This window comes from Ambystoma mexicanum, chromosome 6p (assembly GCF_040938575.1).
Source record: "Ambystoma mexicanum isolate Mex_15411 chromosome 6p, UKY_AmexF1_1, whole genome shotgun sequence".
Lineage (NCBI taxonomy): Eukaryota > Metazoa > Chordata > Amphibia > Caudata > Ambystomatidae > Ambystoma > Ambystoma mexicanum.
In genome coordinates this window covers 65,785,035-65,929,213 of record NC_090935.1, presented here as the reverse complement: position 1 = coordinate 65,929,213, position 144,179 = coordinate 65,785,035, and the positions used below count along the sequence as shown (strand labels likewise).

Below are 144,179 nucleotides of genomic sequence, written 5' to 3'. Positions count from 1 at the left end.
CTCACATTTTAACATTGCTGATGCCTCTCAAATATAGCCAGTCCGGGCACATTATTTGTACACTATGTTTTAACAACTACAACATTTTGTTATATGCATATACATTTGCAGTAAGTGAGGTAGTAGTGAGGTTGGTGGAGCGCATAGAAACGACTCGCCATTGTACGTGACGGTAGTGGCACATAAGGGGCTTGGACATACACACATGAAGGGTGCATTTTCGTGCACCCTTTACATAAACCCTCAATATGGTTGCATTTGTCTTTCTCTGCACTCTAGCAGCATTAGTTCGGTTATGGCGCGGGAACGTGGGGTGTAAACTTTTCAATGATACGCATAACAAATAACCCCACGGGACGCTTTTACTATTTGTACATAACTGCAGTGGTGTGGGTGCTTCATTGCTAATGCCATATGAACATGCATTCTGCCATATCTATACATTTGACAGGATTTTTAGTCAAAGAGGTTTGTGGAGAAAATGCGTCCATCGCAGGTAGTTTTGTCATTAGTATTTGGGAACTTTTGCTTTTATCCGAGAGCCATTTTACAGTTCTCTTTCCACCCAGGCTCTGCTGGCCAGGTCATGCTGGGAGCAGCGATACACTGCGGAAGGTGAAATGTTACAGTGTTGGTATCTTACACTTGCTCATGTCCGTCTTGTTCGTGGGAACGGGCTCACAGCGGATCTGCCAGGGAGCTGCGGCCACAGGGATAATTGAAACTCTCCAAAGGTGGGGGCCGCGCTGCAGTGCGCCGAGCTCACACCATCTTTATTAGACAAAATGGTTTCTGAGGCCTAGCTAAATTCAATAGGTTTGGGCAATGTCTTCAGCAGGTGAGCCATCCACCACCTGGGCCCTGGTGGTAAGGAGGGGATGCCTGACGAGCCATGGCCCTCACCGGGGGAGGGGATGTAGGCGAGGGGGGTCTTTTGGACCAATCCTCCCCTACAATATGCAAAAAGCGTTTGATTCGGTCTCCTGGAGGTATTTGTGGCGGGTTCTTGAGTGCTGTAAATTTGGTCCCTCCTTTCTCTCCTGGGTTAGATTGCTTTATTCGGATCCTGTAGCTAGGGTCCGTACTGAAGACCGATGCTCCCCCCTCTTTGAGATCGCCAGGGGGACAAGACAGGGATGCCCCTTCTATCCCCTGATCTTCGCTATAGCAATAGAGCCCTTCGCCGATATGCTCTGCCAATCCCATGCACATAGAGGGCTCCGGAATGCGGGCCAGGCTGACATAGTATCCCTATATGCTGACATACTATTCATACGCTCCCCCTCTATCAACTTATCCCCAATACTGGAAGACGTCATCCATTTTGGCCGTATTTCGGGCCTCAAGGTGAACTGCTTGAAATCCACACTCTTCCCACTCAAGGAGGGCACACCCCCCTCCTGATACCCAGGGGTTCACATGGGCTCAGTCTAAAACTACCTATCTAGGGATAGAGGTAACGCGTCACCATGCGTTGACCTACGAGGAGAACTATCAGAAGTATCTTACACTCCTGTCGTCTAAAGTACCATCCTGGGACAAACTCCCAATATCCCTCGCAGGCAGAATAGGCCTACTGAAAATGGTAGTGTTACCTCAACTACTTTACAGGTTCACCAACATCACTTTATGGCCAGGTGAGGGTTTCTTCCGTGGACTGACCCACACTATCAATTCCTTTCTATGGCACTCGGGTGTGGTCCGTCTTAAACTTGATACCTTGTCTACCCCTATGACTTACGGGGGCTTTGGCGCCACTGACTTTCTTAAATACTGGCTGGTATCCCAAATCCAATATGCATCCTACTGGTTTAACACAACGGACCCCCCCCACATGTTAGACTTGAGAAACTAGCAGTTAATGACCGTGATATTCGCTCCCTGGTGATACAACCCGCCCCCCTGGCGCTGGACTCACATCCTTGGCATTGGCAAAAACATGGAGGCTGACCGGTACTGCTTACGCTTTTCATGGCAACCTCCCTCTCTGGAACTTTCTTCCGGGGGTCCCACATGTGCCAACATCCATGGTCCGACGCTGGGCCGAAGCAGGATACGAGCTACTACGTGACGTCTTTGATCAGGGTATATTTGTTGAATGGCCTGACCTCCCGATGTCCTTAAGGAGAGGTCAGTGCGCATGGCTTCAATATTCGTCTCTTCGTAAGACCCTTAAACGTAACTACCAGATGTTCCCGGCATTACCACCAGACGACCCTGCCATCGATGAACTGACCTCCCCCTCGCCCACCAGAGGTAAAATATCTAGACTATACACTATGCTGCAGTCCAGATCTATTTCGAAATTCGCTAAACTGAGGCGGGCATGGGAGGCTGACCTTGGGGCTGAGGTATCAGATGAATGCTGGGCACATATGTGTGAGCGCATACACCGGGTGTCCTTCAGCTCCCGTTTCAAACTGATTCAGTTTAAAGTACTGCATAGGTTCCACTACACCCCGAACAGATATGCACTACATGTCCAGTGACCACCCTTCTAGCTGCCCTAGATGCGGTCAGGATACTGCCGATTACATACACATGATTTGGTCCTGTCCCCGTCTCTCACAGTTCTGGGATGCAGTGTGCTCGACAGTATCGGCTATGCTCGACCACCCCATCAATCCCTCCCCAGAGGGATGCCTCTTCCATGACTTCTCAGGCCTTTCCCGGAATTCCAAGAAACTAGCCGGCCTCTGCATGCTTCTCGCAGTGCGATCCATCCTACTTTGCTGGCTTCGCCCCACACCTCCCACCCACGCCCAATGGCTAAGTGCGGTCACATGGGCCTCGGACTCTGAGGAAACTTGGTCTTATCTGCAGCCCGCTCACTCTAGGCCCAGAAATATCTGGCTCAAATTCCGATCTTATATATCTGACCTGAATACGACACCGGATGCAGCTTCCCCAGCTGCTCCCCCCTGCCAGCTCGGGTCCCCACTCTTACCATAGCTCTCTTATACCTAGCCCATGTCATAGTAATACTCAATGGTCATAATTGTATGTGAAGCAACCTTTGTATGCCTAAATTGTGTACATCTGTATTCGTATTATACTTGCCTGATGTTGTTCGCCTGTGTTATGCTGCCACGCTGAATAAATAAAAGTTTTTAAAAAAAAACAAAAGACCACAACATCAAAGCTCCGCAAAGCTTCAGGTACTGATCTCCTACTAGGTACCTCTGGACTCCACAGAGCCACTAATGAAACACACAACACAGCTCCACAAAGCTTCCATACTAGACTAAACACTAGTAGATCAATACCCTCATCATAGCACAAACACTCCTCACACACTTCTCCAAAGATATTACACAACACATATCACAATCAACCCCTACATAGAATGTAAAGCTGCTAGACAGCGCTGCAGTCGCCGTAGCAGAAATCCAAAGGTCGAACACCAATAGCACCACACCCAACATAACAACCTACCACACCTGCAATGCCTCAAAATGGTTATACTAAGCGTTGCATTGACAAATACATTCACATTGTAAGTCACAGGTCATATTGCAGATCACATTTCCTAAAAGTCCATGTTGCAATCACCCACCAACACTAAAAGTTGAAATTCCTCAAAGATGTTAAGTTAAACACAATATAACACACCACTTTGATTGTGCACCAACCCACAAACTCACAAAAGCCAATCGAACAACACATTTCGAAAAAACGGTGTGGTATCCCAAAAGTCCACGTTGCCAACGAATGGCAACTCTAAAGCTGAAAATGCCTCAAAATGTTATGCTTACTCTGATTGTACATAAAAGTCATATCTCTCTCACCACACTCAAACGCCATGGTAGCAAATCCCAAAAACTTTTAGTTAAACTTAAAAGTCCAGCTGTTGTCACAAACGACACAACTTCAAACCTTCAAAGTACCTGGAATGCCTCAAAGATTGTTATTTCTAAAGGTCAACCGCATCATTTGCTCAGGCATCAGACTATTTCCCTACCACAGCATAACCCACACAATACAATTTCACTGGAAGATACGGCAGCAACTACATTGAAAAACATAACAAAAAAATCAAAATACGAACAAACTTGTTCAGATCCTCAGCTGATCACACCACTTGTGAGCGGCCGCCGTATTACATACGCCATGGTGAACGGGCAAAACAAGTTGTTTTGCTCAACATTGCTCTCTGTTCAGCGGCATTGCACTTTAGTCACAACAGTGCACCGCTGCAAGCTAGGCCTCTCGTCGCATGTAGAATACTCCACTAGATGAGGTCAGAACACTCTTCCTCCGACAGCATATCTTATCTCCGTGGCACGCAGTCACGTTGCAGCAGATGCCTTACTCTAAACTCACTCCACATCCTCCGAAACAAACGTCACTATTCTCACAGAGACCACCATAGTCGACAGGTCTCCCCACCTCCAACGGCCGTACAAGCACAGCGGACCACGGAGCTTCTTAGGCTCCCTTGCCCAAACAAACCAGTCTCCAGCATACACTCCGTTATCACACGGGTCTTACTGGTACTAGAGCTGCTTCCCACTGCAGCCTTAGAGATGCCTTGCTGTCTTCTCCCCACGAACATGCAATACTGGCATAGCATTACTGGGCAGCCTTTAAAGTAACCCCTGGACACCATGCGAACACCAACCGCTCTGCTTGCATGTCGGTAGCTCACTTCCAGGCAGCCTGCTCAGACCCTGCCAAGACACTAGCAGGTCACAGATGTCCCAAATACACTGGAGCGCTCCCACCAATAACACTGAAACCGCCTTTGGTACTTCAATTCTGCTGACTCTTGCGCAGCCTGTAATGACTCAACCTGGGCTCCATTCACTTTCCCTTCACCTCAGGAGTCTCCTGGGACAGGTTGACCCTTCCAGCCCTGGGTGGTGGGCTCTAACCAGTCCATGGGGGGGCAGTGGGCTCTCCCTCTCTTCCACCAGTCACTTTTGTCCTCTTGGCTGCACCCCTCGCAGCAGAGTCTCTTTTCCTCTTTCACATTACATCACACAGGTACCTGCTTCTCTTTGCTTCCAGCTGTCCACTCCAAGGTCCTCCTTCACCATACCTTTATCCCATCCTCATCACCAATTGTTATGACCGCTCCCAGGTCATAGGGTTCACTCATCAAGGACCCTCAAGATACTCAGGCCACGTACTCTTAGTGGTTACTTTATTAGGCTTCTTTGTTACATGGATCAGATGTCATCAGATCATTGAGATATCAAGAGGATCAGGGAAAAGAGCCCACTGGCTCCCACACCGACTCACATCTTGTAACTGCCTGGGTAAGAACCAATACAAGGCCAAACATCCTAACCTCACACTCAACACTCATAACCGACATTCTGCAGATGACATCAGTCCTGGCTCAGCACCCATACAGGAAGGAGAGCCAACCCTAACAGCACTGCAGACCTTAACCTGGTCTATATCTCAAGACTGAGGCCCCTGCATCATGCGTGCAGCCATGTGCCCTCAAGTACTGTGCTGCTGCTGGTATTGTGCGACTCCCGGGGCTGCCATGAGCCAAGACTCCTCTCCCTTCTTGCTGCCCACCGCCTGTGTCGTGCAAATGGAACTGTGCAGTTGGCCTCCTCTTCTCCGTAGTGCAGTTGCCCCTCTCCCCAGTGACCGAGGCAGGAGCTGGGTCCCCCATGTTGCCTGCAGATCTCTCAGTACTGGCAGGGCAGTACAGTTACAGGCCTCTCAATGCTTCAGTGCATGGGCCTACCACCCCTCTCATTTACAGTCTGCAGTCCAGGCGTAACAACCACTGTCAGGCCACAGGGTCCCCTAACATGCGGTATGGCTTGGCATCCAGATCTAATCTCCAGGCTCCGTCCGGATCCACTCCCTCACACTACTGGGGTCTCCTTGCTGCCGCTCACATCAAGTCAGTACACTGCCTACTGGCCCCTCAAGGTTGCTCATGGAGCTGGCAGCACCTCACTCCATATCCTGGGCCGCCGTCTGCTCCTTCAAGTTCTTGGCCCCTCGGGCATGCCAAGGAAGCACCCCCTTGTGTGAAGGAGGCGCTCCCATGCCTAACGTGCCATCTTTACTCCAAATGTCCTTTCTCCGGGGGGTCGAACCAGTGTGTTGTTCCTCCTCTGACCAGGTCATCCGAGGCCCAGCTGGCCTTCCCGCTCTTTCTTCAGGTTGCAGTCGTGGGCATGCCTCGCTCAAACCACCAAGAACCGGCTGCTTGTTCTGCCAGTCAGCGGCAGGTGGGCTGCTCTCACCCTCTTGCTCACCACTGCGGCCAGCACTGGGGTTGACAGATCTCCACCGTTTCCCTGACCAGCCTCTTTGTTATGTGGCTTTCTGCTCTAGACAGCTACTGCCCGCCTTTTCATTTGGCGGTGGCCTCCACACACCGGGAAGCCTCCCACAGCTCTCAGTGCTCTCCAGACCCCCAAATTCACAGGGGGTCTTCTCTGGGTGTTACCCTTCGCTGTTGCTGCACCAAGGTCCACTCACAATGTGGTCCGGGAAGGAAACGCAGTCTTTGAAGTCGGCAGGGTGCAGAGCTTTGCTATTTCATGGTCATCTCTCTCTCTGTATTTTTAAGAAGATGGCTGCCCAATTACACTCTTGTTTCTGTGTTAGTGAGCTATATTAGAACATCAGTCATTTTGTAAATCTTATAGTTTAATTTTAAACTTTTCATTGGTCTCAATTTTGCAAACGTTTTCCTTTCAGTATTCAATTAATACATTGATCATGTTAGTGTTATTCATGTCTGCCGATGCAATGTTAATAATCTTCATGTATAAATGCATATATTATCTAGTGTGCATGTTCTTCATGTGGAGTAAATTTGTGCTTTGTGTCTAATGCATGTGTTTGTTACTGTTGCAACAGTAGTTTTCATGCTTTTGCCATCTTCAGCTTAGATTCTCTGCACATTCTGCTGTACCTGCATGGAATAAGGGTGGTACCATTGTCTCGGTGAGTAACGTTTCTCACCTATGCAGTATTGTGCCAGGGGTAGAGCAGAAACTATGGATGACATATTCATTTGCTTTCCAACATTCCCCCCTCTCGCCAAGTCCTTGACCACCTTCATTCCTCGGCTCTCCCCCAGATAGGGCTCTTTGGGTACCCATATTTTGCTCAAGCTACCTCCATGTGTCTGTCAATACTCCATTGCATGTAGTTGCATACCCTGGGGATGTCACAGCTCACTGAGTTCTCTATGTAATTATGGGATCTGGAGGATATTTCAACTTGTACCCTGGAGGGGCGATGGGGCTTTCTACTGCTTCGTTATGGAGGAAGTCATCAACTTTTGTACACTCATGCATGTGAGTATCTAGGTTTATCACTATTTTCATTCCTACTGCCTTTTTGGCAGTCTTTTTGCTTGGGCGTATTGCTATTCTCAATGTACATAAATATTGTAGTAACAGTACTAGTATGGCCACTAGTACTTTGAATGTGGTTGGCAACCAGGTGGGTAGCAATGGGAACATGTAGGTAAACTAGTCATCCTCTGCAATATATTCCACCTCTTCCACCATTTTTGTGTGCAGCACTGTCAAGGTGGCTATGGCCTCTGTGAGGGTCCCATTTGCGTCATCGTGGGTGGGCATGTATGTGCAGCAAGCATGCCAATTTTTGCACACACTACCTCCTCCATGGCCGTGATCAGATTGAGGACATACCTGTTTTGGAGAGTCATGAGCCTTATTGCTCTAAGCTCCTCCCTTATGTCATTAAAGCCTTTCACAATTGTATTTATAGGCTGCAACAGCTCCCATTGGGTTATTCACAGCCTTTTGGCATTCATATTGGCCTACAACCAGGGAGCAAAGAAGGATGTAAAAACATTTTGGTTCTACTGAACAATATATGCTCATCTGTTATGTCATTAAACACTGTTGCCATTTTTCCTGAAATTACTCGTTTGTGTGCGTTTAAGTGATATAGACCTCTTATTTTTTATGTTTGCATTTATTCGGGGAACATCATTAATCTTCACTTCACTCCGGGGTACTACTAATGCCGGTGCACTTATTATCCCCAGGGAGCACAGACCTCCCTAATTTGGGGGAAGCTGCATCTAGGCCTTTGAACCACAGGCCCAATAGTGGTCCATTATTACTGCTGTACCTACTTTCATGCCTGGTACGTCAAAAACTCATCCACACCCTGTGTTCTTTCCCACTTTCACTGTCCCATTATTTTGGAAGCATAGGGTTGTGTTTTTCAGTGGTCTTATCGGCACTGGTCAATCCTCATCTTCGACCCAGGTAAGCAGTTGTGTATATTCTGGCCATTTCCTAAGACACTGGTTGTTTGCATTCTCTACCACCTCTATGCGCTCGCCTAGGAGTGCTAATGCTTTGCACCCTATTAGGTCTTCAACCCATCCTTCATCAGTGCACACACTTCCTTTTATTTGTAACTGGCCTCTATTCCAATTCCCAGGTATTTCTTTCCCTTGCGCATCGTTCCACTGCAGCATTTTGTGATCTTCTATCCAAATCCCTCACCCACTCATATCTCCTGGTAGGTAGTTCATCACCTTGTGTTGTGTTTTAGCACTTGTCATCATGTTCTTTTGAAAAATAAAATTATCCTCCATGGAGGGTTCTGTGTTCATTAATTGACAGTGTTTTTTCGATGGATGTTTTTCCGAAAGAGTTTTTGGAAAAAACAAATTGAAAAGGTTTCTTTCTTTATTTTTGGTGTGTTCCTCCTGCACCCTCCCCTACCCTATTAATTGTACGTTATTCCCTACCCCGCACCCCTTATATACCCTAACCCACAACACCCTATATTTTGTCAATGGATAAAAAAAGGTTTTTCCAAATAAAATGTTAAAAAAAACACTGTTGATAAATTAATGTCATACCCTGCAGAGAATCTGCTTTTGTCACCCACTTTAAGGATGCTGTCTGCCCCTGGAACTGACCTCAGGTCATACATAGTGCAAGGTTTGTCAGGCAATGTGATGTGTTCATGATTATGTATGTTGCTATGAACATACTGGAGACACTCATACCGTAGGGAATGAGAGAACACTCAAAACAGCTAACTACAGACCTCTCTCTCCCCACTCATATGCTTGTTCCACAGGTTGTTGGTGACATGCACAGAATCATCAATATACTTGCTCAATTGTCTTGAGTCATCATGCACACTTCTTTCCAATCTTTTAATCTGGGTGCTCACTTCAGGGAATTTTTCGGTGTCAGTTCATTTGTCATCATGACAGTATTTATGCTCATGTTTACTGGCATGGCTATGTTATAAATCACTAATTCTCTTAATGCCATAAAAATAATAAAATAAAGACCACAAAATGTGAAATGTTTTGATATAATTATGATTGCTGCCGTGTCCACCTTTTGCAGATAAGTAGTGGTAGCATTCCTCTTCCGTGCTAAGATAGAATATCTAATCTCATTCAGTAAATGCATTGTTCTACTGGACAAAAATGTTCTCCCTTCTCTTTAACATGACAAGCGCCCGCAGGAAAAAACTTAAATTAAACATGTAAGAAAAATTCAAACTCATATGTGCTTTCATTTTCATACAATAGCCCAATGTTCCAAGCTACTAAAAAGGAATACGTTCTCAAGAGAAATGCAAGGACCAGAAGAAACAAATGTGTGTCCTTTTGCCAAATCTTAGATGAGAAATGTGCTTGTATTAGAAGTTCATTTATATGCCTCTTTATCCTTGCTGTGACTCCCGCAGCTTATTGTCTCTGGTCTTCGCTGGCATCTCTGGTCGTCGAACGTCTTCACCTTTAGGTTCAATATTTGCAGACAGGTGGTCTCCCCTCTGAATAATTTGGTACTCTCCCCTATAATTCAACATTGTGTGCTGTGGAAGTGTATTAAAGCCGGTCTTTAGCACCATTTTGAATGCACGTGTATATTTGTTGGCGCGCAGTTGCAATGTCACATACTTCTGGGAAATATGCTGCTCTTTTTGCTTCTAAATCAGTGGCCTTGTTGCTGGGAGAAAACAACTCTGCATCTCTTGTGTGCACTGCGCACTTCACCACGGCGATAGCCGATTAGAGTTCAAGTGTGTCTATGAGCCTGTCCAGTAATGCTGCATGCTCTAGTGATGTTGCGACTGCGCGCACCAAGTCCATCCTTTTCTAATGTGATAGTCCTGCATGTACGGTTGACGTCACGTAGTTGGAATTGGAATACACCTTTACTGCCTCATCTCCATGTGCTTCAAGTGCCAAGATCAATGTTATCAACTCTGCCGCTTGTATTGAAAAATGCGATGGCAATCTCGCGCTTGTCAAAGCTGTCATTCTCTATTGCTTTCACCACTGCTGTTCCACTATGCCTCTCACCCAGGCTCTGATTAATTGATGATGACCCATCAATAAAGAGAATTCTCCCCCGTCCCAGCACATTTTCCTTAATGAGGGGTATCTCATCATGGTATTCAGTGTAGCTTGTGCAATAATGTAGATCATCTCCCTCATTCACTGGTTCTGCTATAAATTCTAGCTGAGAATTACCATTCAGGACCTGACCATTTTGATCAATGGATTCAATATAATCACCTCATAGCCTGATGCTCTCTGTGTGGTCAATATACTCTTGGGTTTCTCAAACATGGCGAAAATAGCATGTACAACATACAATGCTACTAGATAACCCATGGCAATGCTAGCGTGCTTCTCGATTTTAAAAGCTGCTTGTGGTATCCTGGTATGGTTGTAGCTAGTGCTTGTGTATGAAAGGGCCTCATAGAATGTTAAAGTGGAGCTGAGAGTGTTGGAGGCATGGGGGTTCAAGAGAGTGTCAGTTGGCACTTGGAGATAGACTGGGAACCAGGGCAGAGGCTTATTACTTACTCTCCTACCTTTCATTGACTATGCTATGTAACCAAGAAGAATAAAGCCTGTTTCCTTTTACACTTACCTGAGTCAGCCTGGTTCCTGCTCCATGTCATTCCTGACTCGGATACATCATTTGGCGACGAGGATGGGATGAATGAAATGTGGGGAGAGCCCAAATGACGGGCATCAAATTAGAAATCACTTTGATGTTTTTAGTGATTTTTACCTGCACCCCCAGCATGGTGACTGATCACCACCATGGCTGGTGGCGCAACACATCCAAATTTAGGAAATGTAAATTTCTGATGCATTTGCATGTAGTGTATATGTTGTGTGGACTGTAAGTTTGGAGTTTGCATTTGTGAGCGCAAGTTTGTAGTAGTTGTGGGCATGTGATGTAGGGGTGTGCACATGATGAAGTACATTTGTGTATTGTTGTGTATGTGTGTGACGTATGTGTCTACACATGTGGAAGCATGTGTGTTGTAGTAGGTGTGAACGTGTGAATGGAACACGTGGTAGTGGAGTTTTACTCGTGTATTGGAGTTGTATCAATGTTTTGTGGAGTGGCTTTCACATGCCGGCCGAGTGTGTTTGCCTTTATGTTGAAAAACCTTTTGTAGGAACCTCAGAATTTTTTTTTTTGGGAGTTTGGACACTTTAGATAGTAGTGCTCCAGTTGAGGTTAACCCTTCAGTAGGGTAGATATGTAGACACCAGGGCATGGGGCCCATTTTTTGTAGTTTGGGGGTCATGTATATGCATTCTGAATGGGAGTTTTGGGCAGGAGGCCCTTTTTGTAGGTATGTGCGTTAAAGGTGACCGCAATTGGTGGTGTCTGTTAGGGGTGGTTAGACTCCTGGAATGTTGTCTATAGTTCCAGGTGGTGCAGCGTAAGTTCTGTTGTTTAGCACGCCAGTTGATTTCCATGTCTAATAGGTTTTTGGAGTGGCACACAGTTTGTAGGTCAGTGTTATATTTTTTGACTGTGGTTAAATTCTTTTGGATTGTAGTTGTTGTCGGTGGAGGACCAGGTTAACCACACACTGGCAAATTTGAATTGTTTAAAAATGTTAACATCAAAAGTTTATTACATTTTACTGGGAGCTGTGGAATTTAGCATGACATATTTTTTTGTTGTGCTTTAATAAGAATTCCAGCATGTTTCATCCTATGCATACCGTTTATTCCATCCGTGTAACGGTTGTGTTACTGTTATTTTGCATGGTTTTTACCGTGATTGGGTTTACGCATCATTTTTCTTCCTTTCTATGGTTGCGTTTTTGTGGTTCATGTGGTCTTTGTCTAGTTAGTCCCTTTGCTTTAATTTTCATCCTTTTCTATGTGTTCTTTAGGGGAGACGGGATAAGGTGTTGAGGCGTGTTTGTTTTGGATACTGTTGGTTTTGTTGTTGTTGGCATGTTAGGATTTTTGTTAGGCCAATTGTGTACGCTTGTTGGGCTACACTATATTTTGGAAGGTATGTTGTTCTAATTGAGACCTGGTTTTTGCTCAGGTGTGGCAGACTTGAGGCCAGGAGTGGCAGTTCTGGCAAAAGGTGGTAGGTTAGGAGGGTTTATGATGGTAGTTTAGTTTTTATTGTCCATGTGGCAAGGTATGCGCTCGGTGGTGGCAGCACTGAGACCTCGGTGTGGCAGGCCGGGGTAGAGGTGTTTTTGTTTGTTTTGATTGTGATCCTAACATGATGGTGAGGGTATTCTGTTTCTTGTAGTTTGTTTATTAAGGAGGGGGATGTGTGGTATCCTGGTATGATTTTAGCTAGTGCTTGTGTATGAAAGGGCCTCATAGAATGTTAAAGTGGAGCTGAGAGTGTTGGAGGCATGGGGGTTCCAGAGAGTGTCGGTTGGCACTTGGAGATAGACTGGGAACCAGGGCAGAGGCTTATTACTTACTCTCCTACCTTTCATTCACTATGCTATGTAACCAAGAAGAATAAAGCCTGTATCCTTTTACACTTACCTGAGTCAGCCTGGTTCCTGCTCCATGTCATTCCTGACTCGGATACATCACTGCTGCATCCCGTGCTTGCTTGAATAGGTAATGGCCTCTGTGAGATACCTGAGGGTATTCTCACTCCTACTCTCCTTGGATCCTCTACGCAGGTGGCCAGGGAAAGTCCACCACTATTGAATCCTGACCTTGGGGGTGGACAAGTGTGGGGGGATCACCTGGATGGAGGACCCTTGGGGATTTGGAGCGAGGTACCTTTAGGCGAGACATGGTATCCCGCTTATCCTCAGGATAGCCAATCTGATCTTCCCCTGACCTTTATGGGTCATTATAAAAGTGTTCTACTTGTCTCCCCATTTAAGATGCATGACAATGCTGAGACAAAGAAGAAGCAACTGAGTGTAGGAAAGATTACCTCTTCTCTCCACTTTGGTACTGAGACGAAGAAGAGGCATGAAGGTTAGGCATGTCCTACTAATGGGTCAGGCAATAGTAATTGATGGAACACATCTGCAGTCTATTACGGGACCACAGGTGTATAGAAGGTGGAAGCTGAGAGCGTGGAAGCGATGAGCATTAGAGGAGAGCAGTGAAAGAAAGAGCTCTGCGGGAGCAAGAGAAGCCAAAATGCCAGAATGCCTGAAGAGTCCCTGGGGAGCCTGCAGGAGGAAGAGTGCAGGCCAGAGAAGCCCCTGGAGAAAAGGCGAACAGCAGGCGCTGTCAGGCCGTATCGGCAAGGCTCAGCACCATAGCCATAGAGTGCTGCGAGGAGTACCTGGCAAACAGGCTTTCCCGCAGAAGGGGAGAAGCCGTGTGGAGGTCCTGCAATACCCAGGTAAGTGTGAACTTACATATATTGAATACTGAACTGAATAAAGTAAGCAAAAGTAACTTAGAGCATCAACATTACTTATATTGAATGCCAAACTGAATGAAGAAAGTAAACCTAACTTAGCTCAACATCGATACTTATAATGAATACTGAACTGAATGAAAGAATTGAAAGTAACTTAGCACATTGAATGAAACAAACTGCATTGCTGCTCTCAAATATTGAACTGAATGAATTAAGTGAAACGAACTGATGGTGAATACCAGATTGAATGAACTGAACAAAAGTCACTGTCATTGAATATTGTGAAGCTAAATTGAAGGAAAGAAACATTGTAAAGTTGTGAAACTGCACTTTGAGAACCTGTCTGATGAATCAAAGAGCCATGAAAGTTGCTGGTTGCGTGACCTGTAGTGGGTGGACTGAGTGGTATAAAACAACGCCAAGACCAGAGAGCTACTACTTGTGAAACAACAGATAATGGAAAAAGTGAAGGTTAAGATCCTGGTTGCGTGATATGTGATGGGTGGACCATGTGGTCTGAAACTGCGCCTTGACCAGGGAACTTCTCTCTGTCAACAAGGACGTTTGCTGAATCAAAAGCAGGAAACCTAATCTTGATCAACACCAAACTTGGAGAAGGGAACACTGAGTTATGAAAGACCAATTGAAATACTAAAGCTTCAAGATATTTTCTTTTGATATTGACACTAAGCTTGGGGAAGGGAACCCTAAGTTTTGCTTTTTCAAAACGGTGTTGCACTTGGGGAAGGGTAACCTAAGTTTTGGTACTCTGGAACTGTTATCCCGGAACTGTGTTATTCCGGAACTGTGTTATCTTGGAACTGTTATCCTAGAACTATGTTATCTTGGAACTGATATCCCAGAACTGTGTTGGCCTTGGAGAAGGGCATCTTGACCTTTACAAAACTGTATTTCATCTAATGCTAAAAGGAAAAGACATGGAACTTTGTGGTGAAGTTATTGATACCCCAAAGAAAAGACTGATGAGTAATCCAGAGCAGGAAGTAGGTCAAAACCTTGTTTGAAACACTATTTCAGTTATGGTTGATGTCCCTACACATTGGTTTTAGTTAGTTATGAGGGAAAGCGTAGGATTTGGACACAGACAGCCTTTTGTGTTGAAGTTACTGACACTATGTTCCTTAGTTTCTTTAGGTAGGGAAATCCCACCTTAGTATAGGGCAAGTAAGACCTTACTCCATTCTGACATTTTCTTATTCAACTTTGAATCTGTTGTCTGTGTCTCCTTCCATGATGCCAATCTCAAACCTCTTATTACTGAATCTAAGATCCCACTGTAGAATGATAATGGTTTGTACTCCATGGTAGTTTTCTGTACAAGGACAGCCATCATCACTACTCCATTTGAATGGGAAAATAGAAAGAATCTGGGAACCCTAATACTGGAGCTGTGCTAATTGCAATTTTCAGCGCCTCAAAGGCATCTATCATCTCACCTGTCCAGGCTATGTCATTTCTATCTTTCTGCGTTTCTTTGTCCTTATAAAAGGGGCCTGGCATGCGTGCTACAGTCAAAGTAGTTATAACATAATTGCAGCAAAGGCCTAGACATTTCTGTAACTCTCTTACTGTCTCTTGCCTGCATGTTTTCATGATTGCTTTTGATCTTTTAGGTGTCACTTTCCTCCGTTCTTTGGATATTAGCTTACCTTTGTATAGGACTTCTTCCTGGCAGTATTGCAATTCTTCTTTGTCCACCTTGTACCCTTTCTCTGCCAATATTATCATTATCTTCACTGAGTCTCTCCTGCACCCTTCCTCTTTGGTGCTACACACCAATATGTCATCCACATATTGGATGACTGCACTGTCAAGTTGTACATTTCCTGAGTACATCTGCATCACTAGGTATTAGGCCGAGGGTGATTCACAATACCCCTGGGGAAAACGGGTATGTTGCAAGGAAATCCTGCGGTAAGTGAACGCTGTCAAGTATTGAGAATACAAACGTAAGGGAATTGAAAAGAAGGGAATTCTTTAAATCGATCACTGGAAAATATTTAGCTTTGGATGGGATTGCATAATATCGTGGCTGGATTTGGCACTTATGGGAATTCTGCCTCATCAATATTATTTTGGGCATTAGATCCTGTATAAATCTCCACAACCCTCCTGTTATTTTTTTAATGGGGTATACAGCTGTTTTGCATGTGTTTCTGAAGGTACTAATATCCCCTACGGCAATAAGGCAGAAATAGTTTCATAGATACCCTCCTCAGCTACCTTTGACATGTGATACTGTCTTACTAAAATAGCCCCTTTCCTTATCTTAATTTTGCTGCCCCTAACTCCTTTTAATAGTACCACATCATATGGACTGCTGGTCCCTAAATAGCTAGGCACATGTGCCAAATATTCTTGGAGGAAGGGTGGTACCTTCCTTACTAATGACATTCTCTGGGGGATCTCCCTGTTCTCAAACTCTAATTGGTATGTGAGGCTAATGCTAAATATCATGTCATAATCTGAGCCCTCATCTGTAAACAATTCTTCATCTGTAATGTCAGTTAATCTATGTGCCTCCTCAAACGCTATTACTGTGCGTCAGTTGACTCCTTTGTGGTCTATTACATGTAAGATTACTCTGTCTTCTCTCACTATTGGTGCTTCTAGCTCGATTGTAATTATCTGCCCTTCTACCACATCCGTGGGTACTTCTGAATGAAACAAAACTGCAGGGAGTCTCACTGTTTTGCCCTGTATTCATGGAAGCCATGCTAGCAATGTGTGTACTCCATAAAGGAACACGTTTGGGTTTAGTGGCACCCCGCTCAGTGCTTTCTGTCCATAAAATGCTGTTATGAACTCTTAGGCATTCACAAAATGGATCCATGGGATAGATCAAATGATCCCTTTATTTGTAATTGATATTGTGATATTTAGTTTACTCATCAAGTCTCTCCCCAATATGTTAACTGGTGTGTTGTGGGAATATAACAGTGGCATAACCACGTTGTGTTATCCTATGTTATGGGTAAGATGTCTGTAAAAGGAACCTTTGTCGTCACCCCAGAAAATGCTTGCGCGTCCATGGATATACCTGACATTGGGATCTTTTCTCTCTCTAACATAAGTAGCTCCTGTATCTACTAAAACGTAAAATGTTTTGCTGCCTATGGTTACTCCGACACTTGGTTCCTCTTGTGGGTCTAGTGTAATTGATAGGATGGCGCACATCAAGTCTTTCTTTGGGCTATCCTATTGTGGGTATATGTTCAGTCCCGTACCTGTGAAAGGATCCAATCCCATGACCGTCACACACCCCTATTCTAGGTGTAGGTGCCTGCGGCAATATGTTTGCGTTCTATGATGTCACTTCGCTCTGTTGTGCTGGGGCCTGAGTCTGCATCAGTACTTGCTGGGTCTGCATTTGTGCTTGCTGTGTTTGCAATGGTGTTTGCTGTGTTAGGGGCAGCTTCCTCTTTTCCGTCTGCTGTATTTGTGGCACATGTACTTGATACTGAATGCGATCTTGGTCATAATATGCTGGTGGTTCCGCACTGTATGGTGGGGGTATGCTGCCCCCCCTGTAGTGTCTGCTGGTTTTCCAATTCTGTTTCTTCCCTACCCTACTTCTGCATACATGTGAAATGTGCCCCATTTTGCCACATGTCCGATACTTCAAATTGTGGTTGCCCCTCATTAAACCCTCCTTGCGGGGCTTGAAAACGGAACCCTCTGCCTCTGGATGCAAAGCCTCATCTCTGAGGGTCATAGTTATATTTCCTCCTTCCTGCAAAGTTTCCATTCTGCCCTGACTGCGCCTGCTGTTCTTCCTGCATGGCATTGCATTGTCTTGCACTTGTCAACATGGCCCCTTCAAGTGTCAATTTCGATAATTCCTTTTGCACTAAATTCACTTCTGTTAAGAGGTAAGGTCAATAAACACTCTGACGCCAGGAGCTTATTTATTTCTCCTTTATTTGACTGGTTTACAGCTAGAAGCGACCTCCCAACTCACCATTGTGATAAACCAGAAGGTGTCTCACCCGCTAGTCTCTGCGGATCTATCTCTCAGGTGGTCAGGGCACAGCCATCACCTTTGGATAAAGACCCTGGGGGTGAACCAGTGCGGGAGGATCACCTGCGTGAGGGGTCTTCAGGGAGTGGGACACTGGATGTCGAGACGCGGTATCCCTCCCCTGTAACTCCTTTACCCCATCCTACCAGGTAGGAAATGTGGAAACTTTACCCCCACCCACGGTTCTCTTCACAAACACTTCCACACAGACAGCCCGCTCTGGAGGAAAACAGACCCACACCGAGCAGTGTATCTGACAAGTCCCGCTACTATGGTCAGGCGAAGTCAGGCAATTACGGACAATCACTCACACCTGACTTCAATTAAACTTCCCCATACAGAAAAAAGGCAGAGCACACTTGGAGTGAGGGAAAGCACACAAAGGAACAGCAGTTTCGAATTGGCAGCTGAATGAGGGGAGAAAGACAGCAAACCAAGAAGGGATCGCAAGGAGGAAAATACCCATGACATTTTCGGCAAGAAACCATTTATAAAAACCTTTGACAGTGAAAGCGTAAGGCCAGGAAACCAGACTGAAGTATCCTGCATTGTGTGTCAGAGATACCGAAGGCCCTCCCACATGGCCGACGAAGGCGGGGAGGAGCAGCAGCTGCCATGCTATCGTCCTTGTCCACAAGAACAAAGAAGCGCCAGGGAGATCAACACAGCCGGTGAGTTGGGGAGACCGATGCAAGACTGGGCTGTGTTGCAGTCAAGGTTGCAAGCGGCAACATTGTACAGCGAGCGTTGGAACGAACATTGTTAAACACGTGTGATGAAAGACGCAAGCAAAGCTAAACTGCTGATGAATGTTTGAACTTGAGAAGGAAAGATATGATACTGTGACAGAGTGGTCCGGTACCGTGAATGTGATCAATTGAAGGTCTCTGTAAGGTATCCCGCCAAGAAGTGACAGAACTTCATCAGAACATTGTGTGAAGTGAAGCGTAGTGGTCCTGCAACGATTTAAGTAAATTCCATTGCAAATTCGAAAGTCTTTGATTTTGATGTCAAGAGCAAACAGTAGAAAATGAGAGTGCATGGTCCGAGCCCGAACGAGGAAGACCAAATGTAAATATTGTGCTAAAGGATCCACGCATGAATGAGGGAGATACATGATGCGGCCCAAACTGGGGAGATTCATGATCTGAGCCCGAACGAGGAAGACCAAGAGTAAAGGCTGTGGTGAAAAGGGGGTCCAAGCCTGAAGGCAGTAGACCCATGATGAACATTGGAAGCGAGAACTTGTGCATGTGAAGATTCTGCTAATAGTGGAACTTTGATATTTATTTGTTGCGACAGGCCCTCTGCAGTAAGAGACTGTTATTAGAAAAGAGGCTTTGGCAGAGGCCCTGATACCTAAGCTTTGAACTGCATCTTTGTACCAGAGAAGCAAGAGTGTGTGCAAAACTCGAACATGCCGCCTTGCCCAGTGCTGAAAACGTGGGAAAGGGAAGCCAACTGCCCAACCGGCCTGACATATTATTTCTTGAACACTATCTTTTTTTAGGTCTGCGTTATTATTATTTGATGGTCGTAGCTTGCTCCGATCCTTAGATGTAGGTTTAGATAGGCGTTCAACCAACCCATTGAAGTTTACTAAGCACCCTTGAACTGTGATCACTTGTGTGTGTCTTCACTGTTTTGACACCATCCCTTCCTTACGCAGACATGCCAACTCTCCCGATTTAGGCGGGAGACTCCCGATTTTGAACTGAAAAACATTGCTATTTTTCACGTTCTCCTGCCTAAAATAATTCTAGCCCCAATGTATGCCTATGGGGAAATTAATGTCTCCCGAATTCTTTCGTGAAATCTCCCTCCTAGGTGCCTCAGAATGTTGGCATGTATGCTACATGATCACCGTCCAACTTTCGGGAGGATAGCTCAGGGGTTAACATGCTCCCCTTGGAAGCATGACGATACGGAGCAACACATGTTTGATCCCCGGGTCCGCACATAGAAACCGCTGGTTATTAAGCACATTTTAAATAAACAATTACCATTACAATTACAAAACTGCCTCAAGTGAAACCTGGACCCTCACCATACTCCACAACCACTCAGATAGGTTCCACACCTAACACCTTCCGTCCTTCGACCAAACACACCCAACATTCCCTCTCCTGACAACCGCCATCCTTGCTCCAAATGCCTCCACCTTTGACCATAACTGGGACACCCAAATCCTTGACAACTTCCAGCTCCTCTGAACATCTTGACTCTCCCTTATTGGGCAATTTAAACGTTATCACATCTCCTGGTTACATACACACACGCACACACACACGCACATGCACACGCACACCCTTTTTCTACTTCTCCTCACTCTCAAGAACCCTCTCCCTAACTTTACTCATTTTGGCACATTCATACCTCAACTTCCCATCCAGCCCATGCACAAATGAGTTTTAGGCTTTCTGCCTCTCAGCAATTCAAGCAGAGCCACACCCATCATCGGTCGAAACACGTGTTGGCTCCCTTCTCACATGCACTTAGCATATCATGCTAGGCCAACTGGTCTCATTACCTTTACTACATTAAACCTTAACAAATTAAAACGAATCAAGAGTTGCAAAATTATTTCAACAACAAAGAAGCAAGAAATCAATGGTCACAACCAATCTCCAGTGCCTCTACTCTACAAGGTGTGCCTACCCAACCTTCCTAATACCCTTTGGGAACCTTGGGGTTTGGTTCCCAGACAAACCATGTTATAGGCTGCAGGACATATCGGACCAACAAATCAACCCATAGATAGCGCAGGGGTCCATTTTCCTCCTAACCCCAACCAACCGTATCTATGTTCCCAATTGCCTCAGCAGTGTTGTGCTGCAGCTTGACCCCTTGTATTGTAATCTCATGACCCTGTGCGCTCTAAATATACTTTTCTCTGTGGCAATCGTCAAACCATCTTCTTTCAAGATCCCTAGCAGTCTCCCCAGTCGTACATCATGTTCAGACACAGACACACCACACACTAAAACATCATCCTGGTAAAACATCACACCAACTTCATCCCCCAACAGTTTATGCATAACATTTTGAAAGACACTGGCCACCAACGTGAGTCCTAGCGGCATTCTCCTGCCTCGGAATAAACCAATTGGAGTGATGAAAGCTGCCAAATCTATTGAATCTTCATGGAGTTCAATGTGGTGATATGCTTCTCGTAAATCTAGAATGGAAAATACTTGTGCACAAGCCTTTCTTTCAAACAAGTCATCAATCCTTGGAAGCAGAAGTTTCTCAGCCACCACACTGCTGTTCAAACTGCTAAGGTCAATACACAGTCCCACGGCACCACTGCATTTCCGTAAAACAACAATTGGGCTGACCCTTTCAGAGGCCTTTGCCTTTTCAATGATCCCTTATTCGGTGGAGAAAACCATTGAGGCACCCTACCTTCTTTTCAAACACTTCAGAAAACCAAGATGACATATCTACTTCTTTCTTATCACCCGGTTTTTCCCCACTGACTTGAACTGACAGTCATCACATGAGAGCAACTGTTTCCCTTTACTTGTAACATATACCACACTATTTGCTCTTCTCCCTTTGTGCTGCAAAACAACCTCACACTGTCCTAAAATATCATTTGGGAAATCCCCATAAACTTTAGCCTTGATCTTTGCTTCCTCTAGGATGCAACGGCTGAACTTTTCTCTCCAAACTTGTATACTTATCAAGGTATAGTCTGCCCAACTTTCAATCTACATAAGTATCTGAACTTCGTTCACTGAAATCACAGCATGCGATTTCTTCTTCTTCAGCTTTCCTGACACCGCTTGAACAGAGGAAACCACTTCTCTTCCCAAATCTTCAAACTCTTCTAGGTCCTCCTACTTATACACATACTTATGGCCACATTCACGGCACACTATATGTATCATGAGCTGGTCACGTATGTGTTTATCCTGGCAATAGCAAAAACAATACTTAATTGCAAGACCCCTCAGCAATATAACACATTCTTCAATGAACTCGCCACATTTGTATTCCTGGGTGTCAAAATGATAGCAAATTTAATATTTTATTTTACTGGACTTCATAATGTTTATCCAACTTTGCTATGCTCCTCTCAAATTGTTCCACATACCCCAAAGCCCAATGACTCATGTAATCTTTTCAATACTTCCTAGATGCAGACCCGAAGCAATGAAACATGAGCGCCTCCTTTCTGTCATTAGAATGATTTGCACCAAACACGACATGGACATATTTCATAAATCCCTCTTTCCAATCTGCCCTTCTTACCTTTGACTTCCCAGGTGATGGCAAAAATAGCACAGGACCAGGCGAGTTCACCATGACCCTCTGTTTCATGGTGCAACCACTGATCAGTTACAAGTACACCAGCGAGGCAATCAGCACAGTGAAATTGATGCAGACCCAGTTAAGTACTGGGATGAGGAAGAGCGCAGGCGAGTGGTCCATAAATCCCAGGATTGCAACAAGATGGCTGCACACTCGGGTACGTTGCAAGATCCTTTCCTCTAGTGCAGCGTTGGTGTCAGATGTTTCACCACTGCAGTCCACTGACGCTGCCGCTCCAGGGCACCGGCCGAAACCAGGTTGCCTGCTGATCACGGCCCCCATGCTCACCATCTCGCAAAATGCTGCTCCAGGGTGCCAGATGCTGTATTCTAAGTGCTAAGCCCATTTCCAAATGTCCTCTGATTGTTCACCCATAATGGCAGCGAACAGGCTTTTTATGTCACCCACAGCCAAAATCATATTGGCTGTCATTCTCTCCAAATCCTAGATTCACTTCCCTGCCCCTGCTGTGAGTGATGGTAATGTATTAATGAGGTTATTTTTTATCAGTCTGTGGCCATGGTATTTATTGTGGCACCCCTCCCACCTTCTCTAAAAAAGGAAATTGTGTCAGCCCGGTGCCCCATCCAATGGCGGCCACATCTTTTGTCTTTGTCACTGTGTCTGTCATGCTAACCCTCTTTCACCCTGGTCTATTCACATATGGTGTCCTTTCTTCTACACTGTTTGCACGTACATTCAGATGTCTTGTATTTTCAATAGTGTCTGGCCTGTTGCTTGTTTTTCTAGGTCTGACCAACCTACGCCCCTCCGCACACACTTAACCGTAGACGGTGCTCGTGTAGCTTCCTCTTCCCCACTCTCCCTGACCTCTTCCTCTTCTGTCAACATGAGGTCATCTTCCTCATCTTCTCTGTCCTCAAAATCGAGTCTCCTAAGAGGATTTCTTGTATGCGTTCCATTCATCACTTCTTCCATTATGTCCCTGCCTCTTGCTCATCTGTTCTCCAACTTCCTATTGCCCCAGTTCCTCCTTTCTGTTCTTGTTCGGATTGTAATTTCTCCTACACACAGCACTTTCTGACCCTTTGCTTGACATTGCACCTCTGTTCATAATGTCATCAACTTCCTTGCACCGCAACAAGCGGAAGCAACAAGGAGGAATGAGGATTACACATAGGACTACCGGGACCATTGACTCCTATGTACAACAACCATTTTGTTCTGCTAACGAGGACAGATGAAGTCAGGTATTCCCTTACAACCCGGCACACCTCAACCAAATCACCACTCCCAAGAAGAGTCAAGCCAAAACACTTTGGGCGAGTTGGGGATGCTGTAAGGTGCATGAAGCCAGAGGAAGACCAGAGGTGCTGCAGAGACCCTGGGAGACCTGGAGGAGGAAAAGTCCTCCCTGACACTAGCCCTGTGAGTCCAGGAGAGGCTGTATTGTGCAAAGTGACCTGTACCTCCAGAAGGCAAGTCCAGGGGCAGCTGGGGTTACCTGGCAGTACCCACAGCAAGACACCTCCCCTGAGCCAGTCAGGTGAGCCCAGGTTTCTGAGGGTCTGCAGATGAGACCCTGACCTCAGAACAGTATCCCCTTTTAGCTCCTGCATCTCCCAATGCCAAATGCTGTTTCGGGGAGTTGAGAAGTGGGAGCTAAATCCTGACAGTGCATTCTGGTACTGGAAGACCCTTGTGAACTTTGTGAGAAGGGTCTGAGCCTGGCAGAGGGAGACCCTGTGAACTTTGTGAGAGAAAGTGGCACCAGAGATAGAGTGGTCCGGCACCATGTGGGCACTCAATCGTAGGTCTCTGGCTGGTGCCCTCCTCTCCCCAACCAGGAGAATCAAGTACCAAGAGGCCATAGGGAAGGCTGGCGTGAGGTGTCATGGTGGTCATATAAGGGTCAAGCCAAAACCCTTTCACAAGTCGTTGACACGTTGAGGAAGTTTTGACACATTGTGGAGACAGAAATGATACCAACTGAGGGAACGCCTACGCATACATTTGGATGAATGAACTGTGCGAAGCCTGACTGGGGTCTTTTGAGAAAGCCTGACTGGGGGTTGAGACCCCGGACTTAGAAAAAAGCAAGAACCTAAGGGTTCTAGAATTATTTTTTGTTCAAATGTGAACTGTGGCAAATGAGAACCCGATGGAGAGATGCCAAGACAAATCTCTGGGAAGGGAACCCCTGCTTTCTGATGAGATTTAAGAATCGTGAACTGTGAGATTGTGAACCCGACTGAGGGAATTATGAAACAGGTGTTTGCGCCTGGCTGAGGGGGACACCATGTAAACTGTGATTTTGTGAAGCCTGCACTTGCCATAGGCTAACGGAGTGACCCAGCGAGGCGAGATCTCCCTTCAGAAATCTCTGTTTAAATTGGCAAGTGCTTTAGGAGGCTGATGCTGAAAGAAGGATCGGAGCCCGGCTGAAGGCGATCCTAGGGTGAAGAGTAATCGCCCATGTGACAATTTACAGAAGGAACTTTTGTTTTGTTGTTTTCTTTTCACTTATCAGGCCCTCTGAAGCAAAAGACTTTGCACAAGAAGAGACCTGGGCACAGAAGGCCCTGATATGAGAAAAAGAACAGTAAACTCGCGCTGGAGAAGCCCAGGAGTGTGCTGTGCTCAAGTGTCCCATCTTGTCCCGTGCTAAAAACTTGGGGAAGGGAGACCACAGCCATAACATCCTGACTTTTCATTTTGTGAACATATCTTTCTTTTCTTTTGAACATTACCTCCCATACTTTTGTAGCATAGCGGTAAGGATTGGCAATAGGTTTTCTAGTATAGGCCCTTTTATTTGACTAGACTCCACTAGGACTGTATTATTATCATTTGATGTTTGTAGCCTGCTCCCATCTTAGATTTAGGTTTAGATTAGGCATTTATCACACCCATTTTACATTTTTGAACCCCGGGACCTGGGGCCCTTTAAGATGAGGTAGCACTACTTAGAGATGGATGGGGATGCAGCACTTACTCATACATCAATAACCAAACTGACTCAGGAAGTTGGCAAACATTAGTAATGTTTTACTAACAATTGTCTAAAACAGGGAGTTACAACGGACATCAACAGACTGCGCAGCACGATCTTGATGCATTTAATAAAAAACATTTTGATACTAAACATTTGTCATCATTGTCATACTACGTGGCAAAGTAAGAAAACCTACTTGGGGATGTGATAGGCTTAACGGGAACATCTAGGTATACGGTTGTGATTGGGCCTCCAACATCATGTGGACAAGTAAGCCCATCCCAAGTGAAAATCATCTTTCGTGTCATACTAATACTCAACACCCTATTGGTTACACACACTACAGGGCTCTTTGATACGTGGCTCTCTATAATTGGTTGGCACGCTTGTACTCTTCTGGAATATTCCACTTGCTAGCAGCACGCAAGCTTGTTACCCCAGGTGCTAGGAGGGTTGGCCTGGTCATGCCCCCCCACCCAATTAGCCCAACATCTATCATCACTCCTGCGGTCTGTCATTTAATTAGGCCTTGAGCTTGGCCTTGTTGAAGCTCACTGTGCCTGAGAATAAAAGGGAGTATGGCATGGTCTTATCTTCTGGTTTTGGTGTAGCTCGAACCAAAGTCTATTTCAACATGACCATATGACTGGAGACCATGTTTTCGAGCTCTATTGAACTATTGACACCTTCAGTGTTTTTTCATTCCACCTCTAACAGAAGTTTGTTTGTTTCTCATGTTTATGTAGCTTCTTGACAGGAAACCAGGCTCACAGTGGCCTCCACCCTTGGTGCTGGGCCAGACAGCCTTTCTTGAATTCTCCTCGCCATCAGTTATTTTCCAACTACGCCACACTCAAGCCCTTTCCATTCACGGGTTTCAAGTTTGCAAAAGTGCATTGTGCAACATCCAGATTCAATATAATCCCATGTATATACATTGGGGCATCGGTGCAATCTATTCACTACGTAGCCAGCCTACGGATTACTATGTCTACTTGCGTTACAGCATTTGTACAAGTGTAAAATGACTTTGCATTTTCTTCAGTGTTTCTTCGCATGAGCATCTTCATTTCAATCCTGAAATGTTGTTTAACTTCGACACCTCCTCTTCAGATCTTATAGAATGTTTATGTTCATTCTTCATTTGAGTCTTTTCTAGGTGCGTCAGTTCTTCTTCACGTAACGTCACCAGTCCTCCTTCTCGTTCATTTTCATACTTCTTCCGGCACTCTCTCCAGGAGACTATTATTTCTGTGTGAATGCATATAGGGTTTCTCAGTGGATACCTTGTCTCAAGAACTCTTTGCGTTATAGGCATTCTCGCTGGTACTACACGTGTCACAATTCCCGGTTCCGAACATATAGTCAACATGGGGGTGGAGCTTCTGTTAGGGGTATTTGGCTCTTTCTCTACACTTTAATAAACACCATTGAACTGTGATCACTTGTGCCTGTCTTGCTTTGATACCATGCCTTTCTTGTACATGGTATCCCCTTTTCCCACAGTTCATCTAACCTCTATCCCTACCTATGTTATGGGAAACTACAGCTCCCATAAATTCCTCCTCATTTCACACTGACTACACTACTGAGCTGAGGAAGATGGGGAATGAGGCCAGGAAGATTGCCTTTCATGTCTTGCAATGGTTCTGTCCCTTCAATGAGATCAGTCAAAGACAGGCATGTAATGCCAACTACACAAACCTGCCACTTGTTAGCACTCCCTGTTGGGACAAAAGGTGGCACGCACAGGCACGCTCCGAGCGAGGCTGGGTACAAGAAGGAGCAGCTCTTCCAGAGCTGAGGCAGACCAGGCTGTCCAAGTTGGATGGCCAAGGGGCTGACCAGCATTTGCAGAGAACAAGAGAGAGCCAGTCAAGAATTCCATACTTTCGGAAAGACTTAAGCGTTCCAAGACCGATGGAAGGATTTACCTTCAAAGTGCATCAAGGCGGCCCGCTGCTCTCTAGGGTGAACGACAAAGTTGGAGAGGAGCAGAGGAGGTACTGGTAACGGCCTTGACTACTACATGAAAGGCAGTGAAGAAAGAAACCCAATTAACACGACCGGTGAGTTATTGAAGACAACAAAGGCCCAGTTTTACTAAAGGCAAGTGAAACTGTAGCAGTAGTTGAAAGCTGCACGTGTGTCGATAAACGTATAATGGAAAAGACAATCGCTGAACTGTAATGAGAGTATGCAAAGTAACAGAGTGGTCCTGCGTGGCAGAATTGCACATTCAAAAGTCTCTGTAAAGTGTTTGAAGTTGTGATAAAGCGGGAAGCAAAAGCAAGAACGTAACCACGATCATGAATGAAAGTTGATTGAATGGAAAACCGAAATATATGAAATTTAATAATCCTAGAGGGCAAAGTATGAAATTTAAGCATGCCACGAGGGCGAAGGAAGAAAAGGATAATTCCAAGGAACTACAAGTACCAAGAAGCATTGGTGTTGATAATTGATGAACATTGTTAATTTGGTTAAAGAGAGGTCAAAGTGGTCATGCAGAGGTCTATGTAAAATCCTTGCATTTTCGAAAGTGAATGTAAAGTAAGGTGAAAGTTGTATGACTCTTGGGGAAGGGAACCCCAACAAAGAGAAAAGACAGGCTTGAGCCCGGCACAAGGAAGCTTGTGTTGAACTAGTTGTATGGAACTGATTTGGGGAAGAAGGTTAGGGAGAATTCTCAGAAATTTGCTAATTCCTTCCACCTTAGAGACCCCCAGCAACTTTGCTGGATTTTGAGGACTTGATTTTTTTTACCTGGAGAGAGTGAGGCCCTTTTTTCCCATTCTATCGTGTATTTTAATGTGATTTTGAACTAGGTGTTTCTTTTGGTTGTGGAATCTGACAAACTCCATAGGCATAATCATTTACATTGTGTCACACAGCACACTCAGTGCAGTGACAAAGGGAAGTCTTTCAGATTCCCCAAAGGTTTAAATACCTTCTCTCGTATAAACTACTGTTTCCCAGAGATGTGAAGTGAAATTGACTACATACATTTCTAACTTTGTAGACCCAGCACAATAGGGTGCTGGACGGGTTACCTAGTATCCCCTTTGTCTAGCTTCTCATGTAACATTTTTATGTTACCCTTTCCTCGATGAATGGCTGGTGGCAGTGGTTTTGTTTTAACTACTGTGGTGTGCATTTACAGCGTGCTGCGTTCACAGCTGCAGTAAAGCACTCAAGGGTGCCATTTTTGTCAAAATGGCCTTAGTCTTCTTTTTTTACCTTTCTTTATGGAAAGGTCCTCCTTGAGATTTACTCTGCATGCCAAACCAGGTTTGGTCCCATTGTCAGCTTTGCCTTTGGCAGGATTCAAGAGTGAAGCCAGCCCCTGGCTCCAGGATGCCTGGGGAGGGCAGGTAGTGAGGGAGGTGCCCCAAACTCCCCGTGCTTAGTCTCCTAGGAGACCCAAATGCACTCTGTGATGATTGGCTGGCTGACTGTCTGGCAAGAACAGCCACCCTGCTGGGTGATTGACAGCTAGGCTGGAATGAATGGGAGAGAACTGAATAAAAGGTGAGGCTTTTTGCTTGGAAGGCAGAGTCGACCACTGGACGTAGGAACCAAAGAAGAACTTGAAGAGGACACCTGCTGCAACTCCTGGACCATTGGTTTGCCCGGTGAATCCCTGCTGCTGTGCTGAAACTCCAAATTCGTAACGACAAAGAAGTCCCTGCAAGGACGACTTCTCCACTTAAGTTGGTGGGACCAATCAACTCCAAAGTAAGCCACCTGGACATCCTTCTCAGAGCTGGTTGAATTTTCACAGTTGCTGCTGGGAAGTAAATAGCCAGAGAGAGGGACACCTGATTGTGTGCGTTGCTTTTAAGTTGGTCAAGAGCTCCAGGAAGATCCTACGGACTCCCAGGAAGCAGGATTGACAGAGCTTGAGCCCCCTGAACAGAGTGCGGGACCCCAGAAGCAAGGCAAGTCCATCTCGACAGCCAGAAACCGCGGTGTTGCTATTTGCATTGTTCGCGAAGAGCTGAAACACTGGAGTGCCACTTGTTGGACAGATTGCCGGTTGTGAGCAGTGACTGTCCCATTGCAGTGCAGGAGTCCCCAAAAGTCCTCCCTTTTGTCCCCACGACTGAAACTCAGGAACAGTGAGAAATGCAGAGCTGCTTAGGAACAGAAGTCATCTGCTGCACTTTTTCTTCAATACAAAGGTACTGTAAAGGTCAGAGAACTTACCTCTTGCTGTAGAGTTGCTTGCATCTTCTACTTTTCACAAGTCTACCAGCTTGTGGCCCATTTGATTCTTCTTTTCTTCAAAGACTTCTTAAACATTATGCAAAGACGTTTTCTACTGACCTGCAAGGAAGTGCTTCAGCTCATATAGACAGACCTTTGCCCATTGACTTTGGCTTAGCCTGTTCCACTGAATGACTCTTATTGGGGGATCGGAAGGTATTTGCCTGCTTAAGGATATTTGTGGTCTCTTTTTTGTTCTAACTTTTTCCTTTGACTTACTCCTACATGGTTCTAAATGCAACAGTGATATATTAATGTCCACAGCACCCTAACTATTGAAGTCACCTGAGGGTGCAGGTTGTGTCTGTGGGCCATCCCAAAAAGGGTACTTACTGATTTAGAGATATTAAGAGTGTATAGTTTATTAAGTGTATTTGTGTTTTATATTGCTCCTTTCTGAAGAAGGCTTATTCTAACTGACTGATAAATAAATTAATAACTGTTTATTCAAGAAACCTTGTATGTAAGTGTTTATTTGAATACCTGTCATTGTAAACTTGTGTGTCACTCCCCTACAGCTCATATTGACCCCTGCTTGAGATAAGCCTGGCTGCTCAACACACTACCAAAACTGTGTACTACAAGCTTATACCAAAGGTTGGGTTTCCTATACCTGTAGTCAGAGTTGTCTGTAGTGCACCCAAAGGGTACAGCATACAAACTTTCCCTAACACTGGTGGCAGTGTTGGGATATATTGTAGAGTTGTTACACTAAGAATTTGCTTTGCTTTTGTTCAACTAAAACCCTTCACATGGCTAAGATCCACTAGAAAAGCAAATGTAACATGCCAGATATGGATAACTTCAGGCAAGCCCTGATAATTTTAACAGTTGAGCAACTGAAAGAAATGTGTAAAGTCAGGAATCTCCCTGTTAAAGGAAAGAAAAATGAACTAATTGCAAGATTGTTGAATATTCAAACGGGGTAATTCATAGATTTCAGCACAGAGGCAGCGCAGAGAGGGAGCGTGCGCCAGCGTGCGCCAGCCGTGTGCGCTTAACAGCATTCTGGCGCACCACGTATTCATGGAATTTCCAAGCCATTTTGAGCACTGGTGCAGAGAACATCCTGCAGCGCCAGTTACGTCCCCAAGAATGCCCCTTGCGCAAGGAAAAGGCATTGAAATCCCCAATGCAGCGCAAAGGGCTGTGCTAACCCTGCACCAGTTTACAGGGCCGGTACACTGTAATCGTGTGAAAATACTACACGTACCACGCTCACGGCAGCCAAAAGCGTAAAAATGTACTGACGCACCCTTGGAATACGCGTACCCCACTCGTGTCAGGTAAATTACGTACAAAAAGCACCCCCCTGTGGCGTGGGCTGCCTGTGGGGCATGCCTAGGGTGGATGGCCTGCCTGTGGGGCATGGGGAGGGTGAGTGGGCTGCCTGTGGGGCATGCCCAGGGTGGATGGGGTGCCTGCGTGTAATTCGGGGGTTCGCGTGAAGTTTCAGACGCGATAGCCCTTGTGCGAGCGGGGTACGTGTATTTGGGTGGTGCGCGCGAAGTTTCACACGCTATAGGCCTTGTGGAAGCGGGGTTCATGTATTTGGAGGGTGTGCAGGAAGTTTCACACGCGATATGTCTTGTGCGAGCAGCTTACGTGTATTTGGGGGTGCGCGGGAAGTTTCACACGCGATAGGCCTTGTGTGAGTGTGGTATGTGTATTTGGGGGTGCGCGGGAAGTTTCACACGCGATACTCCAGGCAAGAGCGGGGTACGTGTATTTTGGGGGTGCACGTAGAGTTCAACATGCGATAGGCATGCCGCGAGCGGGGTACATGTATTTTGGGGGTGCGCATGGAGTTCAACACGCGATAGGCCTGGTGTGAGCGGGTACGTGTATTTGGGGGGTGCGCATGTAGTTTCAATGCGTTTTCGCTAGCGCGAGAGGCGTATGTGTATTCTGAGGGGTCCGTGGGGAGTTTTACACGCGGTCTGGCAGTGCGGGCCCTCCCTGGTGTGCCCCATCCTCCCCATGCCCTGCCGGCAGCCCACACCACAGGGAAGCACCCTACACCCCTAGACATGCCCCGCAGGCAGCCCATCACCCCTGGGCATGCCCCGCAGGCAGCCCGCATGGCACCATGCACCTGGGAGCCCTGACACATGTGAATTTTTCTTATTTGCAACAGAAAGGGTCATTTAGAACATTTGGCAGTATTATTCAGGATAAAATATACAGTCATAGATGTCAAACCAATAGAACAATCAGCACGAAAACTCTAGAGCTGATTTATGGATTTTAATCTTCTGAGTCCAACAAGTCGTACATTAGTAAGCAAACAGTAGTACAATCAGTGTTCCCTATTTGCACATAGAAAGGACACTTGTAGGTATTCAATATAACAAAGGTGAGAGCAACAAGCGTTTACAAAAAAACGCTTGTAAGGAGCAACACAATTGTAAATCTGTATAATAGTTACAGTGCAAACAAACTCTAGATGTATGGATTTGATCATTCAACAGTTCGTAAATGAAGTCCCGTATTCAGGTGTGACCCGAATAAGACCGACGCGTTTCGGTTAATGGAACCATCTTCAGGGGATAGACTTCATTTTTATTTTCATAAACATTAGATTCTAGCACAGTCTCTGTGGGGTAGGAAAGAAAGAAGATATTTCAATAGAACTCTCTGATTTAAATGAAGTCAATTAACATAGTGAGACGAGTCGGAGTCACTAACCTTGCTGATATAAGGGCCAGGAAACAGACAGGTAATCCAGACAAGAAACAACAGATAGCCAAAAAATCACAGTATGCTTGGGTATCTATGGAGGTAAGGACAAAAGCTAAGCTATTAAGCCCACCAAAAACGGGCAATCAGTCCATAGTGAAGAGTTAGAGAGATTTAGAATATAAGTGCAGACGGTAAACAATGACAGACTACGACAAATCGTTAGGCATTAGCCCGTGAGAACAAATGCAAGTAAACCGCATGAAAAAGAGGAATTGGAGGCTTTAGAACACTGCACGAGTACAGCAACACATACAGGTAAGGTTTAGCTGTACAATAAAGTCCAAGGTATATAATAAAAGCGTGTACAATAATGTAATACTAAAGTCTCAACCAAGCGAGACACGTGGACCAGGTTATTGCAACGTGTAACTGGTTTCAGGGAAACAAAAAATGCATACCTTCCAATGCGAACACGCAATGATCATCTTGCCGCTGCTGTGCGAGCAAAGTGACTGAGCTTCCCAAATTACAGCGTCGTCTTGGTAACCCCGCGCATGCGCGCGAGAGCACCAAAGCAACGTCCATCTTGGTGTGGGCACCAACGAGTGCAGCGTTGCCAAGGTGATATAACAGTAAACAAGAGTGACACACTGAAAGAGACGGGGCGGTCTCGAGCAGTCCGGAGAAAGGGCTGCACATAACAGCTGTTGAATGCCAAACAGTCATTAAGAGAAGGGCAGTACGTGTCAAACATAAGACCCAGTCAAGGGGTTAAAATAACGCACGCGTGGGGGCAACAACCGTAGTTCAAAGGAACTACGGGGTTATCCCACGGCGCGGCAAGTGATTAATCATGGCGATAGGTCAGCAGAAGCTAACCAACATCCACAAAGGTAAGAGAAAAGGTCTAAAAAACCAAAAAGGAACGGAGACAGCAATCGACAACAATGGAGGAGTCTAAACTCCATGGGCAATTCGAGGAGGCCACGGGATGTATGGACAACGTAGAGGAGAAATCAAAGCCCTGGGTGCGGGCAAGCAGCCAACAACAAGGCAGAAGGGAGAGTCAGATTCATGTCAGAACTTGAAGAATAGCTGACAAGGAGACATCACAAGTCGGAGGAGAACTGAGAACATCGGGGAAGTAAAAGGTCAACAGTCTACCTCGATGAGAGGTGAGGAGGAGCTCCACAAAGCAATGGGGTAAAAAATGAAAATACATCATGCGGTAAGTACCGTACTAGATGGTACATGTTGTCAAATTTAAAACACACAAACAATAATGATCGCAGAGTGTGTGAATGGTGCTAATGGAGTGACATGTTAATACAAGCAGAGCATACTAGTTTTCAAAGAAACCACAGGTTTATACAAAGCACATAAGGTCGAATTCCGTATTCATGCCACGTGGGCTTAGAGAGTCCAACAGTTCAATCCATAAAATCTCACGTTGCAATAGTTTACGCTGCACATCTCCACCCCTGCTTCCTGCTGTGATTTGTTCCAAGATCACACATTTCAATTGTGCAATGGTGTGACGTGCTTCAGAAAAGTGTTGTGATACTGGTGACTTGGGACTCTTAGTGCGGATATTAGATTTATGCTCAGACCATCTAACTTTGACTTTTCTGGTCGTCATGCCTACGTAGTATAACCCACAAGGACATTGTAATGCATAAATAACATTTTGGGCATTACATGTGCAAGAGTGCTTGAGAAAAATAGGTTTACCAGAGTGGGGGTGTGATATGCTGTTGCCTTTAATGATGTTGCCGCAGTGCTGGCAATTGTGACATGGAATAGTCCCCTTAAATGTTTTCTGTAGACTGGGAGATGGAATTTCAGCTTTGACAAGGCTCTTACGTAAAGACCTACTGTTCCTGTAAGCAAAAGTAGGAGGTTCATGAAACAGTTGTTGTAACTGTGGGTCCATTCTAAACATGCTCAAGTTCTTTTTAATGACCCTTTTGATCTTCATACTCTGCATAGAATAGGTAGTGACGTAGACAAGTGCTTCTCCCGGCTTGGGGGGTTTAGGAGTCAATAGTGTCTCTCTTGCAGTGCTCCTCACTTTGTCTGCGACTTCTGTGATCTTTGACTGGTTATACCCTCTAGATGAGAATTTGGTTTCCAATTGTCGTGATTGACGTTCATACTCGTTGGTCTCAGAGATAATCCTTCTGTAATGCAGAAATTGACTAAACGGGACACTATCGACAGTTCTTTTCGGATGAAAGCTTGTAGCAAGCAACAGGCTGTTTCTATCGGTCTTCTTAGTGTAGATTCTTGTTTCGAAAAAGTTATTACTGGCATATACCTCCACATCCAAAAAGTGGATGGCAGTGTCGCTTGTTGCTGTAGTAAACTTAATTCGAGGATGAATTGAGTTCATCATTTCGTAAAAGTTTTGCAGTTCTTCTTCCGGACCAGACCAGATTCCAAAGATATCATCAATGTACCTTAAATATAGTGGTAGATGCCTTATCCATCTAGGTGAACTGAGAATGTTTTCGTGTTCCAAATAATACATGTAGGTGTTAGCATAGCAAGGTGCCATTGCTGCCCCCATGCTAGTTCCAGAAATCTGAAGGAAGAAACGATCTTGGAATTTGAAAAAATTATTCGTAAGTACTAATTTAAGTAAAGTTAGTACAAAAAGTCTGTCACCTTGACATTGCTCTGATTGGAGTAGGAGCCATTCTGTTGCTTCAAGACCAGCTTCGTGTGTGATGTTAGTATAGAGAGATGTAACGTCCATGGTGAACATCACATCCCTTCCACTGACGAATTGCACATTTTTAAGTTTGTGCAAAAAATGCATAGTGTCCTTAACATAAGTCTTCGATTCCTGTATGAGAGGTTGCAGGATTTTGTCCAAGTATTGAGCCAACGGTTCAAGGAGACTCGGAGTGGCTGCTATAATAGGACGTCCAGGTGGATTAATCAATCTTTTGTGTATCTTGGGAAGTATGTAAATAACTGGCATGATGGGATGTTTGTTTTCCAAAAACAGGCGTGTCTTTTCTGAGATGACGTCATTGGCTTCTGCCTCATCCAAAATCTTCTTGATGAGGGATCTTACTGCTTCAGTAGGGTTAATGGGTACTTCCATATATGTGTCATGGTCATCAAGTTGGCGCTCGATTTCATCGATGTAATCCTGTTTATTCATAAGCACTAATGCTCCACCCTTATCTGCTGGTTTAAAAATGATGGTTTGATTATCCAGGAGATTTTTAAGTGTCTGCCGTTCTCTCAAAGAAAAATTGCCTTGTGTATTATTTTTAAACTGAATCTTCTTCAAGTCCTGTAATACAGTTTTCTCAAAAGTAGAAAGGATATGATTCTGGACTGGGGGGTTGAAGTGACTCTTAGGTTTCAATTCAAGATATTTATGTGGTTCCGTAGTCATTGTATCCTCATCTTGTGAGTCAAAGAAGACTTTGAGTCTTAACTTTCTCATTAGTTTGAAAAAGTCTATTTTCTCACACAGCAAAGTACTATTGTTATTGGGAACAAAGGATAACCCTTTCTTGAGGACTTTTAGTTCCATCTTGGATAGCTGGTATGCTGAGATATTGACAATCAATGTCTCTTAGTCGTTTTTTTCCGTTGTGGGTTTTTTCTTCTGTCCTCTTCTGATTGGCCTTTTTCTAAAAAAGGAGTAGCGTTAGCTAGGACCAGGGATAGTTTCGCTGCTCTGCCCTGGAAGAATTTCAAATTCGGCGCTTGAGGCGTCAGATGAGGTATTTTCTGCCGATTGTTGACCTGGTTTACGTGGGTTGTTAAAGTTGGGTTTATTGGAGAGGTGCCCGTAGTATGACTGCCAACTATACACAATATTAAGCTTATAGTCCTGGGTGTCGCGTCTAAACTTTCTAATTTTCTTTTTTTCTAGTTCTTGTTTGAAATTTGCCAATTTCTGATTGGATTCTTCCAGGATTTGTTTCAGTTGATTCGCCGTGTATCCCTTGCTGAGGGATGTTTTCAAACCTTCTATATCCTCATTAAGGTTAGTGAGGGAATGTGCTAATTCTTCAATTGTCAAAAGTATAAGGTCAAGCGAGCACTTGTTTAAGATTTGGTGCCAGCGTTTGACGAAAGCTGGATTCTCCTTACAGAGTGTTGGCTCTAAACTTATATGTAAGCCCCTAGGTATTCTTTTGGCTGTGTAATACTGCGCCAAGGTGGATGCATGGAGTTTAAGGTTGATCTCTCTTCTTATTTTCCATTCCAATTGTCGTATCAAAGCTTCCAGTTTGTCGGTTGTTGTGATCTCTGCTCCTGCGGATTTAATCAGACCTAGTATTTTGAGTGCTTCCTCTTCGCTAAAAGCAAGTGTTTCAGCTCTGTTGTCAGTGGTCTGATCAATTCTCGAAAAGGACATATTAAAGTCATGTGAGAGTTGTAAAGTTTCGTAGAGAATAGAGAGTGAAATGATGAATCAGTGCGTGCAACCCCTCAGGTATGGCCAATAAGGATAAACCCACATTGTGACATGCACAAAACCAATGAGAGAAGACCACACATATGAAGTTAAAAATAAAAATGTATTCTATACAAAAATGAATGAATGAAATGGAATGACACAAGAAATAAATGATAAATAAAAGGATGTTCAAAATGAAGGAAAAAATATTAATGATGAAATCAATAAAATGCAATGAAAAATGCCTCCAAAGTGTCCGTCCATAACACCAAATACAAAGTCAAAATAAAAACAAAACCATTCCTCCATGGTAAATATAATAATGTAAAATCAGGTCCATAACTATATACAATGTAAAATCAAGGGTCCATGTGCCCAACAATCAAAAGGAAACCTAAGAAAAAACCTATCTAATAAATAACTATTTACAAAAAGGCGGAGCATAGTCCATGCACCCCAAAGGAATAAATAAATAAAGGAAACCTACAACTACATAACAATTTACAAAGGCGGCGGGATACTCCCATGGCTCACTGTTTGTTGTTCCGGGCCAGGGCATCATCGAACTCCACGTCGATGTTCCAGAGGCAGGCCTGTTCCCTGGCCTCGAGGTCTCACAGGGATGCAGCCATGGAATCCCCCAACACCCTGCGAGTTTCCTCGAGGCCCTCCGCCCGCCTCAAAGCCCGGTGCATGGAGTTCTCCGCCCTGACCATCCTGAGCCGTGTCCTCTCCGCCCGCTGCCTCTCCGCATCTATTTGCCGGCCCAACCGCTGCCACATAGAAGACACTCCCAGTCTGGGGTCATCCTGCCCCTCGGCTGATGCCTGCCCCCAGGGTGTTGATGGCCCTGAGCCATGATGCCTCCTATGCTGAGCCTGCTGTTGCCTCCGACGCAACTGCCTCTGCCACTATGACGCCATCTGAGCCGATGGAATCCCCCGGCAGCGTTGTGCACGTGCCCTGCCCGATGATGCCAGCACATCCTCCATCCGCTGGGGTCCAGTTGGTGGGGTGGCCACCCCTACTGAACCTCCAACTCCCGACTGCGGCAGGGATGGGATCTCCACCTGGCTGGCTGCGTTGGTTGGGGCAGATCCACAGGGGGCCCTGGTGGCATCTGGGCCGGAAGACGGCACAGAGAACGACTGGCGTATAGTGTGCACAGAGGAGGAGAGGGCCGCAAGACTGGCCGACACATAGAGAAACCCCTGACCATGGACCCTCCCAACTGGGCCACATTGGCACACAGCTCTTCGTGATGACGTGCGTGCTCCCCCCAGGAAGCACGCACATCATCATGAATGTCACGTGTGCGCAACGCGACACCAATCAGGACTGACTCCATCCGGCCACGGGTCCCCTCGTCCGCAGGTAGAGGAGTGCCAGATGACGTGGACCTCCCCCCTACCTGCGGACGGGCCTGGGATGGGGCATCCCTGCTGCGGCTCTGTAACAGCGTCCTCCTCCTCTATGCATACCACTGACCTGGATAGTTTAGTTTAGTTTATTATTTATAATGCGCCGAAAAGCCCAAGGGTAACAAGGCGCAGCAGATACAAGAATTTGCAAGACTTAGTTACAGACAGTAATATATGTACAGGTATGAATACAGTAATAATATCAATCAGCGGTAAATATAACATATGTACAGTTAGCAGTTGTGTATCCAGGATGTGGGCCAGGAGGTTCTAGATGATGGCTGTCTTCAGCCAGGATTTGAACTTTGAGCGAAAGTTTTGGTAGGGTAGGTCCATTCTAAGAGTGGGTGGTAGGGAGTTCCAAAGCTTGGCTGCTTTCACTGGGAAGCTATTCCCACCTATAGTTGCACGTTTGTAAGAAGGGACGGATAGGCAGTCTCTGTAAGCTAACCTCGTCGGTCTTATGGATGTTAGTCTGTGAAATCTGTTAATCAGATAGGTAGGGGCTGCATTATTAATGGACTTATGGGTGAGTGAGGCAGTTTTTAAGGAGATTTTATCTATAATGGGGGTCCAGTTTTGTTGTTTGCTATATGTAGTGATGTGGTCTCTTCTTGAGATGCCCAGGGCCGCTCTAAGTGCGTTATTCTGGAGAGTTTGTAATTTGCCAGTGACGGCTTTGGATGACCCAAGGTAGAGGGCGTTGCAATAGTCCAAGCGGGAGAGTATAAGGGCTCTGGCCAGGGTCAGACAACTGGCCTCGGATAAAAAAGGTTTAGCTGTCCGGATCAATTTACAAGTATAGGACGTGGAGGAGGCTAGTGAGTTCACTTGTCTGTTAAAATTGAAGTTAGAGTCCAAGTAAAAGCCCAGTGTTTTGACTTCATGTCCAACCCTGATAGTATTACCATCAATTATAAATGATGAGTATGCCGGGCTCAGGTTCTTTAGGCTAGTTTTAGTACCCAGTGTGATGAGTTCCGTTTTATCATCATTCAGGCATAGACCGTGAGTGGCCATCCATGCCTGGATGATGATGTAGACCCTATTCACCAAGGCCAAATCCTTTGCATAATCTCCAGAAAGCGGAAGGAGGATCTGGGTATCATCTGCATAGTTAGTGTAGGTGATACCGAGATGATCCAGATCATCGAAAAGGGGCTTGGTAAATATGTTGTACAGTGTCGGGGAGACACAGGAACCCTGAGGCACACCGCAGGTGATGGGTATAGGGTCTGCCGCGTCTGTCGGCGAGAAGACCCTCATAGTTCTGCCATCAAGGAAGGATCTGATCCAAGTAATAGCCTCGGGGGAAAAATGGGCAGCCGAGTGGAGATGGGAACAGAGGACAGCGTGGTCGACCAGGTCGAATGCTGCGGAAAGGTCAAGGAGGAGGAGTAAAGCTGCTTGACCATTGTCTTTGAGCAGATCAATCTGTGTTTTAAGATCAATGAGAGCTGTTTCGGTCCCATGTTGGGGTCGGAAGCCTGATTGTCTGGCTCCTAGCAAGTGGTGATCCTCCAGGTGCTTCTGTATTTGTACATAGGCGACCTTATCCAGAATTTTCAGAAGGAATGGTACTGTTGTTATAGGCCTATAGTTAGTTGGTATTGCTGGGTCGAGGGTGTTTTTTTTTAGTAGGGGCAGTACCCAGGATTGTTTTAGATTAGTTGGGATGGAACCGGTGGAGAAGGAAGCATTGATTAATTTAGTGATAAAAGGGGAAAGGTCACGGGCAGCGTCTTTTATGAGCTGTGCTGGGCATAAGTCTCCTTGGCAGTTAGATGGCTTTAATGACATGATGATTTTTTCCACTTCAAGTATGGTCACTTTAGTGAAGTTAAATCGTAAATGTTCAGTTGTGGACCGTTTCTCAGGTTTAGGCAGGGCAGGATTGTTCAAGGAGGCTTTTTTACAAGATATTTTCTTTTGTAGCGTGGCGATTTTGTTAGCTAGGGCAAGTTGGATGTTGGTACACCAGTTCTTGTCTTTTATACAGGTGTCTATGGGTGCTATGGGGGTTTCTACTTCTTTTAGAATTGAGAATAGTTCCTTTGTATTTGAACTGGCTTGGGAGATGCGAGAGTCAAAGGAGGTACGTTTAGCAAGGAAGATTTCTTTTTTGTACAGGGCCGCTAATTTGGTAAATTTAAGTTTGTTGGCTGCTGATGGGTCTTTTTTCCAGATAGATTCGCAGTGTCTTTTTTGTTGTCTTAAGTTTTTGAGGAGAGGTGTGTACCAGTTGTTAAGGTGGGTTTTGGACTTGCTTGGCCTGAGTTTGAGAGGGGCAATTAAGTCCAGGGAAGAAGACATGATTTTGTTGTATTCCTCAACCAAGGTTTCAGGATCCAAGTTGTCATGCAGTGAGTTCAGTGTAGGAAGTAGGTTGGGGATAAGTCTCTCCACTGTGATACTCTTTTTGTTTCTAATATGATACGGTAATATGGGTGGAGGTCTAGTAGTGGACAATACAAATGATACCAGGTGGTGGTCAGTCCAGGCTAAGGGTGAGATGTCAGTAACGCTGGCTAGGCAATTATAGTCAGCTATCCAGTCTAGTATTCTGCCTTTGTCATGGGTTGGTTTTAGGCTTCTTTGAGTAAATCCTAGTTCGGTGAGGGTGTTCAATGTGGTGATGGCGGCTTGGTCTTCAGGGTCATTAAAGCCCATATTGAAGTCCCCGAGGGTGAGCATTTGAGTGGCGTTTTTTAAGTTGGTGGATAGGATGGTGTTAAGATCCTCATCGAAGGTGCCTAGAGGACCTGGGGGGCGATAGATCAAATGGACATTGAGGGTTTGAGTATTTGTGATGGGGATTTTAGCTGAGAGTAGTTCGCAAGATGGGGCATTAGTGGGGGTAGCTAATCTTATTGGAAGGCTACATTTGTGAATGATGGCGACACCACCTCCTCTGGAATTGGGTCGGTCTTGTCTCAAGATGGTGTAATTTTCTGGGATAGCTAGCATCAACATAGGTCCTGCTGCCGGGTGGAGCCAGGTCTCTGTGATGGCGAGGAGATCCAGATCTTCATTGATCAGTAGGTCTGCAATTTCAGTTGCGTGGGCTACTAGTGATCTGGCGTTAATTAGAGCTCCCTTAATTTGGGGGCTTACTATAGGTGCAGTAGGGGCTGACAGTTTCTGAGGGGGTTTAGTGTTTTTCTGGATGATGGGCGAGTTAAGGTCTTTAGTGGGATGGCTCAGAGATCTTTTGGGTCTGTAGTTGTCAAGGCTAGTGAGGGTGGATTTAGATCTTTTATTAGTAGGCATGGAGCGGGCAAGAGGCTCGTGAATTTTGGCGAGTCTAGCTCTGAGTTTTATGTTCCTGACTACAGTGGGGCACGGGAGACTGAACATAGATACTGGAGGAGCCTCAGTTGTTGTGGGCATTAACTTGCTTGAAGTCGTGTACATGGTGGTGGGGGGTTGGGGTGGCATGTTGGATAGAGTAAAGGTAATTAAGAGGAATATGGGGCTGGCAAGGTAGTTGCTAGGCAGGGGAGGCATACTGGTTAGTGGCAGGAGTGCGTGAGGGGGACCTTAGGCACAACACAGTATTGAATGTCTGAGAGCGACCTTAGGCACAATACAGTTTAAATGGTCTGAAAAGCGAACTTAAATGCACAACACGATGTAAATGGTCTGAATACGACCTTAAGGCACAACACAAATTAAATGGTCTGAAAGCGACCTTAAGGCACAACACAATTTAAATGGTCTGAAAGCGACCTTAAATGCACAACATGATTCAAATGGTCTGAAAGCGACCTTAAATGCTCAACATGATTCAAATGGTCTGAAGGGGACCTTAAGGCACAACACAATTTAAATGGTCAGAAAGCGACCTTAATGCACAACGTGATTCAAATGGTCTGAAAGCGACCTTAAATGCTCAACATGATTCAAATGGTCTGAAGGGGACCTTAAGGCACAACACAATTTAAATGGTCAGAAAGCGTCCTTAATGCACAACGTGATTCAAATGGTCTGAAAGCGACCTTAAAAGCACAACACGGTTTTAAAATGGTCTGAAAGCGATTTTAAGGTACAACACACTATTGAATGTTTGACAGTGATCTTAAGGCGCAGCATGGTTCTGGAATGGTCAGAGAGCGACCCTACGGGCACGACATGCTGGTAAACACAAGGCTGTATCTAGGATTGGCCCAGCCAGGCAGGCTGTAGAGTGATGATGAGTTAGTGCAGGGGACGTCACAGTAGCTTGCTAGTGCAGTAAACTGTATTACAGAGTTACCTTGGTGGTCAGGTGTGGGAGAGGCAGGGGTTCTGGCAGACGGCAGAGTAGGCAGGTAACAGGCATGGAAGCAGGAGATGGCCTAGGTAGCTATGGGCCTAGGGTGAAGTGGGCCGGCTTATAGGGCACAATACAATTCTAGACTGGTCTGTGGGCGACCATGGAACACAGTATATTTGTGGTTTACCGTGAGGTACAGCACCAGGCATAGCATGGATCATAACAATGAAAAAGTACAACATAGGACAATGGGTGTCTAAGCCAGGGCAAGGGGCATAGCACGTGACAGGGGTGACAGGGAGCACTACTGTAGCTAGTTATAGCATAGCAGTTTGACAATAACAGTACTCACGTGGAGTAAGGTCCAGTATATGATCACTCATCCATGTTCAGTGTCTTAAAAGGTTTTTACCTTAATGCAGAGTTTGCCTCTGAACTTTGCGTGGGGAATCAGGGGTCCATCAGTAGCGGTAGCTCCCCAGAGCGAACAGGGGCAAACAGGGCAGACGGCCTTATGTTGGCCTTGGGTGGCCGCCGGCGGATGTGTGGCCTTAAAGGCAGCCTACACACCGTTGCTAGGCAGCGTGTGATGCCAAGCCTCGCTTTCGGGCCGCATCGCGCCCGACATTTTGTTTTTCTTTTTTTCTTTTTTTTAAAAAAGTAATGTCGGCGCGGTTTCTCGGGGGTGCAGGAGGCAGTAGGGGCTTCTGTGCTGGGGTGCCCAGTGGGAGCAGATAGCCAAAAGCAGGGGGGTGCCTCTGCGGATCCTGTGAGGGGAAACCGTCTTCCGCCATTGCAAGCCCCTGTGGGGGCTCATCCGCCCCTTCCGCTGCAGCCGTAGTGGCAGACGCGGCACCAGTCCCCTCGCTCCCGGATGATGGAATTACCTGGGAGGGTGACTGGGCCTTGCGTCGCCGGCCGGTGGAGGCATCCCTGCCGCTCTCCTCCACAGCGCCGTCTCCTCCCTCTTCTTCACTCGCTGCTGTGTAAAGGGAGACATTGAACACAAACATCAGGGTACTGTACAATAGTCCCCTAGACAGGAAGCAATAGCACATGAGTGGCACTGTCAAACGACACTTCCATCATGTCTCGCAACAACACATGGGTCAATGCAGGCAACACACATGCAGTAACCGGCATGGCACATGCAACAGACATTTACATCCATGTCCATGGCCGCGTATAAACATCCAATGGTGGCCTGTAACTCACATGCATCATGGGACATGCTGATCACATGCACATGCATCACCGGAGGGTCATGCATCTGGCCCTGTATGCCCACAGACACAGTGGATGCAAGCATGACTAGGCTGTATCAGTGAATCAACACATCGTCACGGTCGTGTCATGCATCCATTGCGCACACACTACCCAGACACACAGGCATGTACATCATGCATGTCCATGACAGCAGCACACATCTCTCACACCCCAAACATGTCACAGTACAGACACAGGCATGTATAGATGTGTGCGTTCCACATGATGCATTGTAACACATACACCATCCATGTTGGTCACGCCTGACTGGACTCACATGCAGCACCATCATGTCCCTGCACACACACTGCAACATGCCCTTTTTTGAACGTGAATGCATGGCCACTTACCACTCGACTCCAGACGGGCTAGCATCCTGAGGATGGTGAAGCACTGGGCGAATGCGCTCCAGGACCCTCATCTGCTGGTTGGTAAGCTGGCCCCGGCGCCCCACTGCATCCGCTGCGTCTAAGAGGCACCGAGCCTTCGTGAGGGTCCTGGACTTGTAGTCCTCCGAGCGCTTCTGGACGTGTTTGATGTCGCGGGGTGCCACCCCCTCCGCGTTGATGGCACCCACTATGTCCATCCAGATCCTCCTCCGTCCTTCCTTGTCGGTGCGCGATGGTGAGAAGAGGGCATCATACTGCCCCAGGACTTGCTCCACCAGGATGCCAACTTCATTAGCACTCCTTCCCAGTACCTTAAGAGGTTTAGGACCCTCAAAAAAAGACTGATGGCACCCCTTGGGCTAACTGGTTGTGTGAATGTTTGAGAAACTTAGATGGCTGGGTTAAGGGTTACAGAGTGAACTCCTTTGAAGGAATGAGAAATCTATATTTCTTGGAATCTATTTTGCCTGCTCTCCTGAGCTGAGACAGCACTTGGCTGACTCAAAGGAGATTGATCCCAAGAAGCTAGAAAAACTGCAGACTTGTGGGTGTTAAGCAGAATCACCTGCAGTACCCTTTGGGAACACTACAGGCAATTAGGACTACAAGTGTAAGCACAATTTCACCTTTGGTACAAGCCTGTACTACACTGTAAAGTGGTAGCGATGACTGAGCAGCGAGACTTATCTCAAGAGTTTAAGTGAGCAGTACCACAAGTTACACTAAGGACTAACAAATACAGTGATTCAAGTAAACACTTACTCAAGGTTTCTTGGAAAAAGAATATACATTTATTTACTCAGTCAGTTATAAAGCATCACTCTCGCACAAGCAGTTCATTATCACATACTAATACACCACAAAAATCCAACCGGTAAGTAAATGAACACGTTTAGCTCCAAAATGAAGTGGGGGCAAAATGGCACTTCAGATACTTAATAAAGGAGGTAAAAGATGAGGTTATAAGAATATAGAGCCCAAATACATTCATAGGCAGGGCAAAGGGTTTCAGTTAAATGCAACCAGCAATTCTTCTCAATAGTCCTGGGCCAAAGCCAATGGTTCAGAGTCTTTTGTATAGGATAGCACAGTTCTGGTAAGTAACGGTTAAGTCTTTGCCACAGATTTTTAAAGGATTTGGCTAGGCGAAAAGTTTGATGAATGTTAAGGGAAGGCCAAGCCTTCGTAGTTGAGGAAAGTTTCACGCACTTTCTCGATGGCCGAAAAGATTTCCGGACCGCATTTGCACAGTACCTTTGTCAATGAAGAAAGCTGTAGCTGAGGCAGTTGTTCTTGGCAGTTCGAGCAGATCTCGCTGTTCCTGAGCTTCAGTCGTGGGGACTTCGGGAGGTTCCTGCACTGCCCAGGGAAGAGACCAAAAGCTGTAGCTAGACGTCGGTTTAAGGTGCGAGTGCTTTAAAGTCCATGAGCTGGTTTCCTTCCCTCTGGCTATCCGGTTTTCAACAGCAATCTGATGAAAATTCGACCAAAATAGGACGGTGTCCAGGTGGCTTGCGAGTTCGTTGTTGCCACCAAACTCAGGTGCAGAGGTTAACCTTGAAGGGCTTCTCTGTCATCGGAGTTTCACGCAATTCGGACTTGCAGCAGGGATTCACCGGTCATCCAGGAGTTGCAGCAGTCCTCTTCCTTCCTTTCCTCTTCAGTTCTTTCGTTCCAGTGGTAGACTCTGTTTTCCAAGTCCCAGAAACCTGCTTTTAAACAGTTTTCCCCCATTCATTCCAGCCTGGCTGTCACTCACACAGCAGGGTGGCTGTCCTTGCCGCAAAGCCATTCGGTCATTCACGCCAAAGTGCATTCAGGTCTCCTAGGAGACTAAGCATAGGGAGTTTCGGGCACCTCCCTCACTCCTCTCCACCCCAGACACTCAGGCGCCAAGGAGGGCTTCAGCACTGAAGCCCGCCAAAGGCCAACGAACAAAGGGACTAAACCTGGTTTGGCACGCAGAGACAAACACAAGAAGGACCTTTCCTAAAAGAAATGGCGCAAAAAGATGATTGGCGTCTGTTTTTACAGATAGGTCTTGAAAAACATGGCTGACCCGATTTTTAGCTACCGTTGTTAGCGGTCGGGAAAAATCACGCTAGTTGATCTAAACTACTGCCACCAGCCATTTAAAGTAGGAAAGGGTAACATTTTAATATTACATGAGTGTTTTGACTCAGGGAAAGCTAGGCAACCCCTCCAGCACTCTATAATAAGATAGGGTGTGCTGGGTCAGTACATATAAAGAGACTAGTAAAGTCAATTTAACTTTACATGCTCTGGGAGACAGTAGTCAGTCCCAGAGAAGGTATTTAAACCTTGGGGAGACTGAAAGACACCCCTGTGCTACTGCACTAAAGGTGCTGTGTGACACACAGAAAAAGATGATGCCACTGGAGTTGTTTAAAACACCATAACCAAAGAACACAAAAGTAAAACACACTGAAAATAAAAGGTTCAAAGCCCCAAAATATAGCAATAGAGCTGGAGGGCTCTAAGGTAGAGGGAATTTAGCACTTGAGTGAGTAATCTCCCTAACAGTGGGTTGCCAACAGGGCTACTCACAAGGTTTCTGGGGCCACTCACAAAAAGAATGAGGGGAAACAGCAAAAGAAAGAAGACAAAGAGAATTGTAAAACCTCCCATCCAAAGAGGGCCACAAACATATGAAGGGTAAGCCAATCAGCCTAGTGAAACCTCTGGTGCAAAACCAGAGGGAGGTCAGCAGAAGCCCTCATTTGTCAAATCATTTGGAATATGTTATGCTAGTGAGTCAACTGACCATGTGAAAGTAGATCCCAGATTGGAAAATGTCATACTTCTGGGTCAACTGACCATGTGAAAGTAGATCCCAGATGCAAGGGTAAACCTTCAGGCAGGGGTCTCTTGCCTGAAGGTTTACTCTTCACACTGCCTCTGTAGCTTCAGCCTTGAGGGAAAAGTACATATGGCAAGTGGAAACTTTCAACTTCTGGCTGAAGACCCCATTGGAGTCTCTGCCAGTGTTTATTTAGTGTGCCTGGGTGTGTGGGAACAACAGAATGTAGATGTGTTTAATTCTATACCAGATAACACAAAGGAATACTACAAGGACAGTGTACTTGTAAATGGTCAGGAGACCCCTGCCATTAGAGACACTGGAGCCAGCATTACAGTGGTGGATGAAACCTTTTTCAAACCTGAGGATGTTGCTAAGGCACCCAAAGGTCCCACTAAGCTTCCTGGAGGCCCTATCCAGATGGTTCCAATACTACCAGCTCTCATCCAGTGCAACAATATGACTGTAAGATACCTGTCAGTGTACAAAGTGAGGTGCCTGGGAGAGTCCTGCTGGGGAATGACTTAAAAAACACTAGTAGTTGTATCAAGCACCCCAGGCCTCCCAATAAAAGGAAGCAGGAGCCGACTATGAAGGCCAGAGAGCTCACTTTAAATGACTCTAAGTGGGTTGTTACAGAAGAACCTATAACACCCAGTCCAGAGGAAGAGCCAACTTCCATTTCTAGAAGGAGACAAAGGGGAAACCCAAGGTCTCGGGAAACAAGAAAGATAACACTTTGGTGCATTAAACCAGAACATCCCCGAGAGGACAGTCCAAAGTCACACCAGTGACTACTCCACCAGCTGAGGCTGAGTGTTAGGCCCAACCAGAAGAGGTTTAATCAGCTATTGATGACACAGAGCTGGTAGAAGACATCCCCCCGTTGGAGATCTGGATCCTAAAGACCATCCTGAGCTGCAGCCTTTGCTTGAAGAAGGTGGCTCCTGTAGGGCAGACTTCAGTAGAGGTCAAAGAGAGTGTCCTAGTCTTGAAAAACTTCGCCAATAGGTAGCTTCCCAGCTGGAAGGACAAGAGCCAGGGAAGCACAGGCTGTACCGGGGGATGGCCTCCTCTACAGTGCACCTATTGAGTCTACTCCAGGAAACTACAGGAGACGTGTAGTGCCCCAGGAGGTGAGACCTCAGTTTCTACAGCTAGCCCATGAGATTCCTTTGGCTAGTCACTTAAGCTTTAAGAAGGCCAAGACAACTATAATATTCTAAGAGTTGATTGCCCTAATTCCAGTGGAGGCGGCCTGGCCATCATAGCCAAAACGCAGTAAACTGCAAGACTCACCCCACATCTAGAAATCACATCATGCGAACTTCTCTCTGCTAAAATACCCATTTCCAATAATAGCACATTAACAATCCTCTTAGTGTACAGACCACCGGGCCCACTAGGCAATTTTGAGGAAGACCTATCCAGCCTCCTCACTAACAGCATTAAAGACTCCACCCCGCTCCTTCTACTAGGTGACTTTAACTTGGGTTTTAATGACGTTGAGGACAAACAAGCCCAATCTATCCAATCTATTTTAGTCAATCATGATATCACACAAAAAGTCTTAGCTCCTACACATATAAAAGGACGCACACTAGACTGGGAAGCTTTTTTCTTAGCAATTTTAGATTGAAGGGTTATGCTTTTGTTTGCTAAGGCATTTTGGATGCTAGTGCACCATGATTTGTCCTTGAGGACATTATCTGTAGGAGCAATTGGGTTTTCCATTTCCCGGAGAATAGAGAAGAGTTCTTTGGAATTAGAATTGGCTTTACTAATTCTTTCGTTAAATGTGTCTTTTTTTGTTTGAATTATTTCCTTCTTGTATTTTTTGGCAAAGTTGGCGAGTGAAGTTTTATTCTCAGCTGAAGGAGTGTGCCTCCAGGTAGCTTGGAGTTTGCGTTTTTGGATGCGCAGTTCTTTGATATGATATGATATAATATGTTATTTTATTTGTATCGCGCTCATACACAAGTGTTTCAGAGCGCGACTAGGCAAGGGAGGGGAACAAGGGAGAACACAGCACAACATAAAAAACGATCTTACTAGGCCCAGTGACATTGAGAACGCGCAAGTGCATGGGAAAGGGAAAAGGGAAAAAGTGCATGGAAGGGGGAGAGTTGAAAGTGCAGAAGCCGAGGAGCGCAGATAAATAAAATAAATAGAAAATTGAGGCAAACTGTGGTAGTGCAGCCAGCAAGTGGCAAGTGCTGTGTTTAAGGCAGGAGACTGGGTAAGTCTGAATGAGTGCAGAAAAAGAAGAAAAATGGGGGGGGGCTGTATGGGTACAGATACAGCCCCCAGTGCAAGGGGTGACCAGGAGGCAATGCAGGAAGGTGGCAGGGTGAGCAGGTACCTGGGCCCAGGGGACAGAGGGTGGCCAGGTGCTCAGTGCCAAGAGAGCAGATCAGCAGGGGAGAAGGGGAGCGAAGGCAGAAGCAAAGAGGAAGGTTTTAGGTGCTTCTGGAACCGGAGATGGTTCTCCTCAACTTTTAGAGTGGCAGGGAGGCTGTTCCAGAGGGAGGCCCCAGCCGAAGATAGAGATCTACCCCCAGCTTGTTTCTTTGAAAAACGACTGACCCTGAGGGAGTTAGAGGTAGAGGAGCAAAGAGCTCGAGAGTGGAGGTATTTGCGGAGGGATAGCTGAAGGTATTTTGGACCCAGGCCCCAGAAAGCCTTGTGGACAATGCAGAGGGTTTTGAATTTAATCCTTGCATCCACTGGGAGCCAATGGAGAAATGTCAAAGCTGGTGAAATACGATCCCATAGCTTGAGGCCAAGGACAAGTCTTGCAGTCTTGTTCAGGATAATTTCTAGAGGGGGCGGAGAGTAGAGGAAGGTAGATTTAGAAAGAGGCTGTTACAATAGTCCAAGCTAGAGCTTTGAGTTGGGGAGTGAACCATGAATTGAGGTGAGCTTCTCGTTTACTTTTACGAAGTTTGATAGGGGCAATCATGTCCAGAGCTTTGGACATAGAGTTGTTGAATGACTCAACTAGCGCGCTTGGGTTGAATTCATTGGAGCTAGCAGTGAGAGCTGGTAAGAGTAGTGGGAGTAGTTTTTCAACCGTGATTTCTTTTTTACTTCTCGTTGGCATAGGAGGTGCTATTTCGTTCTTGTTAGGTTTGGGAGGCTCTATAATGGCTGAGAAGCATATGAGGTGGTGGTCAGTCCATGTTTGAGGTAGAATATTAGAGATGGTGATGTCGCAGTTATGGTTGGAGGGTTTTAACAGAACTATGAAGAGCATGATATGTGTTTTAGAAGAACGCCTTAGAAGAAAGTGTGACCTTCTACTTCCATGCCTTCTCTTTGCTCATATAGAAGTCCCTCAAGAAGGGGTTGGATTCAGTCCCTTTGAGCTTCTCTGTGGTCATCCAGTTGCTTCTAGCCTCTGCTCAAGAGGAGGGGGAGAGTGAACCTCTGCCTGACCTCCTCAGGGGACAACCTTTAGATGGGAAGTTAGGAGTTAATCTCTCTTCTGATCTGACACTGGAACAACAGGAGGAGTGCAAAATTCTGTTAAATCAGTTTGCCCCTCTGTTTTCACCCACATAAAGGAAGAGGGCAACAATATGCTTGATCTCAGGGTAATAGAACCCTCTACAAGTCCATGGTCTAGTCCAGTTGTGCTAATAACAAAGGCAGGCTCCGAGTTGAGATTCTGTGTGGACTATAGAGCTCTTAATGCAGTCACCACGACTGATGCCCATTCTTTACCTATGACAGATGAGTTGGTGGACAAACTTGGTTCAGCCAAATACCTCAGTACATTTGACCTAACCTCAGGCTATTGGCAAATAGCTTTGACAGATCATGCCAAGGAGAAAACTGCATTTTCAACCCCAGGAGGCCTCTACCAGCTTAAGGTTATTCCTTTTGGACTAAAGAATGCACCTGCTACATTCCAAAGGATGGTGAATCATGTTCTGATTGGGATGGAGGACTTCTGCATGGCATACTTGGATGACATTGCAGTGTTCAGCCCTACTTGGAAGGAACATATTGACCACTTAGGATATGTATTGCAGGCTATTGAGCAGGCCAATCTGACCATAAAGGCAGGTAAATGTCAAATTGGTCAGAGTAAAGTGGTCTACCTTGGACATGAGGTAGGAGGAGGTGAAATAAGGCCATTGCCTAGCAAGGTACAAGCTGTACAAGACTGGGCCACCCCTACTACTCAAACCCAAGTGAGAGCCTTTCTAGGTCTCATGGGTTACTATAGGAACTTCATTGAGAACTATGGGACCATAACTTCTCCCTTGGATGTGATCTCCTCACCCAAGTTCCCCAAGAAGGTCAGGTGGAATGAGGAGTGTACTAAGGCATTTGAAGGACTTAAGAAAGCCCTTTGTCAAGCTCCAGTCTTAAGAGCTCCTGACTACAACCAATCATTTATTGTACCGACAGATGTTTCCAATACAGGTAAAGGTGCAGTTCTGAGTCAGCTGGATGAGAAAGGCAGGCAACACCCAATCTGCTTCATCAGTAGGAAACTGAAGGAACCTGAAACAAGGCAGGCAACCATAGAAAGTGATTATTTTGCTATTGTGTGGTCTTTGAAGAAGTTTATACCATACTTGTATGGATCTACTTTTGTGATTCAAACAGACCACCAACCCTTGAGATGGTTAATGCAGATGAAGGGGGAGAATCCTAAATTGTTAGGATGGTCAATCAGCCTACAGGGGTTTGATTTTACCATTGAACACAGGTCAGGGTGTAATCACCAAAATGCTGATGGTCTCTCTAGAAAGTATGACCGACTGGAGTAAGGAGATACATCCAGGGGTGGATTAAATCCTCCTGTCCCTTAGTCTGGGGGGGACGAGGGTTAGGGAGAATTCTCAGACATGCGTTAATTCCCTCCACCTTAGAGACCCCCAGCAACTTTGCTGGATTTTGAGGACTTGATTTTCTTAACCTGGGGAGAGTGGGACCCTTTTTTTCCACTCTGTCATGTATTTTAATGTGATGTTGAACTCTGTGTTTCTTTTGGTTGTGGAGTCTGAAAACTCCATAGGCATCATCTTTTACATTGTTTCACAGAGCACCATCAGTGCAGTGGCACAGGCAAGTCATTCATATTTCCCAAAGGTTTAAATACCTTCTCTGGCATAAACTACTGTTTCCCAGAGCTGTAAAGAGAAATAGACTTTATATACATTTGTAACTTTCTAGACCCAGCACACACTATCTTACAATAGGGTGCTGGAGGGGTTACCTAGTATCCCCTTTGTCTAGCTTCTCATGTAACATTTTTATGTTACCCTTTCCTCAATGAATGGCTGGTGGCTGTGGTTTTGTTTTAATTAATGTGGTGTGCATCTACCGTGGGCTGCGTTCGCAGCTGCAGTAAAGCATCCAAGGATGCAATTTTATATCAAAATGACCCGTTCTTCTTTTTTCGCCATTTTTTTGTGTAAAGGTCCTTCTTGAGATTTACTCTGTGCGCCAAACCAGGTTTGGTCCCATTGTTCGCTTTGCCTTTGGCCACGAGAGAAGCCCGCCTTTGGCTCCAGGGTGTTTGGGGTGGGCAGGAAGTGAGGGAGGTGCCCGAAACTACCTGTGCTTAGTCTCCTAGGAGACCCAAATGCACTCTGTGATGATTGGCTGGCTGACTATCTGGCAAAGACAGCAACCCTGCTGGGTGACTGACGGCTAGGCTCGAATGAATTGGAGAAACCTGAATAAAAGGCAAAGCTTTTTGCTTGGAAGGCAGAGTCGACCACTGGACGAAGGAACCAAAGAAGAACTTGAAGAGGACGCCTGCTGCAACTCCTGGACCGTTGCTTTGCCCGGTGAAGCCCTACTGTTGTGCTAAAACTCCAAATTCGTATCGACAGAGAAGCCCATGCAAAGATAACTTCTCACCTTGAGTTGGTGGGACCAATCAACTCGAAAGTAAGCCACTTGGACATCCTTCTCGGAGCTGGTTGAATTTCCACAGAGTTGCTGCTGGACACCAAATAGCCAGGGAGAGGAACACCAGATTGTTTGTGTTGCTTTTAAGTTGGCTAAGAGCTCCAGGAAGAGCCTCCGGACTCCCAGGAAGCAGGACTGACCAAGCCTGAGCCCCCTCACCAGGGGCCCCAGAAGCAAGGAAAGTCCATCTCGACAGCTAGAAACCACAGTGTTGCTATTTGTGGTGGTCGCAAGGAACTGAGACACCGAAGTGCCACTTGTTGGAAAGATTGCCAGTTGCGAGCGGTGACTGTCCCATTGCAGTGCAGGAGTCCCCAGAAGTCCCCATGACTGAGGCTCAGGAACAGTGAGATCTGCAGAGCTGCTCAGGAACAGAAGTCATCTTCTGCACTTTTTCTTCAATACAAAGGTACTGTAAAGGTCTGCGAGAACCTACCTCTTGCTGTAGAGTTGCTTGCATCTTCTACTTTTCACAAGTCTAACAGCTTGTTGCCCATTTGATTATTCTTTTCTTCAAAGACTTCTAAAACATTGTGCAAAGACTTTTTCTACTTACCTGCAAAGAAGTGCTTCAGCTCATGTAGACTTTCGCCCATTGACTTTGGCTTCGCCTGTTCCACTGAATGACTCTTATTGGCGTTGGCGAATCTGAAGGTATTTGCCTGCTTAAGGATATTTGTGGTCTCTTGTTTGTTCTAAATAACCTTTTCCTTTGACTTACTCATACATGAATCTAAATGCAACAGTGATATATTAATGTCCCAAGCACCCTAACTATTGAAGTCACATGAAGGTGTAGGTGGTGTCTGTGGGCCATCCCAAAAAGGGTACTTACTGATTTAGAGATATTAAGAGTGTATAGTTTATGAAGTGTATTTGTGTGTTGCTTTTATATTGCTCCCGTCTGAAAAAGGCTTATTCTAACTGACTGATAAATAAATGAATAATTGTTTATTCAAGAAACCTTGTGTGTAAGTGTTTATTTGAATACCTGTCATTGTGAACCTCTGTGTAACTCCCCTACAGCTCACATTGACCCCTCTTGAGATAAGCCTGGCTACTCATCACGCTACCAAAACTGTGTAGTATAGGCTTATACCAAAGGTTGGGTTTCCTATACCTGTAGTCAGAGTTGTCTGTAGTGCTCCCAAAGTATACTGCATACAAACTTTGCCTAACAAAGGGAACCCCCACAAAGAGAAAAGAGGGTTTGAGCCCAGCGGAGGGAGACCCACGTTGCAAAGTAAAAGTCAAGTATGAAAAGAAAGACAGGCTCAAGCCTGGCAGAGGGAAGCCTGCATTGAATTGGGCTAAAGTACAAATTAAGAGTTGAACTGTGCATTTGTGACAGGGCGAACAAAGTCTAAAGAATTTGTTGAAGTGTCAAAAGCATGAAACCCAAGCCTGAACTGTTGAATTGTACCAGTAAGCCAAAGTGTCCCAGATTGATAGAACTGTGCCAACCACCTATCCTTTTAAGAACCTCTCGAGACCCTGTGCTTCTGAACATGGAGAAGGGAGTTGTGACCTACGCCATTGACATTTCTTTTGAGACACTATTTTTCCTTTATATATTGCCTTTACACTTTTCTCATTTAAGGGCAAGGTTCTTTTTTCTGTATAGGTCTTTTTATTTTGACTAAACTGACTTGGACTTATTTTTATTTGGTTTATTGGTTTATTGGTCGAGGCTACTCCCATTCTAGAGTTAGGGACAGTTATTCTCCCAACCTTACTAAAACACAAAATAAAGGTTTTTGAAAGTTGCATCTATTGTGTCTGTGTCTGCTATTGATACAATGCCTTCCTTACAATGCCCTTTCCATCCAATTTGAGCATTATATGTTGTCCTATCTATTTATTTGGCTCTAGTGTTTTCTCAGCCCTGTCGCCTTGCTCCCACCTCTCTCTCTCTGAATTTCTTCTTTGACTTCTGTTTACATCCCTTGCAACTCTCGGTGCTCGTCATATTCTACATGCGTGGACAGTGGTCAGTGTTTACTTATTTTCAATCCACTTTTTATGTCTTCACTGCTGTATGCAGGAGGTGCATATGTGGGGTTAGTGTATCCTGACGCTGCTTTTAACATGTTTATGATCCATGTGTGTAATCCATGTGCCGTTGAGGACTGCTCCTCACTCTGAGGAAGAGGAGGAAGAGCCGTGGGCATCATACACCTATCGTCATGCTGGTTAAGCATCTATTTCTTTGTATCTGGCGCAACCATGTATTCTCTGTACATTTACCATAGTTCGCGAATCCCTAGCCTATTCTGTAACTGTTTTCCCTTATAGGGCATGTAAATATGTGCACATGTGTTTCAGTACTGTCCTCGAATTAGTGCATTCTGTGCCAGGACATAAACATCTTGCCTGCCGTATCGTTAGCCCATTCCATGTGGTTTTTAAGGATGTTTTCCTTGTAACGGGGCAATGCCTTAGATAAATTAGCTGGATTGTCCCCCATTATAATGGTTCACAATGCAACTTCCCAATACTTACCATACTCTATTTTAATTCTCGTTTACCCTTTTTCCTCTCATACACCCTCTCCCCAACAATACTTTTCAATGCTTAATACTTCTACGTCTCTCTCTGAGACCATGCCTCCTGTGTCACCCAATCCTTCTGAGCAGCACTGCAAATGCCACTCCCGCTCAGGGCAGCCCCACATCGCTGCACCCCTCACTCCTTAATGGCTCCACAAAAACACCACTCATGCTCCAAGCACCCCCACAACACTGCTCCCATACCATACCACACCCCTCAGTCCACACCACCACTTTACATCCCCCACTAAAACACAAAACATCCACATCTACAAGGCCCAAGTCATCTCACAACATTGGGCTGGCACTAGCAAGCAATACACAATAAAATATAATACAGCTGTCATCCTGCCCTCTGCGGGGTATCTTGTCTCTTTTATTACTGTCCCATAAGGAGGCTTACCACCTGATCTTCCCCAGCCCTTGTCAGAAGTTAACTCTTATTCTTTTCCACAATCTCTTTACATTTTAACAATCCCCCAATATACAAAAATACCCTCCCCCCGTTTTGCCATGCCTATGTCTTACTTACATTCCCAGATCTGCTAAAGGCCTTCGGTGTCAAGTCTCCCATATCAGCCTGTAAACCTCCATGCCCTACGGAGCGCCTGCGTGGCCCTTTCAGGACTTTTCTTCAAAGGGGGCTCCTGTCGACCCTTCGCTGCTACACGCAATCTTGCTCTCCACAGGTCACATCGTAGTCTTCGGTGGACAAGGCGGGGACTCCTCGACCGTCCAACGACGCTTTAGCTGACCTCCTCTGCTACTATATCTAAAGGTGGTCCCAAGTCCCCAAGAGAACCAGAGGAATCAGAGTCAATCCAAACCAGACTCAAAGATGAAGTAGACAGAGTACAAGGCAACACCCAGCTTTATTATCATCCAAATAAAATTGGGACAGCATACAAGCATTAAAATCTTGCAGCTCTCAGGCACTTGAGCACGTAATTTATGACATGATAACATCATCACAATTTGCAAATCCTATGGGGAATAGGTATTGGTTAATGGGTTTGGCTACAAATAGATTATATAGGGGTAAACATTATATTGAGTTACCCATATCTGATGGTTCCACTTGGAACCATCTGTCATGATTGGTACCCCTGGTGACCCTTCACTTCACTGCCCCCAGGTCAGAGCAGGACTGCAACACCCAAACATGGCCCTACGGGCCTCTAGGAGCTGGAGGAAGAACACCTGGTCTCAGTCCTGGCGCCTTTGCAGCCAGGCTCATTATAGTGAATTGGGCACGGTGTCATGAATACTACCTGAATCCAACATGGAGGCTTACACTACAGCCTTGTTAACCAACAGGACCAAGCAGAGTAGTGTTTTAGGTGTGGTCGGGTCCTCAGGTGTGGCTGGCTATATAAGCCACGCACCGGCCGAAAATCAATCTTTGCGTTATTCTGCATAACGCTCACCGTGTCCGGCTCTGCTTACCTGATCTCCAGTCCCGAATCCAACCGCCGATCCATAAGGAAAAGAAGCAGATCAAGAGGAAGAACAACAGCACTTACCTGCAAGCAAGCCGTAGGATCTTGAACACCATCCACCAAGCGGTCCGCTCGATCTCCGCTCCAGGAGCCCTCCGCAGCCTGCAAAATTGGAACAAGAGAAAACACAGAGACAGCAGGTTAGCATGGTGTCTGGTCAAAGAATCGAAAAAAAAGGGTTGAATGGTCAAAGGATCGACTCCAAAGGACCGAAAACCAAAGGATCGAATTTTTTTTTTAGAATTCTATTTTTTTGGGGGTTTTCGTATAGGTAAAAAAATGGTTTGTAGCAAAAAAACAGGGGTTGGGGGGACCCCCTCAAAAAAAAAGTAAACAAAAAAATTTAAAAAATTCCATCCTTTGGTTTTCAGTCCTTTGGTGTCGACCCTTTGACCATTCGATCCTTTTACTGTCGATCCTTTGACCCGTAACCGGTTAGCATCACTCACGTTCACCCCAGCCCGATGCTAGCGCTCATGCATTAGAACTTACTTGTCATCTTTGCCAGTCTCCATATTCTGGGCTCCGCCTCCATTCTCCTACGCTACGAGCGACATCAGCCCTCAGCCCACTCCATGAACTGCCACTGTGGAGACAAAAGAGACACAGTACCGTAGTTTGGCATAATGGGAACACAGGAAAAGAACATCAAAAGGGAGAACAAACACGGAGAGAAAGGACAATTCCCACCTTAAGAAGCATAAGGTGAACACTGGGAAAGAACCTCAAAAAGAAGAACAAACACGTAAAGTGAGGACAGAGACAGAAGAGGAGAAGTATAACACAACTAAGGACAATACTCACCTTAAGACTGTAAAGCACGAGTCGGAGTCACAGCTGGTCTGGACTCGATGCACAGGCCCGTGGACCAGTGAAGCAACTAGGTCTATTCATCACCTGCATCCACAATGCCGCCCCTGCATAGAAAAGCAGGACGGAGGGTGCATCATTCATAAATCCAAGGTGAGAGGAAACCCTCAGGGAGGGGATTGTGAGCAGAGAGCAGTGGCGTCACTCCAAGAACAATTCCTAACTGCTTCCCTCGCCCACCTTAGGAGCAGTTCCCCCAAGGTTGACCATTGACCAGAGTGACTTCAGAAGCAGTGCAGCCACGCCCATCATTGTTTAGCGCCCCCAAGGAGACCAGGTGAGCATAACACCATCCCTATATTGACTAGGTGGACTCTTAGGGAGCATTGCAGGTGTCCTATCTGTTTGGCCACTAATGAATAACCCGTGTTCTTCAACCATGGATCATGTGTTAGAAGACTGTGTATGAAGTCGAATTACCTTCTATTGTTTGTGATTTTAGTTAGTATAACGTGTGTATCATGGTTTCTGTTTCCACCAGGGACACTCTTAAATTACTTTTCCTGGAGTCGTTTGGCTTGCGATTTTACTGCACCTCGCTAACAAAGACTGGTTGTATTTTTGTAAGACTTTAAACTGGGAATATTCTACTTGCATTTTGGGAACTGCTATTTGATGCCTTTGTTACGCCATTCCCATCCTCCCTAATTTCACTGCAACCGTGGCACTAATTGTTAGCTACCGTCTGAGCTCTGCATGGAACTGTATTTCTATTGATTCAGCTCCTTAGGTTTTCCCCCAAGACGTGAGGCATATGCCTATTCTGAAGCATGCGGCAGCATCCATTTTAAAGAAAATACACTGCCCAAATACAATCTTGTTTCTTTGTTAGCGAGCCATATTCGTACATCGATCATGTTATATTCAACTTATACATTGATCATGTTAGTGTTCTTCGTGTCTGTGGATGCAATGCTAATTTTCTTCATGCTAAAAAGCATATATTACCTAGAGTGTGTGTTCTTCATGTGGAGTGAATGTGTGCTTCTTGTCTAATGCATGTGCTTGTTACTTTTACAACAGCAGTTTACATGCTTTTGCCATCTCCAGCTTAGATTGTCTCCACATCCTGCTGTAACTGCCTGGAATAAGGGTGGTACGGTTGTCACAGTGAGTAAAGTTTGTAACCTGTGCAGTATTGGGCCGGGGAGTGGGACTGAAGCTATGGATGACACATTAATCTGACTCCTAACACTTAATTCAAGCAAATAACTTCAGATCTGCTGTCCAAACTGTTAGGGAGAATTCTCTCTTTAGGCTGAATTTCCTAACCGAGTGAGTCCCCCAGCAGCTTTGCTGGATTTCTGGAGTTTGTTTTTTTCTCCTGCCAAGAGTGAGACTCTTTTTCTCCCACTCTTGGACATGATTTGTGGTGTTCCTTTGACTGTTAATGTGTTTTATGGGCTATGGGGTCCTTTACTCCATAGGGTCTCATGTGTTTTTACTATGTGTGTTACACAGCACCCTCCGTGCAGTAACACAGGGGTGTCATAGTGACACCCCACCATAGACTCCATACCCTGGGACTGACTACTGTCTCCCAGGGCATGTAAAGTCACCATTGGCTTTACTAGTCCCAAATTATTAACAGAAACCAGTACAAACCATCATATTGTGGACGTACTGGTCGGGGCAATTCGATTTCCCCGGGGTCTGTTAGTCGAGGGGGCACGTCTCCGTCCCCCCTGATCAAGTTTTGGCTGGTGGCAGTGGAAACTACTTTTTATATTCGACCGCGAATATTTCCCTATGGGATTTTCCCATTGTTCGAGGCTACCAACTTTAATTATTTAATTCTCATAGCCTCGAACATACCGCCGGTTTATTTAATTAATATTATTTTGCCGGTTGGTATTTTTTGCCAGGACTCGATTCTAGAATGGCGTTTGTGTTCTCTTCTGTGACTCCAACCCAAGTCGAGCCCTTTGTTCCACTTTTTGGCGGGCTTCTCCACAGAAGCCTCCAAAAGTGGTGCCACTCTGTCTGGGTACCACAGGGGGTGTGGGAGGGGGTTTAGGCACCCTGGACTGAGTTACCTTGGTAACTCAAGTCGCACTCTTGTTTGATTGGCCCAAGTGGTGAGCCGGCCGGCTCACCACTTAGCATGTTTGATTGACAGCTAGGCTGAGTGAATGGGTGTATGCTGCATAAAAGCAGGGCTTTGGGGACTGGAACCTCAGAAGTCGCCACAGGACCTGAGAATCCAAAGAGGGAGAAGCTGAGCCGACCTACCACGATGACACCACCGGGGGAGCCCTGCGGAACCGACTCACCACTTCCCGACGACAGAGAAGATCTCCCGGCTGGAGAGGCTTCTTCCCCTGACTGGTGGGCACAACCAGTTTACCTTCTTCTCTTCGCACCCCAAACCGGCTTGTGGTCGAATTGCCCGTGCCAAGCACCCCGGCAGCCGGATAGCCACTTACCACTGGACCGTGAATCAACGGACCGCTCCTTGTACCTGAGAAACTCTGCGGCTGGTTTCTTCCCTGGCAGTGCAACGGACTCCTGTCTTCCTCCCCGACGAGATCCTCTCTTCCCCCGGACGAAGCACCGACTTGCATCCGCTGCCAGGAACAACTGCCCCCGCTGGAGTATTCTCACCACTTTAAGGTACCGTGTCCGCCAGGCCTCCCTTTCTAAAGATTGCAACAAGGTAATAATAACCCCTTAACCTTCTGGACTGGGCTGGCCGCCATGACCCTCTAACTGGTCCCTTTCTTTGGTCCAACTCCTTTTTGAACCATTACAAGACTTTTGTGCACTGCAACCGTGTGACCTTGGACACATTTCGTTTTGATCCTCTTAAAGCAGATCCGGCCTACTGACTCTGAATTCACGGTGTTACTTTGCCTTCCTCTCTTGTTGTGTTCGTAAAAAAGTGTTGGGATCTGTTTCAATTCACTCTCTGCTTTTCTCTCCCGTTTTAAAACAAATTATTAGAGTGCCATCTACGTTAAGCGCTCACCGCTGTCTGAAAATAAGTGGGGCTTTACTTAAGACTTGTCTAATATTCTTTTAAGGGAGTGTATATCTTTTAGTGATCGTGTTTTTGAATTGCTTACCATTAGTGCCTGTGTGTTTTTCTAGATGTGGTTTTAAATAAATAATTATATCTCTTTTACACCAAGCCCTGGTCAGTGTTTACTTGTTCTATTGTGTTCTCTTGACCTATTGTGAATACTCTGTATACTGCCTAACTCTTCTTGAGGGAAGTCTGACTGCTCCGCCACAGCTACTGAGTGAATCTGTGTGGTACAGACTGCTACCAAGTGGGTTTACTGCCAAACACCTGTAGTCTTAAATCTTTTGCAGTGGTCCCAGAGGGAACTGCACAGGTTTTCTGCCTAACACAAACCTTGGTCCTGTAGCACCTGGTTGGTGGCAATGGCATTCTAGAAGACCTTCTGGCAACCACCCTGGAACCTCTGAGATGCATCCTACATGCTGCAGCACAAGTCATCAAAGGAATCCACAAATTCATCCACAACACCCGACCCTCATCGAACTGCACTGGCTCTTGCTTCAAGCATGTATAACCTTCAAATTCTGTCGCATCATCTACAGTCCCTAAGCTAACTTACTGAGACACTCAGCACCTTCAAAGGCCTTCAATCCACCGGAAATAAGGACATGGGCAGACATGAACTCCACCATGCAGAAAGGAAAGGACCAGATGACATGCCTTCTCTTGGTATGCCTTCAGACTAGTCTCCCCATCAACACGAGACTCGTCCTTACGGTTCCTCATTTCAGGAAGGAGCTCAAAACCCTCCTCTTTAAGGAAAGGCACCTCTCTAGCACACCGGTCCATACACACTCCACTCCGAGCTGTATGCTCCTCACTGCATTGCTTGTATATCCCTTGTGCCAAATTGCACATCTTCTCCACACACGTTGTTAGCTCCCTGCTCCTTTGTGTCACTACTTCCCTCACTGTGTACTTCCTTTCTATGACTTGTAAAGTGATCTGTTGCTTCCTAACGGCAGGGCCGAGCTTCCGTAAACACCTAATAATAATAATAATAATAATAATAATAATAATAATAATAATAATAATACAAATATTAGTTTAATGGTACTAATTCTGTCCACTTTAGAAGGATGATGGTCTGAGCAAACCTACAAGGATTAGAAATGCTGACCAGTAGGGCAAACACAGACACCAGTAATGGATTAATTATCGTATAATTAATCTACAATAAGAGAGATCTGCATTAAATGACTTCAGCATTTTGCTGTAATTATTGCTTCATCGATTCTGCTGTAATTTCCATTTTAAAACGTGGTGTTTCAGATTCTAATGAGACATGAAGGAGGTACCATAGAGAGAAATAGGAACACTTGCTAAATCAAAGACAGTTTCAGTGTTGAAGGCGCACACCTATCAGACAGCCTCTGCAGAACCCACGCAGAGACAGCGCATGCGCAGAAAGGGAGTCATAAACAATGCATTATCTCCACGTCCGTCTTCCTCGTCCCAGTACTTACCTATGAGGCTCTGTCTCCCATACAGAAACATGTTTTGTTCTGTGGAGGTATATACCTCCCACTTACCCATAATCCTCAGTTCTTTACCTGCCTCTGACGGGGACTAGCTTCTGCTTGGAGTGGGGCTCCTGAGAGCTACATACAGTGCTGTCCAGGGCGACCTCTCCAGCGGATCTGCAGCGGTCGTCTTGCAATGTGGTGGCTCCAGGTCTTCCTGTGAGCTTGGGGTTCCAGTTGAGCCTGGGGACCTGCAGTTGGTTGCTGTCTTCCACGGTTCCAGCACATGACGCTGGCCACTCTTCCATTGGCCTGACAGATGGAGCAGGGAGAGAGTTGGTAAGGATCTCCATGCATCTCCGGTACCTGCTGCGTGCACTGGCAGTGATGGCCGAGCCTGATTGGGGACGGGGTTTCCTTCGGGCTTCCTCCACTCAGCTCTGTGGCTTGGTGTCCAGCGTCTTTCCCTCCTTCTGCCGCCAGGGATCGGTTGGGACTCCTGTGGGGTTTTCAGGTCCCTTTGGTCAGTCTGCTGTCTCCCGAGGTCCTGAGGCCTGCCGAAGACCCAGGGATTGGATGGGGCCATTCCAGATGGGGAGGAGGATGGTAAGGACCGCTCTGCTTTTCCGATGCTTACTACGTGCCCTGGCTGTGGTGGCCATGCCTGGGGACGGCACTCCACCCGGTTGCTTCCACCAGCAGATTGGTTTCTGCCCCTTTTCCCCTCCTTCTGACACCAGGAATTGTATGGGGGTCCTTCTTGGGTTGCATTGGTTGCTGGGCAAACATTCCGGTATCTCCTTCTGTGCTCTCATGTTCAGCTTGATTGGAGAGACATGCTGCATTTAGCAAGGGGAGCGTGTTAACATGACAACAGCCTTTCTGGCACTGTTTGGTGCTGGGGGTTTGATACTCTAGGGCAGGATGTTGGGTTTGAGTTTCCCTTTCTCAGCTGGGGGGGTCAGTGCCTCATGGCGTGGGCCATTGTAGTGGGGAGATCCACTAGCTGTATGGTTAGAGCATGGGTTTACTCATAGCTCTCAACTCACATGCTTTTGGCGGGTGTCACCCGCCCTGTAAAGGGCTGACTCACCCACCAAGCCTCCTGCATGCCCATTCATTCCAATGGGCGTCTCACCCGCCAAAAACAAAATCGGGTGATTTCACCCGCCTTTGCAACACAAATGGTTGAGAGCTATGGTTTACTGGTGGCAAGGTCACAGGTTCAAGTTCACACATTGGTTTGAAATTACTCCAATGGGTACTTTCCACTGTGCAACATTATGGTGCCGAGTGGACAAGGAGGCTCTGGCCCAGTCCTTCTTCTTCGTCTTCTTCCTCCTCCAGGTCTGCTCCTTCCTCCACAGTGCCTGCCCGGTCTGCTAATGCAGCTGAGGTGCGGTGCCTGGCCTATGTTGCACTGGATGCAGTTGTCTCCAGTGTGGGACTCCGTGTGCTCCTTGGTTGCTGGTGGGGGGACAGGTCCTCTGCTCCCATGTTCCGGCAATATAAACATGCCCCTGAAATGGGGCCTTCCCTTGATCTCGGACACCAAGGCAATTCTTTTGCATGTCTGGCAGGACCCTGCTCCTTTCTCCATGCCCGATTCATGGCCGAGAGTATACCCGTTGAAGGGTGCGGTCTCCTTCCGCCCGGAACTAATAGCCATGGATGGTGTTACGGGACAGCCCACCACAATTAATCATGCTGACTCTCGAAAAAAAGTTCAAGGGTGTTTATTTAAAATCTCCATTGTCAGAATGGCCGTTTTTTCAATCTCTTTTGGGGTTTAAGGGATTGGGGATTATTGGCTCTAGGGCCATCCCTTTCTTCTCTCAACTTCCGTGGGCTTCAGACCGCACCTCAGATGTCCCTAATGGGCTGTTAGTGACTATGGATCAGTAACCCCTAGCTTTCTCTCTTCCTACTATAGCTAAAGGTGTTTGCCCTAAGTTGTTGGCTATCTGTCTCCCTAGGGAATTTCTAACTCTCTCTCTCCTATTATTGGTCAGTTGCTGGGAAAATAGAGAATGGTGCCTTCTTTCACCCAGCGCCACTTACACTCCTTCCACAACCTCTCAAACCTGACCAAATCCCTTCCAACGGTTCTTCTCCCACCATGTCACTGTCCCTTCTAAGCTCTCACTCTGGCTTTTCACCTCCACCCTTCAATCTTACTTCGCTTCCCGCTCCTGTTCTTATAATGACTGATATCTCCCACCACTCCTATCTCCTTCCCTCCTTCTTCTCACTCTGGCCTTCCACCTCCTACTTTTTCACTAATACTAACTCCTGTTCAACTCTATATCAATGGCTGCTGGTATTCACTCACTCCCTGTCACTCTTCCCGCTACTACCACAACTACCAGTTCCACTTCGGTATTACCACTACCTCTCTCTAATACCTTCCCGATCACTCACGGATATGGTGCCCTGCACACCTCTCTGTACTAGCCCGTTTGACTTGCAGGGACTCCAAAGGGATATGGTGCCCTGCTCAGCCAGGGATATGGTGTCCTGCTCACTCTACTCCCACTCTAGCACTAATATCCTGGTGGATTTTCGTGACCAAGTGGGCCATGAGGCGATGTCGGCTCTGTAGAAGTCCCATGTGAAATCCAGTCTGTCACTCCGCGCTACCGTCTATGGGACTTGCTTCTACGGTAACCGTCCTGGGTGGTTTCCTGCATCTTTGCAAGGCACTGGAAGATGGTTCAGTTGTGCACCGGTCCTAGCTGACATGCAGATGCAAGTGCAACTGCTTTTGGATTTCTCCTTCAATGGCATGTGGGGCACCGCGATGGTGGCTTATGTTTCCACCAGAAGTTATCTCCGTTTGGACGATTGGAGGTCCGGGAGTTCCCAGGATGCGGCTACCTTCAGGTTCCTGTTTGGAAGCACCACACCTTGGACAATGTGGTTCCCAGGGTTTTCATTAGGGGGCGAATCTGCAGAATGGTTCAATGTGAGGTTTACTTCCTCCTCAGGCTGCAAGTCTTCCGGTGCTGGGCCGTGGGCCCACAGTTCTGGGGGAGACCTTTCATCAATCTCAGGGTTTCTGCCCCATCTGGGTCGCGTTGACGTCCTCTGGGCCTCATCGGTGTTCCTTTCACTCTCTTCTTGCCGGTGGGGGATGTCGCACCTGGTGATTATTCTGGTGTGGATCTAATGGGCCACTGGCTTTTTTGAGCCCTACAGACGGTTTGGTATGGCTTTCGGATAGTGGGGTCTGTGCTTCTGCTTATGGGTCTGTCCTAGTTCCGAGATCCTTGGGGAACTTCTGCCTGCTCTTGGACCTGATGGCCCTCCCTGTGTATGTGTAGAGATTTCATTCCAGATGGGCACTTTCAGGGGGGCCCTTCCTTTGGTGCAGAGGGGGACTGACTCGTTGGAGTCATTGGATCTCCACAATGCCTCTTCGCATTTAGTCATCCACCCGTCCCGTCAGGCGTATCTCTGGTTTTCAGTTGGGGGTCCATTCAGTCTGGGTGCTTCCTTTGGGTTGTGATCGGCTCAGGGCTTTTCCTACACTTGTGGCCTTCTTGTGGCTGCTCTGCTTCTGCTGGGTGTCCTTTTTTCCACTGCCTCATTGACTGGTCGATCACAGCAGACCTTGCGTGTCCTGTCTTGTTCCTTCTGCTCAGGCTCTCCGCGAGTGGGGTTTCTTATCAACTGGGGGAAATACCTTATGTTCATGTCCCGGGACCTGGTGTTTCTTGGTGCTTGGTTTTGCACGTGGCAGGGGGGATGTCCCCCACCACCTCCCTGGATGAGGTCTGTTCATCTCTTGGCAGTCTTCTCCTGTGTTTTACAGTGTCTCTGGGCTTTGGCACGTGACCTGCTGGTAGTTCGTCGCACATGGCCTTGTGTGTTTCCTGGTCCCTTAGGTTCGCCTCTGTCTGCACCCCGTGGTGGTTCGTCTCCTGCACCGCTAGTTCCCATCCTCAAAGTCTCTCGAGTGCCGGGTCTGTCTGGAGTAACGTGAGGCCCTAGACTGGTGGTTGCTGATGCTGGTTGTCGGTCTGGAAGTTCTCGTGGGGGATCTGCCGGTAGTTCGGGCCTCCTGTGTTAGATATAGACGATAGGGTGCCACTCCTTGTTGGGGGTGGTTCCCCTCCTTTCTGGGACTTAGATTTCGGGGGTATGGAGGGTTCTGGGCTCTTCTTGCCTGCTGCAGGCGCGTCAGGAGCCGGAGCTCTGTGTATTCCGCTGGTCGGCCTGGTTCTTGCATGGTTGTTTGCTTGCATCTCTTGGCCCCTGTGGTGTGAAACCTTCCAGCTCTCTTGGCGGCCTAGTACTCTGGATGCCTGTGATGCTCACTTGGCTGCCTTCCTGCACTGGCGTGTGGTGTCTTGTGCCCCTACCCCCTTCACTGTGGTGTCCTGCGTGATGGTTGGACATGGGGTTGGCAGTTGCTTCTATTCGCGCCCGGTAGGTGGCGCTGCAGGCTCTCGAGGGGAGTTTGGGATTGCCCTGCAGGATGGGGCTTGGTGGGCTGGTTCCTTGAGGGCTTGACTTCCTCCTGGCCTCCACAGTGGTCAGTGTGACTCCTTGGGACTTTGCCCTTGTTTCGCGGTTTCTGCTATCAACTCTTTTGTATTTAACATAAGGGTGCCCTATACTATTAGGACTTATGGCAAAGAAATGCTAGTGCAACATGGAAATTTCGTAATAGTTAGCTTCCGAGACAATTCAAATTCTCTATCACTTAATCATCCACACATAGTGTTCAGACTTTATTTCCCTTTCAATTCTTTTGCAGTAATTTAATAAAGCAGCTCATTACACATTGTTAAGTGGGGCGTTTCTAATTGCCCATATTATTTATTATATATTTTTCTTATCATAGTGCGAGATGCTGGAGCACAATGTGTGTCACTCCATGTTACACTGTCATCTCTCTTGTGCCTCTTTACCTCCTTGATGTCCTGCTCCTCGCTCTGCAGCCTGCTTTCCTAGTTACTATTATATCAGCGTTTGGGGGATTTCGGGGCTCTGCTCTGATGTCCCCCGTTTCTCTGCGATGCTCTGGAGTTCATTTGTGTTCCCTTGTTTTTTGCCTGCAGTGGCCTCGGTTTCCTTTGTCGTAGGTTGTGGTCATTGGTGTCCGGCGTGCTGCCCTTGCATTTTTACCGGGACTGAGTCCTTCTGGAGATCAGGCTGCCTCCGGGTGACTTTTGGGGGACAGCTGGGGAAGGTAGGTAGACGTCTTTGCTTCCATCAGTCGTGGGTTGTCTCCATGGTTTGCCTGGCCTATGGGCTAGCGGGTTCCTCTGAGGGCCCAGGGTCATTCTGCCAGGGACATGACGGCCGCCTGTGCCCGCGGTCAGGTGTTTCTCTGCATGGGAACTGCGATCCGGCTCGTTTGGCATCTTATGATTCCTTCATCACTACCTGCCGGCTCCATGTTGGTGTCCCCATGAATGGTTCCTTTGAAGTAGGGGTGTTGTTGGTGGTCCCACTGTGATTGCTTGTTGATTCCTTTGTACTATATATTAGTGGTGTTTCTGCATGCTTTGCTTGGTGTGTCTTTTTGCACCCTTCCACTTCTTGCTGGCTTGGGTATAACTCATAGATAAAAATTGGGACGAGGAAGAGGGCTGTGGAGATAATGCTCTGATTATTTACTGATAATCTTCATCACTCCTAGTCCTACTCTTCCTTGTCACAGTACTGCTGACCCTCTGTGGCCCTCGCGTGGTGTGAATGGTCCCATGATCTGACAGGAATTGGAATGAACTGAGGATTATGGGTAAACGGGTGTTATATATTTCAACAGAAAAAAAAGCTGTATGGGCAGTGGTGCCTCACAGCGGTAGTGTGACGAGAAGAGTATGACGAGGAGTAATCAAGATTATCAATAAGTAGTCAGAGCATGCTCGCATAGCATGTCAGAGATACCTTCAACAAAGCCCAATAAGCAAGGCATGCTCAGAGACTACACACTAACCAACAGGCCAGACTCTGGGAAGGGATATTAATCACCTAGAAATGCAGAAAGAAAAGACAGTAATGTCTATTCTCTGAGCATGTCTGTTAGTGTCTTTCTCTGTTCACGCCTGTTGAGTCATTTTTCTGCGAATGTCTATTAGTGTCTCTTCCCTGAGCATCCCAACTGATTGGTGACTCTTCCTTGCGCTTATACTAGTATCTTGTTTCTACGCATGCTTCGCTGATTTTTCCTCTTCTCGCATGACTTGCTGAAAGTGTCGCTTTTCTGCGCATGTCTGTAAGTTCCTCTTCTATGCGCATGCTTTCTTGCCGTGAAGATTTTCTGCGCATGTCTCTTAGGTCCTCTTCTCTGCGCATGCGTTTTAGGAGTGTCACTTTCTTGCGCATGTCTGTTAGTACCTCTTCTCCGTGCATGCATTGCTGTGTTCGCTTTCCTGCGCATGTCTGTTAGTACCTTTTCTCCGCGCATGCATTTTTAATCTCCCATGAAAACTCTCCGTTGATTTCTGTTTACCCCGGACCTACCTTGCGCATGCGCTGTCTGGCCTTCTGAGATGGAGCTCTGCCGGTTTTAGCATGAGGTATTATTCTCTCTCTGGAGACTCCCCTGTGTCTAATTTAAAAATGCAAGCGCAACATTTCCCAATGGAAAATACAGCTCAAGCTATGAAGGATTAATTGCATCATACATTGCTGTTGGTGAGTAACATGCGGCTAGCCCCCTCTTTCTGTCGTGGGAATTGTTTTTAGTGCATACGTATTGTCTCTGCTTTGGGCCTCATCACGAGTTGGGTGGTATCCCTGGCGGTATTACCGCCGGGGCTATTCGCCTTACCGCCAAACCCCCTCCATCCCCGGTGCTATTAGCGCTGGTTCACGGGTTTGGCGGAACGGTTGGTTCCCATTCCCCATTGGGCCCAATGGAGAATTTTCTCTTTATTAGCGCTGGTGGTATTAGCGCGGCAGAAATAGCGCCAAAAATTGGCAAAATCACGGCGGATTTGCCCCCAGCTCAGAGCTGTGGCAAACCCGCCAAGCCCATGATCCGGCGGACCCTTAAAAGCGGCAGTAATAGCACTACCGCCGCATTTAAGGGTTACCGCCAGACTCGTGATGAGGCCGTCTCATAATTTTCCTGTGTATGTGATTAATTTTGGAGGTTGTGCAAGGGGAGGAGACAGGCAGCCTTCTCTTGGGACAGTCTCATTTTATGTGAATGTCTTGTAAGCGCTCAGAATATTTAATTTACATCTGGCTTACTGTAGAAGAAATAACCATAAGGTAACGTTTGCTTTCTCCAGGCCTGGATACACTGTTTCTGCTTCTCTGTTCAGGAGAAAGAAGCTCAGGCTATGCAAGGTAAATAACTGCTGTTTTTTTTTATACGCTGTTCACATGTCGTTCCTTGCTTCTACGTGCCCTTGTCCCCGTGTTCCCATCTCTCACTTCTCTTCCCCGCCCAGGCCCTCCACCCTCTTCTTCCCAGAAGTGTTAACCCGGTGGCTCAGTGGACTGAAGCAGCCACTACGAGAATCTATCAGTGTTTGACCTCATGGTCACCATTTCTGATCTCAACAGGTGCACTCAGTCCTTCCTCCTTACAACGTGGATAGAATGAGCACCATTAAGTTGGGCCACACTGAACATCTTTTAACTGTGTAGCACAAAGCTACCCCACTGAGGGCGAACATGCTCCCTACAAATACACTCATGCAACTTTAATACCTCTGTTTCTTCCTAGCGGCCACTGTGGGCAAGTTGTTTTTTGACTCCTAAATAAATTAGCCAAATTGCATGGTTTTGTTTTTTATTTTGCGGCTTGAAGGCTTGATAATGCTAAACACAAGACCACAAAGCTTTCCTGAATGTGCGAGGAGTGGGTTGCTGTCCTTCCCCGGTAAAGAGTGGTTGATGCTAAAGCCTTGATGAGGATGGAGTTGTATGAAATTGAGCACCAGATGCGCAATTTGAGATGACGTCACCTCAGACCTCTGCATGTGCACTGTGTGTCTAGGCATGGAAAGATGAGACTTTTAGAAGGAAGGTGTAGCTTGAGCATGGTTACTGGGGCATTCTCAGTTGTGAAGGGAATGTGTAGTTTGAGCATGGTTACTGGGGCATTCTCAGTTGTGATGGGAATGTGTAGTTTGAGCATGGTTACTGGGGCATTCTCAGTTGTGATGGGAATGTGTAGCCTGAGCATGGTTGCTGGGCATTCTCAGTTGTGAAGGGAATGTGTAGTTTGAGCATGGTTACTGGGGCATTCTCAGTTGTGAGGGGAATGTGTCGCCTGTGCATGGTTACTGTGATATTCTCAGTTGTGAGGGGAATGTGTAGCTTGAGCATGGTTGCTGGGGCATTCTCAGTTGTGAAGGGAATGCGTAGCTTGGGCATGGTTGCTGGGGCATTCTCACTTGTCAAGGGAATGTGTAGCTTGAGCATGATTGCTGGGGCATTCTCAGTTGTGATGGGGATGTGTAGCTTGGGCATGGTTACCGGGGCATTTTCAGTTGTGAAGGGAATGTGTAGCTTGGGCATGGTTACTGGGGCATTCTCACTTGTCAAGGGAATGTGTAGCTTGGGCATGGTTACTGGGGCATTCTCACTTGTCAAGGGAATGTGTAGTTTGAGCATGCTTGCTGGGTCATTCTCAGTTGTGATGGGGATGTGTAGCTTGAGCATGGTTGCTGGGGCATTTTCAGTTGTGATGGGCTCCCAGATGGCTGCTGCTAATACCTCAGTTTCTCAGCTATTGTAGATAATAACGCAGCCAATATACTCTTCTGTCCACTGAAGTCGGCCCCAAGTCCACTTCCATCCATGCTTCACCAATGAGTTACGGCTGAGAGAAGCTCCAGGAAACATTGCACATACTCCAAACATCTTTTATGGGATGTATTGAAAGGTTATCATTCAGCCCCCTGGGCAGCTCATTAAGGGGAGGTTGCTCAGAGCATATTCATCACCTGGGCACGTGTCCATAGATATACCAACAACCAAGCTCTTACCATTTGCTACTCATTCCTCCCCTTATTCTTGAAAAAGTGCAGATGGAGACATTTTGTTCTTTTGTTGGCATAAACAGGCCGCAGGTTTATTATCACAACATACTAAATACTACGTGTTTGTCATCACTGCAAAACCAAACTTTGTAAAATTGTTCTCCAGGTGCGGTGACCAGCCGACTGCTCCATCTCAACCTTGCTTCCCCCATTTTCCAACCAAGTCCACTCTAGCCCAAAAGCTCCTCCAGCCGTTATTGTCTGTTCCCCAACTTCCCTTGCAGGTGATCCTGGGCTGGAGGCGGCTGTTATTGCCGGGGGAAGCTAAGCCCTCTTCGATACCTCCAGCGCCCTTGTCACTATGCCTCAAAGGAGCACTGATCCTGGGGGCAGCAGAAACACCTCCCGCATCCGCACGGCTTGTTTGTAGTACCTACAGTGTCACTGGTTGCTAAAACACCACCCCATCGTCATGTGACTGCAACAGTGAAGACTTTCTGTTTCCTTTGCTGTAGCCTTCCCTATGTTGGGTGGGTGGGAGGAAAAAAGCTCCTGGACTCCTCTGTGTCGATTCAGTAAAAATATGATGCAGCCCGGCATCCTGAGCCTCCTTACATTCCTGGCTCACCTTTGTTTCCCTTTCGCAGGCTTTTGCTGCTCTTTGGCGGGCATCCAACCCCCTCTTATTTTCACGAGCTGATGCCCAGTTTTTGCCGAATTTGCTCATCCCCCACCCCTTATCCAGGGGGAAGTATGGAGGATGCTGCCCTGATATCTGGGCGGCTTCTTGTGCCCCACCCCACCCCACCCCCGTCGTCGCCTCCATTCCTGCAGGCGCCCTTGTATAGCTCAAGTGTGCATCAGCCATTGGCACTCATATTATCAGGGCGCAATTTTTCTTTTCCATGCTGAGTAAAAGTAGACAGTGAAAGGGGATCTTGTAAGTGGCAGCCTGTGCGAGAAATATGTCGTGTGTTCTGATGCTGTAATGCAGTAACAAGTGGGCTCAGCTGCACATCATTTCATTTCAGTGGGAGCGTTTCGTACCATGTGCTATTTGGTGAACTACAAACATTGCACTCACTGTTACGATAATACAGTTATTCTGCGCCTCTCCTGCAAACAATCAGCATTTCACATTGGCGCATTTCCTTCTTGGGTAATCTGGCCCCAGGGCCTCTAACTGTGCTTTGATTTCAGAAGACTGCAATCATTGACACATTCTTCCCAGAAGCTACTCGCCCCTCAATGCCACAACGTGATTCCTCCTGTGGGCATATTTTTATAACTAAAATTAATCCTAAAACAAATGCAATGGAAAAAATGATAAACTGGTTGTTTTGGCGGAAATGTGTTGCTCCCTCATTTATATCTGATAGGATTCCTGTCCCCCACTTTCACTTAACCAGTATTCAGGAAGCTGCTGTCACTCAAGCGCTGAGCAAACAGAAGCCCACAGAGTCAATCCATGATGTGATCCCGGGTGAACTCTGGAGTCTTGTGCTGAGTGCATAACCCTTTTTGTAGTTGATGTATATAATGGCTCCTTGCAGAGTGGTGCTGCTCCTGCCACCATGCTTATTTAACTGATCAGGCATCTGTTGAGGAAAGCTACCCTATATCCCAAAGTTCATGGGCACTATCGCCCTTTTAGTATTCTCTCTTCTTCTGGCTGGCATCTTGCTGTAGGAAGGGGGTAAAACAACCGCCAGTTCACCTTGAAGGACACCACCTTCTCTGCTCTTTTCAATCAGGTTTAGGGTTTCAACATGGCACAGAACCTGCCCTGGTGAAGGTTTGTGGAAAAGCTGTTGGCCATGGATTATTCTGGGGTGCCATCTTTATTGGTGCTCTTGCTCTTTTCTGTGACATTCAGTACTATTGTCATATTTGTTGGTGGTCGCTTAATGAGTCCTGGAGTCAATGACGTGGTTTTATTGCTTCCGGGGTGTAGGGACCTAAGAAGTGCTCCTTGGGAGCCATTTGTCATCTTACCCCATATGCATGCGTGCTGTACCCCATGGAACCACTACATTGTCCATGTCAGCAACTGTCTATATGTACCCTCTCCTATAGCTCACCGTTTTCTTCCATGGGGCTGTCAGTCATATGAATAGGACGCCCAGATTTATCTGGATATGGATGGTGGGCCAGATCGACTGGAAGACTTATCCACATGCCTTGCACTGGGAACCAATACAAGTGCATTCATTACAGTTGAAGCAAAAAAGCATCTTGAATATTTTATTTTGATGGTGGGTCTACTGGTTTATAACAGGCCATGTCGCAGTCCAGCCTTCTTGATGTCCCCCAATAAGGTTCAGTTAAAGAGAAGTAAAATGTTTTCTTGTTTTATTAGATGCAGGGTTGCCTTTGGTGGGAGAGGTTTAATTCTTTGTAAAAGCTGTATTTCATCACCCCGTTGTCAGAACCATGCCCTCTGCGTACTTTGGGCGGCTTACTGAGGCCTGAGGCATGTTTGAATGCCATACCCTGGAAAAAGTTATCAAAGGCGATGGTCGTTGGCACATATGGACCTGCTTTAGGGTTCAAGTGGCCAATGTATCTGACAATAGGTGTGGAAAGTGGCCATACCCACAGGCTGTAACCAGCAGCTCATGTCCCAACAATGTGGGTTTGCACCAGGCAAAGTTGCCACTAGGCATGGACCCATGGCGGGGTTAAAGTGCCTACATGGCCTGGCCCGTTGTTCACTTTGTGTGGATTTGTTGGTCCTGGAATATGGTAAAAGGCCATGTCCTAAGCAAAGTGCCCACTGGCAATGTTTGCAGGCCATGGCTTTTGGCATACAGATGGACAATGGTGGTAATCTAGCCAGCGGCCATGCACATTTTACACTGGCTGCAAATCACGGTCGGAGGCCCACTGACCTTTAATGGGGATACAGTGGCATAGCTCTCAACTCGCACGCTTTTTGCGGGAGTCACCCGCCTTGTAGAGAGCTGACTCACACTTCAACCCTCCTGCACGCCCGTTCATTTCAATGGACTCTCACCCACCACAAAGAAAATCAGGTGTTTCACCCGCCTTTGTGACAGAAAGGGTTGAGAGCTATGCAGTGGCCATTGGGCCGTGGGACAGGCCAGTCCCAACGGCCTCTTTGGGTATCTTAGGAGGGCTGGGGGGGACAAGACTGGTAACCTGCTGAGCTACTTCCCTGAATAACCCACTGAGCTCTCTTAGAATATCAGAGTCTTTGTGTGGGTGAGTGGGAAACACATTCCATTCAAACATGCCAGCATGTTCCATTTTATTCCAAAGATGCATATTTTGTCCATTAATTTGGCCATCTGAATTATGTACTACTGTTCCACAAGGACCTAATTTATCTCACCCTCCTATCTCCAAACACACAGTTGAGCACTCCGGCATGTACCCAATTCTGCAAAATAGTCCAGTTAACTACTCGCGTGCCATTTGATTATTTGAGAATTATGGTAGTCAGGATGGCACCCGGTGATTTGCTTTTGAATCTTTTATTTATTATTTGCATTTAGCTTTTCCGTTAGGCTAATTTAATTTTGTGACTAGGATCGCTTCTGTGCCATTATTGGCTTCTGTTTGCATTCTCACCTTAGTTTTTATTTTATTGTTTTAGTTTGTGGTTTCAGTTGTTATCTCCTTGTAAACATCACTCTATGCGGGGTGAGGGTGCCTGGCCTTACACTTGGCTGATGGACCTTACGGGACTCGCTGCCGGTGCGGCTTAGTCCGTTCTTCATTTCTTACCTCCACTCACTATGGCTTCATTAATCTGTTTTCTATCTCCTGTGGCCTCGGACATTAACTGGCTCTTAAGCCGAGGGCTTCCTCTATTCAGCGGATCTCTTCATGAGAAGAATGGCAGTCCCCCCCCAGTGATTTGCTTTCAAATCTTGTATTCATTATTTGCATGTTTCCGTTAGGCTCATATAATGTGCCACTCGGATCCCTTCCACGCTATTTTTGGCTTCAGTTTGCATTCATGCAGTTTGCAGGTTAGAATCAACTTTTTCAATTACTGTGCTTCTTACGGCTCTTCCATCATTCAGTGTCCTGTGGACCGATTACTTTGTTCTTCCTTTTGCAATCCCCTTCTTGATTCCTCATGGTCTTCCAGTTCAATCTCGGGAGCATATCATCTCTATTCAAATAAAGAATTGTTCTATTGAAACCTCAAATTTATCTCAGTAATCATATTGCCTATCAACTAGCACCCATGAGACCATCTAAACCATAGGCTCATCCTTCTGAGCCGTAGTTTTCATCTCATCTCGCTGAACTTTGTCTACAGCATAGACAAGCGGAAAGAAAATGGTGTATTTACATTCTCCTTTGGCTAGAACCTTCTTTTGAAAAACAACAATATATCAGGAAGCTACATTTGAGGCGAAGCAGCTTTACTCTTCCGGCCAGATCAAACAAGCTCTCAATCAGTTAGAGAACTGTTTAACATTGTTCATACTCTCTCTGGTAGACTCACTTCATCCAACCCAGTTATGTCTTCAGACGCTGTGTGATTCTTTGTCAAATTTCTTTATTGACACAATTGATCTTATTTGTCAGAATATCTCACCTACCCTCTCTACCCTTCTCATGTGCAGTTTGGCTCCACAAACTGTTATCACTAATCAGTCTTTCTCTTGGTCCACTTTCTCTTCTATTTCACCGAGTGATATTATTCAGGCCACAAACAATTTAAAAATTCTCCTCTCCTTTTGGACCCCTCTTTCAGTTCTGAAGCTGATTGCATCTGATATTGCCCCTTTAGTTACTTCTGCTGTAAATCATTTTTCTTCTTGTTCTTTTCCTTCTACTCTTAAACATGCTTTGGTTATTCCACTTTTGAAGAAAGCTTTGCTGGACCCCTTGCTTTAGTCTATCGGCCTATTTCTTTGCTCCTTTTCTTGATGAAACTCTTAGAATCCCTTGTCACACCTATGCTTAGATACTGTTTTGATAGTTTTCTTTTTTCATTCTTTTCAGTCAGGCTTCAGACTAGGCCATGGCACCAAATCGGTATTCGTCTCTGTGGTGGACGATCTATTCAGACTCTTTGATGGTACTGGCACACTGATTTTATTAGATCTATCGGCTGCCTTTGACACCATAGATCATTCCATCTTATTACACAGATTAGCCAAGGTGGTACTTTCGGCTCTGTGCTAGCCTGGTTTAGCTCTTTTGTTAAAGATCGCTCTCAAACTCTTTCTCTGTCCCCTTTCACATCTTCACAATGTGTCACGTGTGGTGTTCCACAGGGCTCTGCTCTTTCACCTATATTTTTTTTAATGTTTATGTTCAGCCACTTGAAAAGCTTATTTAGTCCTATGGCTCGTGCTTCTATATATATGCTGACGACAAGCAGATCATGGTACCCCTTAATCTGGACCGACCTATGCTGGCTGCAAACCATAACAACTGAAATCTGTTGGCCATCTGTTGAGAGGAGGCTCCCCCCAGCCACCTCTGCTCCTTCTCTCATACCAGCCTGTCTGGCCGCAATTCAGGAATGGGTGCTACCAATGATCTCTGCCTTAATGCCGGTAAGACTGAGATCCTCCTCATCTGGATACCTGCACCCTCCTGTCCTCGCTCTCCCTATCCGCCCACCCTGGGCCCTCTTCCTGCTCCTTCCTGTGAGGCTAAGAACCTTGGTGTCATCTTTGACTACACCATCTCCTTCTCTCCTCACATCTCCGACGTCTCTAAGAAGTCACACTTTCAGCTGCATGTCCTCAGAGGTATTCTGCCTTTTCTCACTTTCCCCCAGAAGCTCACTGTCTCTAGAGCCCTCCTCCTCTCCAGGCTGGACCATTTGCAACACCCTCTTTCTAAATCTGCCTGTCTCTACTCTTTGATCTTTGCAACTCATCCAGAACAGGACTGCAAGACTTGTCCTTGGCCTCAAGCCCAGGGATACTATCTTTGCAGCTCTGAAATCTCTGCACTAGCTCCCTGTGGCTGCAAGGATCAAATTCAAGACCCTTTGCATCATCCACAAGGCTTTCTGGGGCCTGGGATTGCACTACCTCCAACTTTAGCTTCCTAAGAATCTTCCTTCTTGAGCTCTCAGCTCATCCACCTCCAATTCTCTGAGGGTCAGATGCTTTTCCAAGCAGAGAATGGTGTTGCAGATCTCTTTCCTCTGCTGGGGCCTCCCTCTGGAGCAACCTCCATGCCTTTCTCAAACTTGAGCAGAACCAGAACCGGAAACAACTCAAGACCTTCATTTTTGCTTCTGTTTTCTCTCTTCTGCTAATGTCCCTGATAGCTCCACACACTGGTCAACCCTGAACTCGGGCCCAGGCTCCTGCATGTCCAGTTGCTCTTGCACTGCCTCTGGGCTCCTCGGCACTTAAGTGTCTGTATCTGTAACCCTACAGTCTCTTCTCTTTGCACTTAAGAGCCACCCTCTGGCAGCACTTATTGAGTCACCTGCACTTCTCCTCTCCCCCCAACCCCTTTGGCACTCCCCCCCCCCTTTCTCGCACGTGCCCGATCTGAATAACACAAGGCCTAGTAAGATCATTGTTTGTCCTGTTTCCTCCTCCTTGTCTTGTTGCGCCTAGTACACTTGTGTACAAGCTGTACACTATTATAAATGACTTATAATATGTGCCAGAACTGGCTCCAGCTCAATGGTGACAAAACAGAGGAATTGATAATTGGTCCTCCATCAGCTGTTTCCCTCTGCACACCTGAGTACCTGGCCTGCATCTCTTGGCCCGTTTCCTCAGCCAGGACACCCGAGTACCTGGCCTGCATCTCTTGGCCCGTTTCCTCAGCCAGGACACCCGAGTACCTGGCCTGCATCTCTTGGCCCGTTTCCTCAGCCAGTACCGGTGGTTAAAGATCTGGGAGTAAAAGTATCTGCTTCCCTGTCGATGCACAAGTCAGTTTGGTCTGTCGGTACAGCCATTTCAGACTTATGGTTCTTCCTTCCTTCCTTCCTTCCTTCCTTCCTTCCTTCCTTCCTTCCTTCCTTCCTTCCTTCCTTCCTTCCTTCCTTCCTTCCTTCCTTCCTTCCTTCCTTCCTTCCTTCCTTCCTTCCTTCCTTCCTTCCTTCCTTCCTTCCTTCCTTCCTTCCTTCCTTCCTTCCTTCCTTCCTTCCTTCCTTCCTTCCTTCCTTCCTTCCTTCCTTCCTTCCTTCCTTCCTTCCTTCCTTCCTTCCTTCCTTCCTTCCTTCCTTCCTTCCTTCCTTCCCTCTAGCTCAACCTGCTTATCTCTTGGACAGGTTGCAAGTTTTACAAAATTCAGCCCTGTGCTGTTTCTCAGCTATCAGCCATATTTCTCCAACCTTAAGTAATATGCATTGGCTCCCAGTGGCTCGGCGCATTGAGTTTAAATCCCTGTACCTGATCCAACATGCTTTTTATGGGTCTGGGCCGATTATCTCCAGGTAAAGGTTTTTGCCATTACAGCCTTTCTAGATTTCTTAGTTCGGCGTCCGACTTTTCAGTTTCCATATGCAGAACTGGTGGCCGCTTTTTCTCCTTTGCTGTCCATCTTTGGAACAGTTTGCCTTGCTCTTTGGTTGGCTGCTCTTTTTTTCTTTTTGGGGATCGTTTCCTATAGTGCCATGATGCCTTTGGGTGCAAGCCACGCTTTAGAAGTTTTCCTAACATAAACTGTTTCCCACATATATATGACAGTCTTCTATAATACCCCCACACCCCACATATTGGGGACAAAGAGCCTTTCCCACTATCTGGGTACCTCATATGTGTCAATGCACAAAGGAAAGACGTAAAGCCTAATCAAATCTATTCATTTAATGTATCCTCTCGATTGATCAGGTTGAAAGTCCTAAAAATTGGACATAACCACCTCTGCTAAAAATATAATCACTTTATTCAAAACTATTAAACATGAAATCACTCAATACACATACACAAAATAAAATTACATAGGATGATTGTAATATCTTATTGTGTAACCTTAACAGGGTTCTGTGTTCCATGCGTCACATTCAGAGCAGCTGTAGAACACAGAACATGGAATGCGAGGGAAAAGATGCTTAGGAGGAATGTTCAGGACTCATTACAATTGTGTTGCTGACAGAGCTGGTGGGCTAAACCTTACACTCAATAAAGCATCAATCCTTTCCTACATGGTGTGAGTGTACCATCATTTCAATGGCAACAAGGATGGGATTGTGGATGGCAGCCCACCGAGTAGCCATCCAATTTTGAACACGTTTGAACTGGAGTGAGCTGTGCGGGTTCTTTGGTCCACCAGGAAACTGTTTCTGAGGATTGCTAAAGACAGACCGATCTCAAAAGGAAGGGACATCCGGTGAACCTTTTAAGTTATATGGACTTCGACTAATGTCCTAGCTTTGAAACTGCGGCTGGAGACCAAGCAGCTGAACAGGGACACCGACACTGCGAGACTCAGAAGTAAGTCAAATGCGCTGCTTGAGCGTTTCAGGGATGCAATATGCTTAAAGGAAACTTACTACGTTATATGTATATAAGGGTCTGAAGAGCCATTCCACTGAGTGGACTGTGCTAGCGGCAGTCGTTCCCAGCTGAGAAGCAACCCGCGTGTAATCCAAAACAAGTTGAAATTTCCTGCCTGTAAATTTACAAATGCAATATCACCAGCGCTGCAAACTATTTACGATTCTTTGCCAGCAGTAACAATATGAACCGTCACGGCTGTATTGCCAGCAATGGATTACAAAAAACAAAGGTTGGACCAGTGGATGGAGATGACACGGATTATTCAAAACATATTATTATAAATTTTAATCAATAAACACATAGTACATTATTATATGCAATGTTTTAAAACCATAAATAACAATTCATCATATACTTCATATATTCAACTTTCATCCACACTCCCAAATTCACTCATTTATTCAATCACTTCCTAAAACAGATTTCACTCATTGTACGTAATATATTGTTCTCTTAATACATATGTTTCCAAAACATAATTGTCATGAATATTATTTGGCCCAGTTTTAACTTTCAGGTGTCGTGTTATTTCGGCCAATAGATTAACCAAAATCTTGTATAGTCGTCGACACGTGTCTCGGTCCACTTTTGACAGAACTGGCTGTCTTTCATTCTTGAGACCTTCTTCAGGATGTAAGGCACAGACAATTGGGTCTGTCCTTGTGTTTGGAATGGTGTAAATCAGTTTTCAATCTAAAAAACATACATGGAGTGTGTGGTATCCTGGTATGACTGTGGTGAATGGCTGGTATCCTGGTATGACTGTATTGAATGGCTGAGTATGTGCAAGGGCCTCCTAGAATGTTTAAGTGGAGCTTGGAGTGTGGGGTGCCTGGGGATTCTAGAGAGTGACGGTTGGGACTTTGAGATGGACTGGGAACCAGGGCAGAGGTTTATCACCTACTCTCCTACCTATTATGACTATGCTATGTAACCAAGAAGAATAAAGCCTGTTTCCTTTTACACTTACCTGAGTCAGCCGGGTTCCTGCTCCCTTTCATCACTGGCTCAGGGATACATCATTTGGCGACGAGGATCTAGAACCTGGTTCATGGTGGGAGAGCGAAGGAGAATTGGAGATAAAGGCCTGATACGTGTACCAGTTTGAAGAAGAGCTGCCATCGTGAGCTGATGATGGTAGCAGAAGAAATGCTGTAGATGGCTGTGGTATCAGGCAATGGGAGAAGACTGTGACCCATCCAAGTAAGACCTTGGCATGAGGATAGGTACTGGAGTAGCTGAGGGAGATTGGCAGCAGGAGTTTTGCCATTTTGCCAGGAGGCCATGGAGCAGCCTGTTGTATGGCATCTAACATGGACTTATTTGCAGTTGCAGATTGCCATTGAGGAGGGCCCGGTGATTTTACTGTGGATCGGAGCGCTGTTGCGCTTTTGAAGAGCAAGGGTTTCTGGGACCTGAAGTCCGTGGAGGAACTTTCTAAATCAACATTAAAAAAAGAGAAAAATCGGCGTTTTTTTTCTTTTCTGGAGGGTCCCTGGGGGCCGTGGGTGGCGCGTGACCATTTGTGCCCCTGCATTCCAGCCGTGCCGTTGGCTGGAATGCAGGAGAAATGCCTGCACCATTTGTTTCCCCGAGTTCGGATCACCGGAGTTGTTTACATGAGGAGGCCGCTTTGAAGAAAGGCTCTAAGGATGTGCGGCAACGTGATGACATACTATCAGGAAGCAGGAGATGCCATGGGAAGACGATCAGTGTTTGCAGATTGACAAGAGTTTCTGATCGGAGTTTCAGAGAAGTGTTTTTATTTGAAATGGAGTTCACGCACAGAGCTACGGTAAGAGCTTGATTGCAGGAAAGAATGCAGTGCTCTGTAAATCTTTTGGACAAGCAGGCATTCTTTGTTCAGTTGTAAGAAGCGTGTGGTTTACAGAACAATGAGGCACTGTCATACGTTTCCTCATGGCTGCGGCATCAAAGGGCTAACATGACACTTTTATGGAAGTTAGTGCCCAGCATTTCAAGAACAGCTGGAGTTTGTTTACGGAGCGAGGCGTCCTGCGTGTGTTGCTGAGCACGGTGCTAATGGAGTTGCTTTATGGTTAAGTGCCTGGGGGCAGATGGCACATTGACTTTGAAGAGCACTGAATTTGAAATGAAATTAAGCATTTCAGATTAAATGTTAATGTGTTTGTTTTCAGGAGTTTTAAATGAAATGAAGCATTTTAGATTAAACGTTAACATGTTTGTTTTCAGGGGTATATGCTGTGGTGTATAACGCATTTAAAAGTTTGAACTTGGAGTTGCATTCACATAGTCTTTTTGTTTTTAGCATTCATATTTAGTGTATGCAGTGATGGCTATTGCATTGAGAATTATAATGTATTTGGTTTCTTTTGATTGTGATCCTAACATGATGGTGAGAGTATTCTGATTTCTGTTTGTTTGTTAAGGAGGGGGATGTGTGGTATCCTGGTATGACTGTGATGAATGGCTGGTATCCTGGTATGACTATTGAATGGCTGAGTATGTGCAAGGGCCTCCTAGAATGTTTAAGTGGTGCTTGGAGTGTGGGGGGCCTGGGGATTCTAGAGAGTGACGGTTGGGACTTTGAGATGGACTGGGAGATGGACTGGGAACCACGGCAGAGGTTTATCACCTACTCTCCTACCTATTATGACTATGCTACGTAACCAAGAAGAATAAAGCCTGTTTCCTTTTACACTTACCTGAGTCAGCCTGGTTCCTTCTCCCTTTCATCACTGGCTCAGGGATACATCAGAGTGCCATCAATATCCAGTGTCATCCCATATTTCTTCACTTTAATGACTGTTATTGTCATGTGTGTATAACATATATCTACACACCCAACTACTCACTCCCATGTGTCAATTCACGGGATGGCGAGTAGATGTATGGAACAAATCCTTCAGTGTCTATGGCTTAATAAAGACCCTGTGAAATAAACAGAGATGCATCTAAGTCCTCTGTATCAATTTCTACTCCTATTTCATAGTAGATAATTACCCATGCATAAGATTCTAGACTTGCAAATCTTTTGTATAGGTACAGCACACGAATTTTCAAAGTTCTCGTTGTCTTGATGTATGTCAGAATTCCCCTGGCACCAGGTACCTATAAGAGCCAGAATATTCTGTAGTCTCCTGTGTCATATCTATCTGATTTTTTACTGTAAGCCCTCCAAATGGAGAAATATTCACTCACCCAAAAGCTTAAAAGGACTCTGTGAATCCCATCATTGGGTTCTGCCAATCTATTCCTCAGAATCCATCATCCTTCACACAGGTGCAGGAATCTGCTGAGATACAGATACAATATCATCATGATTTTCTAGGTAGTGGGCAGCAATGAAAAGGGGGTGTGATATGAGTGGTGTACCATCTCAATATTGAATCTAACATAAAAACATAAGCATTTCAATCTTGCGCTGCATACTAGGCCGAGACTAGGGTGTGCGTCGCCTGATTGAAATCCTTAACAGTGCTAATTCAGATAATAGGTATACTTCATAGTTCATTTTTTCTCTCCTTCCTGTTCCCCCTGTGCGGGTATATTAAGGGTTACATGGTCTCTTTCACTCATAAAAGGGGTCTGTAGATTATAGCAAAACACTACAGAATGACACCAAAAAGCAACCAAATAACCAAATGTCGACCACTAGAAGTGGTATTTGTGGTGTTGTTACACCCCGGCTAATGAACATAGCGTATGGCTAGTAACATGTACCGTCCAGGAAAATCATTTGACGCTCTCTGATGGGCGTACCCTGCCTACAATGGTGTTTAAACAGAGTGCGCGAGGCTAGTATTTTTAAAACGCCCTCGCGTCCATGTAAACATGGAAGTTGTAAGTTATCCAGATAATAAACATAACATGCTGGACAAATCCCCAGCAGCGTTCTAAAACTCGGCATATTCTGCCGCCAGTGCTTTTAATTAGTGCGCGGGGCTGGTAGTTCTGAAAAAACCTCGCGCCCTACGTTCACATACAGACAAGTTCAATTACTACGCTCTTCTGAATGTTAATCTCGGGAAGTACATATACAGGAAAATACCTTGCCATAAAAGCCGTGTTCAACCCGCAATAAAATGCCACTGGCTTACCTCAAAGTGTTCAAACTAGCTTGCAAAACGTAGCGAGTCTTGCCGTAGCCCAACATATATTTCGGCAACATAAACAAAGGACTGCTGCCTTTAATAGGGCGTCCCAGCGCCATAATCATTGAAAAGGGACTGAATCCTGTTCTGAGTAGAATCAAGGTCTGTGCTTAGATGCAGATGCAGAGATCAGACAGAACTATTGCCATTTTTATGTGGTGCCAAATTATATACTCGTGTAGGCACATCAGTCCTGTATACCCTGAACACATATATGGATACATTCCATAGTACAAAAATGTATGTAAACAATGGAAAAAATATACATATATTTTTCTAGATGCGCATGTTATCAAAAAAAATGTTACCGCGTGAGGAAATTACATATTCCATAGTTTCTTCTCACTTGCATATGGACAGAAACAGTTCCAAAGGAAACTGTAGTCGTTTGTTGGAGCATATTGTTACAGGGTAATGTGGTAATATGACTCCACCCTGTTCTAATTACTGGTGTATAGCGGGGCACAATATTTTATTATTCATACCTACATTTTCATCACGCTACATTGATCTCTTTCAGACAGATGCGCCTCGTCTCGTATCGTTTGTTTCTCTGCCCCAAGATCATGCAAAATGTGCCTACCTTGAGAACCAGTATAGTGGAGTACTAAAAGATAGGTTCAATTCTTTGTAATAAGAGCATTCCACTCAACTGATACGTTTAGACCATTATGCACAGTGTCAAGGGTATATATCCACCGTTGTTCAATGCGGTGTAATATTGTGCCCAAATCACCACCTCTCATGTTTATTTTTACGTGATGAAACACAAACCATCTAAGGTCCATGTCCCTATGTTTTAACTTTGTAAAATGCTCCACAAGGGGCTTATCTGCAACTTTATTACTAATGCAGCTCCTGTGTTCTGATATACGCTGTCTCACCTCACGTGTAGTTTTGCCAACGTAAATTAGTTGGCAAGAGATCACATAGATTACATTTTTAGTTAGGCAATTGGTATGGCAGTTCATTTTCCATATACGGCCATTATAGTGAAACTCCAGTTTGCTCTCTGTCAGTGGGCATGCTACATATTTACCACATTTATAATGCCCCAAAATCTGTGGGAGACCCCACTGTGTAGTAATTGATTGTTCTTTCAAGGGCTCCAGGTAAGTATGGACAAGTCTTTGTCTTAGGTTCTGGTTTCTCTTAAATGCAAACATAGGTTTTTGCAAAAGGGTCCCTGGTTGTTATACTAAATCCCAATGCTTGTTTATAATCCTCTTTACATCACTGCTAACGGGATTAAATGTGGTCACACATACCAAGCGCTTGGTATGTTGTTTAACATGGGTGGTTAAGCAGATCTCTCGGTCAGTGTATTCCGCTCTCTTAAGATGATCTTTCACAGATTGCCAGCAATGGAGCCGTGCAGTGAACCCAAATCGTTGCGCTAGCTCAGCAAGATGGCATTATTTAAAACAGAGCGCCACATACCAGAGCGAGACAGCACGTCCTTTGAAATGGGAAGCATTGCAAATCTTGTGCACATTAAAGGAAAGACCCTCTGGCGTCTGGAAAACATGCCTCTATTTTGGGTACCAAGGAAACCTGATGCTATTTTCTGGTTTTAAACAACACGCACAGGAACAAAGCAAATCCATGTTTGAAGTGATGTTATACCGTCGCATATTATTCTGCATCAACCTAATTGTAAAGCAAGGGCATTACATGTGTCAAAGTGACAAGCATTAAAGAAAATTGTGTTCAATACGATAATCTACGTTAACCACAGAATTCAACTCAAGTTGATTTTGTGACTTTGTAAAAGACAAAGTTTTAAACGAGCTCATCACTGCTGCACTAATACAGTGACGAAACTCACAATTTTGACTATTATAAACCACTGAAAAACGTTTTGTATTAAGTGCATCTCTACTGCAGTCATAGAGCAATATCAAATCACAAGTTGAAAATTCAAAGCTGCAAGCAGTTTTGTGTTGAGTGCATTACAGTAAACTACCGTACAGCCACGGTGTAAGAACAAAGCACAGAAAATAACCAAATTGTCATTCCAACAAGTTGCTCACCGTTTTCCACCCAAGTGATCACCGACAACTATATCACAAAATATGCAAGGGATTCCACCTCCACACTACTTTTTAGACACAAAACGGGAACCTGTTTTACCTTGGAAATGATGAAAGAAACTCTTTGAACATTATGTCCTTGCTGCCCATGGTTTGAATTTTGCCAATGAGAGGAAGAAGTGCTTACTCATGCATTGTTTAGGCAACTATGCACAGGAACAATTTGAGAATCTTCCATCTCTATCAGAAGAACAGTCAGCTGGACTCACAGAATATGAAAAATGTGTTAAAATGTAAGATTTACGTTATGAAAAGTCTGTGAGTATTGTTCTTGAAAGGTATAATTTTGGTAAACGAAAACAAGATCCTGGGGAAACGGTGGAACAATTTATTACTGCCGTGCAAGGTTTAGCATCCTCATGTATGTATGTATTTAATTTTTATATAGCGCCGGTAGCCCGGGGGCATCAGTGCGCTTGTACATAAAACACTGGTACTACAAGACGGACAACACGTGTGAGACAGACGATAGATACAGATACTATTGCGTAACGAGGTCTCAAGAGAAGTCCTGCGCCCAAGATCTCATCTAAAAAGGTGTGTCTTCAGCATCTTCCTAAAAGCAGAGTGGTTGACTTCAGACCTAAGAGATTCGGGGACGCTGTTCCACAGTTTAGGAGCCAGCACAAGAAAGGATCTGCCCAGCCCTGTTTTTAGCTTAAACTTGGGCACGTGTAGGAGGCATTTTCCACCCGAGCGTAGGTTTCTGCTGGGGTTGTAGGGCACTATGTGAGTTTTCAAGTAGGCAGGCGCTGTGCCATAAAGGCACTTGTGTACCAGGCAGAGGGCTTTGAACTTGATACGCTCTTCTACTTTGAGCCAGTGCAGAGCAAGCCTCTCTTCCGTAACATGGTCTTTCCTTTTCAGATTTTTCACTAATCTGACCGCGTTGTTCTGGATCACCTGACAACTAGATAGATCCTTGGATGCGGCCCCCAACAACAGGGCGTTCCCATAGTCAAGCCGTGAGAGAATAATGGCTCTGGCTATCGTTGCCCTGTTTACTTCATTAAGCAGTGGTTTGATTGCTTTCATAAGCCTGAGATAGTATGCTGAGTTTTTTTGGAGGAAGGTAGTCTGGGCGTGAGAGTCAACGACTGAATCGACCACCATACCCAGAGTCTTCACCTTGGGAACCACCTGGATAATGGCGTTTTTAATTTGAAAAAAGTTGTACTCTGCCCCTAGTTTTTCCAACTGACGACTGGAGCCAAACAACAGAGTCGTTCAGGCACATCCAGTTTGCCTGCATCCAGTCTTCAATTAACTTGTAAACCTTGGTGAGCGCTTCACTGTCCGTGGCATGATTCCTACCCCCCAACTCCAAAATGAGTTGGGTGTCATCTGCGTAATTTGTAAATTACGTGATTCCAAATATGTGAATTTGGAATCAATTTAGATGAAAGATTACAAGATCAATTTATGCTGGAATGTTGTGACGGCCAAGTAAGGGAAGCATTATGGTCCAAAGGTAACCCATCATTAGAAGAGGTCCTTAGAGTTGCAAAGGAGGTGGAACACACGAGTAAATGTGTAAGAGAACTTGAAATAAGAACAGAAAATGATAATAAGAAACAAGAGGTATTGCAAGCGCAAGAAGTATTATTGGTTTAAAATAAGAATACAACCAGGAGAAAACAATTCGGGAAAAATCCAGCATATGGAAAGAAAAAGGCAACAAGATTCAAGGAAAGAAAAGAGTTTCAAGACCGAAGACAATGTTACCTATGTAGTAGCATGCATCATTTGGCGAGCAATGAAGATTGCCCAGCAATCAAAGAAGTGTGCAAGAGATGTAACAAAAAGGGACATCTCACTAAGTGCTGCAGGACAAAAAAAGAAAACAAAGAATGTATTGATGAACTGTGCGAAAGAATGGAAGAATGTACTTTACTTTAATGAAATTGAGGATGATGATGCAGATTTGGAAAAACCACTGGCAACAATAGAGATAAGTAATGTGAACCCAAGTTTGGTTATCGATTCTGGTGCAAAGTATACCTTACTACCAAAAGTTATTTTTGAGAAAAATGTCAAGACCAATATCACCTTGAAAGAAGTGGATGTCAGACCTGTTGGTGGCAGACGTATTGAGTTAGAAGGATGGTTCTGGTCCATACTGAAATTTAAGGACAGAGTAGAAAAAGGGAAAGTCTATGGGCCTCATTACAACTCTGGTGGTAGCCGTGCCGTTAAAAATGGCACGGCTGCTGCCGGAGTTGCATGTTTTCCGGCACCTGTGAATGGGCAAGAACTGGGTCATGCAGAGTTAGGCGGACCCAATACTTGCCCATTTTCGGGTGCCGGAATCAAGGGCCTCCTCATCCCCATTCTGCTCCATAGGGCAGAATGGGGATGGGGACTTCGGATGCACAGCCACATGCAGAGTTGTGCCGGTGCATCCGACGTGCTGTGCTCGCGGGTGCCGGTCAGCACGCCAGGAAAAACACTTGCATCTGTGTCTAAAATTGTGGCATTTCAGGCCAAATCTTTAATGTGTAAAATTACCAAAATATATTCGAAGGGCAAAACAAGGTCCCACAGACTTGAGGATTGGACTGATATGTGCTGCTCATAATATGTAGCCTGTCTGTATAATTTGCCAAGAGATTGCAAGTGTATAAATGTATGTTTTTGGCAAAATCGAATTTTCAGTAAAGTAAATGTGGGAGTTTTTAGACATTGTAAAACTCACCTCATAAACCTGACATCATTCACTTGGAAATCTAACCAGTTGAGAGCAAGGTGGAGACTAGCACCCCTGCCCAATCCAAGTAGTTTAGGGGCGTGCGTATTTAACCTTGCCCAGCCTATACTGTGATGATGTCACTAGGCATTATAAATAAGGGTCCCTGACAAGATCCTAGACACACAAGGGGTCATTACGAGATGGGCGGTAAGGGTTTACCGCCCTATTCCGATGTCCCTTAGCGGGTCCCAGCAGGAACAGCTGGTCTGACCAGCCGTTCTTAGCGGGACCCTTTAAGGGACCTCAGAGCTAATAGCGGGCCCTATAGGGGCTCAAATGGGAATGGGGAATGGTTTACTGAATGGGGACATACCGGGTCCTCTGAGGTTGGAGTGACCCGGTAAGTCCCCATTCAGTGAGACCGGACCCAGACCCGGGTTTGGAGGCAGCCATGGCGCTACCTCCAACCTCGTAATGACCCCCCACACTCTTCCTGATTTCCTGTGCTGCGTTCCTGTACCTGTCACCTGTCCAGACTCCAGATCCCAAATACAAAGCCAAGCATTGCTGATCCTGCTCCAGCAAGGCCTCCAATTCTGAAAACCACTAAATATCACATTAACAAGGGGAAAAGTGTGGTACCTTTGGAATCCTGATCCAGCTTGGCTTGCCGCAACTCGCTGCATGCTGCTGCCATCCGGCTACCGTGGTGACCTTTATTATCCAGTGACCAGAATTGCCAGTCCAGAAGTGCTACCCGGTAACCAGTCTCTGCCCAGCTGATCCTGTCCCGCTGATTTTGTCTGGCTGTCCTGTGTTAGACCAGATCCGTGTGGGGACCAGAACGCTGACGGTCCAGAATCAGAAAACTAAAAAGTGGACAGTGAGTATCAATAGGAACTTTAGAAAACCATAGTATACCTTGCCTTGTCCTTAGTTCCCCTCTCTAAGTCATCCTATCCTTATCCTGATAACTTATATTATTGTCACAATCATTCTTGCCACCCTGCATTGATTTCTAGTGCTAGCCTCAGCTATTTTTAGTATTTCTGCCTTGTGCAAATCCTAAACTATTAATCCTCTTTCGAGCGATCGGACTGGTTCTGCCAGGGCGGGCGCTGGGGAGCTAGGGTTGAATTTGCGAATCAACCCTGGAGCTTACTGTGTCCCTCTTTGCTCTAGTGTAGAGTACAACTGTTCTTGTCAAAACTGATTTCCTTTCCTTTTTCACCGCTCCATTTTACACAAAACGCGCCTTTCTAGGTCTTGCATAACTAACTCAATTTACCAGTTTAGAGACCTAATTTCACTTCCATATTGTCCCTATGATCTAAAGCTACATCCCAACACAAAGACTGCATTGCGATTTACAATATTTCACCAGTTTTTATGAAAAACCGCTTTGGTAATTTTAGGCAGGTATTGCAAAGTTTGCAAAATTTATTATTATTTGCTGCAACATGTTTTAAAACCTGCCACTCATTTCCGAACTGTATGCTCTTGGTTCTACATTGCTTTGTGATTGTTTGTACGTCTACACAGTTGCTTTAGTGAAGAAATGTATTTGTTTCAAGGTTTTTGCACACATTCATTATTTTATTCATCCATTTCCGAGTGTCATTTTTAGCATTGCCAGGGTTTAAAATCCGTTTTTCTCTTATTTGGGGAGTGAAGGTCCGATTTCAATTCTGTTTTCCATTTGTCATTCCTGATTACCTGCTGTTTCTGTTTATCCACTCAGAATTGATTATTTGTGGGTTGAGGGACCCTTGCAGGGGGAAATTCTAACTTGAGTGCTATTTTACCTAAAATCAAAAAGTGCTCCTATTTCCTGATGTTTTGTATATGTGTCAATAGAAGGTTAAACTTAGTGCATTCCTTACATTCCTATTGTTATCACCCCATTGATGATTGCTGCCCCATATTAAAATTGTATGATTTCTTTTGAATTTTAAAATAAATTAATATTGCATTTTACCAACCAGCCTGGTTCATGGTCCATTGTGACCCAGGGTATTTGAAAAGGGGGTGTGATATGAGTGGTGTACCATCTCAATATTGAATCTAACATAAAAACATAAGCATTTAAATTGTGCGCTGCATACAATGCGGGGGCTCGAGTCCGGGATTGATTTTGGTTGCCACCCGTGACAGTCTAACACAACAGACTAACCTGCAGGGTAGTAATACTTTGTGTGGTGTGAATACTGGGTTATACTGTACAAGCGCCTCCCCAAAACAAATACTCTAAGTACCAGGCCTGTCTATAAAAGTAAAATCAAATCATCCCCGAAATAATTAATAAAGAAAGAAGATTTCCAAAATGGCTGTTCCAGTAGAGATCGATATGGCTAGGAGGGAGCACCTTCTGCACAAGCTATTTGTCAGAGGTGAGTGGCCAAAACAGGATGAAAAAGTCTGGCTACAAGAAATAACCCAACAGGTCAACGCCATGGACCTGGATACATGGCAGGACGGAGGCCTATTACCCCAAGCTCCGAGTGAGCTATATATGACCCCAAAAATTAAAGTGGAGCAAAGCAAAATTACCAGATCATGGCCTACCTGTATCTCCACACAGGAGTGATGCGGGAAAAGCAGGAGCAAAATGAAAATCTAGCGCAGAATCAGTCTGAACTATTAAATAAAAGCCAGATTGATTTAGGTTTAGCGGATCAAACATTACAAAAGAGCCAAGAATTGGATGTAGATTCTGCAAACTACATCATAAAATTAAGAGGATTTGGCTCGCCAACAGCAGAATAATGCAGATCAAGAGGCCCAACTAGAAGCAGCAAAAATAGTGTCAGGAGAAGGCTGACTCAACAATTAACCTATAACCGGGCCTGCTTAGGACAAATAACCATGTTGCAAAATCAGATAGATGAATTGAAAGAGGAAAATAATAAGTTAATTATGAGAGACCTCCACTCTCAAATTTGATGAAGAGCGCCAGAAATTCAATATCATCATGCAACAAAGGGATGACCTGGCTGAACAGAGAGGCACCCTAAGTCAGGAGAGACACCACCAGGCCAGGAAGTAGGGCAATTAAAAATAGAGTTACAGGGGAGTGTGTCAGCCCTCAGTCAGAGAGGGACAGGGTAACCCCCGACCATAGTATAAGGACCTCTATGCTAAGGGACTCCAACCCATTTAATACTGTGAACACTGCCAGCTTCATGTCTACCGGTTCACATGAGCCAGAAACCATGAGGCCGGCAGAATTCAATAGACCAAGCATGATGGAATTGACAGGTCAGCGCCCTACAGAAAGTGATGGAAGGCCGTCCCTCTATAGATACCCAAACATTAAGGCGGATGTCTCTGACAAGGAAGGCTCCTATGGGGGGAGGGTCAGGGAATTTGATCTACCGAAATATTACTTTCCAAGGGACCAGTTGGTCCAATTTCATGAAAAACCCGATGAAATGAGGCCCAAAAAGAGTATCCTGAAGACCTCTTCCCAATTAGTGCAGTGGGGAGAATACTCTGCCAACCCTGGGAGTAAGGAGGAGTCAGAAGACTACTCTCCTGTGCCCCACTGGAGTGGAGAAACTAGGCCACACCGTTCTGTGAGCCCCTCTCAAACGCACAGAATCCGGCAGAGCCTAGATCAGAGGTCTTCAATCTGTGTGGCGCGTCACCATGCCTGGGGGGGCACGTGATGCCTTGCAGAAGAAGAAAGAGTAACGCTATTTTTTTTTTTTCCTGCTGCACTGAACTGAGCATGTGCAATGGGGAGCCATTGGCTCCCATGCACATGCTCAGCCAGTGCGATGTGGTGGGGGCGTGGTCATGAAACAGGAAATAAACGCAGCCTGGACGCGCGCTTTCCTGCATTTGGATTGCGCGTCCAGGCATGCGTTGTGGTGTCTTGTGTTCCTTGCTGCTGCTGCCGCCCGTGAGAGGTAAGTGACCCCTTTATTTACAACCCTACAGGGGAGCCGCCTTAATACAGCACCGGTCCCCGCTGCGCCCCTCTCCCTCTGCGACCCCCACATTAGGGGGCATGGAGGAGAGGAGGCGAGCAGGGACCGAAACTGCTCTGCCAGTGTTTTTTACAACGCGGCTCCTCCATGGCAGATTGCTGGAGCCTAGCAGTCTGCCATGGGGGAGCAGCGTTATTAATGCAGCACCGGTCCCCCCTGCGCCCCTCTCCCTCTGCAACCCCCACATTAGGGGGCATGGAGGAGAGGAGGCGAGCTGGGGACCAAAACTGCTCTGCCGGTGCTGTATTAATAACGCAGCTCCCCCATGGCATATTGCTGGAGCCCAGCAATCTGCCATGGGGGAGCCGTGTTGTAAACAACACCGGCAGAGCAGTTTCCTGCAGCCTTTTCATAACCCTTTTACAGATGCTGAGAAAGTGATTCTCCCAACCATTCTCGCTGTCAACCGGGTAATGCTTGGTGAAAGTGCAGCAGAGAAATGCAAAAGTATCCCTATGTCGGACACAATTTGCCGCCGTATTGCTGACCATGTCCTCTGTTATCAGTACAGAATTGATATCGCGCTTGATAGACAGCGAGTTCGCCCTACAGTTGGATGAGGCCACTGACATATCAAAAGAAGCTCACGTGATTGCCTATGTGAGGTAATGCCATGGAAAGGAGATGTTGGAGCACTTCTTGTCTTGTAAGCAAATTAAGGGCAGAGCAACTGCACCTGAACTCTTTGAAATTTTCAACTTCCTAAGTTCCAACTGCCTAAAGTGGGAGGCGTGTGTTGGTATTTGCACGGATGGTGCTCCTTCAATGTGTGGTGCTAGAGCTGGGCTAAAAGCAAAAGTATTGGCAGTAGCTCCACATATTGTGTGGACACACTGCATGATACACCAGGAAGGTTTGGCTGTGCGCAATATGTGGCATGAACTGACACAGGTTTTGACTTCTGTTGTAAAGATCGTACATTTTATTAAGATGCACCCCACAAGAGCCCGTCTGTTTGCCACCTTATGTGCAGAAATGGGAGCTGATCATGATGCTTTGCAGTTTCACACAGAGGTCAGGTGGCTATCCAGGGGAAAGGTTTTAAATCGCATCTATGAACTCAGAAACGAAGTGTGACACTTTCTCCTGGAGTTAGACCAGACATAAGCAGAGCCTCTGTGTGATCCACGCTGGCTTATACTGTTGGCTTACCTTGGCGACATCTTTGAAAAGCTAAATTTTCTAAACCTCTCCTTGCAAGGCACAGAAACCACATCATTTGCCATGAAAGCAAAAATATCGCCATTCAAGAAGAAGCTGGAGCTTTGGAGGAGGAGGGTTGATATTGGCATTGCCGATGCGTTCCCATTATTAGAAGATGCTCTTGAGGAGACGGAGTATGATCTTTCATGTGTTTCTAAAGTAATTGGAAACCATTTAAATGCTCTCAGAACCAGTCTCAAAGTACTTTCCTGACGACAATTGCAACATGAATGACTGGGTGGTCCAGCCTTTCCTAGTTGACATAGGTGCCCATCTCCCAATACAACTCCAGGAGCAACTAGTGGAGCTCCAAAGTGACCGCCTACAAGAGAGCCAATTTAGAAAATTGTCTATGTTGTTTGTTTTGTTTTATTTGTAACGCGCTCCCTCCGGCCCGGAGGCATCAGGGCGCAACTTGGACATGGTTACATAAAAAGCATACATATATTCAAACTATAGGTACAGTGCAGAATTCAGAGCATTCAGCTATATACATAAATTACAAGTAGAGATTAGAGCAGGCATATTAAGGCACATAAGCAAGTCTAGGTTTCAAGCCTGGTAGAAGAGCCAGGCTTTCGTTTTAGTCTTGAAGGCACTGAAGCATTCTCCCGATCTAATGGTGAGGGGGAGAGCATTCCATAGCTTGGAGGCTAGGACGGGGAAGCTTGATCCACCCGCTTTCTTTTGGGTGCATTTTGGCAACATGTGTCTGCAGAGTTTCCAACTTTATCGAAATGTGTCAATGTACTGTTAACTTCCAGCACCTCATACCTGTGCAAAATTGGGTTCTCTGCACTTGCAGCCCTAAAGACAAAATATTGGTCAAAGCTGGAGGTGGAAGAAAGCCTGGAAAGAAAGGCAGGCCCACCCTTCACACTAGTTCTCCAGTATGCCACTGTCCAACTTGCAAGTGACAGCATTGACAGTATGTTGTTGTACTTGAGAAACAAATTGTTACAGCACTTGCATAGCAAATGTTACTACAGGACAGTAATATTGGGTGTTTTCGTTTGTGTGAAATAAATATCCAACACTATTTTTAGTCGAGTCCTCTGTATTATAGCAAAATAATCGGAATGCTTTGTTCACAAATATTTGTCCTCTAATCTGATTTGAATCATTGCAAGCAATGATTTTGAAACAACGTGGTGTTTGGCATTCACTCCTTCATTAGGGGCACCATTCTACTCCAGCGCGCGATAACCGTTCGCAACCGAGTACAGTTTTGGAGTCCATGTGTATATGGGTGGCCTGGGCCGGAGAACTTTTTCTTAGGGGAGGTTGGGGTCAAAAGGTTTGAAGACTACTGGCCTAGATGATCATGAGGGGACCTCAGCTAGTAGCGCCTCTAAGTCTGAGAGCGAGTGGACTCAGGTGACGAAGCCAAAGAAGGCAAACAAACTCAAGTGAGTTATGACCAAAGACCCCATTAGGCAGATTAAGATCTTTAGGAGTGTCATAACCCCCTACCATAGAAATGCGAAATATTATGTTTGGGAACACCTGAAGCTCTATGAGCAGATGATGGACAGTTTTCATATGAAAGACAACCAAAACTGTATAGAGTATGTAAAATGGACATTCTCCCCTGAGTACTCCAGTTTCTTTGCGGGACTGGAGGACCAGAACCATTCAAGATGGTCCACTTATCGGGCAGCCATCGTGAAACACTTTTCCGCCTACAGGAACCCCCAGGAGGCTCGCAAAGCGGCCTACAATCTGCAGTGCGGGGACGATCAGGCCAAACGAGAATTTGTGCAGGAGTTCAAATGCGTCTTTGCCCAGACCTCTAGGAGGGTGCGCACAGATAGCAGGAAGTTTGTAACTACCTTCTTTCATGCCCTCCCCTAGTACATTATGAACCAGCTGGTGAGGGACTTCCACGAGAAAAGAACTCTGGACTGGGTCATAGAGTAGGTGACCCGCATTTATGAGGTCCAAAAACCTGCAGAAAATAAAAATCTGACTAAAAACCCCAAACCAGCCAACACCCCTGCTGCTGCTAAGGTGGCAGAGGTGAAGGTTGCCCCCATTTCAGACCTAGAGATGGGGGAGCCTAAGAATACACCTGCACAAAGTCAGCAGAATCAAAGAACCAGAAGGCCTTCTGGCCAGTCACAAACGGGTGGCAGTCTGAGAGGTAATCCCACTAATGGCTCCCCTAACTCCCCTGATTATATCAGCCCCTGATACAAGGGCAACAGACCAATCCTGGGGTATGTATGGACTCCCCCGGCCCAAGGGGGGGATACAACCAGGTAAGTGCTGCGCCGGGAAACTTCCCACCTAACTTCCCTCAGGAGGGCAGGAATTCCCCAAATGCTGGGATAAGCTTCTTCCCCGATACCCACAAAACCCCAACCTGCAGGACAACCCTCCTTTCATTCCCTGCTTTCAGGAACCCAGACAACTCAATCTGGGAGAGGGGAGGCCAAGGGTGGAGGGTTACCGAAATTCGCCATATCCAGGGTACTATGGGAGAATGGATAGTTACCCTTCCCGTGATCCACCTAGGGTTGACCAGAGACCCCCGTACCAGCTGGAACGGGTATCCCAACTGGAGCGCCAGGTCCAGAATATAACCCAGGATCTGGGTCGCATGTTGAGGGCTCAACAGAACCCTCAGACAAACATGGCGGCTCAGAACCCCACAAACCAAGGATCTGGCACCCCCGAACAATGACTGGGCGAGAACCCTGACAATTCACCGGTTCCAGAGGAAAGGGACAAGGGGAAGGGGGTGTAAAGCCCTAGAGTAAGCTTCCTTCCTCACTAGTGAAAAGCCCCTGGACACCCAGGAACCGGAACCAAAATCTCCTGCCCCCGACAACCTGCCACACAAGGAACAGAGGGGAAGAATCCTTAGAAGATCCTGAGAAAAAGATCTTCTCCTTCAGGGACAGGGAGACAAAGAAAAATGGGTCCCACGAAACCTAGATAAAGACTGGGTGGGAGTGGGGACTGGTTCTGAATTGCCCATCCTAGAACCCCAGAATGAGTATCAAGAAGACAATCTTAAAAGGGGTTCCCAAACTCCCCAAAGCAATTCTGGTGACTGCCTCCAAAAAGTCGGGAGGGGCAGCCCAGACTCAGAAAAGGAGGAGCCCGAAACTCCTTGAATCTCTGAGTGCAAAAGTTTTCTTTCAGATTCTCAAATTCCTACACAGACATATGCCCAAACTACCCCTGTGTCGGAGTCAAAATTAAGGAAATTGAATGCCCATTACCTTTGCCCATTGGAGGAGAAATAAGGTAGATTTTACGCCTCCACCCAAGTACAGGGGCAATGTACAATTCCAGCACTGGCGGACACTGGATACCAAGCCACTCTTCTGTCGAAAAGGAATACCAAGTAGGAGACGGGGTCTACTTGTACAATTTCCAAAGGAACCAGACCAAAGAGCACACATTTTTGCCTAGCTGGCGAGGACCTTTTGAAATTGTTGCCTACAGAATCTGCATCCCCAAAGGCGAATGGACAGAAGAGAAATGGGTCCACATTAATCAGCGAAAGAGTTGTCACCCTAGGCACGCTTTGCAACAAATTGAAGAGCCCAGAGAGAATCAAACAGAGGAGATATCAGAAACCTGAGAATAAGGAACAGAAGAAACAGAAGGGAGCCTATAGGATTTATAAATAGGATCATGTAACAGGGAGTATTTCCTTCATTATCAATTGTTATTATTAAATGCCTGTGTATCCCACTGCTGTCAACCCAATTGGTGGGCAGTTAGTGGGAAATAGTCGTAACCGGTTTGTGTTCTTTCATAGATTCGTACTGGTTTCACCTGTCTAACAACCAAGGAAGACCTCCCCAGCAACCTGGAAGGGAGAAACCAAAGGAGATCCGGAAGAGTCGCTCCACACCATGAAAGTCCAGGGAAAGAAGGGGGTGTCGTTCCACGTTCCACGTTCTGACCAGAGACAACAAGAGGAGCAGGACGCACCATTCTCTGATGGAAGAGGGACTCATACCTGCCGGATCCTGCTGTGGCCCATGGAGAAATCCCACTTGCCTGCTCTCCCTCGACTTGAAAGTCCAGGAGAAGTTGGGGGGGTGGGACATATTGACCCACTCAACAGCATTGCCCCACATAACTAAGCTGCATTTGCGCAAGAAACGGCAACCTGGCTGCGCTGGCTCCTGTGCGCACCAGGACCTCAAAACTGCGTTTTGGCAGCAACAAAAAAATGGCTGCACCATCCTGCCTAGCACACGTCAGGCAAAATTGAACCAGGGGACACACTGAAAAACTATGCCAGTGTGTTCTGAAACCTATAAATGGAATTAAGTGAAAAGGAAAGCCTGCCATTGCTGCAAAAGCCAAAAATCCCCTTCAAAATGAAACCTTTTCACCCTATCAAAATGCTGCTTTGACGATAATTCCATCTGTTCATTCTGAAACGACTGTGTAAAAAGGCCCTGTCATGCCCTGGATATTTCACTGTGCTTCACCAAAACCAGGCATAATTCCTGAGTGACAGGCCCAGTCAAACCATCTCTGAGAGAAATCAATAAGCACCGTTACTTTCACTCGCACTGGAACACTTGTTTATTTCTTTCCAAATGTATCCAGGCTGAGCAGTTAAAAGAGACTTTAACTCTCTGAGCCAGGTCAAGTGTAAATGTATCTATACTTTAGATACAACTCCTGCATTCAAGGAAATGACCACAGCTGCAAAGACAGTGTGGGCGTCTGAGGGAGCTGCCAAACCGAATTCAAAGAAAGAAATGCTTGCAGTTTTAACACATGTGGGAAAATGGGCTTTGCTGACTGAAGAAAAAAATTGGCCTGTTCAAAAATAAATTGTGAATGAAAGCCTGCTTACTTAGCAATGTAAAGGGAGTATGTTAGTGGTGATAATACACACATAGGCTATCTTCTTTCACAGGTTGTTTTAATACAGGTCCCAAAATAAGAAATTAAAGAGTTTAAAACACATGGGACCTCATTACGAGCATGGCGGTAGCCGTGCCTGTATTGCAGCCACAGCTACCGCCATGCTCGCTACCAGCACCGCTTCCCGCGATTGGGCAATAACCGGCCCATTACGAGATGAAGGGGCTGGTAATTGCTCATTTGCGGGAGGCGGTAATGCTGGGCTCCCGATCCCCATTCTGCCCCATAGGGTACAATGGGGGATGGGAGCATGGTTGCACTGGCACGGTGCAATCACAAGTTTCCCTCGCGGGTGCCGTACAGCCCGCAAGGTAAGACCTGGCAGTTGTCAGGGACCCCCGAGGGAAACTCAGAATAAGGCGGTACGGTATGGACGGTGCCGGTGCCATACCAGCACCGTCCATACCGTACCGCCAGGGTCGTAATGAGGCCGATGGTCTGTATTTGCAAGCTCTCAGAAAAACCAGTCATTCCAGTTGCCAGCCATGAAACTTCCCCAAGGAAGGGAGACGCACCATAAACTTCCAGGACACGTAAGTGAAAATTGCCAGCTTGAAAAACTTTGAATGTGCCAGGACAATGAAAGTTCACACGCTCGTCGGACATTCGTCTGTGCTCCAGGTTGGGACAAAGGAAGTCCTGGGACACTAACCTGTCAAGTTTAAGGGGACAATAAAACCTTCAATTAAGATGAGAAAACCCTACATTTCCTGCAAGGAAATGACACTTGGCAGCAGTTGAAGTTAAAGAAAGAAAAATGACCCCACAAAGGAACTGCCATTTGTTAATAAAGACTATTTCATAAAGAGACTTTAAAGACTTTTCATCACTGCAGCAAGAATTAGTAAAAATGTAAAAGGTTCGCAGTTTAAAATCTAATTTTATGGGCTGTCTTTTAAAAAACTTGGTAGAACTCATTGCCGCATGGGGAACATAAGTTACAAAATATGACAGATTTCAAGGAAAGTATTAATATTGCAAACATAACATTTTGTACATACATCCCTGGGGATAATTCGCATCTGTGTATAAAATTGTTGAATTTTAGGCCAAATCTTTAATGTGTAAAATTACCAAAATATATTCGAAGGGCAAAACAAGGTCCCACAGACTTGAGGATTGGACTGATATGTGCTGCTCATAATATGTAACATGTGTGTATAATTTGCCAAGAGATTGCAAGTGCATAAATGTATGTTTTTGGCAAAATCGCATTTTCACTAAAGTAAATGTGGTAGTTTTTAGACATTGTAAAACTCCTCTCATAAACCTGACATCATTCCCTTGGAAATCCAACCAGTTGAGAGCAAGGAGGAGACTAGCACCCCTGCCCAATCCAAGTAGTTTAGGGGTGTGCGTAGTTAACCCTGCCCAGCCTATACTGTGATAATGTCACCAGGCATTATAAATAAGGGTCCGTGAGAAGACCCTAGACACACACTCTTCCTGATTTCCCGCACTGCGTTCCTGTACCTGTCATCTATCCAGACTACGATCCCAACTACAAAGCCAAGCATTGCTGATCCTGCTCCAGCAAGGCCTCCAATTCTGAAAATAACTAAATTTCCCATTAAGGGGAAAACTGTGGTACCTTTTGGCATCCTGATCCAGCTTGGCTTCCCGCCACTCACTGCATGCTGCTGCCATCCTGCTACCCTATTGACCTGTGTTATCCAGTGACCAGAATTCCCAGTCCAGAAGTGCTACATGGTAACCAGTCACTGCCCAGCTGATCCTATCCCACTGATTTTGTCTGGCTGTCCTGTGTTAGACCAGATCCATGTGGTGACCAGAACGATGACTGTCCAGAATCCAAAAACTAAAAAGTGGACTGTGAGTATCAATAGGAACCATAGAAAACCATAGTATACCTTACCTTGCCTTTATTTCCCCTTTCTAGGTCATCCTATCCTTATTGTGATAACTTATAATATTGTCATAATCATGCTTACCACCCTGCATTGATTTCTAGTGCTAGCGCCAGCTATTTTTAGTAATTCTGACATGTGTAAATCCTAAGCTATTAATCCTCTTTCGAGTGATCGGACTGGTTCCGCCAGGGCGGGTGCTGGGGAGGTAGTGTTGAATTCACGAATCAACCCTGGAGCTTACTGTGTCCCTCTTTGGTAGTCTAGCCTGAATGCTCTAATATAGAGTAAAACTGTTCTTGTCAGAATTGATTTCCTTTCCTTTTTCACTGCTCATTTTAATGAAAACGTGCCTCTCTAGATCTTGCATAACTCACTCAATTTACCAGCTAGAGACCTAATTTCACTTCCATATTGTCCATATGATCTATAGCTACACCCCAACACAAAATTTGCAATTTACAATATTTCTCGGGTTTTTATGAAAAACGCTTTGTTAATTCCAGGCGGGAATTGCAAAGTTTGCAAAATTCCCAACGTGTTATTTGCTGCAACATGTTTTAAAACCTGCCACTCATTGTTTCATTGCTTCAGTGAAGAATTGTATTTTTTTTCAAGGTTTTTGCACACATTCATTATTTTATTCATCCCTTTCCGAGTGTCATTTTTAGCATTGCCAGGGTTTAAAATCCATTTTTCTCTTATTTGGGGAGGGAAGGTCTGATTTAAATTCTGTTTTCCATTTGTCATTCCTGATTACCTGCTGTGTCTGTTTATCCACTCAGATTGATTATTTGTGGGTTGAGGGAACCTTGCAGGGGGAAATTCTAACTCAAGTGCTATATTACCTAAAATCAAAAAGTGCTCCTATTTCCTGATGTTTTGTAGATGTGTCAATAGAAGGTTAAACTAAGTGCATTGCTTACATTCCTATTGTTATTATCACCCCATTGGTGATTGCTGCCCCATATTAGAATTGTATTATTTCTTTTAAATTTTAAAATAAATATTGTATTTTACCAACCAGCCTGCTTCATGGTCCATTGTGACCCGGGGTATTTGAAAAGGGGGTGTGATATGAGTGGTGTACCATCTCAATATTGAATCTAACATAAAAACATAAGCATTTCAATCTTGCGCTGCATACTAGGCCGAGACTAGGGTGTGCGTCGCCTGATTGAAATCCTTAACAGTGCTAATTCAGATAATAGGCATACAGGCCATGGAGGGAACATTAAACATGAGAAAAGAAATGTGATGCAGGAGAAAGTGATCAAATGCACAAAACGTGTATGTGGGAAGCCTTCATATTTAAAAAATGATGGGCCTCATTACGAGTCAGTCGGTCCGGAATTCTGCATCTCGAGTTCTGCAGGCGGGAGGTGTCATTCCCACCAGGTCTGACCTGGCAGGTTTAACACCACCTGCCTGCAGGCGGACGTGGAAACACCGGCACCATTACAAGATGGTGCTGGTGTTTCCACTTCCCCATTCCCATGGAGTCCTGTTGGACTCCATGGGAATGGGGATTAACCGAATTCTGCCTCCGGAATTACCAGGTCACCGGGGTTGTAATGCCCCGGTGATTCCGGGAATCATGGAGACGGAATGGTAATACGAGACCGGCGGTAACCTGCCAGAATTTCCGGCTCCGTTACCGCCGGACTCATAATGAGACCCTATGTGAGTTAAAACTATTTCCACACCTTAACTGCATTGTGCCAACCAAATGTACAGTGTATATACATGTTTGTAATTTTTGTATTAACAGTTCATTGTTTTATTTCATAGTTATTGTAGGAATGTGTTTTGGCATGACTTTCTTTCTTTTTGCAGCATCATCTCCTTTCAGTTGCTTAGGAATATTCAGGACTCATTGCAGTTGTGTTGCTGACTGAGCCGGTGGGCTAAACCTTACACGCAATAAAGCATCAATCCTTTCCTACATGGTGTGAATGTACCATCATTTCAATGATACAATACATTTAAATCAAGAAATGTTAATACATGTTGTCTCACACTGAAACAAATATCAACTACATGTTATTACATGCTAAAACAGATATACCTTGACCCTGAAAATGTTACTGTTCTTGAATAAATACAGAAGTGTATATAGACACTTTTCTGTATTGTGATTGCCCTACACATTTCTGTCTTATATTTGCACTTATTCAATTTTTCATGTAGTGGTTGATGATGAAGTACTGTGTGGTGATGGTGAAGTGCTGATGGGGCGGCATGGTTGTGGCGTGTGGTGATGATGAAGTGCTGATGGGGCCTTGCCTTTTTCTGTCCGACAAACAATATACGACTACCTTTAGTCAGATTGTTATTAAATGCAGTCGCGACTTCATGGTTTTAACGATCACCACAGCACAAAGAATTGGTTTGGAAACCCAAAAAACTTTGGAAGTAGAAGAAGCTAAATTCTTATTCAGTACAATTATCACTGATGCAAAGGACCAATTAGACTCAGTCAATAAATTATTTGCGGAATTCAGAGCCACTACAATTGGCAAAAAAACACAGTAACTTGCGAAGGATATCCGCGAGTTTAAAATAGAAAAAATGTTCCCTTACACCACTCAAGTTTACGCAGAAGCGATCAATAAACAATCAGCATCGAAACGTGGACCAGGGAACAAAAATAAGGGTGTCTCCTTTTCAAGTTCAAGTAGTAGTGGGTCTGACAATCAGTCACCACAGAACCAACCACAACCCTTTGGTATCTTTCAACCAAATAATCCTTTTTTAGGCAGAGGAGGATTTGGTATACCACAATGGGGTCCTCCATGGTTCCAACCGTATGTACCAATGCGGAGACCCTGGGGAAGACGCTGTTGCACCCGGTGAATCATACAGAACCACAAATACCAATTTTCAATTTGGCAAACCTGTGTCTCAGTCCAGCACAAATTTCTGTTTTTATCTAAAGGCTTATCATTTGTCCCCACAAGAGGAATTGATTGGTTCTCCACGGAAATGCAAGTGCGTAGATTTTTATGAACCATCAGGCTCTTTAAAGACGTCCCGGAGAGAGTACAGGAGCAGGACTCCGGATTACGATGTCCCTCAACATTCACACCGCAGGATAATCAAATGTCCAAGGAAATTTGAACCTTTGAGACAAGCGTTCTCAAGGACCTATCCAACCTTAAAACTAGGTATACCAGATTACACATAAAACATAATCTGAGTTCAGAAGAAAACAAAGCCCTTACTGAATTGGCATCCAATGAGGCTATTGTGATTAACATTGTGATTGTGCAGACAAGGGAGGGGGAATAGTCGTGATGACTAACACCCAGTATTTGGAGATGGTAAATAATTTACGGAATGATTCATCAAGCTACAAAAAACTGAAAAAGGACCCCTCGAAGGACATCAAAGCGGAAATTGATCAAGTAGTAAAATATGCATTTGATCGCAATTGGGTCACTGAAAATGAATATGATTTTTTAACAACTAGCCAAGGTGGCACTCCAACCATATATGCACTTCCAAAGGTACATAAAAATACAACAAACCCACCTGGACGTCCCATAGTCTCAGGCTGTGGGACGGTACTTGAACCATTATGTAAATTTATTGACACATTTCTTAAACCATTAAGCATGAAAACAATGACCTACTTACGTGACACCATGAATACTATTCAAATCTTTGAACACCTAGAGTTTGACCCCAGCAAACATACCTTGGTCACAATGGATATAACCTCTTTATATACCAGTTTTCCACAGCCACATGCCTTAGAATGCATGCTGGAACTTTTGACAGAATCCAATACACAACAGAGGGTGCCAATCAATTTTATTTTAGAATTGATGGAATTAGCACTATGTAAAAACTACTTCGAATTCAATGGGAACAACTTCTTACAGATAAAAGGCACTGCGATGGGTGCGGCTTTCGCACCAAGTTTGGCTATTTTATTTATGGCCAAATTTGAAACTGAACACATTCTTTGTGAATCCAACCCCTTCCAAAAATCTATCTCACATTGGAAGCGTTATATAGACGACATCATTTTTATTTGGGAAGGACCAGAAAATGAACTCTTAGAGTTCTTCTCCTGGCTCAACCAGATTGATGACAATATTCAATTCACACTTGAATATTCTAAAAACCAAGTAATTTTTCTTGACCTGACCATCAAGATGGAGAGCTCAAATGCTGCCTGCATAGAAAATCTAGTGCCAGGAATACATTGCTACATTACACAAGTGACCATCCCCGGCACCTCAAGGATAACCTCCCGTAGGGACAGTATCTGCTCATAAGAAGGAACTGCACTGACATTCATGATTTTAACCAGCAAGCGGATGAACTAGATACGAGAATCCGAGAGAGAGGTCATCCTAAAACACTCATCAAGAGGTCTCGAAAACGGGCACGCTGTACGAATCGTGCCCTTTTGCTTACCACTAAAACACGACAAACTGGGAGCAACAATATGACGTGTGTTCTCACACACGGTACCAGAGCTTTCGAGATCAAGAAACTCATCCTAAAACACTGGGATATTATCAGATTGGATCTACCCGAGGAGCCTCTACCTCGCTTTGCCTTTAAAAGGGCTCCTAACATTCGAGACAAACTGATACATTCCAGCTTCAGTAAAAATCCCCCAAAAACTCTTTTATGGGATTTGTGGTCAGTCAAGGCCACTATCCATGTGGCTCATGCAGTGTGTGCTCTTTTACCAGAAAAATGAAAGACTTCAAAATAAATGATCGGGTATGGACTTTGTCCCACATGACCAATTGTAAAACCAAAAATGTGGTTTACTGCATTGAATGTCCGTGTGGTCAAAGATCTGTTGGACAAACTAGCAGAGCAGTGCACATCGGAATTGCGGAGCATCGATCACGAATAAGATGCAAAATGGTTACGGCACCTTTGGTCAATCACTGTATGACCTTTAAACACTCACCTAGTAATGTATTATGGTGGGTATTGGAAACAGTCAAAAACTCTACTAATATACACAAGTTTGTTGGACTTGGAGGCACAGTGGATTTTCCGATTAGGCACCCATATTCATGGATTGAATGAGGAATTCATCCCCCTCTATGACGTTGTTACATTTTGTATTCACATCCTCCATCACTTATTTAACATTCAGACCCAGACAGCAGCGGGAACAGTGTTAACCATCTACCAATTTTTGCATTCCCCCCGGTTTCCAACATTGCACTTTTGGATCATTACCAGCTTGGACACCGTTTATAACCTTTTTCACTTTATTGGCTCAGCAGCCTTTTTTTCTGGCAGTCATTCTTGACTGCGCCTATTTACACTTTGGAACAATATGTTAACATATCAGGTTGCACATACCATTTGATGCGCGGGTTTTCGCATCGCGTTCCTTATTTGTGTTCAGCCGGTTTCGGCGTTTTGCACACTTTGGGGTTTCATGCCCACCCCCTTCGCGCGACCGCAAGGTCCCGCCTTCGGAAATTCTTCCGCTTACAGTGTGTGTCACTGTAAGACCCTTCGGGATTGGCTGCGCCTCGCGAGCCAATCTGGACGGAGGTGTGTCAGTCCGACACCATCGTGTCACAGCTGGATTGGCTGCGGGATTGGCTGCCCCTCACGAGCCAATCCGGACGAAGGTATGTCAGTCCGACACCATCGCGTCTCAGCTGTGTGAGGATTCCCACACGGTACGCGTCTCTCAAACGACACGTCATCACGTTGCAAGCTTAAACACCAGGCAAGCCTGGAGCTCAGTCTCTGCTGCCAGACTCACGCAGGCACTTTAACTGACGGCATCGGCTCCAGCAGCATCCTATCGATCCTCAGAATTCATGGTAAGCCCCGTAGAGCATTTTCTCACCATATCATTTGTTTAAAGTATTTAAACGGGCCAAGCAGCCCTTTTTTCGCAGCTCACGCACTTTATGCATTTCACACCCGCTACATTATGCATTATTTCGATGAGTTTGTTAGTGTAGATTTTTTCAAACTTGTCATGATTTCGACTAGTTTGTCAGTACAGATTCTTTTTAATTTGTCTCACAACACATGCTTCTTACCAGCAATAAATTCACAACAGGACCTTTTCTGTCCTTTTTCTCTCCTTTTCTTCTTTTTCTGCTACGATGGATGGGTATTTATTACCGGATCAGTGTTCCCAAATTGGACATCCTTTTGTCAACAACTTGTGGCAGTCTTCTCTTTGTTTGAAGTTGGACTTGGTTTACTGGCCTTGATTCATTCAGGACAGATGCCTTGGCTGGAGAGACAAGTATACCTTCACACCCAGGTATATCTTTTTCTTTCCCTTTTTCTATGTTTCTATTGCATTCCTTGTAGATCCGGTAGACTCATACTATCATTTGTGTTAATTTCCACACTTTTGGACTCCTAGTGATTTTCTCCAGTCATTGCTGTCCCACGCTCTACACCGAAGTCGAGTTTGTGTCAAGAATCTCTGCCTTAGATGAATTTCCCCCCACAATTATTTTGGGTAAGGTTCCCCTCATAGGCAGACCTAATGAGTAGTCCTCTCTAAATTAAGAATTGTTTGGCCAAACTAGTCAAGGCCGTACTTGAGAAATCCAGGTTATGTGTTTGAGAAACATACAGCAAGTCACATTTTTACTTTTCTGTACATATTCATTGTGTGATGGATCGTTTTGTCTGCGTCCCCGCAGGGATTATCACCATTTACTCTGCCCCGAGGAAGGCGCTTCTTTAAAAGAGGCCCCACAGGTGGCCCGCCGAAACCTAAAAGTGGTCTCTTCTTGTTGAAACTCAATTTTGTTTCCTACTAGACCATCTTTGTTTGAGACCCTTACCTTAGCACCAGAATAATGTAAAAAGTTTACGTCGGCAGACCTGTACAACCGCATTTATACCTTTGCATAATTAACCAAATTGATTAATTCACTCTGCTTTTCTTCCACTTTTTGGTTTTCATCTTAATGGTAAACCAGGACATTCACTAAAGAAGTTGAATTTCGTTATCTTCATGCATTTGTTTTAAGCTTATGTATTTGTTTCAAGCATAGGACTTCATGTATGTGCTTCATCTTAATGGCAAATCAGGATATTCACTAAAGAAGCTGAATTCTGTTGTCTCCATGTATTTGTTTAAAGTACATCCATGTATTTGTTTAAAGCATAGGATTTCATGTATTTGTTTAATGTACTTACCTTTGTGAAATAAAAACTTGTAATATATTTTTGAACAAAATGTTTTTGGTGTGACTCTATATTGCTGTATGGTTTTCATGGCTACCCTGGGTAGTTCCAAGTTAGGATATCCATTTGTTGGATACCAAGTTAATTAGAATTAGTAGCTTTCTTGAATTTATTTTTTACAGCTGATGTAACTCCTTGTGTATAAATAGAAGTGCTGATGGGGCGGCATGCTGGGAGAGAGAAGTGAAACGAGGCAGCCGGTCTGACGTTTGACGAACAGGGATTTTGGTTCTTTTTCTTCCCAGCCCAAATAGGACTAAGCAGGTCCCCCTTGGCCTACCTCCACAAGCTGATGTGCAAGCTCCCAATCTATCACCACTGTAAGGAACTCATGGTGACAACAGTAAAGACAGACACAAGTGATCACAGTTCAAGGTGTTTATTAAACCATATCAATGGGTGAGAAAAACGCCTAATCCAAACCTAAACCTAAGATGGGAGCAAGCTACGACCATCAAATAATAATAATGCAGTCCTAGTGGCATCTTGTCAAAGAAAAAGGGCCTATACTAAAGAAAACAATTGTCAGTCCTTACTGCTAAGTTACAAAATAGTGTAGGATAATGTTCAACAGAAAAGAAAGAAGTGTTCACAAAATGATAAGTCAGGATGGTTTAGCTGGGGTCTCCCTTCCCCACGTATTTAGCACGGGACAAGGCGGAACTCCTGAGCACAGCACACTCCTGGACCTAGCCAGCACAAGGTTACAGTTCGCTTCCAAACTATCGGGGCCTACTGTGACTGTTAGTCAAGATTTGGAGTAGTACCCTTTGGGTGCACTACAACAACCTTGACCTCCTGGCAATAAGGAACCCAACCTTTGGTATAAGTCTGTACTACACAGGTTGGTAGCGTGATTGAGCAGCCAGGCCTATCTCAAGAGGGGTGAATGTGAGCAGTTGTGGAGTTACACAGAGATTCACAGTGACAAGTATCCAAATAAATTCTTACACACAAGGTTTCTTGATTAAACAATTGTTAATTTATTTAACAGTCAGTTTGAATAAGCCTTCTTCAGAAGGAACAATATAATAGTAACACACAAATACACTTCACAAATACACATTCTTAGTTTCTCTAAATTAGCAAATACCCATTTGGGGAATGCAGACACATGTCCCCCTGCACCCCCACCCCCCAGCAGTCAGAGGCACCTGCCAGCAGGCCCCCACTCATGTCCCACTCATGTCCAACACCCCCACCCCCCAGCAGTCAGGGGCACCTGCCAGCAGGCCCCCACTCATGTCCCACACATGTCCCCTTGCACCCCCACCCCCCAGCAGTCAGGGGCACCTGCCAGCAGGCCCCCACACATGTCCCCCTGCACCCCCACCCCCCAGCAGTCAGGGGCACCTGCCAGCAGGCCCCCACTCATGTCCCACACATGTCCCCCTGCACCCCCACCCCCCATCATTGACAGGCACCTGCCAGCAGGCCCCAACACATGTCCCCCAGCCAGAACGTCATCACAGTCCAGATCCCTGGCTCTTATGGCCACCCAAATCCCACCCCACGCCACCCCAGTCCAAGCACCCAACCAAGCTTTACATCCACTCCAAATTGAAATCCCCATTACATGATAGATCACAAATAAGCAGTATGCGCATGAGTACAAGTCTGTCAGACCCACACAATGGCAACACATGACTGAGAAAACCCACATTGTGACATGCATGAAACCAATGAGAGAAGACCACACATTGAAGTAAGAATCAAAAATGTATTCAAGTCAAAATGAAGGGAATGAAATCAAAACGCACAATAATGCCAATAATAATCAAAATGCAGCATGTCCCAAAAAATGATAAATAAATAAAATGAGAATCCAAATTAATCCAAATGAAAATGTGTCCAAAGTCACCGTCCAACAAAGCAAATCCAAAAGGAAAGAAAAGCGTAATATCCATGGCTCCATGGTGGAAAAAAAAAAAGATGAAGGAGAACAATCCACTGTAAAACTATGTACAACTAGCAAATCCAGCGTCCATGAGCCCAACAATATAAATGAAACCTACCTAATTACTAACTATATACAAAAATGTGGGGCATAGTCCATGGGCCCCAAATGAAAGAAAAAAGAAATGAAACTTAACACTAATGAACTATATACAATGGCGGCGGGCAAGTCCAATGGCTCACTTGTTGATGTCCTAGGCCAGGGCATCATCGAACTCCTGTTCAATGTCTTGGAGGCGGGCCTGTTCTCCGGCCCCGAGGTCTCGCAGGGATAACCCCATGTCCACTTCCAACTCCCTGCGAATTCCCTTGAGGCACTCAGCCCGCCTCAGTACCCTGCGCATGGAGTTCTCCGCCCTGACCATTGTGAGCCGTGCCTCCTCCGCCCGCCGCCGCTCCGCACCTATCTGCTGACCCAACCGCTGCCACACAGAAGACACTCCCATTCCAGGGTTCTCCTTCCCTCCGGCCGATGCCTGCCCCTCTGATGTTGATGGCCCGAGCCATGATGCCTCCCATGTTGAGCCTGCCGCTGCCTCCGACACAACTGCCTCTGCCAGCACGACGGCATCCAGGCTGATGGAATCCATCGACGCCGTCGTGCACGTGCCCTGCCCGATGATGCCGGCACATCCTCCATCTGCTGGGGTCCAGTTGCTGGGGTGTCCACCCCTGCTGGACCTCCGACTCCCGACTGTGGCAGGGATGGGATCCCCACCGAGCTGGCTGCGTTGGTCAGGACAGGTCCACAGGGGGCCCTGGTGGCATCTGGGCTGGAAGACGGCATGGAGAACGACTGGCGCATAGTCTCCACAGAGGAGGAGAGGGCCGCCAGAGTGGCCGACACATGTACAAAACCCCCGACCATGGACACTCCCAACTGGGCCACGTTGGCACGCTGCTCTTCGTGATGATGTGCGTGCTCCTGAATGTCACACGTGCGCAACGTGACACCAATCAGGACCTTCTCCATACGGCCAGGGGTCCCCTCGTCTGCAGGTAGAGGAGTGTCAGGTGACATGGACACCCCCCCCCCCCTACCTGCGGACGGGCCTGGGTTGGGGCATCCCTGCTGGTGCATGGTGGTGCAGTCAGTGTCGGGGACAGTGACATGCACAGGCCCCTCCACAGCGACCTGTGCTGCCTCCTGCCCCTGCCCCTGGACTGCACCACTTGCACCAGTAGTACCACCCCCACCAGGCCCCATGTGCGGCTCAGTAGCGGCCTCCTCCTCCTCCTCTGTGGAAACCACCAACCTGGATGGCTCCACACCGTCTTCCGCTGTTGCAAGCCCCTGTGGGGGCTCACCCACCCCTTCCGCTGCAGCCATAGTGGCAGACGCAGCACCAGTCCCCTCACTCCCGGACGATGGTAATTTCTGGGAGGGTGACTGGGCCTTGCGTCGCCGGCCGGTGGGGGCATCCCCGCCCTTTTGCTCCACAGCGCCGTCTCCGCCCTCTTCATCACTTGCCGCTGTGTAGAGGGAGACAGAACACAAGCATCAGGGTACTGTACAATGGTCGCCTAGACAGGAAGCAATAGCAGATGAGTGGCACTGTCAAATATCACTTCCATCATGTCCCTCCAACACATGGGTCAGTGCAGGCAAAACACATGCAGTAACAGGCATGGCGCATGCTATGAACATTAGCACACATGTCCAAGGGACTCTTGAAACATACAATGCTGGTTTGAAACTCACATGCATCATGGGTCATGCCTATCTCATGCACACACTTCACCGTAGTTTCATCCATCTGGCCTCGTACACCCTAGACACAGTGGATACAAGGATGAGTAGGCTGCATCAGTGAATCTGAACATTGTCACAGACATGTGTTAACCATCCATGGCATTTACAAGTCACAGACACGCAAGTCAGACACACAGACATGGACACCAGACATGTCCATGACAGCAGCACCCATCTCTCACACCCCATCCAATAACGGAGACAGGCATGCATTAATGTGTGCATTCTGCATGCTGCTTTGCATGTTGCATTGTAACACATGCACCAACCATGTGGTTCACACATTACTGGTCTTACATGCATGACCATGATGTCCTTGCACACACACATACGTACCTATGTCACACATACAGGCAAGTATCAGACAACCAGCACCCTGCAACATGCCCTGTCTCACACAGCAATGCTTGGCCACTTACCGCTCAACTCCAGACGAGTCTGCCTCTGAAGGATCTGGCCGTGGAGCCCTGGGCTTACGCGTTCCAGGACCCTCATCTGGATGGTACTCATGCTGCCCTGGCCCCCCTCCACGAGGCGCCGGGCCTTTATGAGGGTCCTGGACCTCCAGTCCTCCCAGCGCTTCTTGACTTGCTTGATTTTGCGAGTTGCCACCCCCTCCGCGTTGATGGCAACCATAAAGTCGTCCCAGATCCTATCCCATCCTTCCTTGTTGGCGCGTGATGTTCCGAAGAGGGCATCATAATGCCCCAGGACATGCTCCACCAGGACACCAACTTGCTTCTGACTGAAGCTAGTGGCCCTCTGCCCCTCTGGCTGGGGGTCGCCAGTGGTCTCAGATGGTGTTTGCCCCGACATCGCGACCCCCGAGGCAGGCGTGGGTGGGCAACTGTGTCCTGGGGCTGGGTTGTGGAGCGATAGTATCCCAGTCGGGAGTCTTCTGTTCCAGCAGGGGTGGACACAGCAACTGGACCCCTGCAGATGGCTGATGTGCAGGCACCAAATAGCAGGACACATGGGCAGCAGCCAGTCAGGCAGCAGCAGATGGTATGTGGGAGCGTGCTCGGGGCTCTGGGGGGCAGGAAAATGGCCTTCAGGGCAGAAGCGTGGTCTTCTGTGTGTTTTTGCGTGGCCAGCTTGATACGGAGTGTTTTGGCACGTGAAAATCTTGCACGTCAGTGTGTAATTCGAGGAAAGGGCCTTAGCGCGTAAGTGCGTCAGCACACGCACGCTATTCCATTGGACCAAAGGCCTTTAGCGCGTAAATTACATAACGTGCGTGGGCGTTTCCCTCATAGCACGTGATGACGGAGCATACGTGGAAAAACTGCACGTCCGAGTGGCATCACGTGTAATTGGATGAAAGGGCGCGTACACGCGTAAGTGAAGTGTACGTGTGGGCCGGTTTAAAAGGTACGTGTAGGATGCCATTTTCTTGTACGTGCTTTTGGGTGGCCATGAGTGGCATGGGTCTGGAGTGTGATGACCTGTCGGGGGGGACATGTGTGGGGGCCTGCTGGCAGGTGCCCCTGACTGCTGAGGGGTGGGGGTGCAGGGGGACATGTGTGGGGGCCTGCTGGCAGGTGCCCCTGACTGCTGAGGGGTGGGGGTGCAGGGGGACATGTGTGGGACACGAGTGGGGGCCTGCTGGCAAGTGCCCCTGACTGCTGGGGGGCGGGGGTGCAAGCTGACATGTGGCTTGGCTGGGGGGCATGCCCATGGTGGATGGGCTGCCTGCGGGACATGACCAGGGGTGGTGGGTAGTCCCCTGTGATGTGGGCTGCCTGCAGCTGCCGTGGGGGGTGTAGAGGGAACACCTGGGAGGACCCACACTGCCAATTCACGTGTAGGACTCACCACGCACCCCTGAAATTCATGCACCCCGCTCTGACAGCAAAATCGCGTGTGAAACTTCCCGCGAACCCCCGTAATACACGTACCATACTGAAATTGCGTGTGAAACTTCCCGCGAACCCCAGTTATACACGTACCCCACTCGCACAGGCCCTTTCGCGTGTGAAACTTCCCGCGAATCCCAGTTATAAACGTACCCCACTCGCACAGGCCCTTTCGCATGTGAAACTTTCTGCGAACCCCAGTTATACACGTACCCCACTCGCACAGGCCCTTTAGCATGTGAAACTTCCCGCAAACCCTCGTAATACACATACCCTGCTGAAATCGCATGTGAAACTTCCCGCGAACCCCAGTTATACACGTACCCCACTCGCACAGGCAAAAGGGCTTCCCGTGAACCCCCGTAATACACATACCCTGCTCCAATCGCATGTGAAACTTCCCGCGGACCCCAGTTATACACGTACCCCACTCGCACTGGCCCGCTCCCGTGTGAAACTTCCCGCCAGCCCCCGTAATAGACATACCCTGCTCCAATCGCGTGTGAAACTTCACGCGAACCCCAGTTATACACGTACCCCACTCGCACAGGCCCTTTCTCGTGTGAAACTTCCCGCGAACCCCAGTTAAACACGTACCCCACTCGCACAGGCCCTTTTGCATGTGAAACTTCACGCGAAACCCAGTAATACACGTTCCCCGCTTGGCGTTTGCTGTTTGGCAGCCCTGTAAACTGGTCCAGAGTTAGCACAGCCCTTTGCGCTGGATTGGGGATTTTGATGGCTTTTCCTTGCGCTAGGGGCGTTCTTGAGGGCGTAACTGGCTCTGCTGCAGGGTCATTGCGCCACGGCTGGTTTTGGAGGCGAAAATCCATGAATACGGTGTGCGCGGAAATCGATTTTAGCGCACGCGGCTGGCGCAGACATTCGCACGCGCACACGGTGCACCAGCCGCGTGCGCCACTTTTGTGCGAAATTCTATGAATTACCCTGTAAAACTGTGGCTGTCTCCTTTTCTCTCTCAACCAGCCATTGAGACAGCCTCCTAAACCTGAGCCTAACCCCCTAACTCGCACACAAACACTTCCCTAGCAATAATAAAAAAAACACTGTTTTATGCAGAGCAATGACGCATTTCTACAATTTGCAAGCGTAGAAAGCATTCTATGGCTGCCAGCATGTGTCTACCTACATTCATACATAATTTCAGCAAGCATAATCATATACTGGTTCATGGTGACATTTATTCTACATTCTAAGAACAGAACAAGCATATTGTGTCTCTTCGCACAGCAACGACACATTTGAAAGGGTCGGGTGGGGAAATTCATGCAGTCCTTCACAGACCTATGTTAGTATAAACAGTGATTATTCATTAAATAAAACACACACCCCATTTGTTCCTTCACAGATGTTCATTGTAATCAAGAGCAATTCTTATGGATAAATATCCATACAGAGATGCAACACAGAACAGCTCGACATATAGCTCAAGTAAACAATACAGTACATCAAATATCAACCCGGAACAAATGGTCTGGGTTACAGTACAAACATTGTAACACATACATTTCCTACTGTCAATATCTGCAATGACAGTGTTATTGTGGTGGTTACACTATTTTAACAGAACAAATTTCATCAGTACATAATAACAAGGCACACAGTGAGTATTGTACAACACTGGGACTAGAAGAATCTACACCAAGGTGTTTCGGCCCTTGTTAGGTTCAATTGCAAACCTTTCTTGTGGGGCCTTCTTCAGGACTGGATGATTGGGGTGTTGGGAGGTTCTGTGTGTGCTGCCAAACAGAAATAAGGTAAAATGAGGGGTTTCCTGGGAGAGTGAGGGAGCATGAAAAGGTAGCTAATTCAGGGGTACAAACTGTCAGTCTAGAAATACGGATACCTCTACTTTGAGACCGCAAACGCATTTTGGTGGCCGTGGGCCAACCGTCTCATGCACGATATGACATAATATAGGTTTTCGAGTTTGCCAATGAACGACCATTTTGATGTAACAAGAATCGCCATTTTGTTTTCTAACCATTGCTCATTGCTTTCTGTTCCTATTGCTTTGCAGTATATTTTCCGCTTACACTGCTCGACTGTGAAACATTGTTGTCTGTATGTGAAAAGGACAAGGCCGCAGGCCGTGAGGATAACAAGAGTTCGCTGAAACACAAACGTAGGCAGCGCCAGGAAGAATGCCCGGCTCCCTCCCGAAAGGAGCCTTAAAGCGGAGCTGCAGGGCATTTAATCTTTTCACAGCTGCCAGCCAGTCTCGTGATATGGTAGAATATGTTAGAATAATACTGCTGAAGGCTTGAATTATGCTTTTCTAATGGCCCCCCTTTGCTGAGCCCGCTAGAGCATGTCGGCTCCCAGGACGCGAATAGCACCTGATAGATAGCAAGGTCCGGAATGCAACTCCCCCCCCCCCCGCGCCTCCCGTATGTAGTGCGCTTCCAAGAACAGAAGCGCCGTGTTCTAGTCAATAACCCAAAGATGCCTTCGCACTCACAAATTGCAAATTGTTACTAGAATAGATGTTTGAAGGTGTCATAGTGGTCGGAGATGTCCATCATCTCACCAAGTTCAAAGAAACCCAATAAAGGGGGGTGTTAAACATGTCATAGCTGATTGTTTGATATGCATTTTGTATATATGTAACTGATGTACGTAATTCACTCTCTTGCGTCCCTCGAGGTCTAGAGATACACGTCGCGGGGCGTGAGACCGAGTAGGCCAACTGAAACTTTTGCTTTGCAATAAAACCCTAGCTTTGGGAATACAACCTCGTGTCTGGCGTCTCTATCGTGTGTGGTGACCTGCCTTGTTTCCATAGACGTCAGGGTCCCCTAGGGGCCCCTTTCAAGAAGGCGCCCGAATAGGGACCCTCCCCCACTTGTTCCTTCGCGTAACGTTGTAATTGAGAAAGGCAGAGAACGGCGAGGACGGGACGATCGAGCCGGGATCAAGAGGTGTTAGGGGCGCCCTGTAAAAGTGATGAGAGACTCCTTTGCAGATCTGCACACATCTGATCCCTGATCGACGTGCCTGGCTAGAGAACAAGGAGGCGAGGGTCCCGAAACGAGGCGGAAGCCAAGAAACGTAGACACAAAGTCCTTTGGTGCGTCAGTATACAGACGACTTGATTTATCAGGTGAGTCATTCCCCGATTCAAAGCATCCTGATATTGGTTGAGAGTTGACTTTGCAAAATCATACGCCCTAGGTAAGGTTGATTAACCAGGGGGAAGGTTGAAACATGCCTGGGGTATTGTCCACCCTAGCAGGGTTTTCCCGCTGTGGTAGACAATCTTTGAAAGATGGCCAAATTGTACCACCTTGGGGAACGCCGGCGTATGAGATGTATGTGAAGTATGGAGTGGGTGAAATAATATTCTGTGAGACTTGGCATAGGCAAACCAGAAAGCAACAAAGACCATCAGTGGCCGATTAATGGTGGTTTTGAGATGGCGAGGATAGATCACTTGGAAAGGGTGTTGATAAGAAAGAAAGCGCGTCCTGCAGCAGTTGAGACTATTAAAGACCGGAGAAAGGATGCAATGCTCCGATTTAAAAGCAGAGCAAAGCATGCGCGCAGGCATAAATAAAAAGGTGAGGTAGCGGAAGAAAAAGAAGAGGAGGAGTGGACTGAGAGTCTAAGAAGGGCAGGCAGGCGTGACCAGTTGAATATAGAAAAGATATGCCCACAACGAGAATTACACATAGCAGATGAATTGATAGAAAATATATTGACCCATACAAAACAAGGCCCAAGATCAAAAGTAAGACCAGACACGTCAGTAGCTATTGCCCAGACCCCGCCCGTAGCCCAAGCTCCCCCTCCGGTAGCTCAAGCCCTCCCACAGCCGCAGACCGCGCACGTAACACTTCCTGTTAGCCAACCAGGCCCATAACAGACACTCCCTGTTCCCATTGTCCCATCCGCACCTCCCGCCTTAGACACAGACTCGGTACCGTCCGTTCCTCCCGGGGTTGAAGTTGAAACCGCGGGGGCAAGAGGCGGGACTGACCAGCGGGGGTGCACGAGGGTAACCTGCAGTGCAATCAGAAAAGAAAGAAAGGTGGAATTGCAGCAACAGGCAGAGATGTATAAAGACAGGAATGATGGGACGGCAACATTGGCTTCGATATATGACTTCCGTAGAAGCAACGAAAGACAGGTAGTGTTGGAATGCATGGGTGAATATTTGGTGGAAAAGGGGAAACAGCTAATTGGGAAATTACCACCGCAGCGATTGTTAGATTTGAATGCATTAGCACGCTGTAGGGAGAGGGATGAAGAAGTGAGAGAACATGTGTATAGACTTTTTGAGCTTAGAGATGAATTAGATAATGATTATGCCGAAATGTTTACTGCACCTGGGTACAGGAGTAGAGATATCGGGAGAAATAGGAAGGAAACTGTAGAGCCATATATACAACACCGACATTCGATGTCGTCAGTACAAAGGGGCGACAAGTTAAAAGTATGTATGCGAGAAGCGTTTAGATGGATGTCGGATCATAGTATTCCCACAATGGAGATACACGAGATATTTGATGAATATTCCATGCCTATGAAAAGAAAAGCACTACAATCGATGATTGAACATTTATTAGATAAAGATATAAAAAACGGTAAGGCCAGCCCGCCTGAAATAATGGCAGTATATAGAAGAGCACTAGAGCGAGGGACAGGAGAAACAGCCCTATCGTGGATCTGGGAATATTTTTACATCTAAGAGAAGGGGGAGGGACGGTAAGTGGGACATTTCCTATGAGAGAGGTCCCACCTACCTTTGTGCCCAAAGTGGAGGTTCCCGCAGTGGGCGGTGCAGCGGCGCAGGTGACACCAGCCCATTACACCGCCCAATATGTGCATGTCTCCTTTTCCAGACAGGAGGTGAACAACATAAAGCAGACGATTCCTGATATGAGAAAGAATCTGCAGGGTTTTACAAGGAAGTAGAGTGCTGCCTACAATCATCCGTGCTTAACATGAGTGATATAGACCTAATATTCCCGGTGATCCTGCCAGCAGACATATGAAAACAAATAAGGAAGGTAGATGACACAACAGCCTTTGGCACCACATGGGCGGACTTGATAATAGAAGATAGAAATAAAGCGGTTGGAGGGACACCAGGAGCGAACCTGGCGGCGTTACCAGCACGTATAGTACAGAAGTTAAAAACAATTGTCCCAGAGAAAAGAATCCAATGGGACAAATTGACTGCATGTGTACAAGGCAAAGATGAGTTGGCTACAGATTATTTTAATAGATTTGAAGAAGTATTTACAGACTTCAGCGGGCAGGATGTGGGTTCAGAAGCAGGAAAGAGGTTATTTGTTGACAAATATGTGAGGGGGTTAAAACTTCCAATTCAGGATCTAATAATGACATCAAAGAGTGCATGGCAAGCAAAAACGTTGGGCGAAGTACTACATATGGCCCAATATTATGAGCGCAGAGTGACTGCAGGAAAAGAAAAAGAAGAGAGGGATAGGGTAAATCTAAAGACACGAGTATTAATGCAGCAAGTAGTAGGACATAATAGAGGGCGAGGGAACGCACAAGGAAGGAGTAGTTTGAATATGCATGGGGGAACAGTAGGGCTGAATCACTGTGCATATTGTAAAGAGGAAGGACATTGGCGAGCGCAATGCCCGCATCTACAGAATAGAAATGGGTCTGGTCAGAGGAGACAGCATAGAGGACACCCAGGAGCGAATGGACCAAATAGGAATAGTATGCAGCAGCATCATAATAACGGAGGTAATCAAAACGAAGGCCAAAACCAAAATGCCCCAAACCAGAGTCAGGGACAGCAAAATCAACAATATGGAAATCAGAGTGGGGGAAATAGAGGGAAGAGTGGAAATGTTTTCGATACACAGCCAAACATGTATTACAGTAATAGTAATGATTACACATCGAACGATGTGTTATTTCACCAATAGGACCGCCCAGGACAGGGGTCGGAACTAGTGTCTATTCCTGTTAATCAGAGAGGACCCTACGTAGAAATGAGAGTCGGGAATGAGGAGCACCGCTTTCTTGTAGATACAGGAGCACAGAAGTGTTCAATAGACCATCACTTGGTGCCGAATATACCACTGTCAGGGCAAAAGAATATTTCCGTAGGGTTCGCAGGTACACCAGTCATAAACCCAGTGTCCCAACCAGTCCCAGTTACCATAGGACCATTTACCGAACATTGTCCTTGCCTTCTAACAGATGATTGTGGAGAAAATTTGTTGGGATTAAATTTGTTGAAAAAACTAGGTTCTGTTATACATTGCACGGCAGACGGAGTGTTTCTAATGATATGGCCACACGATGCCCCTGTGTCAGAATTCATGTCTGAAGCGTTACCAGGGGAACTAAGTAAAGTACCAACCTGTATATGGGCAATGCATGACAACGATGTGGGATGTTTAAAGATAGAGCCAGTAAAGATTATTTTGAAAGAAGGTGTTACCCTACCGCGAATACCCTAATACAAAATTTTGGTTGAAGGTGAGAAAGGATTGAAGAGTATTGTTACCAATTTGGTGAAATTAGGGGTAATATAGGAAATCACAGGCAGTACATGCAACAGCTCGATACTTCCGGTTTATAAAAAAGGAGGTAATGAGGTACCATACCATTTCATAATTGATCTACGCACATTGAATAAGGTAGTAGATCCGCAATTTCCTCTAGTGCCAGACGTCACTACAATATTGACAATACCTGTTTCAGCAGAATATTTTAGTGTAATAGATTTGAAAAACACATTTGTATTTCAGTGGACAAGGACAGTAGATATTTGTTCGCGTTCACATTAGGAGGACGATCATTTACGTTTACCCGGATTCCGCAAGGTTATACGGAAAGTCCAAGTATTCACAGTAGAGCATTAAAAGAACAGCTAGACATGCTGGAATTACCCGTGGGTTGTGTACTTTTGCAATACATAGACGATTTATTGCTAGCTGCAGACACAGAGGAGATTTGTAAAGAAAGCAGTGTATTACTACTGTCACACCTAGCGGCACATGGCCATAAAGCTAGTTTGAAGAAATTTCAGTATAATCGAAAGGAGGTGGCTTATTTGGGCTACCGACTTTCGAAAGGAGGGAGAGGACTAACGCCAGAACGCATAGTATTTCTTGTATGCCTATTCCAAAGACACAAAAAGGAGTCAGAGCCATAATAGGCATGGCTTCATATTGCCGACAATGGATTGGGAATTTTGCGTTAATTGTGAAACCATTAGTGAATTTAACTAGAAAGGATGCGATTATGCCTTTGTAATGGGATGAGGAATGTCAGAGAGTATTTGATGGATTGAAAACTGCATTATGCTTGGCTCCAGTTTTGGGTACGCCGAACTATGAGAAAATGTTTAGACTATTTGTGTGTGAAAGTGAAGGATGTGCATTGGCGGTTTTGACACAGGAACAAGGTGGAAGAAATAGGCTGTGCAGCTATTTTTCTTCTGCGCTGGACCCTGTAGCGCGCGCACTACCACGATGTTTGCGATCTGTCCCTGCGGCTGCTGCGTCAGTGAAACAAACGGAAGGGATGGTATTGGGGCACACTTTAATTTTGATGGTGCCACATGCCATAGACGTTCTATTAAATAGGACACAGACGCAACACCTCACCTCTGCTAGATTGACAAGATATAAGATTATCTTGTTCGCGCCCCATATCCAAATTATGAAGTGTAGCGCTTTGAATCCTGCAGAATCAATATCAATGACCTTAAAAGAAATTGGGAAGAATGAATCACCCCCCCACGATTGCTTAATGGTCACTGAGGAAGAAACCAAGGGAAGAGTTGATTTAAGTGATATTCCACAGAAAGAGCCGGATGGAGAGTTATTTTGTGACAGCTCATGTTTTAAATTACCAGATGGCACGACAACTGCCGCATACGCTATCACTACCCTAGAGAGTGTTGTAGAAAGTAAAAGAATACCCTATAATTCAGCACAAGCCACGGAAATAATAGCATTGACCAGAGCCTGCGAGATTTATGAAAATTTCAATGTGAATATATATACTGATAGTCAGTATGCTTTTGGAGTGGTTCATAACTTTGGTCGACTCTGGCCTGAGAGAGGGTTTCTGACATCACATGGTGCCAGAATACAACATGGCCCTTTGATTGTACGATTGCTGTCTGCACTCACGTTTCCAAAGCGCCTAGCAATAGTGAAATGCGAGGCACATAAAAAAGTAACATGCAAAATAGGAGAGGGAAACGCGTTTGCAGACAGAATTGCGAAACAAACTGCCACTGATTTGAATACCAAGATGATGACGGTTCAGACAGAGGAAGTACCCTGTATGATAGAAGATGGAGTTGCGACTGTCAAAGAAATGCAGGCCGAGGCTACGGCCGATGAAATACAGGGATGGGCAGAGGGATCTGCTGAGTTGGATCTGAAGGGTTGTTGGGTGGACAAGGGAACTAGGAACTGGATGTTGCCAAATTCGTATGTGACTGCAATGGTCACAATGGCCCACAGCCCTACGCACATCTGTGAAAAGAAAATGATACAGCACCTTTCTACAGTATGGCAGAATGTAAACATAAAAAAGAATGCAGAGAGGTTGGTGCAGAACTGTATCACGTGTTTACACCACAATGTAGGAAAGGGAACAGTGACTCCAACAGGCAGTTTTGGCCCGCCCTCCATGCCGTTTGAGGTAGTTCATTTTGATTTCATAGAGATGGAGAGGTGCCAAAACTTAAAATACGTCTTGCTGGTGATCTGTAGAACATCCTGTGCTTAGTACTTATTGTGGCCTTTTAATGCAGAAATTGCGTTTGATTCATCAGCAGGTGCAGGAGGCATTACCAGTGAGATACACCGGTCCGGGGCACGCGCTGAAGCCAGGAGACTGGGTGCTGCTAAAAAACTTCGAAAGAAAGTCATCATTAGCACCCAGGTGGCGCGGGCCCCATCAAGTACTTTTGGCGACGCAGACGGCAATACGGGTGGATGGAAGGAAGTCGTGGATCCATGCCAACCATGCCAAAAAGATTCCAGCTGCACTGAAAGTCTTGCCTGAAACTGATGACCGGAAAGAGACAGCGGTCCCAGAAACGAAAGAAACTGTTGCCAGTGAGCAGCCACCTAATCTGCCAAAACGAGAAGTGAAACTCGAAACAAAACCTGAGACGATTGCCAAAGAGGGCGAAGGGCAAAGAGTGCCCCAACGTTGCCCAGCAGAGTCGACATCACTGTTGACCGATGAGAAATCTGCCCTGCAGATACCAGCAAAACCAAATCGTGTACCCCTTTGGCGCCCACCAGCACTTGCCAGCACGCCAAAAAACGTATCTGCATCATTGGCGCGGCGCACACCAGCACCTGCAATAGCGCCACAGGCTGACTTCAAGCCTGCATCTGAAAGTGCACCGGCACTGGGATCATACGATACCAGGAGCAAGGCGATACAACCTGTGGCCTCGGAAGACAAAGTGATCCGCAGTCTTTTTTGGTGTTTATGTCAACCTCTGGTTCAGCTCATGGACGGAGAAGGAACCAGAGGTGTAGAGGAGAGAAGCGTGAGAATTGTGCAAATCGGACAATTCAAGACTCGCGGCTCCTCGGTGCGATCATAAAAAGTACATGTGTCCGGAACCGAGCGGACAAGCTGGGTGCACATGGTACTATGGCAAGTAAGATAACTGATTAATAGTACATGTGTCCGGAACCAGAGCGGACAAGCTGGGCGCACATGATACTGAGGCGATAACTGATCAAAGATCCTCTGAGCAGTGAAAGAGGGGACAAGTGATCTTGCCTAAAAACGAATAATCAAATCCAGGCTAAAAAGGACAGGCAGAACTGAACTGTGACAAAGAATTCCATTGAACTTATAGACATCAGAACAAGCTCGATGAAGAGAGGAAAAAAGGACGACGACGAGAAACATGCCGGGACTGGTTCCAGCCTCCTCCTGCACCACCACCGCTGAGAATGAGTCAGTTATAAAGACTATAAGTTTAAGAAAAACGCATGGTAAAACAAATTGTATGCTGGCACTAACGATAATAATGTGCTTTATGAGCGTGGTAGCACCAATATCGGCAGCCCTAATATTATGGTGGGTAGAAACAATACACCCATTAGAAATGTTTTTACCAATAATTAATATATCCAGTACTGAAAGCCCGGTTGAGGTGATCACTTATACCCTACCCCCAATGGAAGAAAAACACAGGGAAGGTTTTGGAAATAACACCTTACTGCTGATAATGAACATGACACATGCAATCCTGAAGAAAACAAACTGCTGGGTATGTGCCCATTTACCACAGCATGCCGGAAAAGGAATAGGGTGGTATGTGCAGCCATTACCATTAAGATCTGCATGTAATGCATCTTTAGGTGCAATGTTCTATGGGAAATGGAATGAGAGTAATACGGGTCAATTAGACAGAACCAACATGAATGAGTTTGAGGAGATAATAATGAAGCCTGTGGGTTGTTCCATTTTCCATAAAGCACAAGTAATAGCACCAGAGCCCACAAGGAAAAGTACACGGAAGATAACACGACAAAATAGACGAGATAGATTGTCCTTGCCAGAAAAAACATCTGTAATGACGTTTCATGTAAGAACAGAGGGGGACAAAGATGCAATTGCCCCATCTTACACGGTGAATTATAGCCAAAGAACTGTCCCTTTTTGTCTAAAAAAGAAAGGCTCTTTTTCAGTCGGAACATATACTGGTTGTATGAATACAGTGGTACTAAAATGGGAAATAGAACCAGTATACGTAGGTGATCCAGTTTATTTTATATGTGGAGAAAAAGCATACCCTTGGTTGCCCAGAAACTGGGGAGGTACATGTTACCTAGAGCTACTGTTCCCAGGAGTATTCCTCTTAGAAACAGCAGCCATGGCCAGATTATCCAGAACTAGGGTCAGAAGGACTGACAAAGGTGTTTTGATAGCAACTGATGTAGCAAAATCATTCATTCCATTCTTAGGACAGATAGTGAATTGCTATAATATAAGGCAACTGTCCAGAATCCTAAAGAATACAATAAACACAACAACAGATATATTATTTAACATGACGTTGGAAGAAAGAGGAATAAGGTTAATGACGCTGCAAAATAGAATGGCTCTCGATGTAATCCTGGTTGATCGTGGGGGAATTTGCAAAATAGTGGGATCAGCATATTGCGTTTATGTCGATGACTATTCCCCCACGATCTTTGAAGCAATAAAAAAAATGCACGTTCTAAACTCTGAACTCCCTACTGGAGAAGGGAGCTGGGGAATATGATCTTGGTTTTGGGGAATACTACGATCTTGGGGATGGAAGTTGATCTCAATATTAGTAGTGGTGTTCGGAATATTCCTAACGTGCTGTTGTTGTATACATTGTTTACCCATAGTTTGGGCTGAGGTAACTGAGGGATGTACGGAAGGATGCATGCATATGATACCAAAGAAAAAACAACCTCATGATCTAACTAGCCCAGACCCAAATGAGATGAGAGCAGTAAAAGAGTTGATGGCAATAGATATTGATGAAGACAATGATGTCCACGATAGCATGCAAAACTCCGACATAAGTACTTGAGATTCATCATCACTGGAGGAGGTTTCAATAAATAGATGAGACGTTTGGCATACGGCCAAAAAGAGGGTTTGTCAGTCTAGAAATACGGATACCTCTACTTTGAGACCGCAAACGCATTTTGGTGGCCTTGGGCCAACCGTCTCATGCACGATATGACAGAATATAGGTTTTCGAATTTGCCAATGAACGACCATTTTGATGTAACAAGAATCGCCATTTTGTTTTCTAACCATTGCCCATTGCTTTCTGGTCCTATTGCTTTGCAGTATATTTTCCGCTTACACTGCTCGACTGTGAAACATTATTGTCTGTATGTGAAAAGGACAGGGCCGCAGGGCCGTGAGGATAACAAGAGTTCGCTGAAACACAAACGTAGGCAGCGCCAGGAAGAATGCCCGGCTCCCTCCCGAATGTAGCCTTGAAGCAGAGCTGCGGGGCATTTAATCATTTCACAGCTGCCAGCCAGTCTTGTTATCTGGTAGAATATGTTAGAATAATACCGCTGAAGGCTTGAATTATGCTTTTTTAACAGCCCCCCTTTCCTGAGCCCGCTATAGCATGTCGGCTCCCAGGACGCGATTAGCACCTGATAGATAGCAAGGTCCGGAATGCAACTCCCCCCCCCCCCCCGTATGTAGTGCGCTTCCAAGAACAGAAGCGCTGTGTTCTAGTCAATAACCGAAAGATGCGTTCGCACTCACAAATTACAAATTGTTACTAGAATAGATGTTTGAAGGTGTCATAGTGGTCGGAGATGTCCATCATCACACCAAGTTCAAAGAAACCCAATAAAGGGGGGTGTTAAACATGTCATAGCTGATTGTTTGATATGCATTTTGTATATATGTAACTGATGTACGTAATTCACTCTCTTGCATCCCTCGAGGTCTAGAGATACACGTCGCGCGGGGCGTGAGACCGAGTTGGCCAACTGAGACTTTTGCTTTGCAATAAAACCCTTGCTTTGGGAATACATCCTCGTGTCTGGCGTCTCTATCGTGTGTGGTGACCCGCCTTGTTTCCATAGACGTCAGGGTCCCCAAGGGGGCCCTTTAAAAACAATGGGAAAGTGCTCATCACTGGACAGCGCTTACTGTGTCTTTAGACGACTGGTACATGGAAAAAACGGGCGGGCACCCTCAATCAGTGGGGTGGCGCACCGGTCTCTGGACTGAGGACAGACTGGATCTGTCTAGTTGTGGCCGAATTCCGCATCTCGGATCCTGCGTTAATGTCCGATTCATAGCATGTAAACAGAAATTGTGTCAATACTAGAATTTTTAAATGCAGTCATCCAAACTGTCATTAAAAAAACACTCATTTTGGAACAAATGCTCCTACACCCTGCCTGTCTTTGTTGGTGTGCGCTGCATTACTTGAATGCTGACGGATGTGGACAAGGTGGGTAATGTCTCTGTAGACGGCTGAGGAATTCCAACTGCTGGGCTCACACTGATCTTAGTCCAAGGACGATCCTGTGTGCGAAAATGTAAAAAAGACCCTGTTAGTGATTGGTCCTCAGGGACGTAACTCGAATGGTCCTGATGTCGTATGAGCGGCCCGCGGGTGTGCTGCTTACCTGTGGCGGACAACGCAAGGTACTGAGTCGCTGGCGTGCGGCCTGCAACAACGCGAGCTGTTGCCATGGGCGCTGGTGATAATATAGCGGCGGCCATTTTAGAAAAAGTGCCTATGTGGCCAGCAGCCGAGATGTGGACTGGAGAGCGGCTGGTGGGCTCAATTGCTTATTTACACAATTTAGGGGATATCTTGCTAGACCTGCGGAATAGTAGTGATTTTAAAACCAAAAGTTTATGCGGTTTCCATGGTAATGCAGTACTTGACAATGCAAAGTAATTAGCCCGCTCCCATACCCCATTACTCATGAGTTCTCCGGCTTCCCCCTCCCAATCTTGTCTTAAATGGGTCACTTCCCTACCCACTCTGGACATCAGCAGCTCATAGACTCGAGACACCTCATGCCCTCCCTCTGCTACATCATACATCATTTCTATGGCCTCGTCGGGTTGATCTTCCAGCATTATTCCGGACCATGTCTCTCTGATCCGCTGTATCAATCTAGTGTGCGTGATATACTGCCCTGCATGTAAACCCGTTTCCGGTACCAGCTCCCCAAATTCCTTTACTTCTCCCTCCTGCCATATGTCTTCCACTGTTGCAATTCCCACAGGCTCCCAGTGCTTGTGGATCTTATTCCATAGTTGCACGTCCCCTCCGGTCAGTGCCACTAGCGGCACTTGCGGAGAACACGGGGTTGGATTCCCCCTGATCTGGCAGGCCTTGTGCCATATTTTCCATCCCAATTCCAGCTTCCCTGGGCACCCTTTTAGCTCCGGTTTGGGCAGCCATATCAATTCTTTCAAAAAATACGGGGCACACTCTGATCTCAATAGTCTGGACTCTGATGTCGGGTCATCCGTCAGCCATTTGGCCACGTATTGCAATTGACTAGCCAGATAATAAATCTCAAAGTTAGGTAGTTTTATACCCCCTTTATCATACGTGTTCTGTAATTTCCACAGGGCAATTCTGTTCTTAGTTCCATGCCAAATGAAGCCCCTGCATATACTCTGGAGTTTAGCAAAGAAGCACTTTGGTATCATATATGGTTTGTTCCCAAAAAAGTGTAGTAGCCTAGGCAATACGACCATCTTCAGCAGTGTCCCTCTCCCCATCATAGCTAGCAGAAGCTTAGTCCAGAACTTCATGCTATTTTCAATGTTTGCTATCGCTTTCCTGGTATTATGCTTATATTCTGTTTCCAACGTGTGATAGATATCTATGCCCAGGTATCTGAACTTGCACGTCTACCAAGGTATCTGTAAGACTGGCAGTTGTTCTCGCAGGACCCCTATATACCTCCCCAGGGTGACTATACACAATTTCTTAAGATTAACTGCAATGCCAGAGAGCGACACAAATCGCTCCATCGCTTCCAGAATGTATTGGAGGTTTTCCTCGGGGTATCTCAAGTATAGTAACATGTCGTCTGCGTATAGAGAAATAGGTGTGGTCCCCCTTTTGTGTAGATCCCTACTTCTTCGTATTGTTGTCTCAGGTATATTGCCTGGGGTTCTAATGCTAGGATGTACAACATCGGGGACCAAGGGCAGCCCTGCCTAGTGCCCCTACTGAGGTGCCACCTCTCCGAGATGATCACTCCCGTCTTAACTCTAGCCAGCGGTGAACTGTATAGCAATTTCGCCCATTTAAGGTACCCAGGTACCATCCCATATTCCTCCAGGGCTGCCATTAGCCAAAGCCCTTTGACAGAGTCAAAGGCCTTCACTGCATATAGTGATATAATCGCAATCTCACTCGAATCCCCTTCTGTATGCTCTATGACCCGGTGGAGTCGTCTAAGGTTGTCAGATATGCATCTGCATGGGACATATCCGATCTGGTCAGGGTGTATTAATTTACTTATGACCCGTCTCATTCTGTTTGCTAATACAGCCATCAGTATCTTGCTGTCCAGGTTCAGCATTGACAACGGTCTATACAACCCACAGTCCGTACTTGGCTTGTTAGGTTTGGGGAGCAGGATAATGATCGCCTCTCATAGGGATTCTGGCAACATCCCTGTTTCAAAAGCTTCATTTAGCATTGCCAGCAGTGGGGGAAGCACTTCTTTCTTATACATTTTGTAAAATTTGCTAGGGAGTCCTTCTGCTCCTGGGGTCTTGCAGGTGGGTAGTTGCTCGATCACCGCTTCTAGTTCCTCCAATGCAATTGGGGCATCTAAGTCCTCCCGCTCCTCCGCACTTAGCTTCGGCAGGCCAATATTCTCTAGTGTTTCCTTAATCTCGCTCCCTTTGCCCCCTCCATTGTCTCCATATAATCATTTATAGAATTCAAGGAACTCCCCGTTCATGCCCTCTTGGGTGTCAATTCGTCCCTTCTCCCCCATCACTGCTCTGATCATTGGTCTGGGGGTCTCACTTTTATATAACCACGCCAGCAATCTTCCCGGCTTGTCTCCCCCAGCGTGTTGCCTCTCTATGTATTTCTTATAGTTTAGATTACACAATCTCTCCCAGTGCCCTACACATTCCTGCTGTAATTGGCTTATGGTGTCGGTATCCTCGCGCGTGTTACCTCCCATACCCACCACCCTCTCTAGCGTTGCTTCTGTCTTCTGCAGTTCCTGTAATATGCTTCCCTGAAGCCCCTTGGATTTGGCTTTAGCTGATCCTCTCATCACCACCTTAAATGCCTGCCATATAGTTCCGGCCGATGCAACACTCCCAGTATTATTTTCAAGGTATTCTATAATTTCCCTCTCTCAGGTCCTCCCTGAACACTGTGGGCCTCATTACACGGTAGGTGGTAAGGGATTACCGGCACCGGTAAGGGCACCGGTACAGGTAATCCCTTACCGGCCTACTACGAGGTCCCTTAGCTGGACCCTTCCTTAACACCTGGTCTGACCAGGTGTTAAGGACGGGACCCGTTAAGGGACTTCAGAGCTAATAACGGTACCGCAAATTGCGGTACCGTTATTAGCTCCATCCCCATTCCCATTGAGCCCTATGGGGGCTCAAATGGGAATGGGGAATGGTTCCCGGAATGGGGACTTACCGGTCCCGCAAAGGTCGGAATGACCCGGTAAGTCCCTATTCCGGGAACACGGACCCGGAATGCGGTAAGGGGGTAGCCATGGTGCTAATAGCGTCATGGCTATCGCCTACCGTGTAATGAGACCCTGTGTCTTTCAGTGCTTCAGCTCTGAGTCGCCACGTTGGGATCCTGGCTCTCGGTCAAAACCAATGGCGAGTGGTCCGAGAGGACTCCCGCTTTGTATTCTGATTGCGTTATTTCCCCAGTTAACTCCTGTGAGGTAAGCACATAGGGCCTCATCACGAGTTGAGCAGTAACGCAGGCGCTATTACCGCCGGTGCTATTACCACTGGTGCTATTAGCCCTACCGCCAAACCCCCCGGCGCTATTAGCGCCGGTTCACGGGTTTGGCGGAATGGTTAGTGCCCATTCCCCATTGGGCCCATTCGGGAATTCCTCATTCCCCATTGGGCCCAATGGGGAAAATTTGCGCTATGACCGCCGGCGGATTTCCCGTCGGCGGTGATAGAGCCGAAAATTGGCAAATTTGCAGCGGATTTCCCCCCAGCTTATAGCTGGGGGGAAATCCGCCAAGGCCATGATATGGCGGACCCTTAAATGCAGCGGTAATATCGCTACCGCTGCATTTAAGAGTTACTGCCAGACTCGTGATGAGGCCCATAGCCTAATCACGTGTACAAGTTTTGCGGGGCTGAGTAATGCGAGTACTGTCTATCGTGTGGGTGGTGTAACCTCCACATATCTACTAGCCTGAGGTCTCCCAACAGGGTTTTTAAGGTGTGGCAGCAGAGGTAGGTCTGTCTAATTTCCCCTCTGACCTGTCTACCCTTGGGTCCAGCGTGCAGTTAAAGTCTCCTCCAGATAAACTGCACCCCGAGATACAGGCTCATTTTACTATATAGGGTCCTAAAATAGGCCACTGTGTCTTGATTTGGGGCGTATGTATTGATAATGCATATTTCTCTGTTTTCTCTCAGTCCCTGTATTGCCACCATCCTCCCATCTGTATCCACTGTGGTCTGTAGCAGCGGAAAAGGGACATGTGGTGCTACCCAAGTGATCACCCCTCTAGCATAAGACGAGTAAATTGCACCTATGGTTTTCCTCTTCCATTTCCTCTGTACTACCTCTTGTTTCTCTTTTGTGGGATGTATTTCCTGTATTAGGGCGACATCTATTTTCTGCCTTCTCAAGTACATCATGATCTTGTTCCTTTTCAAATAACTGTTGAGCCCCCTGACATTCCAAGGTCCCCCATATTTCGGCCATACCCAACCTCCCCCTTTGTCCCAGGCGTGCATGTTCGTAAGCTCGTCCCCTAATAAATAAAACAACGCTAAATCTGTATATATACCACACTCTCCACACAACTACTGCCCTTTCCTGCACAGCCCACACCTGCAACCAATTGACCTGGAAAAGTTAGCTGCAAAATCAATGGAACAAGCATGCCTTAGACTCTTCTGCACAAGCAATATGTAACAACTGACCATCCTCGGCTGAGTGCAGTTCCTTAGGCAGCCAAATCACTTGTATTGCCAAATGCATATCATATCACAGACCACCAGATAGTACAACTTTTGTTTTACTTCTCAGATTGAAGTGTTGACCTTCTCTACTTTAGTAATTACAACCCCCTCACTCCCCCTCCTCCTGAAAGCCCTCTGGATTTCCTGAGCCTTTGTCCTTAAACCCTCAGCGTAGAGCCATACATATGCCTGGAAGGATTTGTTTAAAGAATGGCAAACACCAGAGTAAATCAAATGTTATGTTTTTTTGTTAGCCACCTCCTCTCTTTCCAAGAAACATGTCTGTCCAGGCAGTCCAGTTACTGCCCCCATATTGTCAATGTCATTTGGGTCCTGCAGAGAGTTAATGGGGAATCAATGCGGTTGCGCCAGTTTGCTCACTTTTGCAAACTCTAATTGGCCTAAAACCAACACAATTGCAAACATTCAGCATTTACAAAGTCGCAGAATAATGAATCCAACTTACTACTGACAGTTCCCAACAACAAATCATTGACCTTAGTTTAGCACTTCAGAGTGCATCTTTGTGCAGAGCAAAAGCTGCAAGTGGGCAGCTAACAGCATGAGGGCCATGTAAGTTGTAAAAAACAAAGGCAATGCAACTGATGTTGAAAATGAAAAATGCATGCAACAGACACAAAAGAGGCAGGGAGAGTATGTGGAGGGGTGCAGAGGGCATCCTTGGGGCTCTTGCCCATGAGTTTAAAGGTAGGAAAACACAGAAGGAATGCAGAGGCAGCCACTGAAGCCAGAAAAGTGTGCACATATATGAGAGGCAGCGAGATGGTTTAAAACATTGCACATATGCATGCTGTGAAAAGGACAAACATCTTTTTCAAAAGGACTGTGTCAAGACGTGGGGTTTGTGATGTAAGCACAGGGAAATTGAAAGTCGACGACACAATACAAATATAGAATCTGTGGAGCCAATCGTCTCGGAAACCAGAAAAGAAAAAGAAGCAGACTGCAAGAAGAAACATGCTGCAGGGACACCAGAAGCCAACGGAGGGCTCCTGGCCATTTACAGGTGTTTAGAGGCAGCCTTCTACTTTCTAGAGCCTGAAGACATAAAGAAGAAGAGCACAGCAGACATGTAGCAGAAGAGCCCAGAAGGGACCACGAGAGGCAGAGAAGCTGAAAAATGGATGGGGCAACCGTGAGGGAAACGCTGAACGACTGTTACCAGCTTGTAGCAGGAATACGCTAGCCAGAGCCGGCGAGTCCACTCGAGAGAAGCGGGGACGCCAGGGTATATTGGCAGGCTTGCCAAAACTGAATTGATATTAATGAAGAAGCATATGAGAGAGGAAGAGTGACATTTCTTTGGAAGAAAGCACAGAAGAGAAACACAAGACTTTCAAGTTTGTGAGTGTATGCAATGCACATGTAAAAGAAGTCCTGGCAGGGTAATGTGCCCGGCAGAAATAATATCAGGAAAAGTAAGAAACTATTCAGTTTGGAGGGCTGTGCAGAGCCAATGTGCGAAAAGCCCTGACAGGGAAGTATACCAGGAAAATTAAAGGTGTAAGAAAGATACCTATATGTGAAAGCACTCACAGGAGAGTATAACAGGCAGTTGCAAGTGTGTGTATAAAAGAAGGCCCTGGCAGAAAGTACACCAGGCAAGGAAACTTTGAACTTTGTATAGAAAGTACATGACTAAAAGTGGTCCTCAGAAAGGCTTATCAGGATTAGTAAAACGGTTGTGCTGATCATAGGAAGAGGAGTGAAAACCTGGAAGGAGAGCAAATCAGGTATCATAACAAGACAAAGACAGAGAGCCAATTGTTTTGTATATCAGTTGTATCATTTATTAAGAGAAACCTAGGAAGTGATATTGTTGAATAAAGCACCAAGGGAAGAGAAATCCAGAGGAAGAGAACCACCCTTTGGAATAATGAACTCGATCCTGTTGAAATGTATAGTTACACATTTTCCTTTATGAACATTTATGAACCACTCGAGGCCAAAGATACCCTTTACACTTTAGAGTTTATTTTACTAGAATGTGAGTGCCAGAATACTACTTTGGACATGGGGCAGTTTTGCTTTGAACATGTTGACGCTGACAGACCCTTAGTTTTGGTTTGAGGTAGAGAAACACCATTTAGAGCATGGACAGAGGGGCATTTCCCCACCCACTTTTATTTTAATAAAAGTATTTGACCAAATGTATAACTCCACTGTGTCCGACTCTCATTCCTGGCTTCTCACACTTGGTTTGGTGCTGTCGAGTCCCAAGAACAAGACTATACTAACGTATTTTTAGAAGTTTTGTCTCCTTGGCCTGGTTTAATGGGCCCTACTGACATTAAAAACCCTACTATTTACCTTTCTAAGACATGTACTTTGAAACTCAACATGACTGTATAGACAAATGGCAGAATACCATTGTTTTCATATGCAGATTTTCACTTTCATCCAAACGTCTGCCTATTCTGTATATTCCTTTACAGATTTCAGTTGCTAGTTTTATAGTTTGTATTTTCCTTTTTATAGAAACTTGACTGGACATTTCTTTTGTGTACAAAGGTACTGTTGTTTGTATGTTTGCTTGCTAGCTTAACCCACCTAAGAGTTTAGCCTGTTTTTGGCCCATGCTTCCGCCAACAGGACAAGGATGTGTACCTTCATGTTGTGCCTGTTTCACCTTTATGATTGGGATCACGGCTGGTCTAGTATTAGTGTGGGGCTGAGAAACCCATACTCAGGCCTGTACTCATCTAGAGTAGCAGTCATTTTGTCACAGTTGGTAGATGTGCACATGTTTGGCGCTCCTTTGTGCACGCTTTGGGGCCGACGCATTGGCTCTGTGGGGCTTTCCTATATCGGAAGACTGTTTTCCGTAAAATGTAGGTCACGGTAGTTCAAGATTGCCTGCACTCTGCTCATTTGAAGAGAGACTAGTGCTTCTCACTTTAAACTTAAAATCAGTCTTTCAATAATGATGGCAGTTCTGTATTTGAGTTTGGAGTAATGTATATTTGTCAAAGGTAGGTAATGGCTTAATCGGTGTCATACTTGGCTATTAAAAAGGTGTGTAGCGACTGTGACGTACTGCTGTCAAAATGTAAACCCATATGTTCTTATTCATATATATACACTAAACCTTTCATTCGTCTGTTCATGCATTGCCAAATAAATTAAATTTGAGAACATGTTAGCATTTATGTTCTACAATATAACTTTCACGCCCGGGCTGGGCAGCTGACATCGAGTTAAACGGCCTGTCAGCCCGAGCTTTGTAGGCTCGAACAAAGCGAGGGCCTAAACTCGGGCTGCAGGACGGTAAACTCCATGTCCGCCCCCCAGCCTGTGTGTGAAAGTTATTCGCAGCCCGGGATTTCCTTGGGTGCAGATCATTTACAGTTATTTTATTTGTCCGATGAGAGATGCGCTCCGTGACAGGTTTTCCATGGCTGCCATCATCCTAAAAGGCATTAGTCCCTACCTCGAATGATGTGGGAGAGGGTAAACAAGTTCCAAAATCGCTGCTGTCATCCGAAAAGGGACCTAGTCCCTTTTTGATTTCAATGGCAGTGGCCATTTTTGATTACTTTTTTATTTTTCACGCCGGTGAATGTATATTCGTTCCCTGGAAAGGTGGAATCTGATTGGTCAGTCTGCCTTTTCGTGGGTGCAAATTTAATTTGTTTACCAATGCACAAACAGCCACATGAAAGTTTCAGTGCCTAGATATGAATAAGAACATATGATTTACACTAAGTCAGCAGTACATCGTAGCCACTACACATCTTTTTAACTTAACTTACTCCTGATTAATACAGTTTCCCCTAAGAATATTGTTTTTGTTCTTTCGTCCTGTTTTGGAAATAATGTTTCTTTCTGCTCTGGTGATATGATTTCTTATATTAAATGTAGGATGTAAATATAAATGAATACCATTGCATCTGCCTCCTATCGCTTTTAAATTATGTTTTCCTGTTGGGGCAGAGGTATTGTACTGCCTGTTTATCTATTGAAGCATGTCTTTGACAGTTTGGAAATTACAGCTAATAATGGGAATCTTCTTGTGTTTCAATAGGTGTCTGATAACCTGACAGAGCAATAACAGTGAGTCTGAACATATATTACAAACTTCAGCAGTTCAAAGTTTCATTGGTGGATGGAGTGATTTCTTCAGATCTTAATCCACAGCTCATGAAGCCATCTGTGATTGTAAAGTAATCAGGAACCTGGATTGAAGAAGTCTACTTAATGTGTGGCCTTACAACACATTCATGGTAGCATCTTACACTAACTGTATAGCGTGGTGAATCAGTCATCCAAACATAAGGATTTATGCCAAATGAACAGTAAAGCAAACTGGAGTCATTATGTAAATATTGCAATACAAGCCTATTATTTAATGTGCTGTTCAGAATAGAGCACAGTTACTGATATTTAGTGATATTTATACATATAGTGATTGTAAGGCCATTGTTTGGTAAGGGTTGAGTGTCGCTACTGTCGCTACAAATTGGTAACAAGCAGTTTCCATGCACTGAAGGTCCTAAATGCTTCAGTAAGAAGGAAAGTCTTGTTTGCCAACAGAGAAAACATATAGGTGAGAAAGTACACATTGAATGTGAGAAAAGCTTCACTTAGCAAACTCCTCTTTACCACCGGAGGACACATACACATGAGAAACCTCATAGGTGCACGGAATGTGGAAAAAGCTTCAGTCAGCAAGTGCATTTAATTTACCACCAAAGAACACATACAGGAGATAAACCACATCAATAATCTGTATGTAGGAAATTCTTTAGTTAAAAAAGTTCTCTTGCTTGTCACCAGAAAATACTCACAGGTGAGAACCCTCATCAGTGCACTGAATGTGTTAAAAGCTTCCCAGAGAAGAAGACGCTTAATCACCACCTGAGAATGCATACCGGAGCGAAACTTCATCATTGCACTGAATGTGGGAAAGGTTTCCGTGATAAAGGAAATTTCATTTACCATCAGAGAACACATACAGGTGAGAAGCCTTACCAATGTACAGAATGCGGGAAATGCTTCAGTCAGAAAGGTAATCTTACTCTTCACCAGAGAACACACACAGGTGAAAAACCTCATCAGTGTACTGAATGTGGTCAAAGCTTCCTAGCGAAGAAGACTCTTATTCGCCACCAGAAAATACATACTGGAGAGAAACCTCATCAGTGCCCTGAATGTGGAAAAAGTTTCAGTCAGAAAGGAAATTTAATTTATCACCAGAGAACACACACAGGTGAGAAGCCTTACCAGTGCACTGTATGTGGAAAACGCTTCACTTGGAAGAGAATTCTTATTCTCCACCACAGAACACATACAGGCGAGAGACTTCCTCAGTGCACTGAATGTGGGAAAAGCTTCAGTCGGAAGGGAAGTCTTCTTCTCCATCGTAGAACGCATACAGGTGAGAAACCTTATCAGTGCACCGAATGTGGAAAATGCTTCAATCAGAAGAGTAATCTTACTTGCCACCAGAGAACACATACAGTTGAGAGACTTCCTCAATGCACGGAATGTGGGAAAAGGTTCAGTAAGAAGGGAAGTCTTCTTCTCCATCGTAGAACGCATACAGGTGAGAAACCGCATCAGTGCACAGAATGTGGAAAATGCTTCAATCAGAGGAGTAATCTTACTCGTCACCAGAGAACACATACAGGTGAGAAAACCTCACCAGTGCGCTGGAATGTGGTAAATGGTTCGGTCAGAAGAGTCTCTTGACCAGAAAACACATGCTGGTGAGAACCCTCATAAAGTCACTGAAAGTGGTCAAAGCTTCAGTTGCAAGTGATAATTTTTTTTGACCACTAGAGAAGACTCAGGCGAACAACCTTATTGTACGCTAAATGTGGGGAAAGCTTCAACCAGACCTGAGCTATTCTCACTAGAGGGCGCATGTGCCGATGAAAACCAGATGCGTTCCCTGAATGTTAAGAGACAGTTTGTCAAAATGATCATGTTCTTCACCAGGGAACATATACAGGTGAGAAACATCATCCCCCCGCTACATTTTGGAAAAGATTCCTAGAGAATGGAACGTTTATTCATCATGTGAGGACACATATAGATGAGAACCCTCACCGTTGCACTAAATGTGGGAAATACATCCGTTAGAAATGTCCTCTTATTCGTAACCAGAAATATTAGTTATGAATCCTCGCGTGTACACTGAAAGCAAAAAAAAGGTTCAGAGGGAAGGGTTATCTTATTTATCACTAGAAAGCATATGTGCAAACTCCCATCTACACTGAGGATGGAATAAGCTCTAGTGAGGAGGTAGCCCAATAGGACTGGAATTGGCACAACTGCTGAGAATACCACCCCATGAAGACCATATAGCCCCTGCATTTCATACTTTCCACAGGCAGCCAGTGGAGAAAATGTAGTGAGCATGAATCTGTTAAAAAAAATCTGAATTACGCTAAAATTACTGCTGCTTAAAATGCATAATTTCTGGGAAAAGTCAAGTTGAGAATCGCCTACCGTTGTTATGATAACCATCCTAACGAACAGATCCAAATATGATAATGCTAAAGACATGGCTATGGAAAATATATGACTAATATATTGCACTGCCATAGTCCTTATAGGCAGGGTGCTACTTGCAGTGTGTGTTTACTCTATTACAAGCATTTATGTAAGAGGCCACATATGGGTGAGAACATTTTTCAGTGCCTTAATTGGGAAAGAAACACCTTTTATCCATTAGTGAACACATTTTTATCCAATTGTATTACCAATGAGTATGCCTGAGGGCGCCTCGTCAATATTCATCAACGGGCAATCCACCCAATGGCATTTACTTCAACCTGGAAACTTCAGCCTTTCAGCAAAACTGAAACAGCCCTGACAAATGCTGACCTCAGGGCCTCATTTGCAACTGGACTCATCTCTGTCAGTTCCTGTCCTCTAGCACTGCTAAACTGTCCAACGCTACTGCCCACCTTTATTGCTGCACCTGATAGTACAGTGATTTAGGATACAGCCAAGGAGACATATGTTACATAAAGTAGGATGCTGCACTCTCTGTTAAAGCACTCTTTCTCAAAAAGGTATGACATTAGTAGAACGCATTTGCAGAAAGAGCCAAACCTTTACAAATGCGGGCAAATGGTCCAAAACATGTCAACTGGATTGAGAAGAGAACTTCTAGGCATGTAATAGAAACAGTGAACGTAGTACAAATGACTGTTGCTCTCAGCAGACGTCTTGCCACTATGTGTATTAACTAATTCTGACTGAAAGTAAATTATTGTAGGCTTAGCCAAATTAAAGAGTAAATGCGCTGTCATGAGGATTTGAGCGTTGTATCTGGAAATGCAGAGATGGAGAGATATGTGATGATGTTCTGATGATCACTCATTAATTCAATGCAGTTTTACTCTGACCTCTTCTTCAGTTATGGGAATGTGTTTTATGATCTTGTCTAATTGATGAATTACCTTTTTTTACTATTCTTCTCCCTGTAACTTTTTTAAATCATAACTATATCTTAGCAATGTATGTGTTTGGGGCTATCATTTAGAAGAAAATCAATCGGTGGTATACTTTTTTTTATTTTACATTTTTAAAGCGCTCACGAGGCGCTGTTACAGAATTTGTTAGTTTTTTTAGCTGCATAATTGAGTTTTTTGTGTCTTAGTTGCGCATTTATAACGTGCTTAAACACCAAGAGGTTTCTAAGCGCGGATCCGGGGATCGAAACTGTGTTGCTTCGTGTTGTCTTGCTTCCAAGGCGCACGCGTTGCCGCTGAGCTATCCAAATATTTTTATTGAAGAATGGACTGTGAGTCACGCTTCATAATGCTGGTGTAACAATTCCGTAAGCACAAAACAGTGCATGCCACCTATCCCCCATCATTGGTTACTGGGTGATTGATGGGTGAAAGACCTACTTTCTATGCACACACTGTATTGATCACCAACCAGACAACTGACTCGGGTTTGCAAATCTACAGGATGTATTTTATAGGACGTAAATTATTCTATGTGCTTCTGAATTGTAACAATCTAATAGTTAATGTTGAAGGACATTTTTACCGCGCACTATCACCACCGGAATGGTCCCCTGGTGCTCAGTGAAAATGTATGTGTAATGAATGACACCAACAGTAAGGACAGTGATGTTATTACTTGTAGTCTGAAAGGGTCTTGTATGTTTATGAAGAGATAAAAGGTAATTGTGAAGTGTAATACATATATGTATTGTATGACGTATTTTCTGGTGTTGTCAACATTGAGAAATCATAAACATGAATAAAGCATTTCAACACTTCTTATCAGTGTAAAGCAATGCTCTTGATTGTGATCATTGTGACATGTTTTTAGCATCAGTGAAGCAGATTCATATTTTAAACTTTTTTAGTTGAAGACGAAAATAAATTGAAAAAATGGGGCTGTGTATATTAAACAGAAACAGGGCGGTTGTGGGATGTTTAACAGTCCATCCCTGTTTCAGCACCAAAAAATGTGATAGAAAAGTCTATGTGTATACATCTGAGTGTGAAATAAAGAGTTATAATAAACATTACCATTAGAAAACACACAAAACCACACACAACCGAGATAAAACTCATGTTTTCCTTTTCTGCTTCTATTGTGTCTTCCGCCGTCCAAACAGCCGTAGGTATCGGGCACAGTGGGGGCAAGAATACTCCTTGATGCAATCTTAGGTGAAGCTTTTATCCACTGAGCAACAATAGCAGAGCAACGTTCGTCTCTAGTTCTGGGCCAGGAAATACAATCTGCTTTCACTACAAATTATAAAACAAGCATTGGCAATGCCAACAGTTTGGGCTGTTCTTACCTGCCAAATGCCTAATACTTCTACACTAGGCAAAACTATTGGCGTTTGCAATGTTTGTAACAAGACTCCAAAGAAGGACACGCATGGGTTTATACATTGAGTGGCTGAAGCAGACCAGGTTTTATTACACCAACAGCGGGTTTACCACTCAAAATGAAGCCATTAACTCGCACATGACTGCCTTGAAAAAACACTGGTAGGCATTTCTAGCACAAAGTTTGATGGTAAGGCTGGATTAAGGCGAGATGTTTTGGGTGGCGGAGGGGTAGGAATTGGGTGGGAATGACCATAGGGATTAGCATGGCCAGTCAATGGGTGGGCAAATAAACAACTACAAACTGTGTGTCCCTCCTCCTATGTCATTCCTCTGTGCCCCTCCTCTCATGCTATTCCTCCCTATCTGCAGTTCAATGCAATAGTTTCAGTTTAAAGATGTAACAAGCGATAGGTAATAGCCAAACTAAAATATGGACTGCAAGACTTGATGATTCAAAATATGGAAGATCGAGTCATTCTGAAGGGGAAATTGTCAAACAAGTCGTACAGCAAAGTATGCACATAATTGTAAATCACACCTTGTGCCACTGCTAGGCCAAATAAAGACACATTATGCACCTGCATTCAAAAAAAGTTCATGATTGGCCATCAGTGATATACCATCACACTCGGCTCTCAAGCTCTGAGGTGAAGAGCTAATTCTTTCAACTGTGCTGACACGAATGCATCTGTCATCCCATGGCATCGATGACATAGCAAGCATCCACTTTGATAATGTATTTTCCGAACAGGGTAACTATCAGAACAATTTCTCTTTTGCAGTACTGCTACTCTGTCTTTCTCTGTGCTATTGATGCATTAAATGCTGCAGTTCTTATCACGTGCATCGTTTCATATAATTACAACTTTGCTCTCACTGTGGATAGTGTTGAGCACAGCGATGAGAGCTCGCTATTGACAGCATAAACTCCCATAAACCAAGCTAGTATAGTCCTGGTATAGTTATGCAACTGCCAACTGTACATGGTTGTCAATGAAGACGGGAATAAAGAGTTCACTTACACCACTGCGCAGTCTTCTGTGAAGACACAACACCTTGGTATGTGATTTTTAAAAAAGAACAGTGAACCCGCTTAGGAAATTGTGAGCAAATGCAGTCTCAGAAGAAGGTTCTCTTGTATATTCGTAGTGTAAGCTACACATGCACAGGTAATTCAGGGTGAGGTGTTCTTACCCTGTAACTGTACCTCAGTGGTAATAATTGCCACCTCCTCAGTCATACCTCTGCCAAGATCAGTGGGCTGGAGACAACTGTCAATAAGGAAATCAGCACCCTGAACCATCAGGCTCCATCCGCAGAGCAAGCCGCGCTGGTGTGAAAGACGCAGCAGAAGTGCCCGCGCCATAGGCTCCTACATACACATCAGGCTAATGGGCGACCATCTTAACGCAGAGTGCCTTTTGTTCAAATGATACGTGCACACAGCCCCCCACTTAGACGCAAGTACAAAAAGGATAGAACCAACAACCTTCGAACGACCAGGCACTCTGATACAACCACATAAAGCGTTTGGTTACTGTAAACTACAAATACTGAAATGCCTCCACCAAACTCTAGCATGTATTGAAGGTATTTTATTGACCATAACATATGTTATTAATATAACTTTTACTGGCACAATCACCCACTGCCACACTGCAAACAGAGAGCGCAGAAACGGGCAGGCCAACCAGAACCAGAAGTGCAACTGGACAAGGGAGAGCTGTACATAGAGACTAAAAAAAGGGCTTTTTACCCTTGGTATCACTGACCATCCCTCCCAGGTTATCCTGGGCTCTTTCTCCTCTCCCACCTCTATATCCACCTGTGGCGTTCCCCCCTCTCTTTCATCTGAAGCCAGAAACCTTGGAGTAATCTTCGACTCCTCTCTCTTTCGTCCCTCACATCCTGGACCTTGCCAAGAAGGCCCATTTTCAACTCCACCTCCTCAGAGGTATCCTTCCTTTCCTCACTTTTCCGCAGAAGCTCACTGTCTCTAGAGCACTGGTATTTTCTGGGCTGGACTACTGCAACAGCCTCATCCTTAATCTACCCTCTTCCTCTCTCCAGCCACGCTATATACAACTTACACTCAGTAAATGCTCTCCCTCCAGATCTTTACGCTACTCTGGCTCCAACTCTCTGCTTGTCAAGCGCTTCTCTAAGCAGTGAGCTGTTGGCCAATCTCTTTCTTCGGCTGGCTCCCTCCTTTGGAACAGCATCCCCTCTCCTCTCCGTCTTGAGCCGGATGTCCTCAAATTCTGGAAGCTCCTCAAGACTTTCCTCTTCACCTTCCCCTTCCCCCTCTCCCGTGCTAAAGTTCACTGTCACTGAGATTAGTGGCCTGGGCCCTTATGTGTCCTTCTGGGTTCTGGCCTTCTGCCCAATCACCTTCAGCATTCCTCCCTCCCCCAGCACTTGCCTTTGAACACCCACTGGCCTGTGCTGTCTCACAAGCTTGCAGTTAATTGTAGTGGCAGTTGATCACTCTTTATCAAGTGATCCCTGCCAGGCACTTAACTGTTGCTCGCAACTGACTCCCTGGCACTTCCCTCCTTCCCTTGTCCCTTCTCTCTGTCTGCACGTGCACTTTTTGAATGCTCACAAGGCCTAGTAGGACCACCTCTTTCTTTTTCATCATTTTTATTGTTCCCATGTTCCATCCCCGTCTGCCTTGTGGGCGCTTTGAAAAACAATTTCTTGATATATAAGTGCCTTTACAAATGCACAATAAATCAAATAAAGCATCTGATCAGGTGACTTGTAATGGCATTGGTAAACAACTTTGATCCAGAGCTACCAAAAACCAGACAACTCTGGGAGTGACAGAGCCTGACTATGTGGATGAGAAATGCGAATGCTGGGCTGCGCAGCAGTGAAATGTGCTAACGCGATGTCACAGAGAGTTCTAGAAGTCTGACCCTGGAACAGAACAATCAAAAGTAAACTATCATGCTGTAAAATTCAGAACCTTCATTGATTTTGTCAATTAAAGTCACAGAGGTATGATGGATTCAGAAGCTGCTATAAGCGGTGTGCTATGCTCTTTTAAACACCAATAATCATACACCCCTGTCTTTCAAGATGGACGCTAGTTTCAGCTTGTTTCCAGAGAGTTTTCTTAGATGGAAGAGCTCAAAGAGTTCCAAAGATGGGTGGGAATGGGTGGGCATAGCCATAGGGATTAGCATGGCTAGGGCCAGAAAATAAGAGAGCTCAATAACCAAACACCACCAAAATATGCTGTGTGTCCCTCCTCCACTGTCATTCTTGTGTGACCCTTGTCACGAGCTATTATTCCTATATGCACATGAATCAGTATTTGAATACAATAGTTTGGGCTATTATAGGTGTCGCTTGTTTAAACTAAACAGGCCTCAAGGCATTCTCCTCACATTGCATTACATGCTGGAGTGAGGAGACAGACAACTTGGTTTCACTTTTGGCTACGAACCTGCATTAAAGTAGGAATTACCTGCCTCAATCTAGAATAACTTAGATGTTGGTCAGGATGTAAGGCAACCAAAAACATGTAAACCGTCCTCTGTCCCCCACCTACTCTATCTGTGCCACTACAAAAGTAAAGCATAAAGTGTGCAACAAAGTTCCTCTTTAGACACGAGGAGATGGGGGAGTTGCTCCCCAAGTACTTCTTGGGTTCTGGTCCTCTGGCTTTCACTACTGTGATGAGGGATATGACTCCCAAGTACTTTCTTGATTCTCCCCCAAACGCCTACTGGGTCTACCATGGCGCCTGTTACCGTTGCCAGTTCTTCCTGGGGGCTTGGAGTCTGCCACCCCAGTTGGCTGCTGTGTCTTCCTCCGCTCCGCGCTGGTACTGCAGAGTGTTTGGTCTCTGTTTCAATGCCATTGTAGGACCAAACAGCTCACCTCATGGAGGTCACGCCACTGACGGCCCTCTTCCAACTGCTGGCTGTTCTGACACTCTGGGCTCCTTCAGAACGCTCTTCCAACCTGGATGCTGCAACGTATTTGACGAGAACCAATCTCTGCAGCCTTCCTTCTTCCCAGGTTTGAGTTTCCCAGATTGATGCCTGCTTCCTCTTTCAAGTAGTCCTTTCTCTGTTTTTATGGCTGTCAGCTGGTCCCTCCCCAGCGAGCTGTCAAAGTCTTTCTTTGATTCCCATGCAGTGGTGTTCATGCCTCCTTGGGGCTTCTTCTTCTCAACCAGGGAGTAATCGCCATTACTCTCTTGGTCTTCTTCTCAGTATATCTAGATTTTATGCCCGAGACATTTGTAACTTAACAATAACATTCAGTTGTTTCCTCTAGATAGGAAAGGGAATGCATCAAAGATGTTAAGGTGTCTGGGGGCACAGATTTAGGGAGGTTTTTCACAAGACGGGAGTCCTTGTCCCCATGGAGGGAGTCTCTCTCTATAAGGTCTTCCTGCTTTTTGCCACTCCTAGGGGGTTATTGGGTAGTGGTCTCACCTCCCTAGCCTCATAGGAAAGGGCTCCCACTGGGGAGGAGTGACGAGACCGGGTGAATCGTCAGAATGCGCATAATCATTTCTTGCCATTTATACCCACAGTGTAGCAGTTATGGGTCATGCATACCCAATGCATAAAGGAGTCCAGCGCCACGCACCATCCCTTCTTGGATGGCAATAAATGAACAGCCTCAGTATACAAATGTAAACACTTTATTTACATAAGCACAACAAAAACGTCAGGAAATCTCGCTAATTAAACTTGACAGTCAAGGGTTCTAACCTTACC

General features: G+C 45.7%; 1 protein-coding gene across 1 annotated transcript; it reads left to right on the top strand.

The window, feature by feature from the left end:
* The first annotated feature begins 68,322 nt into the window (after window positions 1-68,322).
* LOC138511220 (zinc finger protein 567-like) lies at window positions 68,323-138,871 on the top strand. The gene is made up of 3 exons (XM_069626753.1): window positions 68,323-68,463; window positions 69,066-69,123; window positions 134,649-138,871. Exon 3 carries the CDS (start codon window positions 135,488-135,490, stop codon window positions 136,313-136,315), a length of 828 nt encoding a protein of 275 aa, XP_069482854.1. The 5' UTR covers window positions 68,323-68,463; window positions 69,066-69,123; window positions 134,649-135,487; the 3' UTR covers window positions 136,316-138,871.
* Window positions 138,872-144,179: the final 5,308 nt, after the last annotated feature.

Bases quoted from the DNA above. Each gene is read 5' to 3' on its own strand.
- LOC138511220 (XM_069626753.1), top strand. From the start codon at position 135,488: ATGCATACCGGAGCGAAACTTCATCATTGCACTGAATGTGGGAAAGGT.